We start from the raw sequence: 144,179 nt of genomic DNA on the forward strand, positions 1-144,179 counted from the left end.
AATATGTTTCTATTGATAAGTGATATATGCTTTTTGTTAAACAACAACAAAAGCTACATATGTAAAAAGTTTTTGTTTTATTAACGTTCAAAGTTATAGGTTGTTATTTATTTTTTAGGATGGTTTACCTACGAATTTAGCAAAAAAGTCTTGTATGTTATCAATTTACTTTGAATTTAGTTGTTACAATTTTTCTGTGTATAACAATGCAAGTTTAAATATCAATGTTACAAATTAATATTTGTTCTAAAATAAACTTTCCTCATTTTTTTAAACTATAAATTACGATAAGTATTTAGTTGTAGCTAAGTTTTTTTTTTTTGTTTTTTTTTTGAAACAATAAGTATTAGATTTTTTAAACTGCATTTACAAAAATTGTATAAAATTATCATTTTGCTTAACTTTATCGCATAATTTACAACATATGTTGTGTTTTTAAACATAATAACCAAAGTTTTTTTAAGATAACAGTAACTTTGCTAATTATAAACTTAAATACAATGTAATTAAATTAGTTTCAGACTGAGCAGCATTAAGAAGTTTATTTAAATATATAACTTCAAATAAATTGATCAAAGTTGTAGATATAGTTAAGTTTATAGTTTTGTAGATAGTTAAACAACTTATTGAACTCGATTTTATAGAATTCTTCTACTGATACTTACTAAGTTTGGTATTCAAAATACTGTTTTGTTATTGAAGCTTTCATAATAAACAATCAAGATTTAACCATTAAAATATTGTTACATAAGTTTTCATTTAACCTCAATCATATTAAGCTAATGACCTAATTAACTAAATATTTAAAGTGTGTTATCATCAAAGTGAATTATCTTGTGACAGCTTTACTAAAGGGTGTGGTTTGATCAACTGTTGTTTTTATTGACTTTGCAGACGCAGCTTGTTATTTGATAAGTTAGTTTATTGAGACTGTCTAACAAAACAGTAAACTACATAAATTCAATATAAAGCAAATTGTAGACAAAAGCTTTCAGAAATTTTCTTATCGAAAAGGCAGCAGAATACTAATTTTTAAAAACTTAATTAGTTTGAAATTAATAATCTATTTCCATAATTTTACATAACTGATTTCATTTAAAATTAAATGCTCTAAAACTCCAAAAGTTTGTACAAAAGTTTTATAAAAATTCATTTTTTATTTTAATTATACAGTCAGTAGCAGCTAGTTGTTATATAAAATAATTATCTATGATGATAAAAACAGTTAAATGTTACCTCAAAACAAGACGCATGGTAAGTTTAAAAAGTACAAAACAAACTAACGCTTCTTTGTTAATTAAAAAAATATAATTAACTAGCTCAAAAAGTTATAAAAAATACGTTTACTTTTTAGCATTCAAAACAAAGTTCATATTATATTTCAGAATCTTCTGTACATAGTAAATATTCAAAAGTTAAAGGAAACACCGTTAATTTTTACCAAAGAAAAATTATCATAACTTAATGAAGTTTTAAAAATATTTGAAATATTAACTTGTTTTTTAACAACTAATAACTTTAGCTGGATCAAAAAAATTCAAACATTAAAAACACACAAGTTAACTTTAAATATCCACTACACCGCTGTAATTAATGCTAATTCAAAGTAAATAATAAAACACCTGACAATAGTTGATAGTTTTACTTTATTTTTTAAATTTTTTTATAGAAACAAAAAAAACATTTTGTACACTTTTAACCTTTTAAACTCACATGTTTTTAATGTTAACATACTTTTTCTAATTTGTTATTAAACTGTACTTTTTATAGATCTGTTTGCTTGTATGTGAATCTTATCTTTTACAACTAACTTTAATTGTATATGGCTTTTTTTTATATTTTAGATTTATATAAAACTTGATAATTAAAAGACTATGTAAAAATTATTTTACTTGAAATTTAAACATTTTTAGTTAAACCAAAATATACAAAAGAAAAACTAATGTTTTATTGTTGCAGTTTTTAAATTTAATATACTTCTAGAAATTATGTTTAAAAAATAGTTTGTATGCTATAATAGCAAATATATTAATCTCAATTGAAATTTTTTAAATAATTTAGTTCTAGTTTATCACATAAAAGTAAGATATATACTTTGTTACTTACCGAAATGTTTAAATAGTTTTTACTAAAAGCTTTTATTAAGTTGATTTTGTTCAAAATATACTTAAAGTTCTATCTAAGCTTGTTTAAGAGTCAAAAGAGTACAAAACAACATTTTCTATTGTATTTTCAAAAATTATGTTATGTAAAATTATTGGTATTTAATTAATATAAAAATGTGCATACAGTAGATTGACATCTAAACATAAATGATACTGATCTTAAAACCTTACTAAGACTCAACGTATCAAGCAAACTTTGAACTGTGTACAATACTTAAAAAAGTATATTATGCAAAAGATAAAAACGTTAAATTAATATTTTTTAAAATTTACGTCTTTTTTATTTAAATCATTCAAAAACTTAAGCTAGATCAATAATTACTTTAATTTGTATTCAGTGTACTTTTTTACTGAATTGAGAAAAAGTACTTTAAAAATATTTTAAGGTAAAAAATTACACTTGTTACATTATCTTAGTAATTTAGATTTTAGTTAAAACATTAAGTACAATTATATACATGTTGAAAAGTTCATAGATAAAAAAACTTATACTAAATTGTTTATAAAAATTGATATTCCTCGAAACACAAAAATAACAAATAACAAATAATTAACCATGAAATAACTTATTTTTACACAGAAAACATTTAAAAGTTTTAATATTACAAGCTTGCCTGATAGAAGTAATAAACTGATAAATTTTAATTTATTTTAAATTTTTGAGGCTTAGCATGAAAAAAATTGTTTAGAAAAGCGAAATTATCAGTCAATTGAAAATAGTAATTGGAACGAATTGTTGCCTAGGAAACAACACCTGGTAAAAAGTTAATCAATTTTAAAGCGCCGAGTTTTAAAAACGCGTTATAATCTAATTGCGGTTTTTGTTTACAAATTATGCTGTTTTTGTAGTTTTAAATGATGACTTTTGGCGGCCATTCGATTATTACGTCATAGGCTTTTTCGTAAATGTTTTTGAAGCGTTGAAGCAGATTTTTAGATGACTAATAAGCTTTGTTGGTGTTCTAAAAAATAAACGTGGTTTTTTGTTTTCTTCACACATTTTCTGTTTTATCGAAACGAAATTCGCTATTTAGTGCGAACCTTTTAACACATAATAAAGTCGTAGCTTAACAATGTTTACACTATACTTACTAAAAACAATACATTTACATTCAGTATTTTATCTATCTATCTTATAATGCTATCTCAAAAGTTTCATAAGATGTTTTTAAAGCTCAACCTGTAAATATATTTTACGCTTAGACAAGTCAGTTTATTGATTTGTTTTTCAGCCTTAAGTAAAAAATTTTAATCAATATCCTATACACTGTATAGATATTCTATGCTAATTTGACATCGATTAGGTGAATGTACTATATTATTACGGATATAAAGAAATATGTTGTTTTGGAAAATTGTATGCAAAATATACTTACGTAAAAATATGTTATATAACTAAAATGATAAATGTTTTTTAATAAATAAATAATTTATTGTCTTACTCTATAGTAATTGAATAAAATCAATTGCGTTTTACGCAAATATTTGTTAGACTAAGGATGTTTCACAGACAATAAAACAACTCTAAAACAAATTTGCAACTTTAAATACCGTTGTAGATTAGAAAAGTCGTACAAAATTTTTATACAGTTAGGTATAACTATTTTAAAAACACTATTGAAAATATAAACGAGATAAAGTAAGTTATTATATGAAAAGAAATTTAGTATAGATTTAGTTTAGTATTTGCGTAAAAATACATTCTTTTTCCGGTAGGCTCTATTTTCTTGGGTCTATAGGGTTAAACGCCTTTTTTATGTTATATATATATGTATATATATATATATATATATATATAGTAATTCATTCTTTTAAAGACAACATTGTACAGACTTATAAAACTAGTTTTGAATTTAAGCTTTTTTTTTTGTTTTATCTAATAAACTAAATAGCAGACAGCTAATTTTTCATTGTCTTTTTAAAAAATAAACCAAAAACAAAGACATGTTTAAGTTTATGAATAGCACAAATTTGTAATTTTTCATTGCTGGGCACTTTGATTCTCTAAAACAATATAATTAAGTTGATTGATAACCCTATTTTTCTATTTTATCTGTTATACTGTTGTGTAAACATAACAGTGAACTTAATTAAAGTATTTATTAGAACTTAAATTTTTAATACACTTTTAATAAAAACATCTCAATTTCATGCTGTTTAAAGCTTAAGTAATCGGGAACGAAAACAATTATCAAGATTTAATTTAGCTACTTGTATGGTAAATGTTGTTTTTTTTTAATTCTAAAGTAACAATTTCGACAAGTTTTAGAACTAATACCTTGTTTTTTATAGTTTCTTGACCAGATTGTAAGCTAAAAATGGTAAACAATTTTGAAATCTATTTTCTGTTCACGAAGTAGTTATTAACTTTAGTAATAAAACAGTTTAAAATCACAAAAAAGACACTAACCGTCGTTATTGTTAAGCATTAAGACTTTTTATTTTAGTTTTCAAGCTTTATAACTCTGACATTTTTCACAGCTGGTGTGGTAATTTAAAAGTTAAACATGAATAAATTAAAATATAAACTTTTGTTATAAGCATTATTTTCAATAGCTTAAAAGTTTGCAAGTATAATAACTATGAACAAGAATGGAAGTTTAATGCAATATAATTTCACTTTTTTATTTTAGATGTTACAAGGTAATTAAAAGCAAATTATTGAAAGTGCTAACTAATTTTTTGAGATTGCAAAGTTTCTAAAGAACGCTGCTATAAGATTTAACTTTAGACTTTGTTATATTTTTTGAACTTTTAATTATGTTTTAAAGACCGGTTTGACAATATATTTGTCGCTTTAAAACGGTTACAGTATAAAACGTTAGAAAAATATACATAAATTTAAATTTTAATAAATTTTTTATTGTGTCGTAGCGTTTTTAATCAAAAAAAAGTATTTACTATGCTAGTACTTTTCAAAGTTTCTGCTCATTAGAGTAGGATTGTACAATTTCTAAAAGTATACATTAACATGTCCCTAGTCTCAATCATAGGAAAATCTATATACTTGTAATATTACGTTTACAACGTATGTTGAGCGACCTTTAAGTTTTATTTACGCTCAGATAAAAATATCACTCCGATGGTTTTACTACGTCATATATAATGTTAATACAACAAACAGGTTTAGATATCTTTGAAATGCAAAGCCTAACAAAACTTGCAATGTCGCTACTAGAGTAAAGTGAAAACTTGTTTTCAACGAAGAACTGTTATAAACGTAGTTTGCCTAAACCTATCAGTTATAAAGCATTATACCTTTTGATTTTAATTTTCCAAAAGTATACATCTGTCGATCTAAGTGTAAAACTCATTGCATTTATAACAGTTAGATTTACAAAAACTTAACATATGGCAGTTATCCCTATGATTTTTGTTTAGTTAATATATACAAAAAATATTTAATATTTTTCAAGTTTTTTGGTAAGCACTTAATATTTTTTTATTCAAACACTAACTCATTTTAAGCAGATATTATTTTTGCTATAAGTTTGCTGGTAGTGACTTTATGTAGTAGTAAACGCGTTGTAGCTTTTTAAAGTGTCTAAATATTTTACAAGTTTATAACAATGTTTTATTTTTAAAATAATTTATCAAATAAAAGTATTATATTTATAACAAATCGGTTGTAAACAATATTTGATATTAAAGCAGTAATTTCCAGACCTGTTATAAGCTTTTTAATTTTGTTTAGAAGGAGAGTTTGCTCTAATACTCCACCTGTCCAGATTATTAAAACTGTTGTTTGTTTTTGTCAGGCATTTTCTTTGATATATTATAATTAAGCTACAGCATATCGTTTTTATTGTTTGTTTATAACTGAACTAATTTCCCTTTGAAGTCATAAATGTTTTGACGAATAAAATAGTTTACAATTTGTTGAAGTTTAACTTTGAAACTTATCAAAGTAGATATTTCTTTGAAATAAGTATCTGTTTAATTATCAAAATTTAAAAAAGTAATAGGACAGCTAAGACATTGTTAAAAGCTGTTTTTTTAATTAGTCCTATATATTAATTTTTCTATACTAGGCTGCAGGGGTGATGCGTAGTTGGAGTGTGACAGGATATCAAATTGCTATTGATAACTATGTAAACTTAACTGAAAGTTTTTAGCTAAAGTTTTTGTTAATCCAAGCGTTTAAGAGAAAGCTTGCAGGGTCAAGTGTTATATTAATGCAAATTAAGATAAGGAGAAAATAAAGAGCAGTCATGAGTTTACTGTAAAATTTGCATTATACTATTTTATAGCCACGTTAAACCCACAGCAATTAGAGTAGAATGCATTCTAGCCACAGCCTGCTGCAGTAAACATGTTATTCAAAAATAGACATGTATAACATTTTCTTGTTTTATATAAAGTATATGTATTAGTAATTTTACTTTTTATAAGTATGTTTTAATTACAGTTTAGTTAGTTAAACCTTGTTTTATTTTAAACATTCTTTAAGTATACTCTTGTTAAAATAATTCTTGTATAAAAGTTTTGACCACGTTTAAAGTATTATCTAAAGTATGATGTTCTTTATATATTTGTTAGTGTTTGCAATTTTTTTTTGATATAAAATATGTTTATTTTTTGCCATGCCTTGATTTATTTAAAGTAGCCCTTAGTATTATTTATTATCAGCATTAAATTCAAGTTAAGTATAAATTTAATTGTAGTTTTTAGTGTGGTTGTACACTACACTAGAACCCTACAGGAGCATTGGAGCAATTGCTCCACGTAAATGAATTTTGAAATTTACATTAAACAAAATTTAATTGAATTTACATTGTTAAATCACAACTCGTAAACTTGTTGTTATTTTTATTAAACTTTAGTTTAAAGATGATTTTTTTTTTTTAGTGATTCTATCTTACTAAATTATTTTTTAAAGCATAAAATTAAAAAGTTTTTTAGAGACTTACTTTCCGTAGTCCGTACCCCTTATAAAAAATACCACTCGCACTTTTGCTAAATTAGAAACTTAAAAAAACTATTTTTTAGATATACAACTATTTAAAAAAAATTATTTAACGTTAAGAAAGATTAAACTTATAATTTAATTAAATTATGTAACTCAAAAATGCTAGATACTTTTTTATTTACTTTTAAAAATACAGCTAAGTAGAAAAGATGTACATTATTATTAGATTTAAAACCGCGTCAATCATAACAATAGTTCATTTTAACTTTCTGGAGTACACAAACAAGCTTATTGAAATAATAAGAAAAAGCAATGAAAGTCCCCCACAAATATATGTAACTAAATTGCTTTTCTTTTCTTTTGGTATTTCGACTTTGGTTTCATAATCACCGTACAGGTCTTCATAAGTTTCGTAATCTCTGTTCACGTATTGATCTGAAAACATACTAATAAAATAGTTTTACATCGTGTTCTATTACAACATGACAACAGTTAGAAGTTCTCACAAGAGCAACTATTTAATTTATTCCATCCTATAGCTAATAAGAAATGTTTAAAATTAAAATCAGTAGAGTTGCAGTTAGTAAAGTAAGAAGCATTTACAGTTATAGCTAAGTTTTCTAAAAGATTCAAAATTGTCGTTAAGTTTTTATAACCACTTTTAAAAAATTTATAATATAATATTTTGTTACGTAATTGCTGATAAATTTTATATAGTACTCATTTAGGATTTTTACAGATTACTAATAATAATTTTTGGGTTTTCTAAAAAGTAGATATTACAATTTTCTAATACAAAATTGTTATTTTAAATTTTTTTTCATCAGATTTTATTTACTTATCTTTGATTCTAACAAACACCATTAGTTCCGTCACATGCTAGATGTACATAATAGTATTTAATTAACTAAAAGAAATAAAAATATAAATTTTACAAAATAAAATTATTATTTCTTGAAAATGTAGTAAACTCAATGAAAGAAAGGTAGGCGCACGTCGGTAGTGCGCTCCAATTAAACTCTAACATGTTTTTACAATTTTATCTTAATTTTTATTCATAGCCTACTAATATACCTTGCAACCACCACTAGCCCAAAATTTCATACAAAATTAACAATTGCTCAGAAGCCCTCACATATATAAACCGGGTAGCTGTCAAATTTGCAAGAGGGAATAAAATTGCATGAAGATACTTTCGCACGGGTAAACTTTTTTCTATTATTTTTTTATTTTCTTACGAATTTTTATTTTTTTTAATTTTGTTTTTTTTTTTTTACTATTTTTTTAATATCAATTTTATCCCTAACCCTTAACTTCGGTCGGTAAGTTATTTTTTTAGTTTAATTTTTGTTTTAATTTTTTAGTTTATACTATTACTATCACCCTTAACCCATACCCTCGGTCGGTAGCTTTTATTTTTAATGTTTATATTTATTGTTTTATTTTTTAATTACTTATTTTTTCTTTTAATTATTACTATCACTTTTACCTATAAATAACCCTTACCCTCGTTCAGTAACTTTTATTAATTTCTTGATTAAATTATCTTTGATTTTATTTCTTCTGTTAAATTGTGTATTTTTTCTGTTAATTTTTTACTCTCGTGCAAAAATGTAAATCGTGCAAATTGACCCTTGATGCAAAATAATCTTCGTGCAATTTTGTGCACTAGTGCAATAAAGTAATCTCGTGCAATTTTGTCTTCGTGCAATTTAAACCCGTTCTCATATAAATCATATAATTAAGTTAAAAAAGACAGAGTTATTTCTAAAAAAAAGGTTATATTAAATTCAATAAAATTTTAAATCACACTATTTTACATAGTATTATATTTAACAAACTATGCTAACTCACAGCCAACTCCTTCCGGATGGTCCAATTCAGTTTCGTAATCGCCTGTTTCACTTTTGGTATCTGAATAGAATTAAATTATAAAAAACACAGAATAAAAACTGCTTTTTTTTTTTTTGTTTCACTTGCGTTATCTAAATTATATCATATATTATGTTCGATTAATTATGCTAACTCACAGTCAACTCCTTCCAAATGGTTCGATTCAGTTTCGTAATCGCGTGTTTCACTTTTGATATCTGAATAGAATTAAATTATAGAAACACAAAGTAAAACTTTTTATTTTTATTTATTTCACTTCTCTTATCTAAATGTAATTTAATATACTAGAACTATATAACATTTTTATTGATTGTTTTCTTTGTATTATGATTTTTAAATTAAAACAATCACTATTTATAGCACAATACAACAGGTATTCAAGATGATATACATCAAGTACATGAGGGAAAAACGTACAGCCCACAGGAAACCAATTTTTGCCTATGACCTCAGTACAATTAACTTGTAACAACGTTTGATATATTTTAAATTAAGCAGCTATACTAATCTTATAGCTATATTTTGGCGACCAAACGAAGTATTTTTCACTGTAAATTTTTGTATAATATTAACGTCTAACACCTACCAAGTACGTCTGATCAACAGACTTTAAGATTACCCTGATCTAAACAAAAGCTTCTTACTAGGCAAAGAAGTTCGTTAGAGCACATACTAAATTGTACATCAACTTACTGCTGGATTCTCGACTACCATTTTGTTCTTGTGGTATATCAGGTTCGTAAACCCCTGTGTCCCTTGAATGCAAGTGATGGGAAGTTTCAGAATGAGTTTTCGTAATCTGATCTGCTCAAAAGGTAACAAAATGATTACAGCTTGATAAGTTGTATTTAAAATATATCTTATTTATTTATTACATTGAAACTAAGACCGTAATTTATTTTGTACAGAATAAAAATAAAACTTTTCTACTTGATTAATTCTACTTTTTGCTTAATCCTTAAGCAAACTTTTATCTAATAATGTTTGAAAAAATAGTGTGAAGGAAAACCGTAAGAACATTTAAAAATCTTAATTTCTGCTATTTTAAACTGTTTAATTAACACTAAAAATAATACTTGTTCTAGTCTTAAGTTATATAAATAAACTTAAATATATATAAAATATGAGATGTAAAAATTGTAGTATGAAAAAGTAAAAGAATATTATTGTAGGAAATTGATATACAAATAAACGTAAAACAATAATAAAAATAAAAAATTGAAATAAAATCATAATAAATGTACCAAAACTAATTTAAATTTTGTATTATAACTAATCAATTTCGTATTTATGTCCTTAAAAAATAAAATAAAATTAACTTACAAGCTTGTGTAAATTTATCAGGCATGCGTCCAGTGGCTACCAAAATAAATAGTAAAATCCAAGTCCGCATATTTAGGTTTCTGTTTATAAATATCTAGAAAAATTTTTAAAAAATACTAATATAATATCTTTAGGTAATTTAACTTAATTTTTTGCTGACAAAGTTGCTACGAAATTTTAGAACAACAAGTTCAATATTTTTATAATAAATTAAGCGACATTTCTAATTTGTTTGTTATACTTTTTGTTATCAATTTTTATTTTGTTATCAAGTTTAAGAAAGTATCGTAATAGCTTTCATTAAAAAGCGTTTTTATTCACATATTTAAAAGACTCCAAAGTTTACCACTAATGTTAATAAGAGTATGTTCTGTTATAATTTGAAAATATTTTAAGCAATATAGTAAAACAATATTATACTGAGAACAGTATAAATATGTGTAATATAAAAGTGAAATTACTTCTAAGTTAAATTTTTGATCTTTAAAAAACTTTGTTAAACTATTTAAGACTAGCAAAAAACACGATTACAACAAATATAACAAATAATTTTATTATTAGCTTTAAACAGTTTTGAAAATATTTTTGTCTACGAAGTTTTTAAAGGATGTTTACAATTTTCATAACTATGAAAATCAACATAAAAAAAGCTGCTTGTCTGAGATAAGTAATTTGTTAACTAGTAATTATCTTAAAACAACATCCTAGCTAAAATTGTTAAATATAATATTTTTATTGTGATATTATAGATATACTTAAGTCGTTAAATTTACATTTAATTAAGAATGAAAACAATTATTAAGAATAAATTATTAAACGCAAGTATAAACAATTTATAACTTATTTTTATTTCAAAGTTACTTAAGGAAAGCAGATTAATTTTGATTATTTTTAAAATAATACTTTTTCTAATTCCTTTGTAATATTAAAAAGTTGATTGTGTTAGATTAACTATTTATTAAAAAACAATCACTGCAAAAAAATTGTACACTCTTTTTTTTATTAACAATTTATTATGAATACTATACAACTACATATATATATATATACATATATACACTAAAATGTTTAACTGTAATCTTTAAACATATAAGCATCTGGTGAAGTTATCGTGAACAAAAAAAGCTAAAAAAAATAAATGTCACAAAGCTTTTAGATCTATATATTGTATTTTTTAAACATCGTAGCTTTTTTAGTGCAACTTAGTCATAAATGTGTCAATCAATTGAAGAGAGTTAAGTTAAAAAGTAGCGCTAAAATATGTCTAAAAGTATACATTACTAAACAGTTATTTTCACACAAATTAAATTTTGAAATCAGTTATAAATTAAATTTGTTTAACTACCGTTTAGATAATTAAAAATTTAACTAATTAGTATGTATTCATTTAAATTTTAGTGTTATTAACGTAGCTGCGCTGTTATAATCACTCTAAGGGAATAACAAATAAAATTTGTTACTCAAAAGTAAAGTATATTATATGTCCGTAACTTTACTTTTTGGTTTATTTCGTAACAAAAGTATGATAAATTGCATCTCAACAAACATTTGACAGTTCATTAAAAAAAAATTGTTATAGCGTTATTCGATTATTATATTTGTTAATTGAACATATTTTAATTGTCCTCTACTTATTGATAAATAAATCTTAATAAAAAATGAAAATGTAAAAGTCTAGACTGTTTAGTACAGTTTAACGTTTCACTGACTAAATTAAAGCTAGTCAAAAACTTAAAAGATATTTATAAGTCAGTGAGAAAAAAGTATTTAAGAAGCACTTAATAAACAGGGTGCCACGATTTTCAGTCATAATTTATAGTTGAAGTTATTTTTTAATAAAAAAAGTTTTTAATATATAAAACAAATAAATGTTTGTTGAAGTATAGACTTTGTATTTTTTATCGTTCAGTAAAAATTTATCAAAAACTTAAAATAATTTAATATAGCTTCTAAACTTTAACATAAATAAAGTAACAACAACATTAAATTTAAAAAATTAACAAATTAAATATTACAAAATTATATTTGTATATAAGTATAAGATTAAAATTATAATACTATGTGTAACTCAAAATATTATTTATACAACAAACTATTTTTAAGTGTTAAAAAATAAAAACTACTTGAGTTGCTGTAAACTGGTCTTGAACTTAGATTGTCTTTATACTTAGTAAAATATAAATTATTAACTTTTCATAAAAGTTTGTACTGACAGACTTTAAAATACAAGCAAATAAGTAAACACTGAAAAGTTATTTATTTTTATCCTTGTTTATCTTTAATTTAGCTTCAAAAAAATACTAACGTATAACTTATACTTACCACAGACATACTTAATTAAAACAGCTAGAGTACGTTAGGACAAATAAACTACAAACATTAAAGTTTGGCACAAAAAAATGTTAATGTGTTTTATTTATGTGGTTTGTGATAGAGAGTTTTACTCAATACTAATATAATTAGTTTAGTAGTCGTGTTGTGTGCATTTTACTGATGACGTCAGTACGATTATTTTAGTGTAAACTATAGTAAAAGGTACTATAAAACAACTTTAAATGCTTATTTTCTAAAGACATTTACTAATTATTTCTTCACACTAATTTAAAAACCTTATAACTAAGACTAATATAATTAAAGGGGTGTTGTGTAAATACTTTTTTTCGTTAACTTAAAAAAAATTAAATCAAAAAAAAATTAACTTAAATTATTTTTCAAGTCATAACTGCAGTTTTAAAATTTTCTATATTTTATAAGTTTTATATACTATCAAAAGATATAATTTTTTTTATAGTAAACATTTTTAACATTTTAACACTGTTTACAAAAAATCTAGCTACAAATATATTTACTTTATTGCTAAATCAAGTTTATATTTCCAGTCAGGTTTTCTTCTACTATACAAGTAAAGAACAGTTTCTTAAAAAGTTGAGTACTTTAGTTACTAATTATCGAAATGCAAATGTTATTAGATGAAAACATTAAAAAATTGTTTTGAAGAAGTTTAGAATGTTTTGTGAAAACAATATCCAAGTTAATTAAATATAACAAAAACTTTTATCGAAAAAAAGAAGCGCCTCCATTCAAAAAAGAAATTATTTAAGCAAATTTGTAAATACATATAAGAATGAATAGCTTGTGAAAAGAGTTAAAAAAAATATCACGTTTTTAATAAACAGCTTCCGTTCATTTAACCGCACTTTCGCAAAGTTGCTTATGAATAGTTTTTATCAAGCCCGCTATAACTGTTATATGTATATTACATCTTGTTATTTAGGTAATCTATTTATAAAAAAAATTCAAAAGTTTCAAATTCGCATAAGTTTTTAAAAATTAGCAAATTTTAAAAGTTTGAAGTAAGCTTTTGATAACAGTTCCTTGGGATTATTGTTTCGAATAGTTTAGTTTTAAATTCATTTTAATATATCAAAACAGTATTTCAATTTTTTTTACCTTAAAAATTATTTAAAAAAGTTTTGTTTCAAAATAAAAATCATTTTACTTCAAAGTTTAAAACAGACATAAAAGTTAATTTTTAATAATCAAAGCCTTGTTTATTTGAAATTATTTTATAAACACAATCAAATCAAAACGAATAATTGTAAAATTAGTTATAAGATTAGTACAGATCATTTTTTTTTTTAATTTTTCAATGGTTAGCAAAACTTATAACTGATTTAAATCACTAACTAATCAATAAGATAATAAACTGTTTTGAAACACTTGTGTGATTTTTTTATGTGACGTTTAGTTTTACTGAAACTATTTGAGCCACTTACGTTTTTAATTACATATGCGCTAATCATAATGACCTAATGTGCAGAAAATAAAGAGATTTTTATTTTGGTTATTTTTCGTGTGACTGTATTAATTAGTTTTTTACATCAAAACATAATCTTTATAATGTACTTTTTATGTTTAAATTTTATGTTAGGTCTAAAATTTGATGATTTTTTTTCTTTCAAAAGTTTGTAGACTTTTATTAAAATATATAATAAGTACGCACATAGCTCATCTTAGTATTTATCTTATATGAATTTTAATTTGTTTGGCGATAAATTGTAAAAGATCTTAGACTTTTGTTTTAACTCTTATTTGAAATATATATTTTGGTTTTGTTTTTTTTAAAGAAATAATAGAAGTTTATATACCTTAGAAAATGACAGTTAAAAATTTGAGCATATTAACATTAAAAAACCATAAGCTGAGCAATTTGTTTACAAACAGTAGTAATTTTTTTCTCCATGTAAAGTTATAGTACTCATATATTTAAAAAAAAAAAAATTTATTAGCAGCTAATAGTTTTACAAAAAAAATTGACTACCTACTACATTTTAAAGTAAAAAAATAAATATTAAAATGTGTTGGTAGAATCCTAGATTCTAATGAATTTTGTTTTTGAAACTAAACTAAAAAAAATTACAAAAATAATGTCAGCTTGCGCGAGAGAATTTAGAAGGTTTTAGTTAATTTATATTTCGATGTCTTTAAAGAACGTAAACTAACGATTTATCAAATTTTTTTAAAAACTAATCCACATTTTAGTAGTTTATAGCATTTTTATAGAAAAATGGTGTTTAAATGATTTTATTTGAAAGTTTAACAAAGAATTTAATTTTAATTTTGTAAAAAAAAAAAGTTATGTACTTTATGCGTGTTTTATATTGACACTTTATTAAACTAAGGTAATTAGAGCAAAAGATTTAATAGATAAAAATAATACCAAAATATGCCTTTTTTTTTTACAATCAAGAGATTTTATTCAATTTTAAACGGTGTGTTCTTCTAAAACACCCATAGAACTTTAATTTATTAAAACAACTCTTTCAGGAAAAGTTCATAATTATTAAGGGTTTATTTAAAACATCTAACAATACCTACAAGCTGTTACATAACTAAATTAATTTAAAATTTAGTTCACTTGGCCTCATTTCTAACTTGAAAAAAATACATTTTTAATAACAGAAAACAAAGAGCAAAAAAAAAGAGATATGTTTATTAAAGCTTGGTAAACTTTGTTCATTTAGTTTAGATAATTAATATTTATATTATTACATATAATGATTTTATTGAAAATATAATTTTCTACTTCTAGTTCGACAAGATTTAGCTTACTGTGCGCCATAAAAAAACAAAATTTTCAGATTGTTTAACCTGAAACTTTTACTTAATTTAAAGTTGTATGGTTATTTAAAGTATGGTTTTTAAAATCATGACAAACAACTAAACATAATTTTTAATTTAATAACAATGAGTAAATATACTTAAACTTTTTTACCAGTTATACGATATTAAACTAGAGAAAAATTTATAGTTTATTAGAAGTTTATATATTATTAATTGTTTTAAACAAACTAGTCTTTAATTTTTTAAATATTAATTGTTCTACACAAAATAAACTCTATATTTTTTATGTAAAACTCATCTAAAAGATAAAAGTATTCATTACAATTCTTCGATACAAACCAACTTTTACTAAAAACTAATCAATTTTTAAAAGTGTTACTTTAGAAATGAAAAGTTCAACTTTGCTTTGTTTGGTGATAGCTTTGAATTTCATGCCAAGTTCTCCCAGAAGTTAGCTTTTACTAATTTTAATTTAAAATTTTGAAATTTGTTTCATGTGTTATTAATCTTAAGTGTCTAGAAAGTAAAAATTTCATGTACATCGTAAGACAACTGATCTTAAAGTTTTTTATTTTCTTTTAGATTGTGGGAAAGAAATTTGTACGAAAAACCAGTTTTGCATAGTATATGGAAAACCATATTACAGTTTTTATCTATCAGGTGTTCACTATAGTTTTGGATGTGTAGACTTAATCATTAAAGGTCAGTTAAAGAAATACTAAGTCTTTTATATTTTATAAACAGAAAACAAAGTTAGCTTCTTTAAACATTATAGCCTCAATATGTCTAAACTTAATTGTTGTGTTTGTAAACTGTTTATTTGATAAAAACGTAAAGTTTTGGTGAAACAACGAGTCATTACATAAAATTCTATAAAAAAATTGGTCATAATATTATTTTTTTTTTTATGAACTCAATAGTTTTTTTAGTTTCTAACTAAATATATTTAAAGGACACATCATAGAAAGTCAAAAGCCTGAATGTAAAAACTTAATCATATCAAAAAAGTTCTATTAATTCGTTTTTTATTTTGATTTTTGAAAGAAACTTAAAAACTCATCTTTGTCCCTAAAAATATTTTGAAAACTTTTTAATTTATTCCAGACAAATGCAACGACAAGAAAGGTTTTTGGTGCAGCAACCCAAATCAGTTTTGTTTTGAGTACAAAGCAAAACATCCTATATATCATTGGACAGATTCTGACCGCAAAAATTTTTATAAACCACAGATATGCAGAAACTTTCTTGCAATTGAAAACGCTCCTAGTAATTTTTTTAAACTGTTTTGCCATGAAACAATTTTTAGTCTTTTTTTTTAATTTAGAACATTTTGGCTTATACCAACAAAATTGTATATTAATTAACTATTGGTAGTTTTAGATTTTTAAAAAGTAAAATTAATTTCAAACTAAGTGTATTAAAAGTTTATTGCGTTCTTGTAAACTAGAATTCTAAGTATATTTACTTCAAACTTAGTTGTTTTAAAAATATATTTTAGTTAGTATTTATTTTTAGCCTCATTTATTAATTAGCAAAATATTTTTTTAAAATCAACACGTAAGTTATTAAACTCTAAGAGCTAAATTACTAGTAACTTATACTACAAAAAAAAAAGATTAGATTTTAACTAATATATGGTAAATAGTTACAAATGTAATGCAAACAAAAAGGGTTTTGAACAAAGTGTTTTTAATATAAACTAAAAATTATAAAACTATAAAGTTTAAGTATTTATTCACTATAAAATTATTTCTACCAACAATAATTTGTAGATCAAGTGTTCTTAAAATATAATAAAGTTGTTTTTGAAGAGAAAAAATGCTTTGAAGAAGTTCACTATACTAGAAACTTTTGGTATGTTTTGAATAGAAAAGTGATCAAAACAAATTGCTATAAGTATGTGTACTACCGCTCAATCTTTAAGAGACGTGAAAAATCTTTTTATAAATTAGTCGTAGAGAACAGTTTGGAACACAAAGAAATATTAAAATACCTAAGTGAGTTTTGTTTAAATTTAAATAGTAAAATACATTGTTATGTGCTCGGTTTCGTTAATAAAGCTTTGTTCGTTAACGCTTACAGCAAAATAAAAACAAAAATAAATGTTTTTTTCAAAACTGCTTTTGAAAGTTGATTCATATAAATTAACTATTAAAACTTTTAAATTAAGAAACTGAAGATGCAAAATCTAAACCTACAGTTGATCATATCTCAGAAAGAAATGAAACTCGCAGTTCTGACGAATCTGAAGTCAAAAAAGATAATGGTAACCAACTTTTTTTGATTAAAGCTGAAAAAATTAATTAGCAGATAAACTAAATTTGTTTATTAATTGGTATGCTTTATGTTTTACTAAATAAAAATATTACTTTAAAAAAATATAATTATAAAGTTAAAAGTTAAAGTAATTTTGAATATCTGCAGCATGTTAAATTAGCATATTCTGAAAAAATTCAAAAATTTTTGTTTCATGTTATAATACACAATTTTTATTTCTAACTTTAGAAAAATGTAAATACATACTGTTGTTGTTAAGAATATTGTCTAAATCTGTTTTCAAACTAAAAATTATATTTGTTTTAGCATACGAACAGCTACTTTGACGTTTTTATATACTAATTGATTAAAGAATTATTAAATTGAAAGTTATACTTCTTTACACATTAAATACTTTAATCAAATCTTAGACATGTGTATTTAAAAAAAAAACTGTTTAATTATAAAGATCCATAACTTAAGATAAAAAACTTATCAGATTTGTTGTTAGCATTTTCGCAGGATATACTTTTTTTAAATATATTACAACTTATTATATACTTTTTTTTTTTAATAAAAAATTGTATGGACTAGTTTGTTTATTTTTTCATTATGTTAAAATACATCAATTTTATTAGAAAACAAGTAGTAGTTGTATTATGTGTTAACTATTTATCATTAAATTGTTAGCATAACAGATTTGCTTACAAAAATTTTATGTATAAATGATCTTCAGTAAATGTTTTTTTTATGTATTCATCAGCATTAATAAGTTATAAATGTTACGCATGTTTGAAGTACAAAGCATTAATTCTATTTTATTACTCCATTGTATAATCTACTTTTTATTTTTTAAACATTATAACTAAATACAAATTATTAAAATCTTGCTTACAATAACCATAAAATTAATTTTTAAACTTCAGATTCAGAAAACTCAGCAGTAATATCTTCAGAAGGCAGCGCGAAACAACATGTAGAGACAAGTAACGGTAATACTTTTTACTGAAATATACTGTAAAATATTCTACTATATTAATTAAAACTAAGCACGCCCACAACTTGTAAATGTGTAATAAACCGACAGAACAGTTATTTAATACAGTTTTTATTGTTTTAAACAGTTTAAACTGTTTTGTTTAAACATTTGCAGAAAACACGGAGAACTATTACGACGTTGGTACAGATGAATCAGAAAGTTCTGACTGTGAGTAATTAATATATCAAAAATAAAAGCGAAAACAAAGATTTATAGAAGTAAACATGTTAAATTAGATGATTTTAATTTTTAAGTTTATATAAAAATACAAAACGACATGATGTTTAATTTGTGGGATTCTTTTGTTTTACCTTGTGTAAATTTTTATACTTTTGTTAAAAAGTATACTTATTTTTTTGTTTTTAGTGGTTTTGCTATTTTTATTATGATTTAAATCTGTGCATCGGTAAAATCTTATATAAATATTTTTCACTTAAACATTTCTAGAGTAATTGGATTTTACTAGTGTTTTTTTTTTTTTGTATTTAAGTATTTTACTCAAACAAAAGCTAAAACAATATTTTAATAAAAAAAAATTATTGTACATTGCTCTTTTTTCAGATTCGGAATATTTATACAATAGTTACCAAAACCAACTTACGAAACCAACGAAAAAGAAAAGCTATTTAGTGACGTATGTCTGCGGTGGTCTCGCATTGTTTTTCTTGATTGTAGCAATTGGCTTGTTTGTCTACTCACTAATATTTTAATAAAACGTTTTATGAAGTTAATTTATAGAAAAAAAAGTGTTTAAATTTTTCAGTTGGCTGAACTTATAAGTTTTAAGTTTTTTTATAATAAACATTTTATATTTTAGCAGACACTTTTAAATTAAACTTTTCTTTTGCCATAAAGTAGTTAATTTTTGAAATATAAAACTAAATGTTGATTTTTTATGAAAAATATTATTAAGTGAGAAATATTGCTAGTTCGAATAAATTAACATGCTTTATTTTTAACTTAATATCTTTGAATAGTGTTAAATTAAATAAAACTATAAATTTAATATTGCAAAAATTTTTATACTCTTGATTTGGTATTTTGCTATCAAAACTTATTCACCAGTAATAAAAAAGTTGTATAAAATACTTTTTTACATACCAATATTTTTATTTAACTAATATATTCTAAAATCAGATTTAGTTTTTTGACGGTCATATTTTGATATGTTACAAAAAATTATACAATAGCGATAATAAAACTCCAAGTTAAAGTGTTTTTAGAATATAGACAACTGTACACGTTTTATATCACAATTTTGTAGTGATGTATTATACATAAAATTTTAAATACCTATTTAAAATGATCATATTTATACAAAATAAACTTTCTAAAACTCAAAACACTAGACTTCTGATTTAATTAATATATTTGGTGATAGATTTTTATAAACAAATTTTAAAACAGACGTAAGTCTTAAATAAGGTTGTTAGAAAGAAATAAAAAGTAATTTGCTGTACATTTAAAAATAAATCTTAATATCTTAAATTTAGTTACTTGAACATGATGATTTTTTTAAACTTTTATTTTTTTTTTGTATTTTTAAGCTTAAATTTTCTTTGATTGTAATGTAAGAAGTCATAAATTCAATAGTTAGGTTCAGTATCTAACTAACATTGAAGCTCTTATTATAAACTTGTTGTATTATTCTAATCTGTTACATAAACATAAAATTAGAGAAAAACAAAACTTCTTTTTAAAATTTATCAAAATATAGACAATTGTTTAAGTTTTTATATAAGTTTTTTGTAGTTTATATAAAAACTTTAAAATTTTGGTTAAATTTTTCAACAATAAAAACATTAAACCTGAGATTTCTATAAAGCTTTTGATTCTATTTTTAAAATATACTGTCATAATTAAGTTAGTTGTTATCAAAAATTTATTGAATGAATAAAAATAGTTTTTTTATAGATTTTATAGATTTTATATAAAAATCTAAAAAACTTAAGTTTGTTTACTGAAGTATGAAGCTTTTTCATTTTTGTACATTTTTGATATCTTAACAGTTTGTTAATAAAACTGGTTCTAAAATTAAGATTTTATTATCAGTTTTTTTTTGTCAGTTACATTAAAAATATGTACAAATAGTTTAATTAAGTAGATAATTTAACATTATTTAAATTAGAGATCCGGAAATAAGCTTTATCAAAAATAGGATTAAAATATCAAGTTTACATCAATTACAGCCATAATTATTTTTAAAGAGGTGAACTGCACTAACACAATAATTAAAATTTTAACGAAAAAACTATTTCAATACATATTTTAAGTTTATCTGTAGTGATGTACCGGATCCAAGATCTGGAACCGAAACTGCCTGGAACCGGCATTCTTTTGCTTAGAAACGGATACGGCCTAATCCTAATTAAAAAAATTGTAAATGTAAGCTAATGTAATTTAAACGGGTCCGAATCCAGTTAGTATGAAAAGACTTTGTTCTCCACGATCAGTTACTTTTAGTTTTTAATACTTAGATTATTGTGGTTGGAATATATACTATATATAAAAATTTGTCAATCAGAACAGTTTAGTTAAAATTTAGTTAACCAATCTAGGTTGTAAAAATGCAAGTACATACAGTAGTTTATCAAAAAGTTATTAAGTTCTCGTCTTAACCTTTACCACTATTAAATATACTTTTGATGCAAATTTAAAAAATTATTGGGAAAAAAAAACTTTTCTAGTTCAATTATGACAAAATTATGGATATATGATTAGGTTAGTTTTTAAATAAGTGATCAAAAACAGGTAACTTACGGTCAGCATACTCAGGATAACTAAGGGTAGTTTTGTATGTTTAATAACTTTAAAACTTCAGATAGTATTTAAACTAGGTTTTATTTAAGTAAGGTTTAGTCGTATTCAATTTCTTATAATTTATTTTTATAACCATATTTATATAAAAATTTGAACTTTAAGAAGTTTTAAAATCTAAAATTTTTTGATTCTAAAGATAGTTGTTTATCGTTGACTCCTATTTTTTTTCTTTCCGTTTTTCTTATCTAGTTCACATTTTACTATAGTAAAGTATTTAATTGTATCGCATCTTGGCTTATTCAGAAATTTTTTCTTCAAAAACTCAACTTTGTTTTTATTTTTGTACCTATTAGTAAACTATTTACAAATAAATACAATATGCTCTTTTTCTCTGTCGCACCAATTTGCTTTGATGGCTTCTTTATTATCTCGCATAAGTTCCTCTTCTGTTAGCGGTTTTTCTAACTCTCTACCTCTGTTATGTTTATCAGGAGGCTTAATTAAAAGATCTGAAATTTCTGCCACCCTTTCTTGGACTTTTTTAGGGATAAGAGGAGGATTTAGTTTGTATATACAACAGTCACCGTGAAACTGCATTTTTAGTTAATTTTCCAACGTTTTTTTTTTTGTTCATTTTTCAAAATGCGTTTTCTGATCTCTTTTAAAGTTGAACAATTCGTTTTGTCCTCCAGTTGAATAGCTAGCAGTTTGTTCTGTGCGGGCTATTATTTTTGCTGTTGGTTTTCGTGTTGCTTGCCGTGCGCGTGACATTGTGAATTGATAGATTTTATATCAATAAATAGTAAAAAAAATAAAATCTTAAGAGTTACGGAATTTGGCAAACTAGCCCACTAGCGGCGCATAAGAGAATTTTATTGTATTTTACTACAATTTGATACATGAAAGTTTTTCTTCAACTTACAGTTTAGAAAATTACGTAACATTGATATGCTCTCAGAATTTTTTTTATTCTAAATTTAACAGAAAGACAGATTTAAAAATTGCAAAAAAGTAAGTAAAACTTTTTGTCTGAGTAAATTCGCGATTTTGTAAGTAGCTAAAAGTTTTGCTACATCTTTTTGTTGTTTTACTACTTTTTTAATTTCATTATGATTACATTACTACTAAATATTTCATAAATCTTTACTTAAGTTCGTTGTATTCTGCTGATGAAAATCGATCTCATTCTACATATTTTGATAAATATTTTTTCATTACTGTACCTAGACTTCAATTATAAAAAAAAATTTATCAAAATTCATAATCTGTGTCATCAAAATTAAAAGATATACCATTATATTTAACAACTAAATATTTTAAAGCTATAAATATTTAGAAATATATTGTAACTAAAAAAAATTAAAATCTTATTTACAAAAAAGATAAATTCTTTGTGTAAGTTTATACTTTTATTACAATTAATGTCTATAAACCCTGAAAAAATATTTAGATTTAATTTGTTTAAGAAATATTGTCCCATTTGGTGGTCTTTAAAAGGACCTAAAATTTTTGTTTTAAGTAGACTTCTAATGTTTTTTTTTTCTGTTTTTCTTTTTAAGTTAATCTTTAACTATATAACAGTATAAAACGTTATGGCCTCTTGGCTTATTTAGAACATTTATTTTAAAACTCAATTTTTTTTTTTTCTTATTAGTAAATATTTTACAAATAAATACAAAATGTTCTTTTTCCTGTTGGACCATTTGCTTTTATGGCATACAAACATTTAAACTAAAACAAAGATTATTAATGCTAAAATTAAAAATTTTGTAGAAAATTTTTTTCAACATAGTTTGAGTACTAATATCCGCTAACTGTTTTTAATTCTAACTCAAATCATGCAAAAAGCATATTAATTTGAAAGGTTTTCGAAAAACCAAAAAGTATAAATTAAAAGCTTTGATTTTCTAAAGCTCTATTTTGCTTATTTTTTATCATTTTTCTAAAGTTTTTGGGTTCGTTTAGCGTTAGTTTTTTTAAAAAAACGATGAAAATGTTTATTTTAAAGTGTCAGTAAGTTGAAAAAAAAAAAGAAAAATTCCAAAACAAAGTTTTACTTGTTTTAATATCATTCGATTTTGCTGGTTAGAAATTGAATGTTGTTAATGGTATTGCAATTTGCTTTAAGTTAAACAATTGAAAGTTCTCAACTTGAGTGGCTTTAAGCTGATGAATTATACTCTATTTTTACATTTTATTATAAACAAAACAATGTTTCAGTTTTATATTAAGATTTAAGATCCTCAGTTGTAAAAATAAAAAATAAACTAATTAGAATAATAGAAGGTTTATAAAAAAGTATACTAAGTAAAACAAAATAAAAAAAAATCAAAGTATTGAAAAACTTACGTTTTAAAAACTTATGGTTTAATAAACTTATGATTAAAACTAAAATTTGTTACTTTAACTTAGGGGTGGGCCGGATCCAAAAAAAATAGTTCTCAGCGGGCCGGATAGCAGCTCGAGTAAGTGATCTACCGGATTCAGTTGGTTCCTTTTTTAGATCCGGATCTTTATTCATTATTATCCGGATCCGGCTATATACTAATTTTAGACAAGGTTCGTATCCGAATAGAACTAACTTCAAAAGACTTGGATACGGCTAGATGCTAATTGATCTGGTGGTTTAAAATTTTGAATCAAGTTATTAATTACTAAGGTTCTCAAGTATGAAATTTTAAGTTAATTTTTATTAAGTACTCATAATTTTGTTTTTATTACAACTCTGGACCGAATTAATACTAGTTAGTTTTATAAAAACAATATTTTACTTACTAAAAGTTACTCGAGCCTAAGATTTCAAACTAAAATATTAAACATAGTTAACTATTCGAAATTATCTAATTTTAGTAATCCTTGACTCGAGGCTACATTAATAATATTATTCAGAAATTAACTAACATTATAATATTAAATTATTATTTTTTTATTTAAAAAAACTTATAAAAATTCATTCAAAATTTTGTTAGATTGTAAACTGTCATTACAAACATACACATATAAATTTCCTAAACAAATCGTATTTAAAGTTCATGAGATATTGTTTTGAAATATTGTCATCAATTATTCATCATTAAACTTAACCATTTAATTAATCAAAAATTTCTTAATTAAAAAATCATAGCAGAAAAGAGTGCAAACTGTAGTCTCAACTAGGAATATACTACTAAATGTAAAGTTAAGCAGTTTTAATTAAAGTAGGTGTCAATGTTATTAAAAACTATTTTTCTTAGCATTTATAAGAACAACTCACTACACATCTGGGAAAGACATCAATTTTTTACATGTAGTTTTTTATGAAAATCATTATGATAGGTAAGACCATCAAAGTTAGTTCAGCAAACAATTTTTTCGGATAATTTGAGAAAGAATTAATTCAACTGACTTGAAACAAAACAAAGTACTATAACAAAAGAGTGCTTTTATTACTACAAAAATTAAAAGCCATTTTTAAAAACGTTTTCAGGTTAAAGTTTTACAGTTTATTTTGTGAAAATAATTTAAAAAAAGTTTTGTACAATTTTTTTGATATTTACATTGGCTTGTAGGATTTGATATACATTTTGAAAATGCCTAAGCGGGCCGGATCATCCACTCGCGGGCCGGATAAATTTTGTTCGCGGGCCGGATTCCATTTAAACTTATAAATGGTTGGGGGCCGGTCATTTTGACTTCGGAGGCCGGATCCGGCCCGCGGGCCGTACGTTGCCCACCCCTACAGTTTAACTGCATTATTTTTTACTGTTAAGAATGAAATACTAGTGCTAAAAGAGGTTATGTTAAAGTTACTTTTATTATAATGACTACGTTTGGTATAGTTTTCAGATAAAATCTATTTTAATTTGTAGAGTTTATCGATATAATTTATTGTTTAACATTGTTTTGAAAATATTTTACTTTTTCTAACAGTTTGATTAGTTTTTATTAGGTGTTAGGCATAGGTTTTAAATATAAGCTAATCTTAAAGTTAGTCTTCTTAAAAAATTATTAAGGTGTTTAAACAACTAAGATTCTTATTGAAGTGAGAGTAGAGCATTATTTTATTAATAAACAAACAAATCAAAAAGTTTGTATAGTAGGTTACATGAAATAAACTTAGCTTAATTATCTCAAGTTTATTGTTATTATACTAAACCAAGGTTTAAATTAAAACGTTTCGATTGACTCATACAGATTTTGTTTCAGCAATTACTGAATGTTTAGAATTATAAACCTTAAGAATTAAACAAAAAAATATCTACTAAATCCACGTAATAATCTAGTAGTCTCATTATAAATAATCTAACCTTTTTTCTTTTGACTATAGTAACAAATAACTATAGTATAGTAGATGAACTTATAACTACTTACAAATACAAAAACACGAAATAAACTGGAGAATATTTTCTACTTAGATTTCTGCAGTTTTTGAATTCATGGTTTAACATTATACGTTTTCTCAAACGAAAAGTTCAGTAACTAATGAATCTTAATTGTGTAGAGTTGAAAACAAATGATATCTCTATAAAAACATATTATTATAATGAAGAAATTAATAATTTTTAGATAAAAAATTATGTAGCCTTTTTTCTGTTAGTTTTTACTTAGCTTTCTCATTACATGAATTTTAATATTTTGAAATTATTTGAAAGTACTAATATTTTTTTTTACTGATACTTGTTTTATTTTAACAATATTAAAATCAGTATTGTTTGGAAAACTTTTCTAACTATCTCAAAAATTTAAGCTGTTGAATGATACTGAGTTAAACTAATTTGTAGGCTTTATTTCTATTAAAGTTTTAGAAAATTCATATAAAATGTATTTAGTGCTTTCTTTTAATTTAAGCTAGTAAAGAGGCTAACGGGAACCACAATTAAAAAATTAAAAACTATAATAACATTTTCAAATTGATTTTCTTACTTACTAGCAATAAAATTTTAGTAAGGTAAGAACAAATATTTAATTTTTTTTTACTGTAGTTGGCATAGTAACAAATAGCATAAAAACTATAGAAAATTAAAAATCCATATGAAACAGTATACTACGTAAGATAAAATTTTGTTAAAAAATAAATTTTGCTCAGTATTAAGGCTAGCTAAAGATTAAGGGTGGAGGTGGGGACGTGGTGGCCGGAAACAGCGACATTGTGTGGTATAAAAAAAACAGTAAATGTTTTTAATATTTTTATTTCCAAATCAAAATCTGTACAATCTCAGACCAAACCAGGGACTCAGTGGTGCCATCTAGCGGATAAGATTTTTGTTTTACTCTATATGCGTATTCGGATAACTATATTTTTCTTGAGAGTTAGAGCTTTAAAATTCTAAGCAGATATTCTTTATGGCTAAACCTTAAAATTTAAAAATATAACAAAGTTTACATAACTCTAAAATCATAATTCTAATTTTACTAATATTACAATATAATGAAGAACAAAATATTAGAGCAACCTTTTGCAATATAATAAATATCTTTCGAAAATGATTATAAATTAATTAGTACTATTTAATAATCATTTGTTCACTTCTTAAATTTTCTTTAGATTACTAAAACAACATTTTTAAGATATTTTTTGTATACTTTTGACTTAAAGAAAGTATTCATTTTTAGTTATAGGTCTTGATTTTTTAAACATATGGCTATTTTCTATCAAATTTACAACAAAATGAATTCTGAAAGTATACCATGGTTACGAAGTTTTCTATACTGTAAGTTTAAGAACATATTTCGTGTATCAAATCGTTGTAAAATATAATAAAATTCTCTTTTGCGCCGCTAGTGGTCGCTTCGCCACAGTCCGTGACTGTTAATATTTTTTATATAAATTTGTTATTTATATAAAGCTAATCATTTCAAAATGACACGTGCAAGACAAACAACAGAAAAAAGAATTCCTCACAAGAGATTTCAAACAAAAGCAGGATTAAAACTGTCATCATCAACAGTAAAGAAGAATCCTCGCTCAGAAATTATGAAGTTTGCTAAGAGAGAAAAGCCAAATCTAGGGTTGAGTGGAAACCTGACAGCTGAAACCAACACTTACAAGGGCGTCGTTATAAAATACAACGAGCCTCCAGAAGCTTCAATGTCAAAGACAAAGTGGAGAATGTATGTTTTTAGAAATGATGAACATTTCAAACCTCTTCACCTGCACCGACTAAGCGCTTTTTTGATGGGAAGCAATTCAAGAATATGCGATCTTCCAATTCATCACCCATCAATAAGCAAGCAACACTGCGTATTCCAATACAGAGCAGTGAATAGAAAAATACGCGGTGTTGAGAAAAAGGTCGTCCTGCCTTTTATATACGACCTCAACAGCACAAATGGAACTTTTCTGAATGGAGACAAAATTATTCCAGAAAAATACTACGAATTAAAAGAGAAAGATAACCTTAAATTTGGTCTATCATCAAGAGAATATGTTCTCATAAATGGTGACTAATTTTTTAATGATGAAGTGAAGAACTTGAACTGTTGATATTGCATTAAAAATAGTATTTGTACCTTGTTTATGTCCCATAGGTCCTTTTAAGGACCACCAAATGTCACAGTAAATGTTAAACAAATAAAATATTTAGATTTTATCGAAGTTTTATACATTAAATTGAATTAAAGAAGAAATTTACACTAAGAATTTGTCTTTTTGGTAAATCAATTTTTTTTTTTTTAAATTACAATATATTTGTTAAACTTATGGCATTGAAATACTCAGTTATTAAATATAATGGCATATCTTTTGATTTTTAATAATACTTATTATGAATCATTATACATTTTTATTTATAAAAGGTGTCTAGGTACAGTAATGAAAACATGTTTATCAAAATATGTGGAATACGTGCAATTTTCATCAGTAGAATACAACTAACTGATAAAAACAGCGACATTGTGTGGTATAAAAAAAACAGTAAATGTTTTTAATATTTTTATTTCCAAATCAAAATCTGTACAATCTCAGACCAAACCAGGGACTCAGTGGTGCCATCTAGCGGATAAGATTTTTGTTTTACTCTATATGCGTATTCGGATAACTATATTTTTCTTGAGAGTTAGAGCTTTAAAATTCTAAGCAGATATTCTTTATGGCTAAACCTTAAAATTTAAAAATATAACAAAGTTTACATAACTCTAAAATCATAATTCTAATTTTACTAATATTACAATATAATGAAGAACAAAATATTAGAGCAACCTTTTGCAATATAATAAATATCTTTCGAAAATGATTATAAATTAATTAGTACTATTTAATAATCATTTGTTCACTTCTTAAATTTTCTTTAGATTACTAAAACAACATTTTTAAGATATTTTTTGTATACTTTTGACTTAAAGAAAGTATTCATTTTTAGTTATAGGTCTTGATTTTTTAAACATATGGCTATTTTCTATCAAATTTACAACAAAATGAATTCTGAAAGTATACCATGGTTACGAAGTTTTCTATACTGTAAGTTTAAGAACATATTTCGTGTATCAAATCGTTGTAAAATATAATAAAATTCTCTTTTGCGCCGCTAGTGGTCGCTTCGCCACAGTCCGTGACTGTTAATATTTTTTATATAAATTTGTTATTTATATAAAGCTAATCATTTCAAAATGACACGTGCAAGACAAACAACAGAAAAAAGAATTCCTCACAAGAGATTTCAAACAAAAGCAGGATTAAAACTGTCATCATCAACAGTAAAGAAGAATCCTCGCTCAGAAATTATGAAGTTTGCTAAGAGAGAAAAGCCAAATCTAGGGTTGAGTGGAAACCTGACAGCTGAAACCAACACTTACAAGGGCGTCGTTATAAAATACAACGAGCCTCCAGAAGCTTCAATGTCAAAGACAAAGTGGAGAATGTATGTTTTTAGAAATGATGAACATTTCAAACCTCTTCACCTGCACCGACTAAGCGCTTTTTTGATGGGAAGCAATTCAAGAATATGCGATCTTCCAATTCATCACCCATCAATAAGCAAGCAACACTGCGTATTCCAATACAGAGCAGTGAATAGAAAAATACGCGGTGTTGAGAAAAAGGTCGTCCTGCCTTTTATATACGACCTCAACAGCACAAATGGAACTTTTCTGAATGGAGACAAAATTATTCCAGAAAAATACTACGAATTAAAAGAGAAAGATAACCTTAAATTTGGTCTATCATCAAGAGAATATGTTCTCATAAATGGTGACTAATTTTTTAATGATGAAGTGAAGAACTTGAACTGTTGATATTGCATTAAAAATAGTATTTGTACCTTGTTTATGTCCCATAGGTCCTTTTAAGGACCACCAAATGTCACAGTAAATGTTAAACAAATAAAATATTTAGATTTTATCGAAGTTTTATACATTAAATTGAATTAAAGAAGAAATTTACACTAAGAATTTGTCTTTTTGGTAAATCAATTTTTTTTTTTTTAAATTACAATATATTTGTTAAACTTATGGCATTGAAATACTCAGTTATTAAATATAATGGCATATCTTTTGATTTTTAATAATACTTATTATGAATCATTATACATTTTTATTTATAAAAGGTGTCTAGGTACAGTAATGAAAACATGTTTATCAAAATATGTGGAATACGTGCAATTTTCATCAGTAGAATACAACTAACTGATAAAAACAGCGACATTGTGTGGTATAAAAAAAACAGTAAATGTTTTTAATATTTTTATTTCCAAATCAAAATCTGTACAATCTCAGACCAAACCAGGGACTCAGTGGTGCCATCTAGCGGATAAGATTTTTGTTTTACTCTATATGCGTATTCGGATAACTATATTTTTCTTGAGAGTTAGAGCTTTAAAATTCTAAGCAGATATTCTTTATGGCTAAACCTTAAAATTTAAAAATATAACAAAGTTTACATAACTCTAAAATCATAATTCTAATTTTACTAATATTACAATATAATGAAGAACAAAATATTAGAGCAACCTTTTGCAATATAATAAATATCTTTCGAAAATGATTATAAATTAATTAGTACTATTTAATAATCATTTGTTCACTTCTTAAATTTTCTTTAGATTACTAAAACAACATTTTTAAGATATTTTTTGTATACTTTTGACTTAAAGAAAGTATTCATTTTTAGTTATAGGTCTTGATTTTTTAAACATATGGCTATTTTCTATCAAATTTACAACAAAATGAATTCTGAAAGTATACCATGGTTACGAAGTTTTCTAAACTGTAATTTTAAAAACATATTTCAAGTATCAAATCGTTGTAAAATATAATAAAATTCTCTTTTGCGCCGCTAGTGGTCGCTTCGCCACAGTCCGTGACTGTTAATATTTTTTATATAAATTTGTTATTTATATAAAGCTAATCATTTCAAAATGACACGTGCAAGACAAACAACAGAAAAAAGAATTCCTCACAAGAGATTTCAAACAAAAGCAGGATTAAAACTGTCATCATCAACAGTAAAGAAGAATCCTCGCTCAGAAATTATGAAGTTTGCTAAGAGAGAAAAGCCAAATCTAGGGTTGAGTGGAAACCTGACAGCTGAAACCAACACTTACAAGGGCGTCGTTATAAAATACAACGAGCCTCCAGAAGCTTCAATGTCAAAGACAAAGTGGAGGTTGTATGTTTTCAGAAATGATGAACATTTCAAACCTCATCACATGCACCGACTAAGCGCTTTTTTGATGGGAAGCAATTCAAGAATATGCGATCTTCCATTTCATCACCCATCAATAAGCAAGCAACACTGCGTATTCCAATACAGAGCAGTGAATAGAAAAATACGCGGTGTTGAGAAAAAGGTCGTCCTGCCTTTTATATACGACCTCAACAGCACAAATGGAACTTTTCTGAATGGAGACAAAATTATTCCAGAAAAATACTACGAATTAAAAGAGAAAGATAACCTTAAATTTGGTCTAATATCAAGAGAATATGTTCTCATAAATGGTGACTAATTTTTTAATGATGAAGTGAAGAACTTGAACTGTTGATATTGCATTAATAATAGTATTTGTACCTTGTTTATGTCCCCTAGGTCCTTTTAAGGACCACCAAATGTCACAGTAAATGTTAAACAAATAAAATATTTAGATTTTATCGAAGTTTTATACATTAAATTGAATTAAAGAAGAAATTTACACTAAGAATTTGTCTTTTTGGTAAATCAATTTTTTTTTTTTTTAATTACAATATATTTGTTAAACTTATGGCATTGAAATACTCAGTTATTAAATATAATGGCATATCTTTTGATTTTTAATAATACTTATTATGAATCATTATACATTTTTATTTATAAAAGGTGTCTAGGTACAGTAATGAAAACATGTTTATCAAAATATGTGGAATACGTGCAATTTTCATCAGTAGAATACAACTAACTGATAAAAACAGCGACATTATGTGGTAGAAAAAAAACCAGTAAATGTTTTTAATATTTTTATTTCCAAATCAAAATCTGTACAATCTCAGACCAAACCAGGGACTCAGTGGTGCCATCTAGCGGATAAGATTTTTGTTTTACTCTATATGCGTATTCGGATAACTATATTTTTCTTGAGAGTTAGAGCTTTAAAATTCTAAGCAGATATTCTTTATGGCTAAATCTTAAAATTTAAAAATATAACAAAGTTTACTTAACTCTAAAATCATAATTCTACTAATATTACAATATAATGAAGAACAAAATATTAGAGCAACCTTTTGCAATATAATAAATATCTGTCGAAAATGATTATAAATTAATTAGTACTATTTAATAATCATTTGTTCACTTCTTAAATTTTCTTTAGATTACTAAAACAACATTTTTAAGATATTTTTTGTATACTTTTGACTTAAAGAAAGTATTCATTTTTAGTTATAGGTCTTGATTTTTTAAACATATGGCTATTTTCTATCAAATTTACAACAAAATGAATTCTGAAAGTATACCATGGTTACGAAGTTTTCTATACTGTAAGTTTAAGAACATATTTCGTGTATCAAATCGTTGTAAAATATAATAAAATTCTCTTTTGCACCGCTAGTGGTCGCTTCGCCACAGTCCGTGACTGTTAATATTTTTTATATAAAAACTTGTTATTTATATAAAGCTAATCATTTCAAAATGACACGTGCAAAACAAACAACAGAAAAAAGAATTCCTCACAAGAGATTTCAAACAAAAGCAGGATTAAAACTGTCATCATCAACAGTAAAGAAGAATCCTCGCTCAGAAATTATGAAGTTTGCTAAGAGAGAAAAGCCAAATCTAGGGTTGAGTGGAAACCTGACAGCTGAAACCAACACTTACAAGGGCGTCGTTATAAAATACAACGAGCCTCCAGAAGCTTCAATGTCAAAGACAAAGTGGAGAATGTATGTTTTTAGAAATGATGAACATTTCAAACCTCTTCACCTGCACCGACTAAGCGCTTTTTTGATGGGAAGCAATTCAAGAATATGCGATCTTCCAATTCATCACCCATCAATAAGCAAGTAACACTGCGTATTCCAATACAGAGCAGTGAATAGAAAAATACGCGGTGTTGAGAAAAAGGTCGTCCTGCCTTTTATATACGACCTCAACAGCACAAATGGAACTTTTCTGAATGGAGACAAAATTATTCCAGAAAAATATTACGAATTAAAAGAGAAAGATAACCTTAAATTTGGTCTATCATCAAGAGAATATGTTCTCATAAATGGTGACTAATTTTTTAATGATGAAGTGAAGAACTTGAACTGTTGATATTGCATTAATAATAGTATTTGTACCTTGTTTATGTCCCATAGGTCCTTTTAAGGACCACCAAATGTCACAGTAAGTGTTAAACAAATAAAATATTTAGATTTTATCGAAGTTTTATACATTAAATTGAATTAAAGAAGAAATTTACAATAAGAATTTGTCTTTTTGGTAAATCAATTTTTTTCTTATAAATTACAATATACTTGTTAAACTTATGGCATTGAAATACTCAGTTATTAAATATAATGGCATATCTTTTGATTTTTAATAATACTTATTATGAATCATTATACATTTTTATTTATAAAAGGTGTCTAGGTACAGTAATGAAAACATGTTTATCAAAATATGTGGAATACGTGCAATTTTCATCAGTAGAATACAACTAACTGATAAAAACAGCGACATTGTGGTGGTAGAAAAAAAACCAGTAAATGTTTTTAATATTTTTATTTCCAAATCAAAATCTGTACAATCTCAGACCAAACCAGGGACTCAGTGGTGCCATCTAGCGAATAAGATTTTTGTTTTACTCTATATGCGTATTCGGATAACTATATTTTTCTTGAGAGTTAGAGCTTTAAAATTCTAAGCAGATATTCTTTATGGCTAAATCTTAAAATTTAAAAATATAACAAAGTTTACTTAACTCTAAAATCATAATTCTACTAATATTACAATATAATGAAGAACAAAATATTAGAGCAACCTTTTGCAATATAATAAATATCTTTCGAAAATGATTATAAATTAATTAGTACTATTTAATAATCATTTCTTCACTTCTTAAATTTTCTTTAGATTACTAAAACAACATTTTTAAGATATTTTTTGTATACTTTTGACTTAAAAAAAGTATTCATTTTTAGTTTTAGGTCTTGATTTTTTAAACATATGGCTATTTTCTATCAAATTTACAACAAAATGAATTCTGAAAGTATACCATGGTTACGAAGTTTTCTATACTGTAAGTTTAAGAACATATTTCGTGTATCAAATCGTTGTAAAATATAATAAAATTCTCTTTTGCGCCGCTAGTGGTCGCTTCGCCACAGTCCGTGACTGTTAATATTTTTTTATATAAACTTGTTATTTATATAAAGCTAATCATTTCAAAATGACACGTGCAAAACAAACAACAGAAAAAAGAATTCCTCACAAGAGATTTCAAACAAAAGCAGGATTAAAACTGTCATCATCAACAGTAAAGAAGAATCCTCGCTCAGAAATTATGAAGTTTGCTAAGAGAGAAAAGCCAAATCTAGGGTTGAGTGGAAACCTGACAGCTGAAACCAATACTTACAAGGGCGTCGTTATAAAATACAACGAGCCTCCAGAAGCTTCAATGTCAAAGACAAAGTGGAGGTTGTATGTTTTCAGAAATGATGAACATTTCAAACCTCATCACATGCACCGACTAAGCGCTTTTTTGATGGGAAGCAATTCAAGAATATGCGATCTTCCAATTCATTACCCATCAATAAGCAAGCAACACTGCGTATTCCAATACAGAGCAGTGAATAGAAAAATACGCGGTGTTGAGAAAAAGGTCGTCCTGCCTTTTATATACGACCTCAACAGCAACAAATGGAACTTTTCTGAATGGAGACAAAATAATTCCAGGAAATAACTACGAATTAAAAGAGAAAGATAACCTTCAATTTGGTCTATCATCAAGAGAATATGTTCTCATAAATGGTGACTAATTTTTTAATGATGAAGTGAAGAACTTGAACTGTTGATATTGCATTAATAATAGTATTTGTACCTTGTTTATGTCCCCTAGGTCCTTTTAAGGACCACCAAATGTCATAGTATCTGTTAAACATATAAAACCTTTATATTTTATCGTGTTTATATACATAATTTTGATAAAAGTATGAATTTACACTAAGAACTTGTCTTTTTGGTAAACCAATATTTTTTTTATAAATTACAATATATTTTGAATACTTATGGCATTGAAATATTCAGTTATTAAATATAATGACATATCATTTGAATTTTAGTAATACTTATTAGGAATTATTATACATTTTATTTATAAAAGGTGTCTAGGTACAATAATGAAAACATGTTTATCAAAATATGTAGATTAGCAGCAATTTTCATCAGTAGAATAAAACGAACTGATGAAAACAACGGCATCGTGTGGTGAAAAACCAGTAAATTTATTTAATTAAATATTTTTTTCAAAATTTAATTCTGTGCAATCTAAGACCAAACCAGGGTATCAGTAACGCCACCAAGCGGGTAAAAGTTTTGTTTTAGAAAACTATTTTCTTTTATGGCTAAATTGTTTGATGAGATTTATCGTTAATTTATAAGTTTTATAGTTTTTAAAACATACTGCTATTTTTTGTTAAATTTAAAACAAAATAAATTTTGAGAGCATACCAATGTTAAAAAATTTTCTAAACTGTAAATTGAAGAACAACTTTCATGTAACAAATTGCAGTAAAATGCAACAAAATTCTCTTTTGCGCCGCTAGTGGTCGCTTCGCCACAGTCCGTGACTCATAATATTATTTTAGAAATACTAAAAGAAATATGTACTACGAATTAAAAGAGGAAGATAAACTTAAATTTGGTCTATCATCAAGAGAATATGTTTTCTTAAATGCAGACTAATGTCTTAATGATGAAGTGAATAACTTGAACTGTTGATATTGCATTAGTTATAGTACATGTAGCTCGTTTATAACTACTAGGTCCTTTTAATGATCACTAAATGTCACTATAATTGTTAAACAAAAAAAAAAAGATTTTATCGGAGTTATATACATTAAACTAAATTAAAAAACAAATTTACACCAAGAGTTAGTTTTTTTGGAAATAAGATAATATTTTTTTTTAATTACAACTTATTTCTAAATATATATAGCCTTGAAATATTTAGTTGCTAAATATATTGGCATATCTTTTGAATTTTAATCATACTGGTTATGATAACTATACATTTTTATTTATTAAAGGTATTTAAGTACAGTAAATAAAACATGTTTATCAAAATATGTAGATTACGAGAGATTCTCATCAGTAGAATACAACGAACTGATGAGAACAGCGACATCGTGTTATGGAGAAAAATCCAGTAAACTTTTATTTTATATAAATCAAAATATTTGCAATCACAGACCAAACCAGGAATTTATTGGCGCCACCTAGCGGATAAAAGTTTTGTTTTAGTCTTTATGTGTAGTTAGATACCTAGCTTTGTTATTTAGAGTTAGAGATTTAAAAATCTAAAAAGAATTTCTTTTATGGCTAAATTATATGATGAATCTTTTTTTTTTTATAAAAACATCAGATGTTTTATCGTTTTTTATTTAAGTTGAGAACTTTGATTGTCATCTTTAAAGTATAAAGTACACAAATTTTAGTAATACTTAAAAATATATTTTTAGATATTTATACTTAGAGTTGACAGTCACCATAGACTGAGCTTTTTTTATCGTACTTCGTTTTCGATACAGAAACCAATTTAAAAGTTTAGCAGCTTTAATTATAAAACTGTAAGGTGTTATGATAGTAATTATTTAAAAATACATTTTCAATAAACATAAATTATTAAAGACCTGCTTTATTGACGTACGTTGCGTTGTTTAGTGTCGGAACATAGGAATTTTATTTATTTATTTTCTTAAGCTTTGAACTATCTTTTTATATCTTTTTTATATTTATATTTTATTTTACGCTAGACTGTGATAGAAAGTAACATTTGTTTCATTTTCTTTTATTTTACACAGAAATTTAGTTGAAGTTCTTAAATAGTTTCAATTTCCTTGTATAAATAAATATCTAAATTTAAGATTTTAAACTGTCATTATGTTTTTTTAAAGCAAAACCTAAACTAAAAGATAATTTTTTCAATAGCTTTTAGTGGTTACCAATTTCACAAAAAACAAATATATTTTTTTATTTAAAAGTATCCTACGAAAATACATTATGAAATTCTGACTTTGAATTTTTTTTTTACAGTTAGGTATAAAAGTCAATTAACTACTTTAATTTCAAGTAAGAACTTTCAAATATCGCCCATTAACTAATCAAATTGAAAAGCTAAAACTATACATACCGTGTTTTTTACAGTTGATAACAAAAGTCAATCAAATACCTCAAAATTACGTAACAATTTTCAAATATTGCCCATTAATTAATTAAAATAAATATCTGAAATTGTACTTACTGCTAAATATATAAATAAACTTATAAATAATTATAGCCAGTTTAAACACGTTGGTTGTAATTAACCGTTTATTTGGCTTTAATCTTATAGTTTGTACAAATTACTCGCCCAATAAAGAGCCCGGAGTTAAAAAGCTAATGGGTTTATTATGTACTCTTTCCAGGGTCAAAAGTTCCAAACTTGCTTGTGTATTCGTTAGTGATTGTAGGAAACTTAATAATGAGGCCGCATTAAGTTATTGACTGCGCTAATGAATATTATTGCTTGTTGATTAAGATTGATGCTTTTTGTAGCGGCAGGTTTATGTGAGTTTAACTGTTTAAATTTTTCTAACAAAAACTATTAGAGTTTTGAGAGTTTGTGGTTATAAACTTTTACAGTTATTTGTAATATCTAAAAACAATTCCACAATTTACTAAAATATAAAAAGTTTGTTTAAAAAAAAATGCGCAAATTAAATATCTTATATACTTCCAGATTTCGGTGATTATTTATAATTAGTACTAATTTACCCAATTATAATACTTAAAAAGGTCGCATTTTTTTCTACCAACGAAACCTGGTAGTAAATCAAAAAGGTAAAAAAACTTATAAAAAAAATGTTATTTTTATTTTATTAAACTACCTATTTTTTTAGTTTAAAAAAGTCAAGTTTGTTCCTATTTAAACAAGCAAAAACATTTTTATAGAGATTCTTCACTTGCTTGTATTAGTTTTTATTTAAGTACTTATGAAACTTTTTCTGTTTTACTTAATTTAAATCTGAGGTTATAATTTCAATCTTATTGTTTTAAAATAGTTTTTAGTTAAAGTTTTTTATTATATTTAAAACTAAAAATCACCAATTAGTTATCATCACACTTGTTATGGTTTGTTTGAAATCAAAAAATTTATATTTATTATATATTAACAGTAGTTTTTTCTTTAACTTAATTTGTTGTTTATAATGATTTATTTTAAACTAAATTGACTCTTAAATATATTTTCGTAGCGTAAAGTTAGTGATATCCCACGATAGATATAAACTAGCATATTTTTGTTTTTAAAAACATTAAAAAACAATTCAATTTATAAACATAATAAAACTAACTTTAAGAATATATAAGGTGTGCACTGAACAGTAATTTAAAATAAAGTATGTATTTACATACCTTTTTTCACCATTTTAACAACTTATTTCAAAAACACGATATGAAAACAGTATTGTATTTTTTCTTTATCTTTAGAAATAGAAATTATTACTCCCAAACTATATTTTCACTTACTTGGTATTTTATTATTTATTTGAAATAATTTTTTAGTCAATTAAATAGGTTTTATGGTTGGTTGGTGAAAATAAAAATATAAAATAGTATCATTTTCAGTTAAACAGTTTTTGAATGGTCTAACTGCTTTATCTTATTTATTTACTTCGTATAACAGTTTAACTACTTTATTTTTGTATCATAAATTTATAAAGTCGAAAGTCAATGCGTAATTTATGTTTAAAGGTTTATTTATGATATTTTTTATCATTTAAAAAACTTAAAACTAGATATAGTTTAATAAAACGTTTATTACTAAGTTTTTATAACAAAAATGAGTCTATCAAAATTATTTTTCATTTTTTTGATGATTTTGTTTACTTTATATGGTATTTTTCTTTAAAGTTTATTGGTTTTTAATTACTTCAATTTACGTAATAACATTTCTTTCCCATAATTGAAATTAAGCTAATTACGTAAATATAAATAAAAAAATAATTTAGAAAAATTGTAGAGTAGTACAGATACATAAAGAAAATATTTACAGTTGCTTTTATATGTAAAAACACCAGTTTAACAATAATTTTAATCAACTAAATACCAATAAATTTTATTATGTGTTTTTAAAGTATTGATACTTTAAAACTGATTACATTTTTACAGTTTTCGAACTAACTAAATATGATATATAAAAGAAAAAGTCTCTACAATAGGAGAGAAACTATTTTTCACGATTAGTTCAAAACTAGTTGCTAAGCGATAACTAATTCAGTAATCGTGCCTAGGCATTGAATAAGTAAATAAAAATTTACCTAGTTTAGTTATTAAATTTTATTAGATTGAAATGTAAGATTTTTTTAGAATCTTATAAGTATTTTGAAATGTTTTTATACATCAGTGATAATAAATTGGTTGTAAAAGTTCAGTTTAGTTTTATAGTTAGTTTGGAACTTTGCTTATTATTTTAAAACGTAAACAATAACAATCCAAAAAAAATAAACTAATAGTATAAGACAAGTATTTTTCATTTGAAGCAAAGCTTAAGTTTTTTTAAAATACGGTTTGAAAAAGAGCAATCTTCTAAAACTTTTGTAGATTTAGTATATTTAGATTCAATAGAATATTTTATTTTTACAAGAAAAAGAGAACAAACATTTAAGGTCTTATACTTGTTCAAGCATTTAAGAAGTCAAAGTGACAATCAAACTTTTATTGATTCGTTTAGTTTAAAAATAAAATTTCCTCTAGTTTTAGTAAATTAGAGATGAACTTAAACTGTAATATTAATCATCATATAGCATATCTACAGTATAATTTATAAAACTATATATTAAAATGGTTATTAATATCAAACTGTAAATGAACTGAAGCATTTTACAATAAAAACAAGTCTTATACTAATCAGATATCAAATGAGTTTGTAAACACTGAAACAGCTTATCATAACTACTGTAAAACATTACAGTCAAAAATATTTGAATAAAAAAATATTTTTAAATATGAATTTTAGTCTTTTTGCTGGCTTATCAAATTTGATATTTAAGGTGTCACAAAGTGTCAAAACTTATATCCTGTAGTAAGACTCGTGTAATTTAAAACAAAAGGGCTTCTGTTTCATACACAGCAAAGTTCACACATCCTATTTACCAGTAACTCAAAACTTTTGGTGTAACCAAGTATTACTGAAATATAATATCCTAGCTTTACAACTTGCATAAGTAAAAGTATTTTTAGTTTATAGTTTTACAGTTAATTCATTAAAATCCTACTTATTATTTTGCAACGAGAAACTAATTTTGTACTTAATGATTTCTATGTAAGTTTAAAGGTCAATAGATTTGTTACGTGATATAGTATTTATATGCTAGTAACTTCTAAACTTACTAAGTTAACATATGTATGATTGTTATATGGTTTTTTACTCTTATAATATTTGTTGATAGTTTTTCACAACATTGTTTTCATGACTTACCTTTATTTGTTTAATATAAACTTTATGTACACTTTTTAATGAACTTACTTTCCTCAAACTAAGTTTTAATATAAAAGTTCTATGTTAGAAAATAAAAGTAAAAAATACGATACAGAATAAAGTAATTTTAGTTTTTTTAACAAAAACAACAAAAATTAATGCTATCTATGCAAGTTACAATGTCTTCTAGTAACTATTGGAATTAATCAGCTAACTACAATTTTTTTTCAATGACACTTCATAAACAAAAACTATCTATTTTAAAACTTTTTACATAAATTATGTGCTTCAAATAAAAGGTTTAAACCATTAGTTATTATTTTCAAAACAAAACAAAACTTATACAACATCGACTAAATTAATTTAATAACTAGTAATATTATATTTATTGTAATAGTATAAATAAAATCACAACGTTGTAGGTCATAAAGTTATCTTTTGAGTCCTACGTAGATTCGATAAATCAATAAAACAAAGTTTTGTGAGTTTGAAATCTCCATACCAAATATTTTTAAATATACATTTTACGTCACAAAATGTTAACTTTAGTTTTAAATACACGTGTATCAACTTTTCACTTATTTTATTTTATTTTTATGTTAGATTTCCCTGATTAAGCAATGTACTACTAATACATTGTTTTGGTTTTTTAATTGTTTTAATAACATTTAACAGGTTTTAATTGCTGTTTTGTACTTATCTGCATTATTGCTTTTATTGCCAGTTTGAAAAAACAGAAATCACAGATTTATTTTCTAATCAAAAAACGCTTAAGAAGATATCAAGTGAAAAAAAATTATTTAAATATTTTAAATTTACTCAACCAATAGGTGTGTAGGTTGCTATTTGTTTCTTAAAGATACATAAGGTTTAACAAATAATTTATAAAATTTCATAACTATAGTCCTACAATAATAATATTTATTACTACTACTTATTGAATTTCAGTAAAAAAAGTTACTAAAAAAATAAAACCGAGACTTTAATCTAACTAAATTGAAATTTAATATATCAAAAACATAGCAATTAATGCTTCATTGAAACGGAAACAGTTTTCTTATGCAGCTGTTGATACAAAGCATGTTTGCTAATTCAAAACATATGTAAAATTAACCTTGCACAAAAAATAACAACTGCTTATTAGCATCAAATTAATTGTTTTTCTTGCTTTGTGTGAGATTATTTCAGCAAAGTTGCTAGATTAGTCATAGTTTACTTTTTCTTTCATTTGTTTGTTAGTTTTTCTTTTTATATAAAACTAGTAATTTTTTAAGCATCTCAACTTTTTCTTATTTTCTTGTATAAAACCGACAGCTAAAAACTTTTTCGTTTGCCTTGTTTGTTGACAGTCTAATTTTTTAGTTTAAATAATTTTAATAAACTTATCAAAAGCTTTTATTGTGTGTTAGTTCTGAAACTAAACGTTGAAATCATTTACTCGTGTACAATCTCTGCCAAAAAGTCGCGGCTATTAATAGATGGAAATTTTCTTTTTTAATCGCAAATTTTTCAACCGCAATTTTTTGCAACTGTCGCATGCATTATATTATTACGTCACGAGTGTATCATCGTGCATACAATTAAGTGAAAAATTACAATAAGTTTTGGTGATATTAGTCACATAAGCGCTTGTTCTACAATACAAGCAATTACAGTGTTTTGTTTTTTCTTTGTTTGAAGGTTATTTAATGCTTTTTTGTTGAACTTTTTTTATATCAGTTTTTGTGTGGTACTTTGAGTTTTGCATTTTACAAATACCGTGTTTAAATGTTTAAATATTTTAAATAGTGTTATACAGTTAAGTTAGGTAGCAGTACTTATTAATAATAAGTTGTTAGATGTTACTAGAAGTTTTTGAAAGTTATAAATGGTCTTATGTTTGATTTAAGTTGTATGCTATTTCTACTTTAAAACTATTAGTTACTATAATAATCGTATAAGTTTATGTTTTTAGTTCAAGTTTTGTAATATATAAAGTTTTGAGCTTCTTGATTGAATTTTTTTGTTTGCTTGCATTGATTAACTTTATTTTATATCTTTTATAATAGAATATGTTTTATCTGAATAAATAGTTAAATTTATTTTTTGTTTTTAAGTAAATTGGTTCCTCTCTAGTTAAATATAACAAAAATTCTACACGTAGATATATCTAAGTCTACTCTATTAAAACAATACTGCAACATAAAATTGGTAAGCTAAAAGCTATTTGAAAGTACAGAAAATATGTAGTTTGTGTAGTATATCATCTTTTATAGAAAAATAGTTTACCTTTATAACATATTTTATCTAGTTTATTATTTCACACTAGCTTTGTCATAACACTTTGTCTTTTTTAAAGATTAGTGTGAAAAATTTAAAGTGATTTTCATTTAGATTAACGTGATGTTTAGGAGATAGAGTTGTCATACTTTTCGTTTAACTAGAATATTTTGTAAAAAAACAATTTACTAAAATATAAAAAGTAATAAAATAGTAGTAATATGTTAAAAATTTAGTAAACACGATTTGTTTTAATTTGACTATGTTGTGTTTGGTATAGTGAAAGTTAAACTTAGCATAAAACATTCACTTTTAAACCATAACTTATATTTCAATTTAAAGTATATCAGTAGTTTATAATCAGAGCTTGTAAATTTTTCAAACATTGTTTCTTTAACTGTTTTTATTATTATTTTATGATTAAACTTGTTTTATTTAAATATACTTCTTAATCGAAGCTTTTTTAATTCAAAATCTAAGTTTTAAAGTTATTGGTCTTGAATTTTTAAATATACTACAGAATTATTTTTGATTAATTACTTTAAAAACGTGTGAGAAGTCCAAGGGTTTTTATAATTAATCTGCTTTAAACAGATTACATAGAAAAAAAATAAGTTTTTACTTGTTTTTTAAAAGCTTAATTTCAAAGTATTAGCAATAGTGTTTCAAATATTAAACGTTTTAATAACAACACTTAGTAAATAATATTTCTAAGCTTAGTAACAGTCTAAGTGTATATCTTAAAAAGTAGCTGAATAAACATTTATTTTTGGACTTGAATAAAAGGAGTAATTTGTATTTTTGTAGTAAAAGCTGATGATAACTTTTGTAGTTGCATAAAATAATGCTCTCAAAAGTTTAAAGATTGTTTTTTTTTTGTCTAAATCTAGTATTGATCTTAAAGTATTGTTTTATTTAAATTTTCTTTTTTAGTTTCGTGAGTTTAATCTTATTTTGAAATTTTTAAACATACTTTTTGTATTTTAAATTTATATTTTTTAATTTTTACATTAGACTATAATATATTTTCATAAAAAAGTTGTAATTTTAGTAATAAGTTTTTAAACTTGTAATTTAATTTTAAATGATTTTATTTCTAACAAGTTTTATATAACAAAAAGGCGTAGGTAGCAGTAATTGTGGTTCGATGCAGCTGTAACTTGTAACTTAAAAAATAAAATACGTGTTTCTTAACTTCTGTTTCATATTTTATAATATTTGTGCCTTTGAAATTTTAGTCGCTTGCTTTTGTTTTTAAAATACTTTTTTATAACTGCGCTATATTTCTTACTAAATCTAAAAAAAATTGTTTATTATTTTAAACAGTACGAAAAATAGTTTATTTTTAGATGTGCTTTACACTTTTAAAGGTAACATGTTTTAAAAAATTCTGGTTAGACAGTTTTTTTTTATAAATTATTTTATATAAAGACTAACGTTTATTCAGATCTTTTTACGTTTTTACTAATAACTATCTATTATTATAACTGTGAAGTAAAGAAAAAACTTGAAACAATATAACTGATAATAATTTTCTGTTAGATTCCAAATATGTTTAGTCTAGTTAATTTTACTTTTAAAGAGGGTTTACAAAACAAGTTAGTTTGTTAGACTAGTACTAGTTTAATTTCTGTCAATTAAATTTCTGGACTTGACAAAAACTTTAAAAACTAATGGTCCCCTTATAGTAGATATCGCCCCTTTATTATCTATTTGTCCTTTTAAATTTTTCATAGTTACTAGCTATTACCTCACTTACTAGGTATTTTAACCAAGTGTTCCACTTACTTTGGAAAACCGTGGCTTAAAACAACTATAGTTATAAAAGTATTTATTTATCCAGTAATTAAAAACAATAATAGTTATAGCTTTAAACAAATACACACAATGGAAGCGAGATTCGCCCGTCTCAGAAACTACTCACACCACAACATGTACAACAACATGACACTGGAGGGGGATCCCCTGATGTGTGATACAACACAGGAATTTCACGTGGTTCAAAACATCGTCACTATTTTCATTGGGCTGATGATTATATTAGGTAAGCTTTGATTTTTGTATTTTTTGTTGGTTTTAAATATTTTCATAGAATTAAGTAAACAAATGTTTTGTTATTTAATTATCTATTAGTTTGTTTGAAATAAATACCAAGTTATGGTGCCTTGTAATTTACATTTCTGTCAAGTTGGTTTTAATTAGATGATGACTTTGCACATTGTTTACTAAACTAAATACTAGAGTGGTAAAATATTTTTTTGTTCGAAAACTTTTAAATAAAAAGTGCATTTATCATTTACCATTAATATAAAAAATGTAAATTAATAAAAGCAAAGTAAAAGTAACTATAGTTTACCTGCACTTGACTAATTGAAATGCTAATAAATTTTAATTGTTTGAAAATTATTAATTTGTACATACAGTTGCTTAGTTTTATATGAACTAAATAGTCTTATCAGTGTGATATAAGTACTTTTTAAGTTTATTATACAAATATATGTATCTAAACATAGTCAGACTTGTAAACACATAAATTTAAATATTGCTATTAAACTCGATGAAATTCGTGCCATATTAGTATTATGAAAAGATTAAAGACAAATAATTTAAATTGTATAAGTGACGTAGATAAAAAACTTAAGTATTTAATTTTAAAACAAAATGGTACTTAATTTTTTATGTGAATTTTAAATTATAGTTAAGTACAAATTCCATAGTAAATTAGCTAGATTTTTTTTTTAATTTCCAGTATACTTAATTAAATTAGCTAAATATTATGAATTGCATTAAACTTTAAACAAAGCATTTTGTTTAAATTTTGTTTAACTTTATTTAAACTAATTTTACAAGTTTTTGATGAATATTAAAGTATGCAGTTTAAAACTTATTACCAATAAAAACATTTCTATAAAAATTAAGGTTCAAATTCTTCACATTTAATTTGATAAAAGCATACAAATTACATACGCACATCTGACAATTAGAACATGCGTGCGAACATTGTGTTTGTTGCAGTTTTCAATTAAAATAAATTGTATGACGCATTTATATGATTTAATTTGATTGTCAGCCCTTTATAAGTCGATTTTTTTTAGTAAAATTTCAAATAGATTTTACTGCAAAAAAACCTTTAAGGCAAATAGGTCAAAATTTAAAAGCTATTAAGAATTGTTAATTGTCAAAGTTTAAAAACTTAATGTAATTTTTGAAAATAAAAAAGAAGTATAAATATTTTCTTAGTTTATAATAACAAAATCTGGGAACAAAATAAATTTTAATCAAAGGTGTAGTAGACATTTTGAATACCGATAAAAACTTGTATAGCCTTTTCAAACCCTATTAATTACCACATTTAGTTTAGTAACAAAGTTTAACCTATTTTTTAAGATTTTAAGCAATTGAAATTCAAAAAAAATTGCACAAATGTTACATTTTCCGCTCATTTACCTGATCTTCAGCAATTAGCAGATGCACTAGCTACTTTTGTTTTGAAAGCTAATCACCGACAAAAGATACCTCACAACGCGTTATGACGTCATACTAAGCCACTTGATTGAATCAATCTTTTCCTGATTGCATGTTGAAGCCAAGCGAAGATTAAAAAGTTGGCAACGAAATCAACATCCCTTTGCAAATAAAACAACCCCTTAAGTTTTTGAAACTTCTGCAAATGTGTTTATATGAATTTTGTGACTTCATAATAAAAAGAACAATCCTTTCACCTATAAACTTGCTAACAACCCCTACGTTTTTAAATTCGAATGCACAACAATTTGTGACGTCATAAAACATTAAACTAAGCGGATTAAGCGATCAGTAATTACAAGGCTGCCAATTTGTTTACAAGAACGCCAAATTTTAATTGTTGATTGACAAAAAGTTCCAATGTGTTGGTTTTTGATAAACTTGCTTTGAACTCAAGCGGTTTTGATACGTGTTTGTGACGTTTTAACACGTAATTAGCTGTTAAAAGCGTAATCTGTTCAGTTTTGATCTCACCCGTGTTGACTATTAAAGTGTTACTTTATAGTTTCGATCAGGTTAAAGTGTTATTTAGTTAGTACATCTAAGATGAAAACAAACCAGCTTAAGATTAATATTGAGCATTAAAGTGTTACTAGTCTTGTTTTGTTTTTTAATATATTTAAGATATTTAAAGCAAGCAGCTTAAGAAGTATGAAAAAGACAAGAAAAGTACATGCACAACATAAAATAAACAGATTTAAATTTTTAAAGTTTATTCTACTCAATCGCTTCGCTTTGCTATCGTTATATACGCTAATTGGTTTATAATGACTAACTGACTTATAGTTTCCAAAACAAGTTTACAATTATTTTTTGAACTTTAACAACGAAACTGTATTTTGCTTAAATTAAGTTTAAAAAATTCCTTTTAAAATAAAAGTATTAATTATTTTACAAAAATACTTACCTAATGCTTACAACTTTAAGCTTATGTAACATTACAAGTTTTGCTACTTAGATTTGAAGAACTACATGGAAAATTTATACAAACTTGTGTTAATAAATACAACATAACATAGTGCAATATATCAATGTACATTAACTGTGCAAATGCTTAATATAAACATGTTACAAATTACGTATATATTTTGTTGTATAAGGTCACGACATTTATGTTTTACACTTGAAGCAATGCAATTATTTTAGTTATACTTGTTAGCAAAATTATTGCAATTCATGTTGTTTAAATTTGGAAGTTTTTTTTTAGTTTTATCAGTAAGGTATGTACATTCTTTATAAAAGAAGTTTAAATTTACAACTATGTATTTCGGAAATGTCTGTGTAAATTTTATAACAAGTATGTAAAGTTTAAACTTTGCATTTTTGTTGTAACATAAATTTGCATAAGTTTTTGATTTAGTTATAAAACAATTCAGAAGTTTGGAGTGAAGCTGCATAAAATTCCATGTTACGCACCTTTTTTTTAATCGTCAAATAGTAGTACAATTGTTTTCATTATATACGCATGAATTGAATGTATAGCAGTAAAATAAGTTTTAAAGTAATAAATATGTGTTTAAATATTTTCAAAGTTTTTCATAGTTTTTACACTTTTCCCAGATTCAAAAAATATTCTTTATCATATTAATAATGCAACAGGTAACGCTTTGGTGTTGACCGTGCTTTTAAAATTTCCCGCCAAAAACTTCGTGCCACTAAACTGGCTTTTGTGCCACTTGGCTCTTTCAGACACTATAATGGGAGGTACAGTATTTTGGTGGTACGGAATTGCTGAGTTGATAGTACTGCCAATCAGCATGACTGTTAAGGTTTATATTTTTAAAAAGTTTTATTCATATCCTTTCAAATTTACTACTTAACATGTACTTAATTTAAAAAAAAGTTACTTTAAAGTCCGAATACTTTTTAACTTTAAGAAAAGTAAGTATTATAATATTATCACTTTGTTTAAGCATATCTGTTAAAGTTTGGTAATTTTTGTTTAAGCTTTTGTACATTTATGCTCTATATATCACTAGTATCAGTGTCAAAGTTAAATTAACTTTATTTTCTTAGAGACTTTTTAAGTAGAGTTAAAAGTCATAATACTTAAAAGTTAACTATAAATAACAATAAGTATGTTGTGTTACTGTCTTTCAAACTGTTTTATGTCATTTACACTTCCAAATCAAGCTTCCATTCTTTTAACTTTGTCAGATTTTATCTGTTATCAGACTGCAGTTCATAATTAATCTGATAAAATTAATAACAGCCTGTTGCGTTTGGAGTTGCAGTTGTAGCTATTGTATGCTCAATGTCTGGTTTGATGTTGATATCTTTGGACAGATATCTTCTTATTTTCTACAATATCAAGTTTGTTGAGACAAGTTTTCATTATATTAAAGATATAATATTACCATATACTTTAAGGTTTTTGTAAGAATAAATACTGTTTATAAATAAAACTTCAAGAACTAAAACAGTTATTTTTCAAACATAAAGAATATTTCAAAATAATTGTTTTTAAATTTTTTAAGACTAATGTCTAATTTTAAGTCTTCTTAAAGGTTTTCAGTGTAATAAAATATATAAAGCTATATTATTATGATAACAAGTTTATAGTGTATTTGAAAGAAATGTATGTTTCACTACTTTTTAAAATTGAAACAAAAAATTATTTTTATTATCAAACATAAACATTCAATATCAAAAATATTAATACTTCAAACAGATATACAAGCATAATTTCGAGGAAGAGATTGTCTGTTATTTTGTTCCTAGTCTGGGTGATTCCCCTTATTATATTCGTGGTCATACCAGCTAGCGGTTGGTCCTGCGTCTATGAGTGCGATTGCAGGTGAGGAGAAAACTTAAAAATTTAGTTTAATGCTAAAAGTATTAAATTGAGCATACAGTACCATAACTTGCAAACTACAACTCAACGTATGTTGATGCTTATAAACTTTATTATAAAAATTAACATATAATTAGAATATTTCATGACTAAAAAATTTCAAATTTCATTAAAGTGCTAATTTATTTTTACTTAACTTTATTTATTTAAAAGCCTTCAGAGTTTAAAGAAATATTTCATACAGTTTTCCAAAAAGATATTTTGAAAATTATTTCGGTTTGAAAATGTATTAGGAACAAATATTTTTAATTATGTTAGTTGAGAAAAGCCCCATTTTGAATAAAACTTGGACTTTTCTTTTTTAAATCAGACTAATGGTTTTATTTTGATAGGCAAAAGAACAGTAGGTATAACTTTATATTTTAAACAATTTTGAATAGTATTTTGAAATAAGAACTAGAAAAGTTTTTTTTTTTTCAAAGACTAATAAGCTGCAACTAGCATTTGAGTTTAAAGTTTTTAGATATTTAAACTGTCTTTTTTTTAATAAATGGTTTAGTAAAAAGTTTACATACATTTTATTACTATAATAAAGTAAGTTAATTTAAACTTTAGTTTACTTATTTTCAGCTAAATGTTTTAAATTTTTGTTATAAACATTATTAGCCATTTACAACTAAATCGTTGTTTTTAAGTTGCTAGAATTTATATTTAAACATTAAAATTTAAATAAAAATACGTTTCCAATAAAAAAGCAACATTTGTCAGTATAAAACGTACTTCAACGAACTTATGACAAAGATAAAAGATAATTTATGAAAGTTTTTAGCGATTAATAATGTTTGTATATCACCACCTTAAATGGCTTTTTAAAATCTTTATGTAATATATAATTTGTGATTTATGTTATTGCTTCATTATTTTCTACAAAAACAACATTAAATCGACCTTTTAGGCTGTCATACAAGTTTATACGACTTGATTTTTTTTTAATATAAAAGGCAAAAGTTAAAATTTAGTTTTAAATATTTTTATTTTATTGTGTTAAATATGATTAAAACCTAGTGTTACGATAAAATAAAAATTTTAGTCAGAAAATTGTTCGGTTTAAATTTTTTTTTAATTAGGTTTGAATGTCATAAAGAATATTTGTCAGTAGTTGACTTTTATTTTTATCGACAGTTTAAATGCTAAGTAGTTTTATTCAAAATGGGTTTTTTTTTCAACTAATATAGTTGAAAATATTTCTTCCTAATGAATAAATAACTTTCAAAAACTACATAAGGCTTTTCGTTCATATTTAATTCAATTTCAAAATTACAAATTGACCTTTGTAATTTAGCAACTTTTTAAATACAATAACAAATTGCCTAAATGGAAGTTTAATTAATACAAAACAGCAATAAATTAGTCAATTGGTTACAAACAACTAGCAAGTGACGTCATTATTTTTGCCAATTTCAAAGCGACTTTATGCATTATTAACTCGTTATTTCCTTCTCAGCTCATTGCAGGTAGTAGGCAGTAAACAAAACGTTTTCGCTTAACGTTTTAATTATACACTTTTAAACTTATTTGATATATCTATATTATTTAGAACGTTTCCCGAAATGAAAAGCACACATTGTAAGTAACTTAAACCTATTTTAAAAGCTTCATTAGTTGCTTAAAATGAATTTGCTCCGTTTTGACAAGTTTCAACCTACTTTCAAGGTTTTAGTTCATTTTATACTGTTGTGCATTTAATTATAATCATTTATTAAGTTTTAACAATTAAGCATAAACAACAATGAGAGGGAAAATTAAAGAAAAAAAAATCTTGTTTTTATAATTTTTGTAGCATATTCAGGATGTGTAAAATTCTCAACCAAAATTTGATATAATCGTTGTCATTAGTGTTACGTAACTAAATTTTGATGAAAAACTGAATAATTTGTTTTCAAAATGAACATTCAAAAATATGCAATTTTAATATCCGATTTTTTTCACTTTTGATTCAGATTTCGGCTAACCCGAAAAGAAAAGATATACGGTTCGAGAATTACACTATTGCTAAACACATATTTCTAAAAAAAGTAGTGTATAGACTTACTATTGTTATCTTAGTTTAATATTTGTTACTACTCTACTACTGCTTATTATTCACACCTTTAGCTTAAATTAGTATTGATATAGTATTGAGTACAATTGTTTATACTTTTATAATTTTGGTCCGAAGAAAATTAATAAAGAATCTTACTAAGTTTCAAAAACTAATTCTTGTTCGTTTTAAACTATTTTTTTTAAAGCTATATTTAACCTTTAAAACATAGTTTGTTTCGCAAAAATAAAAAAAACGAAAGCAACTTAATTTTCAAAACTTTAAACAAAATATTTTATGAAATTGTTGTTGCTCAGAAAAAATAACAGCTGTGTTATTTATCTAAAATTAAAAATAATTCAAACTATTGGAAATACTTCACAACAACATACTTATAAACTAATTAAACATGTTATTTATCAAAACAGTTTGGTTAAAATTATTGATTGCTTTTGTTGTCATAACACATAGTTTTGACCGCACATTTTTCGAGCCATAATTTATTACAGGTTTGTGTATGACAAAAAAAGATATATATAAACATTAAAAAGCAAAGCATATACATAATAACCACTAATGTTATCTTTTCAAACAAAAGCAAAAGCTTTAGTTACCTAAAAGTTACAAACTGTTTAAAAAAAAATTGTAGTTTTTTTTTTTTCTAATTGTAATAAAAAAAAAATGTTTTATTTTAATCAAAGTACAAAACACTATATAAATATTTTTTGGAAATAATTAACTTCACTTACTCTCTAAAATTTTCAGTGTTTTAAAGTCAACCAAGATAATAAATGTATTTGTGGTCATTTTTAACAGCGTACTTTTATTTGAGACTAACATCTTTTATTTAAATTAATGCCATATTTCAAGGTTTTTATTTTAATTTTAATAGTAACTGAAACAATTATGTATTTACTCGATTGTTTTTTTTTATGTGTACTTCAATTATATAAAGCTATAATTGAGATGTTAATTTTAAAGTACACAACTTACTATGATGAATAATGCTTAACCTTATAATTACTGCTTACATGTTCCTGAGTCTTAAAAATACTATATAAAAGTTAAACGATTATTCATATATTTTATCAAAGTGCACAATAATAAAAAAGTGTATACTTTTACACAGAATGCACAATATAGCACTGGATGACGTATACTGTTTCCACACAACTTGCTCCCAAATCTTTAATTATTATAACATTACTTAGCAAAACTAAACAAAAGATTTCACATAAAAAACAAACTCATTCATGTTATTTATACTTTATATATTCCAGAGTACATGACATAGCGAATTATATTGCTTCCAAACCACCTTGAATATAATATAACAGTTAGTACTTTATTATATTTTTATTTTTTCAGAGTGCACAACATAGCGTCTGATGACGTGTACTGCTTCCACGCCGCCTGCTCCCAAATCTTCCCTCCCCTCACAAACCTCATGATGTTCCTCGTGTCAATTTACTTCCTCATACTGTTCGCAATCACCACCACCCTGTACACCGTCATGTTCTACAAGGTGTGGGACAAGTTGAAAGCTTTCAGGCACGCGAGGTGAGTGGTTGAAACACTTTGTTGGCTTTCGTAGAAAATAACTGTTTGAATTTGGTTATAAGAATGTTTACTAATTTAAATACTTTATATATATGAAATAAAAACTAGTCTATATGAAAAATCATCACTGAACATTAGATGCAAGCAAGCTCAGCTATAACATACTGTTTTTAAAACTGAAAATAAAAACAAATCAAAAACATCCATTAAAATTCTTTATTAACTGTTTTAAGCAAACAAAATTACACAAAATTTAAAAGATAAAAACAACAAGTTAATTAAACAGGGGCTCGGTGAAAAGCAACACTTCTGAATTTTCCAAATCCACCAACTCTGCTGTGATGTCACACTCTGATGACGTCAGCAGCTCGGAAGTTACCAACAACAACAAGAGTGACGTCATAAAGCCCGTTAATAAGAACCTGCAGAATGTTGCAACCGGTAACAGCATAGGTTTATTGATGTTTTATTTAAAGATGAAAAATAACAACCTTTTTTTTATGTATAAATCTTAAATTTGAATTGATTCCTGTGTTGAAACTGATTTTACAATACATTTTTTTATTTATATACAAACATATATATTTTTAAAATAAAAGACAGGGTATTATTCGTATAAAATTGATACTGTTTTATATTATAACTTACAGAATAACCTGATAAGTTTAAACAATTTATCAAAGTTTTACTAAAACAACATAACAATAGTAGTTATTAAATTAAGCTGCATAATAGTTAACAGTAATAACTAAAACTTAAATTAAAAAAAAAACTATAGTTTAAGCAAAAACATAAAAAATTAATCAGGTTGGAGACTGAGCAGTTCGGAACCATCCGAGCTCAAGGAGCCCTTGTCACCTAGGAAATCACCCTCCGAAATGTCCCCATCTTCTCCGGTTACCAAGGATACCAGGGTAGAGTACACTAGGAGTCCCAGGTTTAACGCTTCGATGAGAGTCAAGGATGGAGTTACTGTCGGAGAGGTTAATTGAATTCTAAAATTACAAATGGTTATCTTGTTGTTAATATTAATTGTATTTTAAAGGTGCTATTTTAGTTTATAAGCTGATTGTTTAAATTTTTGCATTTTTGATGAGTTTACCATGTTTTTGATGTTTAAACTTCTTAAAAAAACTTTTTACTGCTTTTGTAACTTTTTATGATTCCATGAATTAAAAAACACAACGCAACAGACAGTATTTGCAAAAACAATTCATCCTTATAATACTATATAAATTGCACTATAAAGGATTTAGAATTTAAGATTTGAAATAACAGAAGTAATAACACGAATAAACTAATTCTTAGTTATCTATCTTAGTTACTACTTATTTCCTTAACACAGATAGGAAACTCAACATTGAGAAGGCGTAGATCCAGAAGATCAAAGTCTAAGAGGAGGGAACTCGAGTTGATGCAGTCCATGTTCATAGTCATCCTCGTCTTCATAATGACGTCACTACCATCAATACTGTTTCTCTTTTACACTTACTTCAACAACCGAAGAGATTTGAAGGAAACTGGCAATATTTTGTTGCAGGTACTTTATTTTAATATTGTCAAAGTTTATGAGTTTTTTGCTTCTTTCTATAAACTTACGTTTCTTTAAACAATTAGAAAAGTACAACAACTTATTTTAAAATTATTCGGTCCAATTTTTTTGTATATATATGTTAGAAATTCCTGCTGCAAACTTTTTATTTTAATCGGCTCGTTCGGTCACATTTGTGACGTAAATTGCTGATACGATAAATTTTATTTGTCTTAAACTTTTAAACAGTTTTTCAAGCTAAATTTTATGTTTTATATCCAACAACTTTAAACGCTTAAGCACTGTAAAGTAAAACTTAATTTCAAAACCATATCTTAAAGAAACATTTACTTTACACTTTTTGTTCTCAACAGATCACAACACTGAATTCACTATTAAACCCGTTCCTGTACTTTTGGAGGATCAAATCAATGAAGAGGAATCTGAAGAAGCTGTTCGCTTGCTACAAGCCCAGAGAAATACTTTCAAAGATGAGAGTATCTGACCTGATGAAACTTGCAACTACGAAGAAAAATAATAACGAAGTTAGAAGCGACTCTGTCTTCGATAACAGGTCCACGCCAATGTGAATGGAAAGAAATTCAAAAAAAAAGTGAAAATTTTTTGGAAAGATATTAAGAGCCACTCAAAACTAAGCAGAAATCAACACAAGTTGGTGCAAACAGAGCAGACTGTTGTAATTAAAGTTTATTTTTTGAATTGTTATTTTTCGTACATAGTTTGTAAATATTTGTATATATTTTTGAATGATCAGCATTAAAAAACTCAAACTCTAAAAAATTTTTAAGTTAGTATAAGCTAAAAAGCGGATCTGTATTTTTAATTAAAGCTATTCTATGTATGTTTGTTTTGTTTATTGTTTATCTTTTTACGATGTACTTTTCTACTTTTCTTTTATTTATTAACTTTGAAAGTTGTTTTCACGTTTACTACATAACTTTGTCAAGTGTCATAAGAATTCAAGAGTATTTAAAAATATTTTGTTTTAAATAAAAAAGTTATTTTTATTTAACAAAAAAATCTACAAATTTATTAGTAAACGTTATATTGTCTAAAGTACTTTCAAAATCTTCTTCAGTAGACAATTAGAACTTCTAATTAGAAGTTCTAATTGTCTACTGAAGAAGATTTTGAAAGTACTTTAGACAATATAACGTTTACTAATAAATTTGTAGATTTTTTTGTTAAATAAAAATAACTTTTTTATTTAAAACGATCGATAAAGGCAAAAAAATCACAAAGAACTTCACACAACCAAGGGAAGATTTGAGACACTTAAAACTAAAATATTCTTACTGTAAAAATATTTTGTAAATCAGACAATAGTACAATTATACTTAATCAGCTTTAGTTAACAAATATTTAAGAAAAACATTTTTTTTTTCATTTGTTTTTTTAACACGTGTGTACTTGACTGCGGTAATTGCTTTATTTATTTTTCTATTACTTCCTTTAAGTCGGTTGACTGATTTATTGCTGTTTTTGTGTTATTTGTTAAAACTATTTACATAACTTTGTGATTGCCAATAAGTTAAACAAACTTGTTCAAACTATTTTAAGAGCTTATTTTAAGCTAAAAATACTTGGAGTAAAGCTTGTTTATTGTAGTTTAAGATTCTGGTAAGACTTATAAAAGCTTGTTTTTATGAATTTTAAAGTTTAAAGTTTATAAGTTGTTAGTTTTAACTAAATGATTGAAATACTTTTAGTAAGTGTTGTGTTAAACTTTTATTGTGTCTTGCTGGTAAAAAGGTACAATAAAAAATATAAGCTAAAATACTAGAAGTAAAGCTTATTTAGTAAAATATTTTAAATCTACTGAAGTTCTATAGTTGGTAATTTGTCAGTTTTAATTAAATGAATTAAAACTTTTTATTTAGTGTTGTTTTAAACTTTTATTATATCATTTTACTGTTTTACCACTGCATTTATATAATACTTTTTTTTATATAAATAAACAATAAAACAAATTAAAAAAAAAACATTCAAGTGAAATTTTACTTAAGTTTTCTTGTTAATTGTACAACCTTTACTATTTGATTAAATCAGGTTAAGTAACGTTTATCTTGACTTAATGTGAAAAAAAGCTAATAACTTATTTAAAAGTATTAGAATATAGAATTTAAAATAAATAAGGTTTAGCTATATAAAAAAAGTGTAAAAGTTATACAATGTTTGATAGTACGCATTAAAATTCCTTTAAATAAACATATAAACTAAAATTTTACTGCTCTTTGTTTATGTACTCCCATGGATCACAGAATCCAAAAACTCTCTATTTAAACTAACGTGTTTAAGCTGACTTATCAACATAAATGTTTAGTTCATAATTCATTAGCTCATCAAAACGATTTTGGTTTACACAAACTTAAAATAGTTTCAGCATAAATAGGACTTAAAAATAATTGTATGAAAACTAATGAGCTTGCACTACTATTGAAAGTAAGTTGTTGTAGCACGTTGCGAACTTAAAAACAGCGACAAGTTCAGTTTGTCAAATTTTCTGTTTAATGTACTAAGAAAAAAAAAACTGAGATAAGTATGTATTAGAAATGTAAAAACAAAAGTACTTTTACAAAATAAAAACAAACCAGAAGTTTCTTATATGCTTTTGATTTTTTTTATTTAATATAAAATCAACGATAGTGGTTTATTTCTATTTCTAAAGCTAAAACATACAAGACAACTTTAACCGTTAAAATTCAGTATGTGCAGCTAAAGAACTGCAAAGAGTCTAATTGTTTAATCTAGTTTCGAAAAAGTAATGTGAACTTTAGGACCTGTGTAATTGGACAAGTAGTAATTTCAAGCCTAGTCTTTCTATTTATATTACTTTTATCTTAATATGAATAACGACTAGTGATAACACTAAAAATTTTGACCTAAATATCTTTAAAATGGATTACTTAATACCAACTCCTCATTTCAAACCATTTCTTGAACATTAAGTGAATACATAATAATTTACAGCCTTAAAATTTTATTTTAAGTTAATTTAATAAGGATAAAAAAAGGCTTCTGGTCCAAGGACCTGGTGCACGAAAAAACCTTTCGGTTATCGAGTCATACACCAGAACAGTTTAACGTCATATCCAGGACACTAACTAAACAAGAACTAGTGAAAATACTATAAATCTGGTTTAACCCTATCAGTTTACAATAAACTAATTTTGCACGAGTAAAAGAAGCTGTTAACATTTCAAGTTTGTATTAAGTATGTATTTCAATTAAACATCGCAAGCACGTGAAGCATGCAAACTCGATTAAACAACAGGAAACAACATCGATTGTCAGCTCACGACAAGTATTATGACGTCATAACTACACGTGTTACACATGTATCTTAAGCGATGGTTGTGAAACATGGAAGGTGATTGCGAAATGTGTCTGATAATGAAATAAGTTTGCACTGCAATTTATTACGATGCTGCATTTTAATAACCTATACTATTTAAAACATTTTGTTTTAAAACTATCAATTCAAAAGGCCCAACAACTTTTTCAGATACTCTAAAGTATTTTATACGATAGATAAATATCAACGTGTTTAGTAAACAATTGTAAATGTTAGGTTTAGTAAGTTGTATAAATGTATCTGATAATCAAACAAGTCTAGACTGCAAGTAATTACCATGCAGCTATTCTTGTAATCTGTAAAGTTTAAATGTAAAGATAAAAACAAACATTATTACGCCAATTTTTATTGTTAATTTTTACAAAAACGAACAAAACAGTTATTAAGTCTAATTTTCATTAACGATTACCACAGAAAAAAATAAAAATTTTGAAAAAGTTTTGTTTACTTATACAAATCAAAAAGGTTTAAGAATTCTTTTTATACATGGAAAAGTTTTAAAACTACTATAAAGTGCTAATTTGTTTATATAATTTATAACCTAATTATAAAAATATTTATTTTTAGTTAATATAATTTTTACAGTCTTGAAGTATAATTAGGGATAATACTATTCTAACTTAAAAATATAAACTTTTAAAATGCTACAAAGTCAAAATAGTTACAGAATTTATAAAGTTATATTATAACAGGTGCTATTTATTAGCTTAGTAAAATTCTATGTTAATATGAAGAAAAATAAATTTATAATGTTGAAAAATAGATATTTAAAAACTTAAGTTTTCTTTTTATAAACGGATAAGAAGTATAACCAATTAAATCCTTTTGTAAATGCGGAAAGACAAGTTCTACCCAATTAAGGTCTGTAAATTATTGATAAGAACAATAAGCTTTTTTTTTGTAGCTTAATATTTTATAGCTTCTATTTCCCGATAGTCCACAAGTTGAGTTTTTCAAAAGCAATAGATATTTTGTTAACTATTTTGTAAAAATATCATCACATTGTTATTAGCTTCAAATTAAAAGGAAATTTTTAGAAGTTTTTTCATCTTAAACCATTTAATTTTTTTAGACAAATAAATAACCAAACTGTAACAAAATATTTTTTATTTTTTTTATTTTTAGTTATTTATTAGTGCAAAGAAAGTCTATTAACTTAATAACTTAATGTTTAAAATACATTATGTTAAGTAAAAATAATGATAAAAATGAGAGCTTCTATGAACGTACTTTTATTAACAACTGGTTAAAATATATTAGATTTTTTAGAAGTTATTGGCTAATTAAAATATTAAATTTAGGAAAAATGTTAGCATTTTGATATTATTAAAACAGATAAATTTTGGTTATATTTGAAATCGATAAGGTCATAGTTAATGATAGTACTATTTTTTTAATACTACTTGCTTTTTTTACATAATGTAACCAAAGTGTTTTATTATTTTCACCAATGTTGAAATATTAGCTGATTGCACGCAATATTTATTATTAATAACAATCCGCAAAAATTTTTACACAATTAGTGAGCTTTAAACCAAATATTTTTAAATTGACACGAATTTTAAAGTAGTCATCGAGTTTCTGTGAACTTGAATGACCAAATACGTTACGATGTTTTATTAAAATTTTGTTACTTTTTTATTTAATTTAACCAAATAGAAAAACTAGATAAATGTATTTTTTTCGTAAACTTTATGCTTTAAAAAAACTTTATTTTGATTAAACAAAGTATGCTTACGTTTTAGTTATAGATCATTTAATCACTTCTATTCGTAAATATTTTAATTTAAACAATAAAACATTAATAAACATTTACAAAGATCCTTGTTTTGTTCTCTAATACAAAACAGGCTTAAATTCTAAGCATTATAAAATTTAAAAATATATGAAAACAAGTTTTTTTTTGTCTTTCCTTTAAAAATTATCTAAACCTTTATTTGAATATTTAAACCCTTTAACAAATTATAAAAAATATATATAAAATGTATTATAATTAGAATTTAGAAAAAATACATTAGTTTTTCCCAATTATTTGTTTTAATTATAAAAATATGTGTACAAGCCAAACCATTTTAAAATTAAAAAAAAAGAATATAAAAACTCCAACTACATTTCACACAAGTAGAACACAAATGACTGCCTGAAGGTTTTACATAGGTCAAAAAAGTCTTGAAAATTTTTCACAAGCAACTATTTCAACTTCAAAGATACGCGCTGAAATAAATCACTTTACAGAAATAACTCAATTAATACGCATACGCCAATCAAGACACTAATTAGTTTCTGCTTTCAAACACGCGTCTAAACCAGCTAATCTAACCCATCCTCAAAAGGTTTTAAAGTATTTCCAACTAGAAGTTCACTTGGTGTACGAACTAACATCAACATAAACAACTAGTTTGGTTTATAGGTCACCAATATACTCGGCTGGGCGTATCAAACCGTGTTATTATTAGTTTGACTCGTGTGCTTCTTTTTGATAATGTCGTGGTATTTAAGTGTTTACTTTGATAGTGTTAAATTCATTTTATTCGATTTACCTGGTGACTCGTTTTGTACGCTCTAACTATCTATGATTCACAATATACGTTTTTAAAGGTATCATTAAGTATTTTCTTTATTTTAAAAAATATTAAAACACCGTTTATGATTAGAAAATTCAAAAACTTATATCTTTATTTATTTGTTGTAGTTTACTTAGATAATATTTTTGTTTGGTGTTTAAACTTTTTGTTTAATTTAAGAACAAATGTTTACAAACTAAGATTTTTTCAAAGTAAAAGGTTTTTAAAATAGGTTTATAAAAGAATTTTAAGATAAATTCTTAAACATTTTAAGTTGGCTTTTTTTTTTTTTAAATCATTGTGTGAAACTTAATAAGTATGTATCAATGTTTTAAGTTTGCTAAAAACCTAATTTTAATCATGCTTGATCTTAAGAAAGGATAAGTAATTTTTTTACCTTAAAACACTTAAATTTTGAATAGCAATAAATATTTTTGTCGAAACTTTTTAAATTTCCAACCTTAAAAAACAAAAACTTAAGGTATTTTATGTAAAATGTGAATTTTATTTATACCTCACTAACTAAATAAGTATTTTAATATAACATGGTGTTTTATATATTGAAAACGTATGTTTACTAACTAGTTGTAATCTTGTTTTAATTACAACAATTTATATTTTGAAATAGTTTACATTTAACAGCAATATAATTAAGCTATAAACAAGTTAAAACTATAAAGCAATATACTGGTCAAAAGTGTATCTTAAAAAACGCAAATAACACACAACCATGTATAACTTATTACATAAAGCAGTGTCCTGTACTAAAATATAGCTAATAGTGTTTCAAACAAACGTAAATGACATTTAATCTCAAGGGAATCGAAAGTGCTAATTCTGTTTTGCTACCTTCAAACGATTCGTTGTAATCAAAAATCTTTTAATATGTTAGAATACTGCCGGTGGTCAGTAAGTATACTAAGTGGATAACATTTAACATTGTTTATGTATTACATCAATAATGCGGGTTGATTCTCCTATACATCAATGTAATCACTGTGGTTTTAGTACTATATCAAAGTTACAGCCATTAGAACAAGTACGACTTATTCAAAAAGTTATTAATGTTGTATATTATTTTAAAAGTCTAATTCATAAACTCAAAGATCAAGGCGTTGTAAAAGAAAACTGAAAAAGTATATTTAAGCTATTAAGTATTTTTAACTAGAAACATAAAACTTTGTACTCAGTATCTTTTTTTTTTACAATAGACTTTATTTTAAAATGAAGTAAAGTTGTATGTAAAAGCTAAAAAAATATCATAAAAAGATTTGGTTGTACATATTAAACGTTGCAAAACTAAGTATTTTTTTCAATATTCTTGTGTTTGAATAAATATCCACTAAGCATTTAATTATTTTTCTGAAATTTTAACGTTTATCCAAAACCCAAGTTTCTTAGTTTTAAATTAAATAGTATACAAAAAAAAATCAGAAAAACTATTAGTTTCATAAGCTTCAAATCAAAGTTAAACTAATTTTTGCTCAGCTATAAAGAAAAATTAAATTTCTCTCCTTATTCGAAAAAGTAATTAAACTTGAGCTGAACCCCCAATAAGAAACCGCAGAAACCCAGCAGTGATACCTCGATAAGACAATTATTTGTTGCTATTAAATTCAAGACGCCTGTTCAAACAGAAGTATTGCTAGATAGTAAGCAATATGTTAGGGTGGTTTTCCTTTTGTCTCAGAAACAGTTCTAACAATGTAACAAATTCACAGACAATTTGTACTTTGATCAGCTATATTTTTTCATTTTTCTTAGAAATTATCACGTGTTATTTACTTTAACTTTCTAATCTAATAAGTTAAACTGTTTCATTAGTATTTATGAATTGGGTTACGCAACATCGGTTCATAAAACAAAGTTAACTATTTACTAAAAATTTTAATATTCACGTTTATTATTACTCCTTAAGACCAATAAAAAACCAAAATATGTTTTTAACCCCTAAAGTTTTTCATATATTTAAAAAAGCCTCTTATTTTATTACCTTTTAAGTTTCCAGAACAATTACTAATCAGTTTTGAATAAACTACCGATAACTTATCATATTTTTAATTTTTCAAATAACGTTTTAGGTTTTTTTTCCAAAATTAGCTTCTCCACGACACAAAAACGTATAAGTGACATTTTGAATATCATTTACCTTAACTCTTTACCAATTTGCTTAGTTTGTTTGATAGTCATTCCAAAATAACTAAAATAAAATTTAATAAAAATTTATTTATTAACCTTTAGAACTTATTTAAATATTAGTTTTATAGTTTTTCAGCCAACCAATGTATAATCTTTTTATTTATGTTTAAAATTTATCCACCGGTTTTTTCACAACAACATGTATAAAGATTAGAATTTTAGAATATAAAATGTGGATATAAAACCGGAACAAAAAAACTTAAATACGTACAAGCAAAGTTCTGTTATCAATTAAGCTAAAAACTTTATTTACAGAAAAAAAACTTGAGGTATATTTTTGTGGCTTCTATGACGTATGTTCCTGTCAAATGCGGTCAAAATTAGGACAAAATAAAAGTAAAAGATAACAGATTTCTGGAAATTTTACTTTTGATACACTAAAAGTAATACTTTATCTGAAGATTTATTTACATACTTTTTGAATACCTTTATGGTAACATAGTACAGTTTTCAGAAAAATAGTTGCATAACTATTTTACCAGTAAAAAATTTACTCAGTTTTATTTATGGCTTGTTTTTAGCTAAAGCAGACTAAAATAGCTGGGTACAACTTAAGTTTTACATTTGTTTGGTATACTTTGTTTGAATGTTATTAAAACTACCTTTTACCTAATTTCTGTGGAAATAAAACTTATTATAAGCCTAGAACAGTTTTAGTTAGTTTAAAAACTTTACAGATAAAATCAAATCAAAATCTTCGAAATTTTTCTCATTTTTTTTTAAAACAAGTTTTTTTATTTAATTTACTTATCAAATCTAAAAAGCTTTGTCACTGACAAATTTATATAAATTAAAATTATTTACATATACGAGTTAAGCAAAACTTTTTTTTTTTTTTAATTCCTTTATAAATCAGTTGAAATCCTTTTAAACACCATATACTTTTTTTTCTCTTTTTGTACGATTAAGTAGTTATACTTAGCTTATTCAAAATTTATTTGTATTTATTTATAAATCAGTTAAAAACCTTTTAAATATTATGTATATCTTTTATTTCTCTTTTAGAGTGTTTTATTTAAGTAGTTACACTTAGCTTATTTAAAATGTATTTGTATTTCTTTTGCATATTTATTAAGTCATTTAAATTCAAAGCATATTGACAAAACAACTTTTAGAACTTAAATAAACTTTATGTATGTTATTTTCTACAGGGTGTAGATATTATTTTCTTTACTTGTTTTATTTTATTCTGAGTCTATTAAAGCAATTTTATTTATAAATTTCCTATGTTTTAGTTTAAACAAGTATTTATCAAATTTGTTTCAAAAGCTCGGTAAATAATAAAAAATAACAAACTTTCTTTTTTGTTCGATAGCTAAATAAATAATATCGTCGATAAATTCTACTTGAACAATCTTTTTTTTTTACTTGAAAATGTTTATTTAATAAATAAAAGTACTTGTACAATAAATAGAATTTGTTCACTAGATAACTTAAATTATATTTTATTTACAATTAATTGTTTTTATAAACAAAACTGAGGGTTTATTTTATAAAACTTATCAGCTGAAATTTACGTCATCTGAACTCCAAATGACATTTTCAAACCAAGAAAACTTTACACATTGATTTTTAGTATGCATGTTTTGAAAGACATTTGTTAATAATATTTTGTAGACTTAAGAACTTTAAATGCGCAGAAAAAAGTGTTTATTTTTAGATCCTAACATATTGTAAGGGCGTTTGCAGCAATTGTTTAAAACTGCAATTTACACTTTGTTTAATTTTATATTATATTTATACTTTTATTAAACCGAGTTTTATTTGTTTTAAGTATTTTTTTAAACGAGCAAAATGTAAAAACGTTAAAAGTTAGTTGGTAACTGTAAATCGTTTTTTGTGGGTAACGCAATTAGTTTGGTATGTTATTAGATTTTAAACATATGTTTTAAAATACATAACTTTGATCGACACTTCTTAACAAGATACTGCAGACTAAAGCGTTTAAAATAGGAAAAATACATTGTATTTGTATAATAAAACATATTGTGTAGTGCGATTGCAGCAGCTTTAAAACTGCATTTAGCTTATTTTATTTTTTTACTAAACCGATATCTATTTGTTTTCGTTTTTTTTATTGCCATAAGATGTTTATCTAAATTTGGTAAAATCTTAAACTTATAAAAAGAATATTTGTCGTAGAACTATACAAATATATTTAATATTTTATGAAACTTTTTTATATTTTAAATTAGTATTAAGTTAATATTTCGATGTTGTAGGTATATTTGTTCAAATCTATTTTTCAAAGTACTTTAAAAATACTTTAATTTTGTCTTAGTGTTTAAGACAAACTCTGTTACTTAACAAAAAAGTTTAAAATGACTAAAACAAACACTAACTTCTATTTATACAAGCCAAAATTTTCAATTAGTTTATACTACGTAGAAGATGTTTAAAACTGTTTTTTTTTTTTTTTTCAGTTTTAATAGTTTTAAGAGTTTTTTACAGTTAGAGAGTTTTTAACATTAACGTAATTACTTAACTGTAATTTTATTTTAACGTCATAAGATATTAACTTTGAAGTAGAATATTACTACGTACCTTACATTTATTGGAATTTTCAAAATTAGTAGAATTTAAACTACTCTCTAGTCTACCGGATATTTTATATCACACACATTTTGTACTCAAAGTATGTGTTGCACTTTTTGTTTGTATGCTCTGTTTGCATTAAATTTATGAACAAAATTTTTGGTTCTTTCTGTATTTCTTACTAGTTTTAAACAGTTAGCTAAGTAAATTATTTGAAATATTTATGATAGTTATTGTTAGCGAATAAAACTTTTGAATATTAAAATTGAATATAAAAACTAAGCTGCGTACAAACAGACTTCTGTTATCAATTAATCTAAAAAGTTTATTTGTAGAAAAAAAGCTTCAGATATACTTTTGTGGCTTCTATGACGTATGTTTCTGTCAAATGCGGTCAAAATTAGGACACCATAAAAAAAATAGATAACAAATTTATGGAAATTTTACTTTTGTTACAGTAAAAATCATTCTTTATCTGAAGAATTTTATACATACCTTTTAAATATGTTTTTTTGGTAAAATAGTACAGTTTTCGGATAAATAGTTGCATAACTATCTTACCACTAAAAAAAATGAAAAGTTTTTGTTTTTGTTTGATTTTAGGTGAAGCAAAACAAAAGATCTGGACACAACTTAAGTTTTACATTTGTTTGGTACAGTCTGTTTGAATATTATTAAAACTACCTTTTACCTAATTGCTGTAGAGATAAAACTTATAGTAAGCCAAAAAGAGTTTTACTTATTTAAATACTTTTCAGATAAAATCAGATACGAAATTGTTTAAAGTTCTTACCTTTTTTTTTATAAAACAATTTTTCTTATTTATTTTATCATCCAAACTAAAATGTATAAGATTATTCATTAAAATTCTTAAAATGTTATCACTGACGAACTTATTAAAAATGAAACTATTTATATAAACAAGTTAAGCAAAAAAAATTGTTTTGTTTTAAATTCCTTTATAAATCAGTTAAAAACCTTTTGAATATTATGTATACCTTTTAAATTTGTTGTAGTATATTTTATGTTGGTATTTATACTCAGCTTAATTTGATATTTCATTACAAATTTATTAAGTCATTAAATATCAAAGCATATTGACTAAAAAAAATTTAAACTTCATGTATGATATGTTCTACAGGGTGTAGATATTAGTTTCTTTTCTTGTTTTTTTTTTGTTCCGAGTCTTTTCATTCAATTTTACCTATAAGTTTCCACTGTTTTATTTTTGACAAGTACTAATCAAGTTAGTTTTTAAAACCGCGGTTGGTAATAAAAAATAAGAAACTTTTTTTTTTAGTTTAACAGCTAAACAAATGAAATATTGTCAAACAACTCGACTTAAAACAGCATTATTTAAATAAATATGTTTATTTAATAAATGAATGTACTTGTACAATAAGTGGGTTTTGTTCACTTAAGAAAATTAACTTTTATTTACATCTTATTGCTTATATAAACAAAACTAAGGGCCTATTTTATAAACTTACCAGCTAAAGTATACGTCCTCTGAACTCCAAATGACGTTTCAAACCAAAAAAAAATTACATATTAATTTTTAGTTAAAATGTTTTGAAAAACATCTGTTAACAAGATTATGTAGACTAAAGCATTTTAAATACGACGAAAAAAGGTGTTTATTTTTAAAACCTAGCATTTTGTAAGTACGTTTGCAGCAACTGTTTAAAATTGCAATTTATACTTCGTTTATATAAAAGTATAAATAAAACTTTTCACAGTTTAACTAATACTTTTATCAAACCAAGTTTAATTGGTTTAAAATGTTTTTCAAACGAGTGAAAGGTAAGAATGGTAAACATTAGTTAGTAGTTATAAGCCGTTTTTTTCTAGATAGCGTAATTAGCTCGGTATGTTACTAAATTTTAAACATACATTTGAAGATGCATAGTTTTGACCGGCAGTTTCTAACAAGATTCTGTAGACTAAAGCATTTTAAGTAGCCATGTTGTATTTTTAGAATTGAACATATTGCAATATACGTTTGCAGCAGCTTAAATACTGCAATCTGCATTTCGATCAATTTTAGATTTCATTATTTTTTTTTTATTTAGGAAAACTTACTCATACTTTTTTAAGGTACATGTTTTGTGATTGGCATTTTTTAACAAGCTTCTGTAGACTATATCATTTTAGATTTGCAGAAAATATATTCAATTTTTAGAACTTAACATATTTTGTAGTGAGTTTGCAACAGCTTTGTCTGTGTTGCAACACAATCTGTATTTCGTTTATTTTTTTTTTACCACACTGATATTTTTTTGTATTCGTTTTTTTATAATAATACATTTATTTAAAGTTTGTAAAATTTTAATTTAAAGCAAAAATAAGTGTCGTTGCACCATACAAACATACTTAATACTTTATGAAACTTTTGAAAACTTTAAACTAATATCAAGTGAATATTTCGATTTGGTAGATAACTTGTTTTTTCTTCGACTCAAAGTTTGGGTACTTTAAAAATATTTTACTTTTGTCTACAGGCTAAAATGTTTAATTAGTATATGATATGTATCGTTAAAAATGATTTTTTTTATAACTTTTGTTTTGATTTAACAGTTTCAAGAGTGTTTTACAGTTGAAGAGTTTTTAACCTTAACGTAAGAACATAACTGTTGATTATTTCTAACGTAATAAGTAACATTTTTAAGTAAGATATTACTACTTCTCATACATTTTTTGGGCTTTTATTCATAGTAGAACTTAAACTACTACGTTACCTGCTGTATATTTTATTTGAAAAATATTTTAGAAACAAAGCAATGGTACGTTTAGCACGTTTAGCCTGTATGTTTTGTTTCAATTAAAATAAAAAGTATACAAAATGTTTAAAACAGCATTAGACTTGTTAGGTTTTACTATTTACAACACTCTTACAATTATTTGGTAATATCGTTTTGGTTATTTTAAATTCATGAACAAAATTTTGGTTTATTTCTGAATTTCTGCTGCCAATAAATTTGACTTTCTGAACTAATTAGTGCCTGCCAACCAAGATTATTCAAAGTTATTCTATTTAAAAAAAGTTGATACGAAATAAATAGTGTAGTAAAACTTGTGTAAATATAGGAAAAGTTGCACAAAAGTTAAATAAGATAATTAAACTTTTTAAAAAAAGTTTGTAAAATAAACTGTTTATGACGTAAACCTAATGTAGTTAGAGTCAGTTACTTTTTGTTATAATAAGATGTTTTGTTTAAAATACAATTTTTTTCGGTTATTGGACCAAAAAAACTTTAATTTAGTGGAGGGTCAAGAATCGATTTTTTACCAAGATCAAGATATGGAAAGAACTAATCAAAGTAAGTATTTTGCTTTATAAATACTAGTTAAAACGCTTGTTTTCATATAGACTCTTTAAATTTAGTGAACAGCTTTTATTAGTTTAAATAAAATTTTAGCTTGTATAAATTATTTTTTGGTCAAGCTTTGTACATTTTACCGATTGAAAAAATTCCAACTTGAGTTTACATGGCCTCATCAACAATATAATTTGTAGATCAAATTAAAATTTAAGAGTAAAATAATATATAGTACAAAAGTTGTTTCTTAAATGTAAACAGTTTAAGTTTTTATAAACTATATTTAATTTCATAATAGTATTTTTAATATAATGAACTTTAATTACCTAAACTTTTTAAATGTGTTAACGAAAACAAAACTCTTGTGTAACATTATAGAATAGAAAGTTCTTACGAAATATCATAGATTTAATGATTTAAAACTTTTTAGTATGTTTCAAATGTATTAATTTTTAAATGTTAAGTTTTTGTATGTAAAGCTATTTAGAAATTATGGTTCATACAAAGTATTGAAAATTTAGTTCTTGAAAAAAAACTTCAGGAAAATTTTGTATTCACGAAGCTTATATAAGATTTGAAAAGGTTCAAAGTCTTACAACTGAAAATGTAATGAAACGAACTTAGTAACGTTTAATGCTCCAAAAGAAATCAGACGAACGAACGTAGCTTATTAAGGCGAATAACAAAAAGTATTGAATGCTATAAATATGCTTAAAATGATAAAGAAACGTTCATGCTAGATATTAAAAAAATTCAGTCAAAGATATTTCTAAAAACGTGGAAATTAATACTGATTTTGTGTTGATCTGACAGCAATTATATATTTGACTCTGACCATTTATTTTAACTACGTGGAATACACAATTAAAGAAAAGTTCAAGTTTGTAAAAGCTGAAAAAACTAAAGAACTTACTTTTGACGGAACTTACCTTTCTACAATTAAATAAAAAGAAAATATTAACTACTGTGAAAAATTTTGAAAACCGAAAATAAAAGTTATAATTTAAAGCCTGTTTAAGCAAAGTAAGAACAATTCATACTGGCTGACGAAATTTTTACAAAGTTAGTTATTATACTGTATATTAATAAGGATTTTGTAGAAATACTATTAGATTAAAAAGGTAGAGCTGATAGTTTTATCCACAATTTAGTTTTAAAACATACTAACCTTAAGGAACTCTAGTTTTTTTACTTGCTCAAATACTTGCTTACTATTTTTAAATGATTAAGTATACAGAAAAGTTTTCTAATTGCAGCTCAAAAAAAGATTTAAAGAACAAAAAATATTGTTAGAAATATTACAAATGAAAAAGTGTATCAAAATAATTTTCAATAGAATAATAAAACTACAATTTTGAGAACCTACACCAAAGTTAGTCTTTTTATATATAGTAATTATTTTTCATAATCAAAAGAAAAATATTCTTCTAGTATAAATTAGTAGTTTTAAACCTTAAAAAAAATATTGTTATGAACATTAAAGTAGAGATTTTGTGTTCATTGAAAGTTGATATTGTAAGTTATGGTTATTTATACACATATAATGCGTTTATAACTCAAAAGTATTTTTTTAGTTTTTATGCCATAGTATAATTTTATTTCGGATAAACAAATATTTGTTAATTTTCAAAAATTAAATTTTATAGTTTATTATAATAGAACTGAAATTTTATCCACTTGTACAAAAACTCTTGTGCAAATTTTAAAGCTTCAGTTTACTGTTATTTCAAACTACCAACTTTATTTAGAATAAGAGTTAGCTGAATACATAGAAATTAATTTGAAAACATATTAAAACTTATTTTCTTTTAGATTAGCTGATTGTTTTATTACTAAAGATATAAATATTTAAAATATAAAAAAGAAACTATATGTAATAGCTCATAAGAAGCTGTAAAAGCATATTGTGATACTCGATAACCGAAAGGTTCCTTTGTAAACCAGGTCCTTAGACCAAACATTTTGAGCGCTTTTTTTATCGTTCAATAAACTATAGTACTAGTAAAAAGCTTTAGAATCCGCATCATTTTTAGATACCGCCTTTAACTACTTATTGCTCTGCACATTCTGTAAAACGTAGATTAATACAGTGTGCTGAAATCTGAAATCAAAAACGTATAATTTACAGTACAGACTAAATTTCTATCATAACTACTAAACTTTTACTATTTATTAATTATAAAGTTTTTTAAATTTCTGAAAATCAATAAGAAAACTGCTTTTGTGAAAAAAATATCTATATGCTTTTGACACAATTAGCTTAGTACGTGTGAAAGTGTTGTAAAATTTTATTTATTTAATAGTCTTAAGTATAAATATACATTGTATATACATAACTATAACATACAAATGTATAACAATAATAGTACAAGTTTACTTCAATCCAGGGTTTCCCAAACTATTTATCATGGCTACCCTTTGAAGAAATTGAAAACCTATGGCTTCCATAAATAGGAATTCTTATAAAACTTTTTTTTTATCCTTGGTCATCACCTTCAGAATATACTAAGATTCGAAACTAACCTTAAATACGAGTAAGATTTTTTTTATATATATCAAGTGTAATTTAAAATTACCCCTTTACTAGTCACGGCCCACATTGTAGCTTATGACCCACTTTGGGATACCCTACTTCAATCAGTTTCTATTGATAGATAATATGACAAAGAATTTTCTCAATCTGCTTTTATAATACATAGACTTAATTGCTTTTATTGAATAGAGCAGTATTCTTCACAGTGTACGTATAAATTATCTTACTGTACACATAAAATGTATTATGGCAAACTATTTTTTCAACGGCGTGTATTTGTCTTTTAGCAAAAGCTAAATATGAAATAAACTGATTATTTTTAACACGTTATTTTAAACAAGTATTTTTTACAATAAATTATACATTTTTATAGTATATTGTGAGAGTAGGTAATCTACGGCCCGCCGAGTGCAAATGACCAACCCCCATGTGCTTATACAATTCAGGTAAGATCCTGCAAAAGGTAAAACTTGGGCTGCGAGCATATAAATCTGACCCACTAAACAAAACTTTCCCTAGATAATATTGTATTGGATATAAAAAAATTTCTCAGGTATAGTTTACATTAGATTTTAAAGTCACACTGGTAATAATAAATAAAAAAGTAAAATAGAGTAATTTATTGAAATAAGTTGGGAAATGATAATTTTCGCGTATCAATTAAAATGCTCCATCCCTATTTAAGTGTATTCATAATGTATTTTCCTGCAGTTTAGTGCGCACAGTAAAAATTTTAAAGACCCTTGATTGGTAGATTTAATACACTCAGTACACATAGCTTAAAATTTAGTTCAAACCCACATCAGAAAAAATGAGATTAGATTCTACTAATTTAACTACTTTAATGATTTTACTTTTTATTTTAATATTCAACTTTTATTTAAATATATTAGTTTTCAAGGTTAAATTAAACATATCGCAAAGTCTAGTAAATAAAGCAAACAGAGTCTAGCATGAGGACGGGTCCAATATGCACCAAAATAACTTTTGATAATAAGTAAAAAAATATTATTTTAAAAAATAACTGACTAGGGGTAACAGTGAAAGTAAATAAAATAAAATTTAAAAAAAATAATAAGAAAAAAATACTGACCTAGGGAAATTACTGAAATAAGAATACTATATGATATATTTTTTGAGTCAAATAGAAATTTTACTACTGAACATGTTAAAATTGTTAGAAATTCCAGGTTTTTACATATTTTTTTAGTGATTTTGTTCAAAATTTTAGGTAATTTTCAAAATTTCCCAAATTCTAGGTTTTTTAGCTTAAATTGTAATATTCCAGATTTTCCAGCTTTTTTGGAGATCCAGTAAGGGGTAACAATGATAGTTTAAAAAAGTAATAACGACTAAAAACAAAGCTAAAAAGTTACCGACCAAAAGTAAGGGGTAACAGTGATAGTAAAAAAATGAAATAAAGAAGTAAAGTAAAACTAAAAACTTCAAACCGGGCAAAAGTGTCCCTTTGTCGATTTTTTTTTTACACCCACCCGTTCAGCATATATGGTCGATTCTAAACCATTAAAAATTACTCAAAACAAAAGTAATATTTACTTAACAAAACTTAGAAAAATATTGTAAAATGAACAGCAAAGAAATACTAGGACCACATATATTTTTAATGATTTTAACGGTATGTTCAACACAAGTTTTATTTGTTGTATAGAATAGTGTAACGTTGTCGACAAACTTTTTTATAGTTTTGTATAATATCTTTTATTCAGTAACTCTAATTATACACAAAAGTTTTTTATAGTTTATATATTTGGTAGGTAAAGTAAACATTTTCTAAGTCGACTTTAAATTTACTTAAACAAATCATTGATTTATTCTGATTGATCATGTTTAGTTTTTTATATTAAGTAAAAATTACCTGTATTATTAATTAGATTTGAAGCTAAATATTAAAATAACCTCTTATTCACAAAATTTATATACAAAACGTTTAATTTACAAATGAAACGTATAAAAAACGACAAAAAAGATAAATATGATGCTATCTAGAAAAAAAAGAAAGAAAAACTGTTTGTATATTTTTAATCAGGAGTAAATAATTTAAACAGACACAATGTTCTAATAAATTGTAAAATATCACAAAATTGTATAATTTAGATACTTTAGAATCAAAAAACAAAATAATCATTTAACAGAGCTCCATGTAAAATTACAAAACATGAATTGCATTCATTTTTAAGTATAATCAAAATTATAGGTGACTTAGGTAAATAAATCACCTAAAAATTTATAAAACTTCAAAAATACTATTTTATCAAAATTAATTCAGTCAAAAAAAATAAGTTAAAAACTCCGTGGAACTAGCTGAAAAGTTTACATACAAACTAAATAGACTTAATTATTATTTAAATAAAAAAAAGTAATAAAAAATCAGACATAATTATATGACAAGGCTTATACAAATGTTTTGTAATAAAAAAATAAATAAATAAACGACGTAATATTAATTAAAAGACTAGCTATACAAAAAGTTTGTACAAAATAATTTATTAATGAAAGTATTTAATCATACTTAATTTTATATTAATCTAATGTTTCAATAAATAACTAATAGAAATTTTGGTCGAAAACTTCTGGAACTTGAAGATTTAGTAATGCTTCAAAATTTTAATTTAACTATTAATAAAACTTAAAATTGTATTAAATTTCTGTTATAAATCAAAATATACAAATTAAAAATATTAATTCTTTTTTGAAATTAAAAAAAAATACTTAGCCTATTTTATGAAATATTTATAAATTTTACATCTTTATTCAAACATTTTTAATTTAAAGTTTACTCTAAACTTCATTTTTTCAAATTATTAAAGAGGACACTAGCCTCTTTAAAGCTACACAAAGAAATAAAGAAAGCAAGAAAAAATAAGCTAATGCTTTGAACCTACCTAAAAAACATTAATAAAACCTAAATAATGAACGTTAAATCTCTTTAGTAAAAGTACGTATTTTTTACCTATTTCTTGTCCAAAATTTCCAAAGGCAGAATACTAACAACCTACAACAAATCAAACTTCGTTCTTCAGTGTGAGCGACACGCAACAGTCGCCTTGCAGCAACTGGTTGCACTGCAGTTGGTACCTCTGCATAGTCCCGTGCGGATTCACACTGCACCACCCTTTGTTGTACACGAAGAACGGGTGTTCCAACGGTGCTTCTATTGTTATCTGTGAGGTTTATTAATTTGCTTTATTGTATACAAAGAAATAATGTTCGAAGGGCTTTTATGGTTATCTGGATATGTTGATTGTTTTTATTCTAAAAGTATTAGTTTTCGCACACCACAAATATTTATACTTACACTAAAAAGGAATTTAAAAAATTCCAACCAAAAAACAGCCTTATATATAAATGAGACACGTTTAGAATCCACCCGCGTTCAAAATTTCACCTAATCAAATTCGAGAACCGCTTACCGATCGAGGGTAAGGGTTAGGGGTAACAGTGATAGTGAAAAATTATTTTAACGGGTGGATTTTGAACGCGGATGGATTTTGATAGAATACCATATAAATATATAGGCAACGAAATATAAACCTGGTACCCATCTTTTCCGACTTCGAAGCTCAACAGAGACTTGTTGGTCTGAACATCCAACTTCCTCAATACCGATGTGTCAATCTTCAAATCCTGACTCTGCTCAGTGCATTGTTGGAAATCCTGCAGTGTCAGTTGCTCCACTGGTTTCAGTGATCCGTCCTCTAATTGGATGCAAGCTCCTGACGTCATAATTAAAAAAAAAATAAAGTAATTTTATTGTTGAGTAAAAAAAAAAACATTTTCATGTGAAGTCGTAAGTGTTAAGTTCTTATAACTTTTAACAAGACAAGTTAGAATGTTTACATATTTAAGAAACTTCGACCGAACACTTTTGTTGCTGTCTTGAAAAATAATGTAAGAAGATAATAACGTTTATTAAATTTTGAAACATATATATTTGTTATTATTTAATTTACTGATAGTATGCAAAACAAACAAATACAAATATATTTTTGCAAATGGCATTTTATCTGTATAACCAAAGTTATTGTTTTTCAATGAATAATTGTTTATATACTTATTTTTGAATTTATCTCTATTATAAGTAGTTTTGTTTTTTTTGTAAATTCAGTTTTTTTTTTCTTGGAGTTTAGAAAAATACCTGTTGAAATTTAAAAAGATTGTTCTTTTTATTTTGTTATTTGTTTTATACACATTTAAACACAAAAGTACATTTACTACCATCAAAGACAAGATATACTGTTGTATCAAACAATAAAAAATAAATCATATATTCAATTTTTCAGTAAATGTTTGCACTTGAAATAATTTTCATTAATTCAACTTCATATTTTGTAAAGCTGTATAAAAAGTGAAAATATTTTAAATTTTGTTTTATTTTATAGGTCATTTGAATACAGGAAATGATAAAAATTTACCAAGCATGTTACTAAACATGCAGCCATTAATGTTTATGTTTTATGTATATTTATGCTTGTTTAAACCAAATTTAACTTTTTTTACGACATAAATATTAACTATTTGACAAACTTTTATTGATTTTTGTTTAGTAGGTTTTTTAATAGAAATTTATAGTGATTAGTACTTGTAAAAAATACAAAAAACTTTAGAAAAGTACATTTTCTACAAACTAAGCTTAATTAATTTTATGGCTTTAGAATTTTTTTTCATAATTTTACAACACTATACTTTTGTTAATTAACAAAAACATTAAATGTTTTTTCATTTCACATATTTAAGACTAAATTTAATAAAATATTATTAAAATAATAAAAATGATGAAATAAACAAATTTAACAAACCTTTTTTAAAGTGAGGTGGAAATAATGAATTACCAGATTCGGAACTGTTTGCCATTTTTACTTAATTTATTCTAAAATATACATTACAATTTTCTAAACATTGAAATTAGAGCGAATAGATATATACCGCTTAAACTGAGGAAAAATAATAATAATAAAACAAAATGCAATAAATCTCTACAAGTAATCTCAAAATACAGATTGTTTTTTTGTACTAAACTCAATTACTTTTAATGATACGGTGTTTTAAAAAAATATTGAAAAAAAAAACTTACTTTGATAAACTGTATTAAAAAATATAAATCAAATTATAAGAAGAAAAAATATAACGTTTGTTATAAATTCATAACTTTGAATAAAAACAAAAAAGTTTCGATTAATCAGGAATAAGTAAGTTTTTTATAAAAAACGAATAATATTCTACAAAAGCAAATAAATTTCAAGCACAAAACATTATTTTGAAGATACCATGAAAATAATTAAGTTCATAAAATAAATGCAACAATAAAACATCTAAATTATACTTTACTCTAAATTACACTTTACTCTAAATTACACTATTTCTCAAGCATGATGAGTACCATTATTTAATTATTTTTTATACTTGAATGCTTGACTTTTAAATTTGTAAAAACTCTAAAAATAGTTTGTTTTAAAATGTGAAGATAAAGTAAAATTTATGCAGAAAAAAAAAACATACAGAACTACTTGATTTTACAGTTTAATTAACACATGATTCTTAAAAAGATTATATAAAATTTCCAACATTTTTTGTATATTTTTCTGGTATAAATCTTAACCGTCATTATTAAAACTCAAAACTAAATCAGACCAATTTTCTAAGTAAATATCTTACAGCTAAACTTGATTTAGCAGTTTTCACAAATTAAAATGGTCTCTAATTATTTCAAAAAGTCTAACTTATAACTTATAACTACAATCATAACTTTTTATTTTATGTTATTAATTTTAAAGTCAAAATTCAAGTTATAAAAGTAAGTCAATAAACAGAGAGTTTCATATAAGAATTATTTAACTCTTACTAGAAAAGAAAATTTAACACTAAAATTAAGTATTGTATTTAAAACAAAATTTAATAAAAAAAAGAGTACCCTATAAGTTTTTTATAATAAATGATTACAATCAAATAAAAAAAGTGTTTGTTAAAAATTCAAAAAAGTTCTTTACTATATCTTTTTAGCTAGTTGGAAGCCCTGGTTAATTAAGCAATGTTCTATCGTTATTTTGTGTTTGTGTTTCTAACATCAGTGTTGTGTTTTACTTTTTCTCATTAGTTTTATCAACATCAGTTTTAGGTTTAATGGGTGGTTTCTTCCTACCGTAAGCTCTGTACTTTCTTCTTACATGAGTTTCGTAATGTCTTCTGTAATCAGCAGTACTCCTTATTACCTGTTACAATATTATCTAAGTTTGAATAATTCAAATAATTTAGAAAATCTAAACTTTACTTAACTTCTGTATGCTTAACAAACTTTGTAACTGCTAACTTTTCTATTTAATTAATACAGAGAATAAGGATATATATTTATCCTAGTTACAAAATATTGATTAAATATATATTATTACTCTTTGTTCGTTTTCTAAAATAAAACATTCGACAAGTAAATAATAGTTGCAGCTTTAAAATGATATAATATATACAACTGCTCATCGTTTACATCAATTACACAAAAAATACAAAATAATGTTCTAATAAAATGTAAAGTAACTATCTTTAAAATGTTTACAGATTTCAAATAACTACAAACTGAAGTAAAACCAAATTCAATTAAACTGAAACAACTTATTCAACCTGTTTAGTGATGATATCCTTCTGTGTATTAATCAGTTCACTCATAGTAGCACTTTTGGGGGGAGCTTTCAAATATCCGTACCTTCTCAAGAATCTGTATGTGAACACAGTACCAAATACTGTACAAATAGTACGTGGTATCTTGAATACCTGAGAGTTTTTTTGATATTTTATTTAAAAATTTATTAAGTGAATGCAGTTCTGAATACAGTACAGATTGTGCGATATCTTGAATGCCTGGAAACTTACTTTATACTTGATCAAATAAAAAACAGTCTATGTGAATAAAAGTACAAAATATTGTACATATCATCGTACAAATAAAAATTTAAAAATTACTTTATTTGTTTGTTAAATATCTTTCAATTTTTTATTTTTTATTATTTTTGGAATTAGAAAATCACCCTGATGTAAATACAGTCTCCTGATGAATACATTCAATGGTGTCTTAAAAATAGATATTAAATTTTTTAACTATAATAAAAAGTAAAACTATTTTAATTAAAAAAAAACTTAACTACACACAGAGGAACGAACTAAAAATAATTATACGCTGAATGTGATCTCTTCGACCATAAAAATTTTATACAGGGTTCATACTCAAATTTTGAAATTTTAGACTGAAATTTTTATTAATCTTTTTTGGTTGGCACCCTGTTGAGCCAGATCAAACGACGCGGTATATTGGACTAACTGTGTAGCCTACTAAAAATAGAACTTTTCAGCACATTTATATCATTTAATTTCAAATATGTACTTGATATACCCCTTGGAAACTGCTATAAAAGTTTTAGTATTTGGAACTTCAATTGTTATCTAACTGCTACAGACGTACTTAACACATCACATTTAGAATGATAGCTTATATATTCTTAATTTTAGTAAATACTTTTAATATCAGCAACAATGATAAAGACATTTTTAATCCCCTCTCACTAAAAAATAAACAAACCTCTTTGCAAAAAATTCTTGAGTGCGTAAATTGAAAAAAACATTCTCAAAACAAGAAAAAAATTACGATTTTAGAAGGTCAGAAATTTATAAGCATTTGTATTGACAAATACTGACATACTTCCTACAAAAACCAAACACTTGTTTAGAAAACAAATTCTCAACCATTCAAAACTTTGCGAAATAAAAAACATATTCTCAAATAAATTCTCAAAAATTTAAAATTTTTAAGCATTTTAAATGACAAAACGTGACATTTTGTAAACATTGCCTAAATTTTATGAAAACTAAGACTACAAAAACCAAATGCTTATTTAAGAGAAAATCACAACTAATAACTTATTTTTTTTAAATTAAATTAAATTTTTCAAGTTTTTGAGCAGAAAAAACTAACATTCAGAACTTTCAAAATATTTGAACTGAAAAAAACTTACATTTTCAATATTTTCAAAAAAAAATCAAACTTATTTCTCGTGATTTAGCCTGATTTTTATTTTACATCTACTAAACATTTCCCAAGCTTTTACAAAAAAAGATTGTTGAATAGAAATCTTAACTTACTTTTTTCCTAATTGAAGTTAAACGTATTTTCTAATATAATAAAATAAAGAAAACATTCTTTAGAGCTACTGTATAAATTAAGATAAATTTGGTTCCAAAAGGAATTAAAACAAGTATTTATTTTAGTTTTTTAAGTGAAATTTGATGACCTTTTCAATACCAAGTTTCAATGCTGAGCACCTAATCAAGCATTGCAAACCTTATTCAAAAATAAGTGCCATTCTTTTTGAAAATAACACCATTATATGTGAACAAGCTTTGTCGCATGATTAGGTTTCCATTATAAGAAATTAATTAAAATGCATAATTTTCATAATGTAAAACAAACTCACAAATGTATTCAGTAACAGTATTAGTCACAATAAGTATTTACAAAATTCCTCTAAAAAATAAAATGTTTTTAATTTGTACTATATTTATAATTTTTAAATCAACAGTTTATTCTTTAAAAAATGAAAAAGTTTGATATCGAAATGAAAAATTTATAAAAACTGACTTCATATATGGCGTATGTGAGAACAATTTTTCCAGCATCCGGAGATTTCAGTATTTCACTGAAGTAGCCCATCCCAATGTAATCGAGAAACTGAAATAATCCAATGTAGTCGAAGTATGATATCACATCTACTCCTCTGTATAAAATAAAACAACTTGAATATTGTTTTATTCATTAAATGAAATAATTTGACATATTCGAAATATGATATCACATCTACTCCTCTGTATTAATTTTCAGTTAACTGTTTAAATTATTGTAAAACAGTAGTTGTTTCAAATATTAATTAAACTTATCTGACATATTACAAAAATAACAGACATATACTCCTCAGTATAAAATAATTAGCTTTTCAATCTGAATAACATATAATTCTTATAGTTTGAAATAATCAAAATACAATGTTACATTAAGGGCATAAGGGGACATAGCACTTTTTTACATTTTGATCTTATTTTAAAGGTTTTCAACTTAGCTAACAGCAGGGTAGCAAAATGATTTTGGCAAATTTTCTCCAGCTTTTCAAAATTTCCTCCACCTTTTTAAAAGTACACATTTTTGGGTATACTTTTGGTTTAAAGTTAAGTTTAATGTAAGAAACTGTGTTAAATAGTATAAAGACACTGAAAAGATACTGTAAAGCTACTTCAAATGCTTTTTTTTAATAAAAAATTGCTGTTGATGAATTTTTTTTAATCTTTATGATAGATTTTTATAGATAGATAGAGTCAAATCAAAATTTAACTATTTAACATGTTAAATTTGTTAAAATTACCCGGTCTTTCCTGGTTTTCTTTTTCAAAATTTCTCAAACTCCAGTTTTTCTCTGGTTTTTCAGCCTAAATTGTGAAATTCCAGATTTTTCCAGGTTCCAAGGTTTTTTGGCAACCCTATAATTCTAATGGGCGGGTGTCACTTTTGCACGAGCGTCACTTTAGCACAAGGTGACACTTTTGCACGGCGTCACTTCTGCACGGAGGATCACTTTTGCACACGGGGTTACTTTTGCACATGGGGACAATTTTGCACGGCGTCACTTTTGCAGGCAGGGTCATTTTTGCACGGCAAATTTTTTTTACAGTAACATTGTTGCACAACAATACTTTTGCTCAGCGACATTATGGCACGATGACTTTTTCGCACGGAAAATCAATTTGCATTTTGGTTAAAAGTTTTTTAACTACTACCAAATATTTAACATTAAAAGAAACTGAAAACTAAAATTTTATAACATACTTATATTAAAGGCAAAAAAAAGAAAGATTAAAAGTCTAAAAACAGTAAAAGTCAATGTTAGAAAGAAACTAAAGAAAGATAAAATTAAGTTATTTATAAAAGATTCATACCAGGGACAAAAATTAAATTTATTTAGAAACTAGGATAAAAAATACTTAAAGTGTAAGTAAATTGTTCTAGTTTATTTTGAACTTTAATATATTAATTAACAACTATGTCTTTTTATATATTTTACTATACGGTTACAAGTTTATTGTCCATATGATTGACCTAGGCATCAAAACCTAGACCACTTAAACTGAAAGACATATAAAGAAAAAAAAATTAACACAAATAGTTTATTTACTAAAACAAAGATAAAAACATAATTTGATATAAAATTCATAGGTTAACATAAAAATCAAAGTCAACATAAAATTTAACTACAAACTTATACTTATTTACGCTTTGATGTAGAACGATCAACGTCAAATATTTAAATGCATTGATTAACAAAAAAGTAAAAACCTAACGCTCCAAGGACATTGATAATAGACTGGCCAGATAAATTATCATTAAATAAGTGAATAAGGACTTACCATTAATAGAGTAAAGGTGCTGCTAATAAAATTGAACTATAAACTAAGCTAAATATTCAAATTAAATCAACGGTTGATAAAAGTTACTTATTATTTTTACTAACACAAAAATAAGTCTGATTAAAATTTTTTAACTTTAATCGAAATTCTTTAAAATTTTTGCAACTAATTCATTAGTGAGTTTGTTCCATATATCAACTAACAGATAAAAAAAAAAGAATTCTACTAAGCCTCATTATTGAAATGTTGCAGCAGTTAAAGACTAATGTGGTATATTTTTTTTGAACATAAGTTCAAACTTCCAAATGTTACTCTCTTATTGGCTTTTTATGATCATGCAACATTATAGTAATGAAATAATCCAATTTCAAATCATTAAAAATGCGGTCTTTTATTGCTCTTTTTATTCTCACGCTAAATTAAAAAATAAACTGAAAAACAAACATCAAGTAAAATCTGAAATACCTCTACACTTTATAAATTAACTAGCTTTTATTTTAATTTAACAATTCTTTAAATTTAAGATAAATTTAAAATACTTGTTTAACAACTATATAATGCTAATTTTAGCATCAAGAGAATATAAGTAAAAAATAATATTCAAGATTTGTATTTTAAAGACTTACTAAATTAAGTTTATCTTTCTGTTTAAAAATTAACGAGATTCAGATTATTTTTATTTAGAGTATTCAAAATTGTTTTTATTTAGAACTAGAAAGTTTGATTTATTATAGTTAATCATCTAGTTTACTTTAATTAAAATTATAAATATGAATTAATGAATTGTGGTACATAATTATATTTTTCTCCGTAAAACTTCAAATAAAAACTTTTTTTAAGAACTTTATTTAAGCACTGACGAGGTCTTTGACCGAAAAATAGTTTGTAAAATAAATGTTTGCAAGAATATATTCATAAAAATTTATATTAAATTTTCATCAAAAAACTACCACACTTTAATCATTCAAAACAACTTGCGTTAAAAAAGTGAATATTATTTATGTTGACATCAAAAAATTTTTTATTTAAATTTTTATTTGAAAAAATAAAACTTAGAAGCGTGCAAAAATGAAGTTCCGTTAAAAATTGACTGATTGTTTAAAATTTTTGCAGTTCATAAGTATATCCCTGGAAATATGACGCTGTGTAAAAGTGATGCTTTGCAAAGTTGTCTCCATGCAAATGTAACGTCGTGCAAAAGTGACGCCGTGCAAAAAATGACCCTGCGTGCAAAAGTGTCCCTCGTGCAAAACTGACCCTCCGTGCAAAAGAGTTGCCGTGCAAATTTGCCCCCTCGTGCAATATTGACCCTCCGTGCAAAAGTGACGCTGCGCAAAAGTGTCACCTCGTGCAAAAGTGATCCTCCGTGCAGAAGTGACGCCGTGCAAAAGTGTCACCTCATGCTAAAGTGACGCTCGTGCAAAAGAGTCGCCGTGCAAAAGTGTCCCCTTGTGCAAAAGTGACCCTTCGTGCAAAAGTGACGCTCATGCAAAAGTGTCCCCTCGTGCAAAAGTGACGCTCGTGCAAAAGTGACGCTCGTGCAAAAGTGACCCGTTCCCAATTCTAATAGTTGCTTTTACAGCTATGAAAAATTCTAATTAGCTTTTGAGATATGAGGGGATAAAGTCAGAGAGTCCAAAAGGAAGGGCGAAGTTAAAAATGCAAAAAAAAAGTTATTTCATTAAATATCTGTATAAAGTAAAACATTTTTGTATTTATTCTTTTTTATTTTATTTTTTATTTTAATTGATGTGCTCGAAATATGATATCATAGCTAGATCTCTGTTAATTACTATTTATAATGTTACATTTAACATTTTTATTATTATTTAATTCTACACCTAATATCAAATACATATTTTAAACTATTTTTTTAAATATGTTGTAACATAATAACAGTAGACTTAGAAAAACTAAATAATAATGAAAATAATTGTAATTTGAAATAGTTTTTAAATACTAACTCAATGTCTCACAGATTTTATGTAGCTATTCATTTTATTTTGTGAAAAAGTTTTTTATTACTAACTTTTTAAATTTAGGCCATAAGGGGATCAGAATAATTTATTCAATTAAATAAGCAAATGGGTCTCATTTAAAAGCTCATTAATGATTGCAAGCATTATAGAATATAGATGTTTAAAAACATGTTTGTAGATTTAATTAAGATATACATAAAACAGCTTCAAGACAGTAAAGAATATTTCAAAATAATGACCAGTACCAATAAAAAATTTTTTTTTGCATTGATAGATACATTTTTGTACAATAAATAACCAACAAGTAAGAAATTCAAGTTCAAAAAGAAAACAAATTCCAACAAATTTAAGTAAACAAATACTTGATTGCAACTTATATAACAAAAATCAACAAACATGCTTAACAAGTAGAAAATAGAATAAGGTCTCACAGCAGTAGTGCTCTCACAAACAGTACAACAAAAAATAACATATATAATAATACATCTGTTTTACAAAAAAAAAAGTAACTTACATGCTTAGCACATGGTAAATAAATAATGACCAGACAGCAGTAGTAACCAACAGGTGGTAAATAAAAACTAAAAACAAATTCATTATGTGATCACTTTCTCAATAGTTTTTATTTTACACACAGGGTTGCCAAATGTTTTTGGTAAATTTTCCCAAGGTTTTATAAATATATTCCAGGTTTTTAAAATTACTGGTTTTATGGTCTATGTTTAGTCTAGAATTAAGTTTTTAAAAAAATGTTTTAAATAGTATAACAACATTGAAAATAAATTGTTATACTTCTTTAAATATGTTTTTTAATAAAAAAAAATTATGATGATAATTTTTTTTTCTATACGATAGATTTTGTGTCAAATCAAAATTTTGCTACTTAACATTTAAAATTCGTTTAAAATTCCAGGTTTTCTAGTGATTTTGTCCAAAATTCCAGTTTTTTTTTACAATATTTCTCAATTTCCAGGTTTTTTTGCTTAAATTGTCAAGTACCAGGTTTTTCCAGGATTCCAGGTTTTTGGGCAACCCTGTATATAACACAATGGTAACTAACATGCTCAACAAGTAGTAAATGGAAGACAACCAAACAGCAGTAGTGCTCACATAGACACCAATCAACACTGATCCGTACTGTTGAAACAATATCTTGAATTTTTCCACATATCCAATCGATTTGTCTCTAAACATCGCCTTCATTGCTTCTATCTCATTGTCCTTTTCTTTAGATTCTCCTGTTGAAATATTTGTTCTTGATGTTTGAAAAAATATTATTTTTAAGTTACAAAAATTAAATACTAACAGATTAAGTTTTCACTTGATGAGTTAAAAGTATACTGTCTGGTATTTAACTTGATTAACAGATGTGTTGAGGCGAACAATAGGGAGCCCGCCTTGTTTTTACAAGCTGATCTTATTTTGTAGAGTTTTATCTGAGGTATCAGACATTTTAAGCTGCTTAACAAAATTCACAGTGACGTTTTAGATATAAACGTTCAAACTCAATGAATTTCCTAATAAAAAACCAAACCAAAAATTCAAAAAAAATTGTTCACTAAAAATCTATATGTTTGTTCATTTTTAAAGTAGTTATTTACAAATTTTTAGACTATTTGCATGCTAAAGTTTAATTTTGTTTTGTTTATAAAAACTTTTTTTTATTTAATAGATTAAAAAACCTACCTGTTTTTTTGGGCTTTTATCTAAAACTTTTGTTTTTTAACATTTAAAATTAATTAATATTCCAATATTTTAAATTATAACAATAATTAATATTTGCTAAAAAATTGAGGAACAAGAATTTTTAGTTTTTTTTTTAATTTCCAAGAAAGTTAGCAATAAAATATTTACAACTTAAACGTTTGATCAGAAACTTTTTCCAAAATTACAGTATCTCAAAATTTAAATAAATTCCCTTGTAGTCTAAAACTGACTTGTAGTTTATATCTGAAGCTTTCATTTGAAAACCAACTATAATTTTGTATAAAAAATTTTGACCCCCTTATGGACTTAGTATATTAACAGCAACGGATCAAAATTGTACGAGAGGATTAAATTGCACCAAGGGTCAATTTTGCACGAGTTACAATTTTGCTCAGAGAGTCATTTTCGCACTAGGATAAAAAAAAAACAAAAAAAAATCTATATAAAATAAACAAAATAAAAACACTAGAAGATAAATTAGTAGATAAACAAAATGAAAATAAAATAATAACCAATAAAAATTATTATTTGAAAGATAAGAAATATGAATAAACAATTAAAAAATAATTTTAAAAAAAGGCACCAACTAAGGTCAAGGGTTAGAGGTAACAGTGATAGTAAAAATAAATAAAAAAAAAATTAATAAAATAATGAATTATAAAAACTTTAAAAAAAGTTACTTTCTGAGGGTAAGGGGTAACAGTGAAAGTAAAAAAAAATAATTATTAAACTAAATAAAATAAAAAAATAAAGGAATTAATAAGAAAATTAAAATAAATAAAAAGTTTTCTGCACAAAATTGTCTGCTTGTGCAAAAATGTTCACTTGTGCAAAAGTGAACCTTCGTGTAATTTTTTCTTTGTGAAATTTTGTCTTTATGCAATTTAGTACCTTTGTGCAAAAGTGTCTTTGTGCAAAAGTGTCTTTGTGCAAAAGTATATTCGTGCAATTTTGTCAGCTCTTGCCAATTTGACACCTACCTTAAAATAACACATACACTTTAAGCATAGTTAAACAACATTTCAATGTAACTGAAAAAAATCAATTAATAATAAATGTAAACAATAAGGCCATAAGGGGTCCACTAAATTATTTATAAGTTGGTTTTATTTTGTAGGTTTTTGTGTTAGCAACATTTTATAATTAAAACTTATACTAATTTTTGAGATATAACGAATCATAGTAGGTAAACTCAAGTGGTTCTATTTTAGAATTGCTTTCTAAAATGATATAACTTTTTTATTTCAAATATATCTTCTTCTAAAACTTTATTTACTTTTTGCAACAATAATACATATTACATTTGTAAAAGAAGTTTGCAAAATCCTTGAGAAATAGTCTCCTACTTGCTAAATTAGGTATTTTTTGGTGCTTTATTCCAAAAGTTTTGGTTTTCCATCATACAAAAATTGCAAAATTATTAAAAACATTTCCTCAGAATTAAAAAAAATAAAATACTTTTCAAAATTTTTAACTTCAATAAAATTTGACAACAAAATAATTATGGTTTAAATATTTGTACTAAAATTATATAAAATTGTTTGAAAAATATGCAAAAACAAGCTTTAATTTTGTTTCAACTTTTAGAAATTACTCTGGTTCATACTTCAAGCTATAATATAAGATACAATTACAATTAAAAAAACGCATTAACCTCATTAAGGCATCAAAGGAAAACATACAATCTAACATACATAATTAAGTGGGAGCTTTTTAGAACTAAATAATAGAAGTAATCAATAATAGTACTAAATATAGTTAAACTAATAGTGATTACAATAAACTTAGTACAAAAAGTGGTAAAGAAACAGCTAAATAATAAGTATTAGAAATACATATCGTACTAATTATTCGTTTAAAAAACTAACCGCTTTCTAGTAAGTAAACATTCCCAGTGTGTAAGTGTTGTATATTAGGTTGTATTAAATCACTAGTAGTAAGAATACTGCTACTGCTTAGTTGTGAGCTGTTGCACACTTGCACAGAACAAGCATTGTGACGTAACAACAAACTGCTGGTGACCTTTCTCTTCTCAATCAAACTGCTGTGGTGGCACTTGAACTTAATTAAAAACCTGTTCAAGTTTCTCACCACTAACATTGTATGTATTAAATGCTGTGTGGAACGTTTAGTTTGAATGTAAGTGGCAACTTGTGCATTTATATCAACATAGGTTTTTAAACAAGTTTATATGTAAATTTTATATGTGTACTTTTTATTTATGATTGTGCTTTTATTTATAGTAAAGAGAATGTAAAATAAAATCTACTGTAAACAGTTAACTTATAAAGTTTTTTAAACAGCTACTGGTTGATACCTAATTAAGTGATAAATTTTAGTACACATAAAACCGAAAATGGCTACTGCAATTACAAAAAAAAAAACAAGTAAAATTTTTATTTTTAGAGCAATACACAGTAAACAAATACCACATAAAGTTTTTATTGTTTTATGCTAATCTACTTTAAACTTGCACCAAAAAGTTTAGAAATTTTATTGGTCATCCTGCTGAAAGTTTCTGATAATTTCCTGAGCATCCGCCATGGTTACATTGGGGTCGCCTCTCTGCACCAATCTTTGAAACTCTCTAGCAATTTTTCTTCTCATTTCCACAATTGCATCAGCCAGCGCGTTCTGTTGGGTGCGAGGCATGTTATCAACAAACCTCTGCTCTCTCTGCTGCACCATTTGGTGACCCCTTTCCTCGTGAAACTGTACGGTGTCTTCTCGGCTGGTGATGAAAGTAACATCTAGTTTTTTGTATTTTTCCTGGCACTTGTTGCAAGTGCACAAATACTGTCTCCAACCGTATGGCCAGAATGAGCCACCGTTGAAGCTGTCAGTGCTTGAAGAAGTTTCTTGCTCTTCACAATGAGATGAGTCTTTAGAAGCTGCATCTGGAACGGCTTCTAGCTTTTCTCCATTTTGATTTTCATCACTTGATTGAGCTAGACCGTTCACCTCACTGCTATTTGACAGAACTTCAGGTGGACTTTTTGGATCACAAACATAGGGTACACTATTTCCACAGCCACCGTTTTTACAGTCTTTTGAATCAGGCTTATCTCCGTCACACTTCATGTTGCCGCAGAAGAACCTGTTGTATTCAACATTGTTCAAATCAACCGCTACATCACCAACATATGCCAGTGGCTTGTACCTTCCCAAAAAATCCATGTTACCTGTGCACTTTGGGCAGATGAACTCAGAATTAACATTTTTGGGAGGCTGGTTCTGACCAATGCAGGCATCGTGGAGCCAGTCCTCGCAAACCACACACTGAAGCATCTCACCGTCAACCTCGTCACAAGGGTAGGGGCGCAGGCACGTGCAGTAGAGGCCTCTGAAGTTGTGGTTGTACTTGTTCTTGGGGTTCAAGTCATCTTTGTACTTGTCCTTCTTGCACTCCCTCTTGAACTTTTTGTTCCCGCAGTCGCACCTGAAGTTTCTCTTGGTCCACAGCTCAAAAATATTGCAGCCTTGGTGGCAATTTAAAGCGCAGGCGTGGCAGAACCCAGCAGGGTTATTTTCGAGGTCACAGCAGTCAGCGCATGAGTAGACAGTCTGCCTTGCCATGTAGCCTTTCTCATAAGAGCATTCTGTGGGATCCGAAGCTCCGCAGACTGCATCGTGCAGCTCAATTTCATCGTACCGCATCTGGTGGTACTCATCAATTGTAACATAATCACCATCTGCAGATTGATCAACTAAAGAGGCGTCTTCAGAGTTTTCTACTACAGATGTGTCTGGTGATACAATGGAGCTTCCACCTGGAGCAGCTGCTTGTTCTACTGCAGCGTTTTCACCTGGAGTGGTGTCTTTTTTGTCTGCAGAGTTCTCAGCAACATTGTCATTCAATTTCTGCCTTTTTGGTTCAATGGGGTCCATGTTTGTAGCAGTTAACTTTTTCAATTAATTAGGCTGAAATCTGTAAACAGGGGTTTTGTATGTTAATATTAGACTTAACTAAAATATAAGTCGAGATATATAAAAATTTATACATTGTTTAAAGTTGTGTAAACCATTTTGTTTGAAATAATTGAAGCTGAATTTACAATTCAAGGTATTTACAACATAACGTGAAAACTATTAAGAAAAAAAATATGAGAAAAAAAGTTAAATAACTAATTACATAGAAAGTTTTTTAGAAACTATCATTGAGAAAAAAATCAAATAATTTATGATTTATGTTTTTTAACAGTTTATAACACTAAAAAGTCCTATGTCAGACCTGATAAAAGTTTAGTTTGACAATATATAAGATAGGGAGTTTTATTTTAACTTTGGCTCTTATGCAGAACCATTAAGTTTGTGCTGAAAGTCAGTTTTCATAAAAACTATAATTATCAAACATCTTTTAAGACATATCCATTTTTGTAAAAATTATCTAATTCTTATGTAGCAATTATAACTTAACCAACGTCAGTTTTATTAGAAACTTGAAGTTTCACTGAAAGTTTTTCTCTTTTTTTGGTCAAGATCTCAAACTTATTGGAAGTTTTACTTGCAAGTTTTTAAAATAATTTTAAAAAAAACATGAAAAAAAGTCGTTCTTTTTTATGTTAGAATCTATATTTTAAGTAAAAAATTTGCAAATTTGTTGTTTTTTTTTTGAAGATTTTTAGATTTTTTTGAAGATACAACAAGAAAATTTAAAAAACTGTTTAAAGTTGTAGAATCATTATAGAATAACAATAATTTCTTGCCTTTTAACTTTGTGCTTTCCACTCAAAACCAATGAAACTGTCAAAACTTGATTGCTTGTATCTCAAATTTTATTTTAAATTTTAATAAAAGGCCAAATGCAACTAGTAGCTTGATTGTATATGTAAAAAATAGATTGGAAAAAATATTTAACCCCTGTTCATAATTAAAGTTTAATTCAGGTCTAAAATGTTATACTATAACATTGACCTAATCTTTTTTCTTCTTAAATAGAAAAAAATAAAAAATTAGATGAAATTAAAATAATTTCAAGTGTACAACATACAGAATAAATAAATAACTCCTTCTTGTTTTATGCACTAAAAATAGTATGAAAAATAAATTATAATTAAGTGTCAATGAAAAGTATTCGAAATGTTGTTTTCAGTTATTACTAATAACTTCTTATTTGAAAAAAGTATACCTAGCTTTTTACAACTTAATCTTATTTTATTTTCCTTTTGTAATACATAATTTTTTACAGCTCAAAAACTTTCAATTAAATTTTGGGTCAAATAAAAGGAGTTTTTAAAAGCAAAAAAGACATTTAAAACAGATTTCCTTCCATATTTTTATAGCTATTTCATAATTATGTTAAATACTATAATTGATTTATAAAACCAATACAACATTTATACTACTTTTTGACAGTTCATTATGGAATTTAACAACTATTTTTTTTTAATAGTTAAAATTAAGTTCAATAAATAAATATCATAAATTAAAACAAAAACATACATGTACTCTAACCTTGTTTTTGTATGAAGCAAGTAACAGTGAATACTAGTACATCTTAATATAATCTTAAATATGCTTAGTCTATCCATAACAAATTAATAACAACCTATTGCAGTTTACTCTTTCTAGTTTTCTATTTCAATACCTTAACAGAAATTAGATAACACAGTAGTTGTTATGAGAAAAATATTATTATATTCAAGAAAATTGGCAAGGTTCTAGGCTGCAAAAAATGATTGAAATAATTTCTGTTAATTATTTGATAGAAAACTTAACTAAATTATTAAAATTATATTTGTTAGCCTAAAACAGATAAAACTTGATATCTTTTATCAAAAATTTATTTGGAAAAACTAATAATGAAATATTACCTGATCATAAAGTGTAAAATCTATTTTTTTGTTTACTTATTTATTCTAGATTTTAATGTTATAAGGCTATTTTATATTTAAAAATTTTATCACGATTTAGGATGGACTATGATAAAAAATGCTTCAAAAATAATTTGAATTATTGTTCAATTAAACATAAAAATCTGAATAAAAATAACAAATAATTTTATACTGCAAACTATAAATATGATTCTTTTTTTCTTATTTATATTTATATCTTTGGCAAATATTTCTTTAAAAAAGAACCAAAAAAAGCTATTCTATGTATTGTATAAACTTAAATTAGTTTTTGAGTTAGAATCAATTTTGTTAAATAATTCTGACAGAAAACAGTGGATAAAAGCTTAATATTATAAATTTTTTCAGTAATATAAAAAGTTCATAAAAGATATTACTTTCTGGGTTTACTATGGACAAGACCAGACATTTTCAGCAAACAAAATATGATAGTAACATTTTTTAAATTATTAAAAATAGGAATTTTTAATCAAACTTTGCAAAAGCTTGAATTTTTACAGATAAAACAAGCAAAATATTTTTGCTGAATATAAAATAATACATTACAAATTGTATTATCTAATAAATACTAAGGCAATATATGATTTTTCAACACAGTTTTATTTCAAATTACATTGTTATACTTTTTAAACTCAAAGTAAAATGTTTGATGTATGCAAACAAAGGTGAAAATTTTAAAGGTTTCTTATAAAAAATTTTGAGGCACAAACTAATAATAAATGGCTATAAACTACTTAAATTTTGAGCAATCCTTTTACAAATTTTCTTAATCTAATCTGTTAAAAATACAATTTATTTTTAAGTAGGAGCTTTTAACTATTTAACTAAACTTGAATTCTTTTTTCATAAACAAAAAATTTTAATACAATGATTTAAACACTGTTTGAAACTTTTCTTATAAGCTGATGGGTAAATTGGTTACAAAATAAGGTGAAGATAGATTTTTTGTAGTTTTGTGAAGTTTGAGAACATTAGCTATAAAACTTTCATTATCCAAATATTTTTAATTTTTACAAAACTGATTATTTTTATAAATATTGAAACTTATGTATTCTCTGAAATGTATCCCATAATATGTACTTCAAGCTTTTTAATACAGATTAATTTCTTTTTTTTTTTCAAAAGCTTGTCCCATTTCAGTGATAAATTTGAAACTTTTAAGAAGATTGCTAAACACCAGAAAGTGTTTTTTTCTATCTAATATTTTTTTTTCATTCCTATACAAGGTAGCTATTGATCAGGCTTACTTTTACCCCTTTAATTTCAAATTTTAATTTTAAGTGTTAAAAAGCAGCTGGTAGATTGGTAAAAAATATATATACTAACACTTACAGCAGGTATTCCTAAACTGAACCATCACAAATATTTAAGGGGTGAAAGGGGGCATGAGAAGTGAAGGGGAGCCTTGATTTGAAACTAGATAATCTGGACTTAATGATGAAGAGAAAAAAAAAGTATTAGGCGTTTTTTGAAAATCTTGTTGGAGAGGGCCACAGTATTTTTTTTTATTTCTTTAAAGGGGGTTTTTAAAAAGAAGTTTGAGAAACCCTGGTTTAAAGACTTAAGCAGAATCTCACACAACATAGTTTCCTGTATTTTTACTTAAAAATTCTGTATGCTTTAAAACTGATAATGTTAGTTAAGATATTTAAGGCATAGAGTGGGCAGGGTAAACGTTTTTTTTTTACTTTTTGTCTTAATTTGTGGAAGTTTTTTAACTATAAGTTGCGTTTTACAGCTTCTAACTATTCAAAGTAATTTTTGAAATAAAGCTTGTTAAAGTAGATTTACTTCTTATGGGAAAATAAAGTTAAAACATTTATAAAATCATAAAATATCTATCTTCTAAAACATTTATTGTGATTAATATTATCTACCTTACAATTACTATAGTAACATTTATGCATTTTCTTCAAAATCTTTATTTTAGGTAAAGATTTATTTGTTTCTATTTTGGAGGTGATTTAATACAACTATGAATAAACTTTTATACTTTATCACATTTAACCTTTTTGATAAAGACCAAATAAATTTTAACCAAAATTCTGTTTTTATTATTAATTATTTGAATACTATCATAATTATCTTTAAATGTAAATGAAAATTTTACTTAAAGTTATTTTTTGAAAAAATATATAATTTTTTTATTATCTAATGTCTGGTCAATAAAAAGTTTATAATATGAACTGACATTATTTTATTAAATAAACTATCATATTAAAGTAGAAATATAGAACTAAAAATTTGCATAGATCTGCTTAATAACCAATAATATCTCTGTATCTAAATAGTTCAAATTCAACTAATCATACATGTTAAAATAAATTTTTGATCATGAAAATTCAAATGTTGATTTTACTTTTGTATAACTTTAAAAATACATTGTAGATAATTCTAATCAATTAAAATTCAAAAATAACTAACATTTTTATTTTTTACTAAAGTATCATTAATAATTTTCTTGTAACTTCTCATTTAAGCATAAAATATAATTTTTGTTTTTTAAATATCTGTTGTTTCTATAATTTGAATGTCATCAGTTCTATAATAAATGATAATTTAAGTGACACAAAAAGATTTAAGAAAAAAAACTTAAGATGTGTTGCTGATGGTATACAGGTCCTAATGACTGCTTTGAGAACTGTGACAAATAAGTTGAATGTAGCGGGATCAAAAACCAGTGGACACAAATTAAAAAACCAAGTTTTCAAAAGCTATTGTAATAATAGATTTAAGTAATAACAGCTAATAGAGTGGGAATTAGCTTCAACTTATTTAAGTATAAGTGATTATTGTTTGTTCATTTTTTGCTTTCATCAAGCATTTAAAGGTCACTAAACATTAACATTATTATACTAATTTTGGTATAAAACTACTATTATAAAGTTTTGAAACTACTAATTTATTTATTTTATATTTTAGTTTAAAAAGTCATAAAGAATTACTTTTTAAGGTTTTATGAAAACTCTTAAATGTTGTAGAACTTTGCAGTGCATCTTTAAAAGATAAGATTTATTTATAATTTCATTTAGAAAAGCCTTGTTCGATTATTTACAAGTATTTGCACAATAAGTTTGTAGTATAATTCAAAATAATTAGTTACTTATTGTAAATAATAGTTGAGCTTGTGCATTCAGATTCAATTTTTTAACAAAATATTTTTTCCCCTAGGGGAATTTTTTAATGTACAATTGTATTTTTTTCTAATATGAGCGGTGAAACAAAAAACTTTCTTACGTACAAAAATGTAGTTTAAGTTTTGAAAATGTTGTTATATAAAACAAAATAAAAAATTTTTAAATTGTTATAACTTGCATATGAAAATGTTATGCGATTTTAGTGTTAAAATGAACGACAGAAGAATTTATAAAAATGTTAGTTAGTTTTACATCTGCAGTTTAATATTTTATTTTTTGCTTTAAAAGGTCGCAATCTCTTGCCACCGAAACCAGTCGCGAATAAAATATATAATTTATCTATTTAGTAAGTACTTCATAAAATATTTTAATTGATTGACTAAAAAAATCTATTTCATTCAAATAACTAATCAAAACACTATATACATTTAATTTATCATATACGTTTTAAAAATCTTCCCAGATTAAACTTATTTTAACTTATATTAGTTATACTTTTAAAACGATATAACATTATTTTAAGCGATGTACCTTTTAAAACTGGAAAAAAAAACAATTGAATTAGTTTTTTTATATCAAAAAAATTGTCAAAATTAATTTAAGTACGACTGATTTTAATTTTAGAGCTTCTTTCATCTTTAAGTATTTTTTTTATACTAAAAATAACACAAATGAATACGGGGAAGACTTTTTATAATATTATGTTGTATTGGACATGACTTGAAACTGTATCGATAACTCGATAACCGAAAGTTTTTTTCGTACACTAGGTCCTTGGACCAAATATTTGAGCACTGTTTTTTTCGTACAATAAGCAATATATATTTAAATGGATCCTCTAAATAAAGTATAATTTAATTAATATTTAAATCTAAAGACCAAATAGTTAAAAAATTATTTTTTATCAAATTTTTTTTTTGTAAATCTGAAGCAATTCTTTTTATTTTTTTGTTTCTTTAAGACCAAAAAACCTTTTTTAATGTATAAATTAGAACATGATCATTCTTCAAATAAAAAATCTAACTTTAATTTAATTTTGATCTTTATAGTAAACTTGTTATATACTTATAGGATATATGTTTTTTTAACGAGTATTTCTTTTTAGTTTAAATAAACAAGGTGGTTTTATTAAACATATATAACTTTTCAATAAGATTAACAGCTTTAAATTGTTATGTTTGTTTTACTTTTTGTTAATTTGTTGTTTTAAAACAAAGTATTAGTTTTTTTTTTTGAACTAATATATTTTCTTTAAAAATAGACAAAATACTAAAATCGTTAGTAAGCACAACTTATACTCAAAACATAATTTTCTTTAAATAAAAACAAAAAGCTTAAAAATATATTTTATTAAGGGACACATTCAAAATCCACCCGATCAAAATCCACCCAGTCAAATTCGAGAACCGATTATCGATCGAGGGCAAGGGTTAGGGGGAACAAAACAGCGATAGCAAAAATAAATAAATAAAAAATAAAAAAATACAAAAAGTTTATAAAAACAACTAATAAAAAACAAAATCGGGTTGACTTTTAACGCGAATGGATTTTCATAGTATACCCTTATTAAAAATGATATTTTACTTACAATGTGTTGTTAACAGGCCTTAATTTTATTTAATAGTTTAAAAATATGCACTAACATTTATTGAAAAAATTATTGCAACAAAAGCTAAAAGTTTTTTTTGTAAAATTAAAGAAATGACTTATTATTCTATTTAATCCTAAAGTAAAGCGTGTTTAACTATATTTTCATAATTATACTTTTAAACAAAACAAAACATTTAACAAAGTTTAGGCAATTTTTTTTTTTTAATTTTGATGCCTTTTTTAACATGAGATTAGATATTAGTTAACGTTTACATTAAACACACGCCACAACAAAGTATTTTTACAGTACATGATACAGTTTACAATTAAAAAAGCACCTTTTTTATACAATGTTGAAATATTATTTTTTAACTTCCTAAATAAAAATTGTAGTAAACAGTAAATTTACAATTTGTACAAAAAAACTATTACAGTGGTTGACTCAAACTCTTTGTAATTATTTATATATACTTTTTTGTTTTCTTTAAACAAAATTAAACATATCTAAGCGGAACGTTTATTTTGCAAAACACAAAACTAACTTAGCGTGTTTAAAAACCAATATTAAAAAACGTTTGTGAAAAAAATACTCATTTCCTCTTTTTAAATTACCCATTTTTAGCAGTATCTAATTAGAAAAAATCTTATTTAACTAAGGTAATTTTAGACATAAAATTCTATAATGATACACTCAAGAATTTGGTTTAAACTTTTTCTTTAATAATAATTGAATTTCTACTGTTAAATACAACAAATTTTACTATATAATCAAACTACTTTAGTAAAAGCTGGAATACTTTCATTCTTTAGTTTGAAAACTTAACTTTATCTACTATCAAAAACATTACTAAAAACTATTAACTTCTATTTTGTTTTTGTTAATTAATTTTATTTCAATCATTATTAGTATAATGACCATTTTTCAGCAGTAGCATGGTATAACTTGAAGCTGTTACACACTCATATGATTATAAACTAAAGGAATTATTTTATTTAAACAACTGCTGAAGCTCAGAATTTCTTTATTTCAAATGTTCACTTAATTTTTCTAACTTTTGTTACTTTGTATATTAAATCAAAACTACATTTAAAGAAAGAAAGAACAAAAAAGAAGTTTTCTCAAATCAAAACTTTTCAACATCCAACCGATTTCATAAACAATGACATCCCAAATTTATCTACGACAAATTATAACTTTATATATATTTTATTTAGTTATCTTATGCATAAAATTGGTCTGTAACTTTATTTTATGATATGATCCAGATCATTTGGCCTCTAAAAATTATTACCAAAATAAAAATTTAATAACACATTCAAAATTTTATATGTAGTGTAATAAGTTATTATGCTTTTAACTTTTACATTTCTTATTCTAAAGCTAAAAAACATCAGGTCTACGATTTCTTTTCGATTACAACTCTGGTACAAAAACTTCAACAAGCTATAATGAGAATTGCCAAAATAAAATTTTATTATGTGTTTTAAAACTTTTTCTTAAGGTTTATATGATTATACAGTTACAATTGGTTCAACTTTTTTATTGAAATACTGACAAGTAGCATGTATTTTCTAAAATAGATAGGAATCCGGCCAGAACTGGAGTCAGATCTATTTTTAAAAATAGGATTTAACTCTCACTTTCAATCAAAATTCAAACAAATTAAATTAATTTAACTAACATTTTTAAATAATTAAATGGTCGTTATTATATTGTTACTTTCATAAGTTATATAAATTTATTAGTCTTGTTTTTTGTGCTTGGTACGCAGAAAAAACCATAATGACATCAAATTTATTTTTACATCATTTAAAACTCAAATCAACTGTATTTCATTATTTAAAAATATTTAAATTAAAAAATTTCTGCATGTATTTGTTTCTTAAAACTAAAAAGAGTTAACTACACACTATTTCTTTTTTATTGTGTACTCTGTATAAATATATACTTTTTTGAAAATAATTCTTGTATGTTAAATTACATACAAGAAACTTATATTAATTTATATATTTAAAGAAAGTTATAAGTCTTTCCTTGAAGTTCCTGCTTTAATGAAGATATCGCCTCTTGACGCTGCATTCGCACCTTCCACGTCATCTTTCTTTGGTATGGTGTTCACAGGCGGGGGAACGGGTCGACTTCCGGAAGCTGGTCGAAACTTACCGTCTTGGTCGGGGTAGATCAGATTGACTTCTGAGGTATTCAGTGACTTGTTGCTGGTCAGGTGTTCTATTGAAGTAGTTGAAATGTCAGCTACTTTTGGGCTTCCTGTGCCCGCAGAACTCGGTCTCACTTGAGCTTTTGGTCTTAGCTCCGAGTTCCACTGGAACAATTGATCCAGAGACAGCTGTAAAACTAAGGTAATAACTGCTAAAATTGTTGTAAACAGTTAAAAACTAGTAGCTCAGATTATAGCAGGGGTCGAAAAACTGTTGGAGGCGCAAAAATACAACCAGCAAAGCGAAATTATGCGGTCGAAATTTTCAACTAAATACATACCAATTTTAAATCAATCAAACAATTTTTACGTAAAAACATTCATCTAGGTCCTTGATTTAATAATTAGTATTAACCAGTGGCGTCGCGTGGTATTTTTCTTAGGTGGTGCAAAAAAAAATCCGAGCTGCTTTAATTGCCCCTACATCGGTTGCCCCTACCCAAGTTGTCCCTGCTCGAATTGTCTCTGCTCAAGTTGTCCCTACTCGAATTGTCCCTGCTCGAGTTGTTCCTGCTAGAGTTGTCCCTGCTTGAGTTGCCTCTGCTTGAGTTGCTTTTGCTCGAGTTTTCTCTGCTCGAGTTGCCGGTTTTCGAGTTGCTTATGCACGAATTGCCTCTCCTCAAGTTGCTTCTGCTCGAGTTGTCTTTGCTCTGCTTAGATTTGTTTTTATTTTTGTTTAAAATCGTTTGTGGAATTATTCTTAAAACTGTACTGTTTTAGGGAATTTTCAATCGAGCTTACTTACCAAAGATACTGATTTTGTGGTAATTTGTCATGAAGTTTTGACTTTCGAGTTCATTTTCGGCAGTCAGCTAAGAGTTTGCGGCAGTGTATTAAGCAAAATGGTCGTTGTCTAAATTAGAGTTTTATAAATGAATAAAACATTATAAATACTTAATTTTTTCTTAAAACATTTTAAGGTGGTGCAATTGCGGCAGTGCAACACCCCACATGCCCCTGGTATTAATTATTGCTTTGTAAGACTTACTTTATTACACTTACAGTTGTAAGTTTATAGTACAAAATGTTAAGAAAAAGAAACTGAGATATTCTATAGACTTTTTATATACAGTTTGGCCCGCTAGAAATTTACTAAGAAGTTTGGTACATGACTTAAACATGGATGTAGAACCCCTTGATTAGAACCATGGGTTTAAAGAAAATTTAAAGTCATTAGAAAGAATTTAAAAGGGTCGGAAATCAAAAGTCAATAATATTTGATAAAAAGTATATGTTGGTATAACTAAAAAGATTATTGATGAAAGGAAAGAATTGAAATTCATTTAGATAAACTTTTTTGATTATTAAGATTATGATAGTACAAACATAACTAAATAATAAACTATCTAAAGTAAGTATAAATTTTTTAAAAACTTTTAAAACAAAATTTAGTCATATTTTTTATTAATTTTTGAGTTGTGATCACTCTTGTCAAAAGGTATTGCTTTATTTACATTAGCGTGAAAATATTAATTTAAAACAAACGTTTATACGCATCAGTATGCATAACAACGATTAGTGACCTTTTAAATTTTTTTAAACAATTTGAGTTGTTGGAACTTGCATTTTCTGAGTTTGATTAGTCATGCAACCAGGCTTTAGTTAAAAGAAAAAAAGCTAACAATAATAGTTACAAAACTACAAATAATCTTTCATAGTTTTACTGAAAAAGAAACGAATAATAAAAGTACGTTTTAGACTAGAGTTGATAACTAAAGCCAAGGTAATTACAAAATACTTAAAAATGTTGTTTTAAATTAAGTTAAGCTTTTAGATGTTGAATAACACCTAAACTACTTTAGCTTAGATATAACTCTTTACTGTCTTGAATATACTGGACTGTACTTTTAAAAAATTTTTAGAACTCTAAAAATTTACGTATCTTTAATAGTGTGTTTTATAACATATAACTCATACTAACTTGTCTAAATTGTATAGTAAATAACTAAATAATTTTATTTTCAATCTGCTTAGGTATAAGCTTGTATTAGTTTGATTCTAGTAGGGTAGAGAGTACTTAGGTGATATTTGCTGGACTTATGAGAGGATATTATTTGGATGTTTTTTGGCTTCTTAAGAAAAATCTAAAAAAAAATTAAATTTTGCAAAAAAAAAGTTTCTGCCCAAAAAACTAATTTCAACCCCAAAATTCGCATATTTTCGATTTCTTGACTTGAACAGTAATAAAATCACTTATACATGTTCTAGACCTATAATTTATATCTTAAATGAAAGCTTATAATTGTAGGGCATAAGGTATAGACTTTTCAATCTTTTGATGTATTATGATGTCATTGTTACACAAAATATGCAAATTTTGTCTGTAAAATCCAACTTTTTTCTAACATAAAATGCAACATGTTCTGCTGTTTTTACTTTTAACTTTTTTGATTTTGAATGCAAAATGTGTGGAGTCAGCTAGCCAGAAAGATCTTACTGGTGTAATGCAATTTAAATTGAATGTTGATACAGATATTATAAACATGTTAATTTCTTTTCCGTTATTAGAAATCACGATTACTGAGAGCATCTCTCTAGGAGTAAAATATCTAGACCTATATATCATAGAAATTGCATGTAAATTTATTAAAATTAGTCTAATTTTATTTTCGAATATAATTTTTTTTTATTTAGTTAAACAATAACTATCTATCTATATTAAGTTTCTATTTTTTTATAGATTTAAGTACATTATTGTTTTCACATTACTATTAGTTTAAGTTTATAAAGAGTTATACGTTTAATTTAATTAAAACTTAGTTTGTTAGTTTGTTTAAATGTTTTAATTCTCTAATTTAAAAGCGTAGTATCAAATCTTTTTAGTTTTAAACTCATAGCAGTTTAACATTACTGTATTTATTGTATATTTGCTACTTACAAAACTGAGCACTTAGCAAGTAAGAAAATTTTAGTATATAAAAGCTTAAACCTTGATAAAGGCTATATTATTCCGCACTTAATAAAATTTCTTTTTATTAGATATAGAGTTGATATAAACTATAAATTTATTTATTGTTAATTGATAAAAATAATATTAAACTAAAGCATATTCATAGTAAAAAAGTATTATAAAAAAGTGATTTGGTAGTAGATGTGATTTACTCTTTTATTGAAATAGTACAATACTGATTCTTGGGACGCTTTTTTTTTACTCTCGGAATTGCTCTAGATGCACTTTTTTAAAGTAATCAGTTACAAATACTAAAGAGTTTCGTTTTACTTTGGTTTTTGATACAACATATATTTCGCCTAATGCTTTGGTCTAATGTAAAATGAGGGCTTTCGAATATGCAGAAACATGGTCTTGCACTTTTTTCGATTTTGACGTACAACAAATGCTGAAGATATTATTAGCAAAGTGCACTAAGCATTAGGTGAAAGATATGTTGTATCAAAAACCAAATTAAAACGAAACTTGTAAGTAATTGTAATTGATTACTTTAGATAAAAGCATCTAGAGCTATTCCGAAAGAAAAAAAAATGTCCCAAGAACCAGTATTGTACTGTTTTAACAAAAGAGTGAACCACATCAACTACCAAATCAGATTTCTTTTAATACTTTTCTGCTATAAATATCCTTTAGTTTAATTTACTTTTATCAATTAACAACAAATTAATTAATAGTTTATATCAACTCAAACCTAATAAAAAGGAATTTTATTAAGTGCAGAACAATATCGAGGTATGAGCTTTTATATAATATAAAGATAAAAGTTTATACTATGCTAAGTGCTCAGTCTTGTAAACAGCATTTATACAAACAAAAACAACAATGATAAACTGATATGAGTTTAAAACTAAAAAGAATTTGGTACTATGCTTTTAAATTAGGTAATTGAAACTTTTAAACAAACTAACAAACTAATTTTCAATGAAGTTAAATGTATAACACTTTATAAACTTAAACTATTAGTACTGTCAAAACAATAACATACTTAAGGCTAATATAAAAAAACTTTATAAAGATAAATAGGTATTGTTTAATTCAATGTAAACTCTTTATATTAAGAAGTAAAATTAGACTAAATTTAATAAATTAACATGCAGTTTCTACGATATATAGGTCTAGATCTATACTCTTAGACATGTGCTCTCAATAATCATGTTTTCTAATAACGGAAAGTGATATAAAATATATTTAATATCTTTATAATATGTAATTGAAACGGCATTACATCAGTAATAACTTACTGGCTAGCTGACTTCACACATTTTGCATTCAAAATCAAAAGAACTAAAAGTAAAAGCAGCAGAAGAAGTTGCTTTATGTATAAGAATAAAAGTACAATTTTACAGACAAAATTGGCATTTTTTGTGTAATAATGACGTCATAATGCGTCAAAAGCAGTCGAAGAGTCTATAACATATGCCTAAAATTATAAGCTTTCATTTAAATATAAATTATAGGTCTAGGACATGTACAAGTGATTTTATTACTGTTAAAGTCAAGAAATCGAAAAAATATGCTAAATTGGGATTGAAATGAATGTTATGGGCAGCAATTTTTTTTCAATTCTTATTAATGAATCAAAAACACATCTAAATCATAACCCCTCATAAGAATTTTACAATAGGACCAAAAAAATGTGCTGTAATCCCTACCCCCAATTCTACTAAACTTACGTTCAAACGTTTTAAATGGCTTAATATTGTTTTATATCATTATAGGTATGTTAGAACAAAAAAAAAGATTAAACAATTAAACTATTAATATTACAATTCAAAGTAAAATAATGGTAATAATAAAACTAATTAAACAAACCTGTTTTCCCTTCTATTGATCTTTCATCCAATTGACCAGGCAGCTTTTGTTTTCATAATCAAAAGAATGAATTGCAAACGGGTGGAACGCACCTAATTAGAGCGATTATACAAGCATATTAAATGAAAATAGGTCGTGTTTAATAATTTAAACAACAACAAAAAAGTCACTTATTTTTCAGTACAAAGCGTTTATGCATATGTTTGTTAGTACACTTCTTATATGCGTTATGGTTGTATACGTCTATTTAAAACTTAAAAACACTAAAATATACTTTTTCTTAAATGAAGTGGTTTAATGTGTATGACTACAGGGATATGGAAAAAGTTAATACGTAATAAATTTTATTTTTACCTATGATTAAATTGAGAATATAATGTATTCATTTTGTTAGGAATATTAAAAACTTTCAGTTTTCCTTGAAAATCTCAAATACAACTTTTAATAATTTTGATATCTTTGGAATTCACTAATCTTACAATTGTAACAACATTTTTGAGATATGACACTTGTAATAAGTTCGTTACGAATTCACAAAATAGCACTTGCTGCTTTAAAACTTTAGCCTTGTGAGGTTTAAATCTGGTCAAAGCAATTTTTACTTCTAAAATCTTTATAATTTACAACAACTGACACTAACCGTTAGTTCTTTTCACATTACGAGTTTTACCAATAAGATGGTCGTAAGGTTTAAAAATAGTTGTGTTTATTAAAAAAAACTATAAAAATGTTCAAAAAAATTAGTTTGGAAAACTAAGTAAGTACAACTATGTATAATTATTTTACTAAATGATATTCGAAGAGTTTTGCTACTTATATTAAAAGAAAGCATAAAGTTTAAGTATGTACTATTAAGAAAAACTAAAATGTTAAAATTACTACTAAATTTTATTTGTAAAGAATTTATTATTGCCTAGATACATCATAAATACACTAAAATGTCCTAATACTTTTAGGCAAGTGCCCAATATAGCTTTTACTGGTGAAGCTCCATAATAGCCTCAAGGCACTGATTGTCATTATTCAAAAGAGCCATCACAGCTTGACTCCTTGTAACACCAGTCTGCTCCATGACCAACTTGATGTTGTCCTCATCGCACTGGGAAGAGTCAACCTCGTCATCTGAATCTTCCTCCTGGATGTTTAAAAGTGCGGGAGAATCTTGAGTGTCTGAGCTCTTCTTCATCTTTTCAGCTGCGGCAACTTGTGCTTGATGCTTTTTGTTTTTGGCCTCCCCAAAAAAGAAATAAGTGTCAGTTCTCGGGTTCCATTTTACGTCAGGGTTTTCGACTACGAACAGAGTGCCTTCTGATGTTTTTATTACGATCCTATTAACATTATTGACCGGCTTATACTTCAGTTTTGACACTAATTTTCGAGCATTTTTCTCTTTCTTGTTACGCTTGGTCACACTTTCAATCGAGGCATTGCTCGTATTAGCATATGACGTATTAGCATATGACGTGTTTGCATCAGATGAAGCCATTGACTCATTCATGTTTGAAACATCAAGTTCATCAATTGAAGTATAAAGTGGTGGCTGATGTTGACTATCTTGATAGTCACTTAAACTCTTTTTTAGTTCAAAATCGAACTTTTCATCAATTAAAGAGTCATTTTCTGCTTCTTTTGCTTCAGATACGGATTGTTTTTCTGCTTCTACAGATGCAGTTTCTTCTCTTGCTTCTACAGATACAGTATCTTCTTCTGCCTCTGCAGATAAAGACTCATCTTCTGGTTTTGAACATACAATCTCTTCTCCTGCTTCTGCAGGTACAGTCTCTTCATCTATTTCTGCAGATAAATTCTGTTCTTCTGAAGTTACAGTTTCTTCTTCTGCTTTTGCAGATACAGTTTCTTCTTCTTCTGCAGATAAAGTACCATCGTCTGCTTCTGCAGACACAGTATCTTCTTCTGCTTTTGCAGATACAGTGTCTTCTTCTGACTCTGAAGACGAAGTATATTCTTCTGCTTCTGCAGATACAGATTCACCTTCTGCTTTTGCAGATACAGTTTCTTCTTCTTTTGCAGATACATTATCTTCTTCTGCTTCTGTAGATAAAGTGATTTCTGCTTCTGCAGATACAGACTTTTCTTCTGATTCTGCAGGTACAGACTTTTCTTCTGCTTCTGCAGATAAAGACTCATCTTCTGGTTTTGAACATACAATCTCTTCTCCTGCTTCTGCAGGTACAGTCTTTTCATCTATTTCTGCAGATAAATTTTGTTCTTCTGAAGTTACAGTTTCTTCTTCTGCTTTTGCAGATACAGTTTCTTCTTCTTCTGCAGATAAAGTACTATCATCTGCTTCTGCAGATACAGTATCTTCTTCTGCTTTTGCAGATACAGTATCTTCTTCTGCTGATACAGACTCATCTTCTGCTGATACAGTTTCTTCTTCTTTTGCAGATACAGTGAAATCTTCTGCTTCTGTAGATACAGTAACTTTTTCTGCCTCTGAAGATACTGTTTTTTCTTTTTCTTCTGCAGATACAGTCTCTTCTTCTTCTTCTGTAGATGAAGTCTCTTTCTCTACTTCTGCAGATACAGTTTCTTCCTCTGCTTCTGCAGATACAGTCCCTTCTTCTGATTCCGCAGATACAGTTTTTTCTTCTGCAGATACAGTTTCTTCTTCTCCTTCAACAGACACAGTTTCTTCTTCTGCAGATACAGTATCATCTTCCGCTTCTGCAGATAGATTTTTTTCTTCTGCTTCTGCAGATACAGTGTCTTCTTCTGATTTTGCAGATACTGTTTCTTTTACTGATTCTTCAGCTGCTTTCACTTTTTCTTCTTCAAAATTTGCAGTCTTTAATTCAGCTTCAACAGATATAGGTTCTTTTTCTTTTCCTTCAGGTACATATTCTTTTTCTTCAGATTTAGGCTCTTTCTTTGCTGCCTCTTTAGATTTAAATTCTTTCTCAGCTGCTTCTTCAAAAACTAACTCTTTTTCTGCTGTTTCATCTGACACCAACGTTTCGGCAGTATCTTTGTTTTTCTTTTCCACATCACCAACTTTGGCCATTTTAACCACGGCAATTGTTGTTACGATTCCACAAAACACTACAAAATACTTCATCACCTCATAGAGAAATATGAGAATAAGGACATAAATACAGAACATAAGGAACGCAAGGACCTTTTCTAAACATTCCATAAAAGTGTCAACATCCTTATTTGCTGCAGCTGAGGGCTCAGTTGCTTGTTCAAGTTTGTGATCCGAGTTTTCTGAAACATCCTGAGTTGCGTTTTCAACATACATCTTTATCATCATTCCATAAAACACTGCAACAAACACGGGCTTCAATAAGTCCTTCATCATTGGTAGTACATGGTAAAACATGAGAATGCAAACAGCCACTACTACAAAGCACACAACAAACGCAAGGTTTTTGAGAAAGAACTCCTTAAAATTTATAAAATCATTATTCGTGGCAGCTGAGTTATCAGTGGCTCGTTTGTGTTCCGAGTTTTCAGAAACATCCTCGCTTGGGTTGTTGCTTTCTGGCTTGCTAGAACCAACTTTTACAACTGACTTGTTTGCGGTTGGAGCTTTACTTTTAGCCAAGTTACTCATTTTACTTTAATATCTAAACCTGTAAAAAAATAAATTGTTGTTAAATTCATAACACTTACAGTTTCACTATTTTAGAAGCTGTTTGATAATTCATTTTAATAAAACTTGAAAAACTGAATCAATCAGAAGTTTATTGCAATATAGTGTTTTTTCTTATAATTAATAAGTAATATCTTCTTAAACAAGTTCTGATTGAGGAACCTTTAAATTTTATCCTCAAAAAAGTTTAAATAATTAATTGAATTTTTTTTTCAGTATAATTTTTACACATAAAACATAATAATTAATTGTAAATTACTTGTTTTTTTTTTGAGTTTAGTAATTCTTTTTAGATTACTTTTATTAAATAAAAAACCTAAACATCAAATAAAGAGTTTTTGAATGTTGATAAACAAACATATAAAACATTTCTAACAATATGTCTTGATCGAAACTTTTTGAAATTATCGTTTATTCATTTAATTTATTTATGAAATACGATCAAGTTGAGTCACTGCTTAAATAGTCTTAATAGCTTACTTAGTTTTGTCAACACCTTGCTTTCTGTAGACAAAAAAATCATAAATAAATTCATTACTACATAACTTGGTTTTGTATTAAATGATTAGAGTTCGATTACCAGTACAAAAACATAAAGGGAGTACTATTCTTGATTTACTTAGAGATAATTCAATTTAAAATCAAACTGAGTTAATACCTGTTTATTTGAACATTTTTAAAATATAAAATTGTTAAACATAACCCTTATCATATTACAGCTATCAAAAAGTCTTACAATATATTTTATTAAAGAATACAAACTACTTTCAATATTGCCACTGACTTTTGGAAAATTTGCTCCAGGTTTTCAAAATTGCTTCCAGGTTTTTAAAAGTGTTTAGTTTTAGGTCTATTTTTAGTTTAAAATTAAGTTTATGGTAAAAACTACGAGCATAAAGTTAATTTTATAGGCAAATTTATAAATTTTTCAAAAAACATAAAACTTTAATGTCAATTATTTTCCTTATCTTAAAAGCTATCTAAAAATTTTTTTTTTAAAGAACGCACCTTTGTCTTTTATTAAAAAAAAAAAAATTGGTTTGGGGTATGAGTTATTTCATGGGGTCACTCCAAAAATAAAGGTTTTTTTATTAATTTTTCATTATTATTGCCTTAGAACCAAAAATAATTACTTTTTATTTTTTTTTTGATTTTCGTTAGTTTGCATAATATTTAAACTCTAAATTGTTATTTATAAAATAACCATTTAAGAGTTTAAATAACATGCAAACTAAGGGAAATCAAAAAAAAAAAAATTTTTGGTTCTAAGGCAATAATAATGAAAAAAAAAACCTTTATTTTTGGAGGGACCCCTAGAAATAATTCAAACCCCAAACCAAGTTTTTTTTCAAATTAAAGACAAAGGTGCGTTCTCTAAAATAAAATAAAAATTTGGATAGCTTTTAAGATAAGGAAAATAATTGACATTAAAGTTTTATGTTTTTTGAAAAATTAATAAATTTGCCTATAAAATTAACTTAACTTTATGCTCGTGTAAAAAATTGTGTAATATTGTATAAAAATATTGAACAGATACTGTAGAGCTACTTAAAGTGTGCTTTTTAATGTGTTTTAATGATGACAAAATATTTTTATTTATATGGTAGATTTTTTGTGTCAAATCCGAAATTTTTTATTTAACATGTAAAAGTTGTATAAAGTTCCAGGTTTTTCTAGGTTTTTTTCAAATTTTTTCAAATTCAAGGTTTTCGGGTAAAGTTGCAACCCTGTACTTTTCTATAAACTTTACAAAAGTTTTAACAAAAAATAACTTGGTTAAGAAGTTATATTTCATTAATTAAACTTTTAAAGTCTAACACTTCGTTTTAAAAAAGTTCCACATATCAAAGCCTTTTTGAGTAAATTGAAATAAAAAATTCTTATCTTATAAATTTAGTTAGGGGTTTCTAAATCTTGTATTTATGAAATAAAGCTATACAATTTTAGTAAACTCTTAATTCATACTATGGTCTGAGTTTTTTAAAAAGACAGTAAAATTTTAATAGTTATTACTAATACTTCATAACTTAGTAGTATTTTAATTCTTTAATCCCTTTCTTACTATACTCAATTATTTTTTTATATAATTCAATTAAATTTCAGAAAGAAAACTGGATTAAATCTAATAATTTAAATCTGGCATAGTAGTATCCACTAGTGAAAAATTATGATAATTTCTCCAAAAACTTTCACTAAAGTTTGAAAAAAAAAATTCATTGCGAAAAAACATTTAACTAAACAATTACTAGGTAAACTTTTATAGGCTTAACTTAAAGGTAAATGTTTTACAAGTCTATAAATAAATATTTATTAAAAGCTTTTTCTTAGCTAAATTAGCAGGGATAACTTAATGCTTCCCATACTCAAAAAAAAAACTTGTAATAAAATAAAAAAATAAAATTCTTGTACATAAAGGATTCTTATGAAATTTATCTGCTTACTAGAAAGATATTGCTAATTTTACTAATGAATTCTTAGAACTTTAATTTTTCCTTTCATAAAACTCTAACAGGGTTGCCACTGGCTTAATTTCTTCCAGGTTTTTAGAAGTACATGTTTTTGGGTCTAGATTAAAACTTTAGATACATGTTTTAGCTTAAAATTAAGTTTAAGGTTAAAACTGTGTCAATGAGTATAACAACATTAAAATATACTGTAAAACTATTTTAATGTGTTACAAAAAAAAAACTGATGATGACAATCTTTTTTTATCTAAAGATGGATTTTTATGTCAAATCAAAACTTTACTACTGATCATGTAAAAGTTGTTTAAATTCTAGGTTTCACTAGGATTTATAGTGACTTTTGATCAAAATTTTAGATATTTTTAGTTGTTTTTTTTACACTTTTCAGATACCAGGTTTTTTTTAGACTTTTTGTCAAAATCCAGGTTTTTTTTCAGGGTTTCAGTTTTTAGAGCAACCCTGCATTAAAGGCTTATGAGTTTTCAATGTCCGCGAGATAGTTAGTTAAAGTCACAGAAAATAATTCATTATTTTATAACTGTTGGGTTATTTAAAAACTATCGGAATGTAAATTGAAAAAAGTATAATAGAATTAATTTAACGTGCTCAGGAAATTACCATAGAAAAAAAATATGTAAGTTGCTTTGCCAAATATTTTTGGATTTTTTTTGTCCATGTTTTCAATATTTCTTCCACATCTTTAAAATTACACATATTTTAGGGTTTGTTTTAGTTTATAGCTAACTTTAAGGTAAAAACTGTGTTAAATAGTATATAAAAATTGAAAAGAAACTGTAAAGCTTTTTAAAATGCAAAACACTTTGTTGATGACAAAAAAAAAATATTTCTATTTGATAATTTTTTGTGTCAAATCAAAATTTTACTACTTAACATGTAAAAATGTATAAAATTCCAGATTTTACCAAGTTTTTTTAATAATTTTTGCTCAAAATTCCAAGTTTTTTAGTGATGTTCATTTAAAATTCCAAGTTTTTTTTTAAGTTTCTCAATTTCCTGATTTTTCAAGGATTCCAGGTTTTTTGGCAACCCTGTAATTTTGTCTTGTTCTACTTATCGTTCTAATTTTAACCAATTTTAGTACTACATACCACTATAAGACAAAAAAATATTATAAAATATTCCTAAACATTAAAAATTTATCTTGAGTTGTCATTCTTTGAGGCAAAAAAAAACAGCCTGAGTTGTTGTACTAGTTGAAGTTACATCAAGCTAATCTGAGTTGTTGAGAAAGTTGTATAAAAGTACTTATAATTGCCAAGTACTGAAAAAACTATCAATAATCAAGCTAAATTACTTTAAAATCTTAAATAACCACAAAATATATATAAAAAGTACAAAAAAAATCAACAAATCCTAAAAGCCAGAGCTAGCAGAAGTTTTTCAAAAATTTAAACTAACCTTATTTAACCATTAGTAGGGTATGTTTTTAGGACCATTTTTTATTATTATTATTATCTACAGTGCAACTTTTAATGGTTTAGAGTACTACTTTGAGACATTTTGAATATTTGGAATTATAAAATAGAAATACTATACATACTTATATTTTATCTATCAGAGCAATACTTTAAAGTCTATACATATTTTTATATATTTTTTAACGGTACTTTACTTTTTTATAGCGCTAAGAATAACCTTCAGGGTTAGTAAATGTTTTTAGAAAATTATTTCCAGGTTTCTAAATTTCCTCCGGGGTTTTTAAAGTAAACAGTTTTGGGTCTATTTTTAGTTTAAAGATAAATATAAGGTAAGAAACTCTATTAAAAAGTATAAAAACATTGAAAAATTATAGTAAAGCTACTTTAAATGAGTTTTTTAATAAACCTTTTTTTTTGCTTATGAATTTTTTTATCTATATGATAGATTTTTAGTGTGAAATCAAAATTTTACTACTGAACATACTAAAATTGTTAAAATATTTCTATGATTTACGAGGTTTTTTAGTTGTTTTTGTTCAAAAATCCAGATTTTTTTACTAAAATGGTCAAATTCCAGGTTTTTCCAGGTATTTTAGCAGAATTTGTCAAATTCTAAGTTTTACCAGGTTTTTTGGCAACCTTTAACCTTTGAAGTATTTAAGGAAAAACACCGTTAATAATGTTAAAATATAAAATAAATTATACTATGTAAGGTTGCTACTAGTTTTAGAAAGTTCGTTCAAGTTTTATGAGCTTGTTCTAGGTTTTTAAAAGCTCTTTATTTTTGGTTTATGTATTGTTTGAACTTAAATTTAAAGTTAAAAACTTCGCAAAGTAGTATAACATCATTCAAAAATATAGTAAAACTACTTAAAATGTGATTAATAATTAGAAACTTTTTGATGATCACAATATTTTCAATCTATATGATGATTAATTTTTCATGTCAAATCAATATTTTACTTATTAACTTAAAAAATTGTTTAAATTTCTAGGTATTTTAAGTTTATTAGTGAATTTTTTTTCAAAAATCACGTTTTTACAGGATTCCAGGTTTTGTGACAAGCCTGATAATGTTAGTACATAACTAAAAACTTAGTTAAATAAATTCCCAACAAATATTGAAACAAGCCACAGGTTTCTAAAAGAAAACTAAAAAATTTGAGAAGGCCTGAGTTTTTCTACAACTCAGAAGAAAAGTTAAACATGTCTAAGTTTGCTTCAGTCAGCCTTAGAATTAAAGATATAATATAATTTACCTATTAATGTGGCACTAAGTTAATAAAATGACAAATATAGGCTAAATTTTACTCAAAAATTTCTTAAGAACTTTATTATTCAAAAAAACATGAAAAAAAAAGGTGCTTGTTAGCTTGCAGTTTCTTCATCTATTGTTTTCTGTGAATTTAAAGTCTATGACTTTTAGTGGACTCATCATAATCAATATTTTAAATGGAAGGTTTCAGCATATTTTGACCAGAATATAAAACAGTTAAGCAGGGTTGTCACTCATAAATTAAAAACTTTTCTGGGTGACCTTAAACTGTCCTGTTCTTAGTCATTTTGATATTTTCAATATCATAAAAACAATTAGTTTAAAAAAAATAATTTAGACTTAACCAACCATAAGTAGTTTATATTATTTTAAAGCCTTGTTTAAATAAAGTTATCTACAGTGTGACATTTAAATTTCAGTGATTTGAAATGCTATTTTGAGATGTTTAAAACAACTTGAATTGGTATTGTATAGAATTTATTTTTATTGGCAAATTTTTTCAAGGTTTTCAAAATTTCCTCCAGTTTTCTAAACGTAAACATTTTCGGGTCTAATTTTAGTTTAAAATTAAGTTCAAGGTAAAAAACTGATTTAAATAGTTTAACAAAATTAAAAATATACTGTGAAGCTACTTCCAATGTGTTTTTTAATGAAAATAATTTTATGATGACAAAAAGCTTTAATCTATATGATAGGTTTTTTATGTCAAATCAAAATCTTTCTACTTAACATGTAAAATTTATTTAAAATTGCAGGTTTTTCCAGGTTTTGTTTCAAAAATTTTCAAAATCCAGGTTTTTTAGCCTAAATTGTCAATAAACAAGTTTTTTGGCAACCTTGCCACGTAGTGTCCTGTTTTGGCTTTCAAATTTCAGTTACTAATCAAAAATGTTTACGAAACTATAGGCATTTTTACGGAACTTCACATATTTTTCAATTTCTTATAGGGATTTTTAAGAATTTTTCAAAAATTAGCAAACTTATTGGGATTTATAGGAAAATGGGAACCCTTATAAAACATTAATTTAGTATTGATAAAATCAACTTTAACTTGTTTAAATTCTAAATGTATCAGTAAAATCAGCCAGATTTTACCAAAAAAAGGCTAAACATTTTGAGTAAGTTGAGTTTTTCTACTAATCTCAAAAAACATTATTCATGTTGGAGTCAGCCTGAGATTTAAAAATATTCAAACTAACTCATTAATATGGCATTTCTGTAGCACTAAATTAATAAAATGACAATTATGGCCTGCACTTGCTCAAAAGCTTAAAAAAATCATTATTCAAAAGAGCTTGAAAAAATAAAACATGTATTTGTTGACTTGCAGTTTCTTTGACTAAACTGTTTTTGTGAATTAAGGTTTATAACTTTTACCTTATTTTATCAGGAGCTTATCATAAATGAAGATTTTTAATGGAAAGTTTCAGTATATATTTCTCCAAAAAACAGGCATTAAAAAGGGCTGCCTATTTTTAAAATAAAAACTGTCATGAGTGACTTTAAACTATCCTAACTCATCCTGAGATTTAAAAATCTTAAAAAAAAATTATTGATAAAAATATCAAGTTTTTTAACAAATTTGGTTTTGTAATTATATAATACTGAAACTTAATCTTATTCAAGATCTAGAAAAAAACCTTCATAGAGATTGACAAAAAAAAACCAATTTTTTCTGGGTTAATCTGAGTTTAAAAGTAAACTTCAAAAAATCCTTAGATATCCTCAGTATCTTGAAAGTATGGCAACCTTGTTTAAAAGATTTTTTTAATTTAATTCACAAGAAATTAGATTTTATCTTAAATCTATATTTAATTGACAAAATATCTATTCAATTTCAAATTAAAAACAAAAACTAAAACATATACATTTTTTTTTAGTGTAGAATACCAAACAATTTTAAAATTTGTTTTAAAATTTTTTAAAAGTCGCAGTGCATAAAAGTTAAAAAAAAATTACAATAAAAAAAAAAAAAAAATTAAGACCTTGATTTAAATAACTTAAGCTTAAATGGAATCTAAATATAAAAAGGCAGTTAACTTTATTAATAATAAATTAAATTTAAACTTTTGTACAACATGGGTTTAAAAATTTAATGATCTTAAAATTTAGTACTGTTCCTACAAGCTATACATTAAAATGAAATATTGATGATAATTAGCATTAATAGTTTTGCTTAAAGGCTTTCCATCTCTACTATAAAATAGTATTCAATATTTTAATCTTCAGTTATATTAATGATTATCTTAATTTTTTTTCAAAAACTTTTGGTAGTTTTTAAACAAAATGTATATAAAAACAATTGGAAAACTATAAATAAAGTATTCAGAATTGTACACATTAAATGACATATAAAAATATTAAATAGTAATATTTATTCCACACCAAATTTCGTCAATTTTATTAAGCTTTAAAAATTTTAAGCTTACTATATTCCTTAGAAATAAATATATAGCTTAGAAGTTTTGAAATAAAAATATATATTTAAACTGTCTAAAATTTTTTTTTGAAACATTAATTTTAAACTGGTCTTATTGTTTAAACATATTAAAAAAAAAGTGTCAGATAAATTTTTTAATTTTGCTTTAAGTAAATATTTGGAATTTAAAGCTTTTAGCATATTTGTGTCTCATGTAATGTTTTTCAAAATGTGCTAATAAAACTCTTTGCTATTACTAATGTATTGTTTAATTACAGTAGTCTTTCATTCCAAAAGAAAAATCTTTTTATATTATCTTTTTATTGGTTTAAAAACAGAAATATTAAAAATTACAGTTTTAAAATTCCAAGAAACCTTCTTGTCAGTATGCTTAAAAGTAATTTACACCTTAGCAGGGTTCTTAAAGCTAGAAAATGTTACTTAGAACAGAATATAAAATTTGATAGGTAATAGTTTAGTATTACAGGGTTGCTACTGGTTTTTGGGAAGTTTTCTCCAGGTTTTCAAAATTTCTTCCAAGTTTTTAAAAGTAGACGTTTTTTAAAAATTAAGTTCTAGGTAAAAACCGCTTTAAATAGTTTAACAACCTTAAAAAGATACTGAAAAGCTAATTTACATGTGTTAAAAAAAAATTCAATGATGACAAAAAACTTGACATGAATGATAAATTTCTTAATTAAATTGACTTCTTGCTACTTAACATAAAAAAATTTGTCTAGAATTCCAGGTTTTGTTCAGGTATTTGAATTTAATTTTTAATTTTTATTAAAAATTCCTGGTTTTTATTTCCATTATTTTTTCAAACTCCAGATTTTTTAGCCTAGTTTTTTTCAGGAATCCAAGTTTGTGGAAACCCTAGTAAAAATTGCAGGCTTAAAAAATACTGTGCTTTAGGTTTGCTTGTCAAAATAGTCAGAAAAACTGGTCAATAAAAAAATACTAGGATGAATTTTTTTAAAATTATAAAGACTGAGTAAGGTTTTGTCAGCTTATTTTTTAAATAGTTTTATCTGGCTTAAATAACCTGAGGTCTAGAAAACTTAATAAACTAGTTTATAACTTTTATTTTTATACTAATTCACTTATTATTTTACATTGCCATTATACTTTCTTAAAGTTTGTAAATAAGACTGATAAACAAATTCATATGAAATAAGATGAGATAAATAAACTTGAAAATAAAACAAATGCCTAATATTATTCTTATCACTAAAGAAAAACAACAAATAAAAGGACTAAAATGTTTTAAATAAAAGAAATAAAGTATTTTGTTAATTTTAATTTTTAGACATAGAAAACTAAGTGAGAATTAGAAAATTTAAATTACAATTTGAATTATTGATGGTTCATTTAACACGGCATTAACTCGAAGTAAATATGGCTTTTATGAAAACACTTTTTTATAAAACGTCTTTACAAAAACAAGCTAGGAACATATTTCTAAATGAAAAACATTTGAGGGATTTTTCTATAATTTGCAATTTAATAACATAAAACAGTTACCTTATAATATGTTTTTAATGCATGTTTTAATAAAGCACTTGATAGCTTAATTGTATTGGTCAGCGGTTCTTAAACTTTTTTCATGTTTTACTCTTTTATGGAAAATTATCATCAAATTTAACCCCAATATACAAGGTAGTGTTTTTTTACTGAAAAACAAGGAAACTAAAATTTTTAAACGAAAGTAACATACAAAAAATTTTGATAAACTAATAATTTAAGTTAAAATAGGGTCTTTGTTTGAGTATTTGAAATATAGAAAATTTTGACTTATCTATTTAAATTTACGTATGTATAAATTAACTCGTATATATTTTTTGACTTGCCATTGATGTTATATAATTGCTGCTATACCAACTTAACACCAAGTACTTGATACGAAGTTTACAAATTTGAATTATAACTTAGGCTTGAATAATTTCTTGGAATAATTGTCAGAATAAATACTAAAGATGATAAAATTAAAAAAATTTAGTTTAATAACTGTAAAGGTTTTAACTATTTAAAAATAAAAATAGGATATTTAGATATATAGAAAAATATTTGGCTGAATAAACTTAAACACTTTTCACAGAGCCCATTTGGATATATTTAAATAATTCAATGAGAATAAAAAACTAGAAAAAAAAAAACAGAAAATACGTTACATAAAGCTATAAGCTTTAATATTCAGCTGATACGGTTAAAAATCTTTAAAATCTGAAGAAAAAAGCTTTTAGCTTTATAAAAACTATGTTCTTGTTTTTTTAAAACATAGTTTTCTTAATAAATTGTATATATATATCTGTATATAAATACATTTGTATTAAAAACATTTAAATTTAAAGAGCTAAGTATGTATATTTTAAGAAGATGCGTTATCTGTATTAAAACTAAAAACTTTTGAAAATTATTGTATATAACTGAAAATACATATAACTATAACCGACTTTTAGTTTATATTAAATAACGTCTTAAACATTTAGTTTTATCTCGAAATAAACACTTCTTTAGATGTACATATCCCAATCAAAAAGTCAATTTAGAAATTTATGACAAAATCATTTTATTAAAATTGAAAAAAAAATATTTATCTTATTTAAATTAAATAAAAACTACGTCTGGGTTTCCAAAAATTAGCGATGTCGGCTCCATAAGGGCCATAAGTAGCAAAGAAACCAAAACAGTGGCCGTCAAGCCATAATTTAAAACTTACACTAGAACTTTTTGATTTGATGGTGAAGAGCAGAAAAAAAGGTTTTTGATGTATTGAGAGTAATTTAAGAGTTTATAATAGATATCATGGAAATATTTTAGATTTTAGGGTGATCTATGTTGTAAAAGCGGGTACCATGAGGCCGTAGTTAAAAATTTACAAAAAATATACTGGAGTTGATAGTGAACAGCAAAAAAATAGTACTAAGTTTACTTAGGGAAGTTTTTTAAGAAATGTCGACCATAAAGGGGCCATACAAAAAAAAATATTAAACCTGACTACAACATAACTCTAAAATAATTTTACTAATAGTGTATTTCGGCTTTAAAATTCTAAACAAATAAGATAGTTTTGATCTAATAAATCACTAACAAACTCTCTGAGTTATGCTATATATACATATATACATATATAATTTATTAGAAAAATAAGATTTCAAAAATACTGGTACACGTGTTTCATAAGACTAGACGCCTTAATCTTCAGCCAGCTAAATTTAAAATAAAAACCATTTTGCTAAACAGAGAAGCAAAAGTTATACAAAAAAACAAAAAACAGTATGAACTACTATTGTGCATTACACGAATTCAGTACAAAAATCGATCTACCATCTGAATCGATCACGTCATACTGAATTCTTGTAATTCACAATATTACGTCATACTGTTTTTGTTTTTTTGTATAACTTTTGCTTCTATGTTTAGCAAAGTGGTTTTTATTTTAAATTAAGCTGGCTAAAGATTAAGGTGTCTAGTCTTATGAAACACGTGTACCAGTATTTTTGAAATCTTTTTTTTCTAATAAATTATTTATAAGCCATTCAAGTGAGGCTCAGTAGAAGGTGTTTAAGTTTAAATAACAAACTTATTTTATATATATATATGTGTATATATTTATAGAACGAAAATACAAAAAATAAACTTTTGCTTGGGGCAGCTGTTCCAGGGTTTAATACGCGTCTTCAGCCAAGTTTTATTCAATGAAAAGCAAACTTGTTGGTACATCAATAAAATTATACAAAATTAGGTATTACTTAGTAATAGAATAGATAGTTGATTTTAGACAAAATTATTAACAGAGTTTATAGATAAATTGTTTACGATAGTGTATGCAGCCAGTTTGTAATTCGTTTCTTTTGTTTATAAATTCAAATTTTTTAACTTTTAAAATTTCGATTTTTTCAGCATTGCACAATTTACATCCGTTTTTTAAACTATATTTATTTTTCGTTTTTGTTAATATTTCCCACTGAATTTTGAAATTAACTATGTTATTTTTTTTGTTACCAAATGTACTGCGATAAAGTTGTCGTATTTTTCTAATTTTCGTGTTTGAAGCTATACTTGTGCTTTGTGTAGCAATTCTTGAACGATAGTCCAGTCTAGCCAACATAAAACTTGGTCTGGTTTTCAGTTATGACTGTCGCTTTATATATAATATTTTCCATTAGGCAACTTCCATTTACCGGGCATTCTTGTTTTTTGCAGTCACATATTTACCTCTCTTTGTCCTGCGTGTCTAACACCTTTCGATTGTGTGCCATTATAAGTTGTTTCATGTTTGGCATGCAGGAGTAGGACACTTTTAGTGTCTTCTTGTTAAAAACTTTACAATATGTATGGTTTTCAGTAAAGTTATTGTCCACAATCTCTAGGAAGCGCTTCCTAACCCGTGTTGCCACACTTTTGCAGAATGAAGCGTTGAAATATAGAATATTTCTTCTCCTTCTTTTTTTGTTCTTACCCTTCTCGCTTTTGTGGCTGTAGGCTAACTCGTGATCGTACCCACTTTCTCTTATAGCTTCCTGGTATTGTTGGGTTGTTTCCATAAAAATGCTTCGACTGCTAGAAATCTTCTGGAGGCGATTATTCACTGTGACCGGTATGTGTTTTAACACATGCTCTGGATGGTTTGACTTGCTATTCACATAAACCGTATGCGCATTTTGTTTTCTATACGTTTTATGGTTTTTATTTTGAAGATCTAAAGTTACATCCAAGAAGTCTGTTACAAACAGATTGGCTTCGATGGTGACATCAAAACCAAGACTTTTCTTAGATGTTTAACTTTATTCTCCATATCTGGTCCCGGTAGAATGTCCACCACTGCTAAACCATCGTCACGGTATATACTAAAGTTACCATCTCTAAAGATTTTTTCCTTCTTCAATATATCTGAAATATATAGGCCAACCAGTTCGCAAATTTCTGCTCCATGAAAGCTTCCCATTGGTACATCAAAGTTGTTCTTGTTATGCTTCTTCGACCATGGTTCACCCTCGTGGAACAGTACTGATTTACAGCAATGTCTGATTAGCTCTTTTTAATTTTCCGTGATTTTAGTTAGGCCTGCAGCAAAATTGAAAGAGTTTTACAAAATTGTTGCTGAGATGGCTGGATAAAAGCTCACTATATCAAATTTGATAAGCCTTGAAGTTGATTTATTGCTTAAGCTATTGAACCAGTTCAATACCTCATAAGTATTTTTCCATTGTATTAAAATATTTTTTGATCTTATAAAGTTGTTGATCTTATCTAAATTAGTTTTTGCAAGTTTGCCAATAAAAGTTTTTGCTGGATTAACTATTCTACAACTTAGTTTATTTGGGAAGTTTGGTTTATGATCTTTTAAAGTAATGTAACATTGTTATTAGGAAAGTTTGGGAATTTTACCTTTTATTTTATTTTTTAATACTATTTCCTTTGCTCCATTATTAATTTTTTCGATGAGACTGTTTTCCGATTTTTTGTATGTAGATGTAATGTTTTCTATAATTAATTTTTATATTTATCTGGACTAATTTTGTATAGGCTGTGAGCTTTATCTGCAAAAACAAAAACTTTTTTATTAGACCTTATTTCTTTTAAGTCGTTGTTAAATTTGCAGGTAAAAGAATTTTGGTATTTTTGGATTTTTAAATTATTTATTAATTTGTAAAGGTCGTTTTCAAAATTTGTTAAAAGTTTATCCTCGGGAGCTCGTTTTTTTGTTCAAAAATATAGACACTCAGGACAAAGAGAGGCGATTGTGTGACTGAAAAAAATTAGAATGCGCGGTAAATGGAAATTGCCTAATGGAAAATGTTATATATAAAGCGACAGTCATATCTGAAAACCAGACCAAGTTTTATGTTGGCTCTACTGGACTATTATTCAAGAATCTCTACACAAAGCACAAGTACAGCTTCAAACTCGAAAAACTAAAAAAACGACAAATTTATCGCAGTACATTTGGAAACTAAAAAATAGCAAAGTTAATTATAAAATTCAGTAGGAAATATTAACAAGAACTAAAAATTAATACAGTTTAAAAAACGGATGTAAATTGTGCAACGCGAAAAAAATCGAAATTTTAAAAAGTAAAAAATCTTAATCTCTAAACAAAAGAAAAGAATTACAAACTGGCTGCATACATTATCGAAAACAATTTCTCTTAATACTCTGTTAATAATTTTGTCTGAAATTAAATAATTATTCTATACTTAATTCGGATAATTTTGTTGCTGTACTTACAAGTTTGCTTTTCATTGAATAAAACTTGGCTGAAGATGCGCATTAAACGCAGAAACAGCTGTCACAAGCAAAAGCTAATTTTTTTTGTATTTTAGTTCTTTATATATATTGTTATCTTAAAACATATAGTGTTATAAATCAATGCAAAAGTAGATAGTAAATACTTTAGAGATAAAAAAGAAAAGAAAAATGTTAAGTGCTGAAACACATAAAAGGTAAGTATTAACTATTATTAAAATAGTACAGTTGATTTTAAAACAATTTACTGATCACTATCCAACTAAAAGTGCTAAACATAATTTTAAAAACAAACTAAATCATAGCAAGAGTAGCCACATTGTGATTTAAGCAGTTAGTACACCACGCTATGCTTCTAAATTTTAAAATGTTTAAGTAAATTAAAAATCTAAAAGAACAAATCAGACACAGTAAATAGAGCTATGGTCATAACATGAATAAATTAAAATTTATCTTTCATAAAGCAATAAAATGTTTCAACGTTTCATTCCACTTAAAAGTCTCAAAATACATCTAAAGTCTTGAAAAGTTTGATTTTATTCAAAAGTTCATTAATCATTGTCTAACAAAAGCCTCAATAAAGGGGTTTTGAACAAGCTCCGATAACTTTAGGAATAGGTAAAATGTCTACATTGTATATTTTGAAAGGAGCTTTTGCTATTTGTTTTTAACAGCTGAAGTTTCATTTTCATCACTGACTCCATATCTTCGTTATCACACTAATAAAAATATAACATTATCATCTACTTTTACAGCCTTTAACAACATAGGAGCTTTAGCGACATCTGTAAAAGTTTTCAGTATTAGCTCCCTCTAAACTGTAAGAGAGGAAAACAGATACCGATTTTCCGCAGAACATCACTGATTGTGATTTTGTTTTTCACGCAAACAGTTTAAACTTTCTGACTACACAAGAATTCTCGATAAAAACTTGAACTTTTGTTTATATAATACGCCTTCTCTGCAGCGGCACCAGTCAAAATTATTGTAATTTGATCCACAACTTTATAAACAGTGTTTCTTTTAATTTTTACTTTAGTAGCTTTAAGTATTGAGTTTTATTATTTTCTACAGATAATCCATTTCATTTAAATTTTCAGTTAAAATGACAGTATATGATGAACTTACACAACCTTTATCAGAAAATCCTTAACAAATATTGAGTTGTAAGTATTCATTATCGTCTTTAGATAATAGTACAAAAGATGGTAAATTTGAGTTATTATCTTTAGAAACTACTTCAATTAATGCTGAGTTTTCAATAATTACCTCAGAAGAATTTCTTTTAGATGATAAACTTTTAAAGTCTGTACTAGAAAATGCTTTATTATATATATTTTTTTTATTACCGTTTAAGTATTATTTCAAATAGTAAGAAATTTTCATCATTCCTTTCAGAAACTACTTCAAGCAATGATGAGTTTTTAGAATATTTATCAGAGAATGCATCATTGAATAGTTATTTTGCATAATTTAATCAAAAATTTTTTACGAGCGTGAACTTAGCTTGAGAGCGTTTTTTAGGAATTCTATAAAAATGTCTAAACTTAACCTTACTTTTTTCCTTATCTTAATAGCTGATTAAATTTCTTTTTTAGAGAACGGTCTTATTTCGTTAATAAAAAAAAAATCCATTGAATTGGGGTTTGACTTTTTGAGTGGTTTAAAATTTTGTGTTTTATCTCTATTTTTTTATTTATACAAGCTTTTCTAAAAATAATATTTTTTTCAAAATTTTAATTAAACATATTTATAAAAAAGAGTTTAATGATGTTGTATTTTTTTTTTCAATTTTTACTTAATTTGTTTTTATATCATAAGCCTGAATAAAATTTTTTAGAAATATTCGAATGTCGTACGATTTTCGTTTTTTAGATATACAATTTTCGTGCAAAAATTAAATATTTTTTTAATAATGTTTATTTTTAACAGATTTTTATAGTTATGTGTTACGATGTTGTAATATTTTTTCACAGTTTATCATTGCTATTAAAATTTATTACCCATACAAGTTTTACCCAAATTCTAAGTAACGCTATTTGAACGATTTCTTGCTCAAGTTCTGAGAGTTTAGATAAAACTTTTATGGGTCATATATTTCAAAAGCAATAATAAACTGGGAAAAATATCACAACATCATAAAACATAACTATACAAATCTGTTAAAAATGAAAATTAATAAAAAAAAATATTTTAATTTTGCATAAAAAGTTGTATATCTGAAAAACGAAAATCGTGTAAAATTGGAATTTTTCTTAAAAGTTTATTCAGGCTTATTGTACAACAAAAAATAAGGAAAAATAAACTGAAAAAAAAATTATCACCAATAAACTCATTTTAGTAAGTATGTTTAAAATAAAATTTGAAAAAAAATATTTTAGAGAAAAGCTGGCATAAATAAAAAAAGAAGAAAACAAACAAAATTTTTAAATGTGCCCCACTCAAAATTTCAAACCCCAGTTCAATGGACTCTTTAAAAATTAATGACAAAGGACCGTTCTCTAGATTGACAAAAAAAAATCAATTAGCTATTAAGATAAGAAAATATAATAGGGTCTTAAGTTTGAACATTTTTGTAAAATTCCTAAAAAATGCTCTCAAGCTAAGTTCACGCTCGTAAATTTTTTTATAACAACTACTTACTTGTTGGGGTGGTCTGTAGATATAATTTTAATAGATTCTAATTTATCAGAATATTTTTTGAGATAATACTGCAACAGATTCTAAGTTTTGAGTATTTTTTTAAAGCTTTACTCAGATACTGAACCTTTTATGTTAGATAATACTGACCATTCATTCTGTTTACAGTCACTTTTGAAATTACGAACAAACAAAAATAGGTTGACGATATTGTAATTGGCATAAAAATTATTACTAAGAAACCATAAACAGATAACCATGTATCTTTTAATAATACAAAAATATATGAAAGTATTTTATCTGAAATTTTCATTTTATAAGATCACCATGACATTTTAAATTAGCTTTACTTGGCCCTTCATTCTTATTCAATACATCTTGATCCAGTTTTTGATTGTTATCAAATGCCTCAATCTTTATCGTTGACGTTAAGTAATCTACACTCAAATGATTAGAACCTGCTATTCAAAAAGTAATGTAGTGCACGAAAAAATAAAAGAAGACGACAACAAAGTGATTCTTATCCTTATTTGCATAAGTTTTTGAATACCAGTCTTCTTTTGTATTTGCTTATGATGCAGTTTCAGATTTGTAATCCGGACCTTCAGAAACATCTTTATTCACGTTATTTTTCTTATGGCATGCTAAAACTATTTTTTTACAATCAATTTGTTTGGGAATGTTGGTTAGAGGTATATTATAAGCTAAGTTGCTTACACCTTTATAACTATATAAAAATATAAAATACATTAACTTAAAATGAAAAAATTAACCTTAAGTACATGTTTTATAAGGCAGCCGATCATTTTTAACCCAATTATTTCTAACCCGATCATATTTAACCCGATCTATTTAAGATATTTTAAACATACTTTATTTTAAAGAAACTAAACTTTACAAAAATGTTTTTTTATTGAAATTCAAATTTTCTGTTTTAAACAAAACTCGGTTTTTATTTTGTTTTATCTAAAACATACTTTTAATACTAAGTTCATTTTAACTTTTTATACTTTTGGTTTTTTTTTAGTTTAGATTTTTTTCTAAGTTTAAATATGTTTTATCGAATTTTTTTTGTTTGAATATATAGGATTTACTACACAATAATCATTCAAAAATAAGCAGAAATCAGGGTCTTCTCGCTTAAATGTTTTTTTCATAGTCTAAATTCTTTGACGAATAAAATGATCGGCATTAAATATTAAAAAATATAAAACTATATTTTTCTAAATGCTAGCGAACTATGAAACACAAAAAGTTCTGTCTAAAAAATTTTTATAATATTTTTTTTTAGATTTTTATATTTTTTATTTTAAAGAAAAAAATATCGATTTCCGTTAGTCCAGGGGTCGGCAAACTGCGGCCCGCGGGCCAATTGCGGCCCTCGAAGAAAAAATCTGCGGCCCGCGAGCACATTATTTTTTTGAATGGAATGCGGCCCGCGAAAGAAATTTTTGTGGCCCGCGAGCATGTTAATATGGCCCGCTGAGCAACAATATGTTTTAAGTTAAATTTTTACTGGTAATTTGGTTTTGTTTGATTTCGTTTTAAGTTCATGTATAAAATTTTTAAATAATAAAAAGACTTTACTGTATTAGCTTAAAAATGTGAAAAAAACAGATTAGCTTTTTAACAGGGTATTTTGTCATTTTCATAATAGTTTTCTTCTTACAACAGCAAGTAATTATTTGAAAAAAGAGTGTAAAGAGTGCTTAAATTTAGTAAGTCAGTTATATGATAGCTACTTAGTAACTAAACCAAATGCAAATGTTTTTCATTTTGCACCAAAGTATAGAACAGTAATTAAATAAAATAGTATTTATTTACAGTTTAGGTATTCATTTTTAATGTATTTTATACCTAAGTTTCTTTTATAGATGTATTATTACTAAATATTATATTTAAGTGTACGCAAATACATTTAATATAACATAATAATAAGAAATAAGGTATATTTGATTTTGGTTTTAACACGTTTCGATTTTTTAGTAGTTTTCTCACTTAAAACTAATTTTAATGCACACAAATGTACAAAGATGCTCATATTTTAAACGACTTTTTATTTACTGCACAAGTTAGATTAAGTTTAGTTTATGCATGAATGTCTAACATTATTGTATTTAAATGTAATTTTTAAGTGTGTTCAGAAACATTTCAAACAATATTTATGACATAAATTGAAATAGTTTTTGTTATGTACACATTTTTATTTTTCAAACAATGTTTTTAGGCAAATAAAGTTAATTTTTATGCATTGCATACTAATATAAACAATTGCTGTTTTTTGAAACTACCAATTTAATACAAGCTAGATTCAAGGATGGTAAATTTATTAAGTTTGTACATTGTGAATCAAATTAGTTCAAATTCAATTAAATAAATAACTAAACAATGCTACAAACTCAGACTATGACCGTTTGAAGACTTTAAATCTCAGGCCAATTTAGTCTTTTTTTCAGTTATTTACTTGAATTGCTTTCTGTATACGAAAATATCAGGCTAGTTTTTTTTCATTAAGGCTGGCTTTTTTTTTTAAAGAATAGCAAATTAAATTAATGATGTATGTTTTGGTCAATAAACAGTGTTGGTTTAAATTATAATCTATGTTAAATTTTAAATCTTGCAGCTGATACAATTTGGAATACTATTTATACTACTGTATATAAATGTGAATAATCAGTGTTGCCAAAAAACTTGAGTCCCGATAAATCTTAAAATCTAAAAATTTATACTTAAGTAATCTGGAAAAAGTTTTAATTTGAGAATTCTTGAAAAACCTGGAATTTCAAAAAAAAATTTACATGTAAAGTAATGAAATTTTTATTTGAAACAAAAGTTTACCATATAAATGTTTTTATTAAAAACCACATTTAAAGTAGCTTAAGAGCATCTTTTTAAAATAATATTATGTTTAAATAAGTTTTTTTACCTTTAGTTTAATTTTAAAATGAAAACAGAAAAAAAAAATTGTACTTTAACAAACTTTATATTGGTGAATTGCACTTTTGCTTTGAAAATCTATTTACCAATTGCTGTGCTTTGCATTGAAACTAAACCTAGAAATTCTTCTAAAATTTCAAAATTAGTAAAAACAATTCAAATAAGAATTCTCAGATAACAGTATATGTTTTATCAGTGCTCTCATCTTAAAAGATTGTTTTAAGTCCTAATTTGATTTATGCTGCTTTATAATCTTCAGGCATTTCTTAAACACGACTTTTGTTGTCAGTTAAGAAATAAACAAAATCTTATACTACCATCAACATAAATTCTTTAAGAAAATTAAAACTCTAAACGGTATCTTCTTTTTAGTAATTAATTTTGCTACTTTATAACTTGCCATAACTTTTTCTTTAATAAGTCTGTAGGTATTGAAGATAATCATGTTTTTTGTTGGAACTGACTTAAGTGATTTGCTTTATTTTTCGTTTCTTGCAATAACTCCTAAATAACGTTTTTCAATGTTTATAGCTCGTCTTATATTACACATTTACTCTTTTTAAATGCAATATTTTTATTGCAGATAAAGAATTGCTATAATTCTTAATAAAAAGTTAGTTATTCTTCTTCATTAAAGGCTTAATAAGCTTTTATACTTTTGTTTAAAATGTTTAATAAACCGTAATTGTCCATTGAAACTGACTTATAATACTTTTTTGCTTTGTATTTAATTCACTGTTAAAAAACTTCGTTATTACTTTATTTTGTGAACTTTGTTTTAAACAGGGTTGCCAAACAAGCAGGCTAGTTTAAAAGTTTGAAGACAACAGACTAGGTTAAACCTGTTTAAGACATTTTTTTTAAGACTCAGGTTTGTGTGAAACTTTTATTTTAAAAACTTTGAATTCTCAGAATAGTTATTACAACCGTAATGTAATTAACTAATTCTATTTTTTTTTCTTGTCTTCTTACATATTGTGTACTTTTTTGTAATGATGATATTTCAATTAGGTATTTAAGCTTGATTAACATTAAGTTTTATGCTATTTCAACTTTTAATTAACTTGACTGGTTTGATATGACTTAGACATTTTGCTGTTAAAAAGAGCAACCATGTAAAATACTAATTAATTACTAATAAGGTAATTTATTAAAGTATTTGAGAGTTAATCATGTTAAAAAATTGTTTAAGATTTTTACATAACAAATAGGTATTAGATTTATTTAGTTAAATATTTACTGAATTTTTTAAACAGTGTAAACTACTTTAGACGCAATTTTTTTTTGTAATCAATATTTTTAGAAACATGAAAAAAGGATTGATAGTACGAACAAGGCATAAAAGTGACCTCTAAAATATTTTTAAGCTCGAATTTTTATTCAGAGTTAGGTTATAAGTAAAACTACAAAATATTAAGTTTAACCTATCAGTCTTTAAGAAAGTACATAGTTTATTAAGACTTAAGTACATTAGTCAATGTAAATTTTATTCTATAAGTATTTATGATTTAAATATACATTCTCTGTATATCTAAAAGTAATTTGAAATATCAAAGTTAATATAAGTAAAACTTTCTCTAGTAAGACTAAAAGCAAAATATTATTCAAATGTCATTAAAACTAAAACTGCGGCCCGCGAAGACTTTGAAAACTTAAAATTTGGCCCGCGAGCACCAACTGCCTGCCGACCCCTGCGTTAGTCAAACTAGATATTTTTTGACTGAGTAAGAAAACTATAAATAAAGGCAAAAACTAAAAAAGTAAACTGCCACGTCCAAATAAATATTAATTTTATTTTAAAAACAAAAACACTGACTATTGTGAATAGTTTATTGTAAAATGTTGCAAATAAAGTTAGTAACAATTCATGTTTTTTTTGAGATATGCTAAGCAGACTAGAAAAAACTAAAATGTTCCACTATTTCTACGGGCTCATTACGAACCAAATAAACCCAAAAAAACATATTTTTTTAGCTGTATCATTTTGCTATTAAGTTCTGTAAAAAAAAATTCTCTTTGAAGAAATAAACTATTGCGTGTTGAAATTTTCTAGTCAAGAGAAATGTGTTAAACTTTTCTTATTTTGATTGTCCTGTTTAAGAAACTGTTTGAAAACTTTTAAAAGCTCTTCTTTGTAGAGTCTTAGAGTAAGCTGTTATAACTTTATCTAAATTACTTCTTTTTCTTGATTACGAAGCTAGAATATCCATTTATTAATTGTATTATATTTATAAATTTTAACATTTTAAAATGAAATAGTCAGATACAAAGACCGTTATATTACATTCTATAAGCTATGCTGTAAGTCTAGCGCAAACGTTTTACAGCTTTTGACTAATTTTTACTACAGTATAGCCACTTAGTTTTTATTTTCAGCTTAAAAACTTTCACAAAATGTTCTACAACTTTATCAGACCAATTTAGATAATGGTATTAAATCAAACATTAGGCGAACCTGAACATTTTTGTTTTATTTATTAGAAAATGTTAACTTTTAGACGCGATCTTTTTAAATAAAACATACACAACATTTATGCTATTTAACAAACCGAAAAAGCATGTAATGTCGACTGACCATCTAGCTTTCATACCATAAATAATAAATTATTACCCTGACCTAAGCAATAAAATTTAATGACAATTAAACAGACTTGTTTGATTAATACAACAAGACGATGATATAAGAGGATGATCAAATCTTGTCTCATTAATCTTCCTTATAGTTTTCAGTTGAGTAATATAACAGTTTTGTCATTTGATTTACTTTAATTGTTTAAGTACAACTAAATAAAAACTTATTTTGATATATTTATTATTTTTTGTTTACTTTATTTAAAATCCCTTAAAAAACGTAAGCACAAACAAAATAACAACAAAAAAAGCACTTAATAAAAATAAAAAATAAAAATACTTTTAGTTAACAAAATCACAATTACGAGCGAAAGATAGTTATAAATATTTTTTATAAAGTAAATGTAGTTGTTAAAAATCAAATATATATAACTAAGCACTAATTTCAGTCGTAATTAAAATATTTTGGATATTATATATACTCATATATTTAGAACATTAACTAGACAATATTTAATAACATTATCTATTGTGAATTAAAATTTTAAATAACGTTATCAGTTTAATTGATTATATCTAAAAATAATGATTTTCACTAAATGAAACTAAAAAGTATTAATTGTTTATTGATTTTTAAAATAACACTATCTAAACAAATCTTTGCAAGATGGGAACAATTTGTGTAAGTTTGCAAGCTTAAAGTGGAAATGAAACTTACAGACTACAAAATGATAATAAATTAGTCAGCTACTATACAGCGCTTGCACAATACTGACAACAAAGCTTATAGACTATACTATGAAAATTGCATCTAAATTTTACAACAGTAACATTTTAATTTTTTTTAAACTTATATGTGTTAAAATATTTTTCTAGTTATCTAAAACACAAGTATATATAACTTTAGTGCAGTAAAAACAGCTTACTTTAAGAATTCAACAAAGTATAAGTCAAAAAAAAAAAAAACAAAATCAATCTAGTAAATTTTAACAAATCTAAAAAATAAGTTCGATTTAAGCACGTTGATTTGAAAAAAATTTAGAATAAGGAAAAAAATTTGAAACATGAGTACAATTTTGTCGACATCAGTTTAGGTTCTAAATAAAAACTGATTAAGTAAATCTAAAAAAATTACTTATTGAGTTAGAACTGCTCGGGTTAGATATGATCGGGTTAGATATACTCTTGTTAATTTTAGTTGAGTTAGAAATAATCGGATTATAAATGATCGGGTTAGAAATGATTGGGTTAAAAATGATCGGGTTAAAGCTTATCGGATTATATATGATCAGAGGTAAGAAATGATAGTTTGCCGTTTTATGGTATACAATTTTGAAATGTTTTGCTTACATATACTGCTTTCCGAATTTTACAAACTTGGTCTCTTAAACATATCAAAGCAAGTTTTTAAAGAATTATTTAAGTATTCAGTTTTTTCAGCCTGGGGTCGACAAGTTACGGTACGCTGGCCAAATGCAGCCCTAAATGTCAAAATATGTGGCTTGCAAGGTACTTTTCAGCGAAAACATATCTTTTTAAAACAGTAAAAAGAAAATATTCTGTGGTAAAAACTTGCAATTAGGATCCTAATTTAATAATTACTGTTTGCTAGTTCTGTTATTTTACTTCTCCTTTTCAATTTTGGTTGAAACATTGAACTGATTTTATAAAAATATTTTACTACAGTTATCTAAAACAACTTCTATCTCCGAACGAGTATTTTCTATTGAGTTATTGCCCGTGACTTAAAAAGGCTGCCGACTCTGGATTTAGTAAAAGTAAAACCAGTTAAAAGTCTTTTGTAGATTTAATTTTTACATTTTACGTTTTTCAACTTTACAAATTATAAAACCGCAATGCATATAGAATAAGGTTTTCAAAAGTAGGCAATAATGCCCCATGGGGAATGAATTTTCTTATAAGAGGCAAAAACTAAAGAGTAATTATTAGTAATATTTGTTGATAATAGTTTTGATAAATGAGTAAAAGTTATTTCTAAAACTGCTACCAAGTGGACAAATATAAAACTTTAGTCTACATTCTTCACCAAGAGTATTATTAAATAAATTAAGTTTAATAGCATTTATAGAAGAGGTATGTAATATTTGCATTGTTCAATAGCAAAACAAGATTAAATCATTTGTTTTCAAATTTATAAAAGTTTTAATACAATATATATTCTCACTTTATTTTTTTACGGATATACTTATAAAATACGAAAGTTTATTTAATCAGTGAATTTTGAACGGAGCTTCACTTTTGCACGCTTCTAATTCTAATTTTTTAAATAAAATTAAAATAAATAAATAATTTTTTTATCAACTTAAATATTATTCTCCTTTAAACGCAAGTAGTTTAGAATTAATTAAGTCTGGTAGTTTTTTGATGAAATTTTAATGTAAATTTTTTATTTGAAGTTTTACGTAGAACAATATAATAATGTACCACAATTTATTAATTCAAATTTATAATCTTTATTTAAATAAACAAGATGAACACAGTTTCTTTCATCTTAACTTAAAAGAATTTTGAATACTTTTTATAAAAATAAACTGAACTTCGTTAATTTTAAATAGAGATATAAATTTAATTTAGTAGGGCTTTAAAACACGAATATTAAACTTATTTTTTATGAAGTAAAAAAGGTGTTTCAGATTTTACTTAATGTTTATTTTATAGTTATATGGAAAGTTTTTATATCGCTTCAGAATAAAAAGAGCAATAAAATAGCGTATTTTTCATGATTTAAACTTAGATTATTTTATAACTCTAATGTTGCATGATCATAAAATAAACCAATGAGACAGTAATATTTGTAAGTTTGAAATTAACGTTCATTCAAAGTATCAAGTAAAAGTATAAAATATAACACACCAAACTGGTCTACATAATAAAAAAAAAAACCATTCAGAATTTGTTCAAATAAAGTTTACCATAGTAGTCTTCAACCACTGCAATATTTTTGATATGTATTACCTTGGTAGACTAACTAAACTTAATACTAAATTATTAAATACAGGAAACTTAAATTTGACCTATATTTTATTTTAACCTAGTTAACGGTTAAACTACTATACAATCAATTTAAGAACCTTATAAAAATAATCACTTACTGAAAGAAAATAGCAAAAAAAAAGCGCAAATATTATTTCAATAATGTGGCTTGGCGTAATTTTTTTTTATATGCCGGTTGAAATATGGAACAAACTTTCAAATAAATTAGTTTCTTGCAAAAACTTAAAGAATTTCTATTTAAGTGAAAAAATTTTTACTTTGATTGGATTTTTGTTAATAAAATTAATAAGTAATTTTTATCAACCGTTGATTTAATTTTAAGATTTAGCTTAGTTTTTAGTTGAAAAATTTATTAGCAGTTCCTTTACTCTATTACTAATGAGTCCTTTTTCAATTTTTTTAATCATTATTTATCTTGTCAGTCTGTTGTTAATATCCTTGGAGCGATTGGCTTTTATTTTTGTAATTAGTCAATGCATTTAAATGTTTGATGTTGATCATTTTACGTCAAAGCATAAATAAGAATAAGTTTGTTGGTAAGAATATTTCTTTTTATGTTAACCTATAAGTTTTATATTAAATTATGTCTTTATCCTTCTTTTAATAAACAACCTTTTTGTGTTAATAAATTTTTATTTCTTATGTTGCAATCAGTTTAAGTGGTTTAGGTTTTGATGTTCAGGTCCATCATATGGACAAAAAACTTGTAATCGTATAGTATAAAATATAAAAGTCATGGTTGATGATTAATGTATTAAACTTCAAAATAAACTAAAAGAATTTATTTACACTAAAATTATTTTTTATATTAGTTTCTAAATAAATTAAGTTTTTTGTTCCTGGTATGAATATTTTATAAATAGTTTTATTTTATATTTTCGTTAGTATGTTTCTAACATTAACTTTTATTTTTTAATGTTTTAAATCTTTAATTTTTTGTCTTAAATTTACTTATGTTATAAAATTTTAGTTTTCAGTTTCCTTTTGTGTTACAGATTTGGTACTATCTGAAAACATTTAATCGGCCTGAATTCAAAATTGATGTTCCGTGCAAAAATGTCACCGTAAAAATGTGACGTTGTGCAAAAGTATCGTTGTGCAACAATGCTGCCGTAAAATATTGTAATCGTGAACAAATGTCGCCCTGCAAAGGTGACGCCGTGCAAAAATGACCCTCCGTGCAAAAGAGTCGCCGTGCAAAAATGTCCTTTTGTGCTAAAGTGACGACCGTGAAAAAGTGTCCCTTCGTGCAAAAGTGACCCGTTCTCATTTATTATAGTATATTTAATACTAATAAAAAACAAATTTTGTCAATTAAATTTTTATATATAGTTAAAAATAAAACTAGCAAGAGGCAAAATAAGTAAAGTCAAGTGATTTTTGGTTATAATTATGATTATTTAGCAAATTGCACTGAAGTTCAGTGAGATGGGAACCATACTTATATTAGTTTTATTAAGACATTTATACTAGCAGAATCATACCTACTGGACTGCTTTATTGTAAAAAAAATAATGTTTAATAATTTTAAAGTTATGTTAAAACTTTCAGAAGAACAGTTAAATATTGAAAATTAATCAAGTAATTTTTTTTTATCAGTGTGTTTATTAAGTGCTTTAAACTTTAAAGTAAACAGCATGTCTTTAATATTTACTAAACAGCTATTCTAGTATCCAAACTTATGAACTATTCTTTTCTCTAAGAATTGTGATGCATTGTATGTTAAAATAAAACTAATAAAATCAATTAAATTTATGTTTTTGCAAAAAAAAAGCAAAAACTTAATATGAAATATATAACATAACCCTTTTAAATATTATTAACCTCATTTCTAAATTATACTGTATATTTTGAACTTTTCAGACTTGAAAAATTTAAGCTAATAGATAATATGTATGTGTACATGAAATGTTTTTATAGTAAACTAAAAAAATACAACAATTACAGTTTAATGTCTTAACAATTTTAAATGAATAAACATCTAAAATTCATACACATATGCTTGATTTGTGTACACTAACAACTGTAATACTTAATATTGTAACTTACCTAACTGGGACTTAATTTTAGAAAATATACATAAATTTTACTAAAAACAGAGTAAACTAGTTGATTGCAACAATAAAAATTATGTAAGAGTAAAATTAAAAATTGATCTTTTTTTTTGATATTTACTTTTCAATACAAGCAGCATAACTAGTTTTACTTTTGTATAGGGCATTATAGACTTCGTTTAAAGTTATACTTAACCCTTTTCCAGCTAATTTAAATAACAAATCGTAAAACTCATTTCATTAACTATGCTAGTGTAATATTGTACACACATGTAATTAATCTAGTCTAAAGAAGCACTTCTGTTTATAAATTAATTTGTTATATATTATACTTTTTTGTTAAATATATCATTGTGGGTAGGTGTCAGAAAAGCACGCGTCACTTTAGCAGGGCGTCACTTTAGCACGGGATGACATTTTTGCACGTAATAATTTTAATTCTTATAAAATGTTTATTTAAACATTGTCTAATTATCTCAAATAATTAACTTAACAAACAAATAATTGTAAAAATTATATCTAACACTTTTAAAAATATCGTCTTAAAAAAATTATAAATAAAGTTTTTACAATGGGCTCAAAATAAAATAAGAAAAACTTTAAACTTATATTTCTCACTTTTTATTTAAAAATTACGCTTAAGGTTTAGTCTAATTAGAATTAGTTAAAACATTAAAAAAAAGTTTTAATACTCATAGAGCTTGTACTTATTGCTAGCTTTATTAAAATAGTTTTATTCTAAAAAGTTAAAGTTAAAGTATCAATATATTTTCACCTAAAATTAAAATTTTTAAATTCACTTTTGTATTAGTTTTAAGTAAAGCTTAAAATTGTAACTCATTTAAAACTAGTTAAGTTTAGTTTACATGTTGCATAGTTCGTTTTTAGATTTTGAAATAATACAGTACCTAAAGTGATTTGAGCAAAGAAAAATAATTTAATATCAATTCTGTGCTAAAATAAAACTCCGTGCTAAAGTGTCAATCCGTGCTAAAGTGACGCCGTGCTAAAGTGACACTCCATGCTAAAGTTTCACTCTGTGCTAAAGTGACACTCAATGCTAAAGTTTCACTCTGTGCTAAAATGTCACTCCGTGCTAAAATGTCACAACGTGTTAAAGTGTCACTCTGTGCTAAAGTGTCACTCCGTGCTAAAATGTCACTCCGTGCTAAAATGTCACTCCATGCTAAAGTTTCACTCTGTGCTAAAGTGTCACTCCGTGCTAAAATGTCACTTCGTGCTAAAATGTCACAACGTGCTAAAGTGTCACTCCGTGCTTAAGTGTCACTCTGTGCTTAATTGTCACCCGTGCTTTTCTGACCCACTCCCATCATTGTTGTTTAGGAGGTTATCAAACATTTATTGTTACATTGTTGTTTTACTTACGTTAACAACACAATATTTATTAAAATTCTTTGTAAATAAAAGGAAAAACTAATTTGTTTAAACTTTTATAAGTATTTTTAATCAAAAATTTCTATAATTAAAAAAACATTATTGTTAAAAATAAGTATATATTAAGTCAGAATTTTACATACTAATAAACAATGGGTTTAAATCATTAAATCTAGATAAAAATTTCTGCATAGTCAAAATTATTCTGTATTTTAAAAAAGTAAATATTTCATAATGACCAAAAAGAAACAAATATTAAAAAGTAAGTGAGATTATTAAAAAATATTGATAACTATTATACTTTAATTGTCTTAATATATGGTCTTTCATCTTTTTCTAAATAACAAGTTCTTTCCTATATAAAACTAGCTGCATTATATTATATTATATCATATTTTAAAATCTTTTAAAATATAAAAAAACTAAAACTAATTCAAATTTCAACCTTAAATTTAGGACTAAAAATTTTAAATTTCTAAAAAGGTTTGTTTATCATTTTCAAAGTTTACAGTTGCTTGCAATGATTTTATACTTTTATAATTTTAATATTTTCATGAAATAAAATTATTGGTTTTTTTTAATTAAAATCTTAAAAATTAAAAACTCAAATAGTTTATCTTTAAAGTAGTTTATTTTTTCTTTAATTTAACTGAAAGTCCTTATTATTTCAGCTTTGGAAAAATTACGAAAGTGCAACAAGGATTTTTGTGAATTCAACATTGCTTTAAAATCTCCTAAGCATGTATCTTTATTGAAGATACAAACCGTTTTCAAAAACAAATTACGTCATTACAAAACGTTATGTTTAAAAAGTAATTATAACATATAATGTTACTTTTATTAAGTTTTTAGTACAAAGAGTGTTTTGAAAGTTATTAGATTTTCATTTTTAGTTTATTTTTTTATTTACTTATGTTGAACGATAATGATTGTTGCTAAAAGATTCAAATTACTGAAGTATAAAAAAAAAATGTCCTCAAAAAGTTTATGCTTTTAACAAAATACTTATAATTTTAACTAAGCTATATGATTTTTTGGCAAACAAATACTTATGAAATTAACTAAAAAATAAGCACAAACTAAAATAAATCAAAGTGGTAAAACTTATCTAAAACAGAGTATAAATTATATGAACGTTGTAAAAACTATCGTAAAATACAAAACAAATTGCTAACCTTAATAAAAATAAAAATAATAAAATACTGTTTTTTAATATATTGAAAACCAACAACATAGTTGAATCTAACTGATTTTTAGTTTTAGTTATATTTTCAATATATACACTTCCTGAAGCTAGTTACTGTACTGCTTACTTTAAATGAACTATGTTTTACCCCTTGTTTTTAATTTAATATCAATCTATGTATACATAATAACTAAAACCTAAAAAATTACTATCTATTTAAGATTTGATCAAATTTGATAAGTACTTTTTTATAAAATACTATTTTATCAGAATTTTTCATAAAACTTGATAAATGTTTTTATTTCTGAAAGTTAAATAGTTCTTAACCTTTTTGATGTGAAAATATTTGATACACCGAAATATACCCAAACAATGTAAAGTTAGCTTAAAGCTAGATTTATAACTCTGTGTTAGTCGTTGGCAACTTTTACGATCGACAGGTCGAATTAATATTATAAGTTGGGCATGTTGAAACAAGGTCTAATCAGGTCCTCTAGTTTTTCAAAATTGTACTATAAAATAAATATTCAAGAGTTTTTAATATCAATTCTAATTAACTCAAACAAAAGTTATTGTAAAAAATACAATATTTTTTCTCCTGTTTTTGAAATTTTAACAAACACACACTTTTCTTTCACTAGTACTTTCGTTTATTAAAACATGTTTAAACGATAAAGGCTGAAACTATATACACACAGTTAATAGTAATAAATTTATAAAGTAAACAAAACTAAATTTAAAATTTTAAGCTATATAAATCTATAAAACATTTCTGTAATGAAAACATGATTAGTTATTAAATGAATTTTAAAACTAAGATTTTACCAACTAACAACTAATATACGCATTCAAGTGAACAAGATAAAAAATCACAATGACAAAAATGCTCTTTTCCGAAAAATTGTCAAACACTAAGCTCTAAAATACTAAATCTCAATTACTTGTCTTGTTAAAATTGTTTTTTGCATTTAATCTTTTTATCCATAAAATTTCTTCGTAGTCTAAACTTTTAAACTCAGGTTGTTCTGAAAACATTATCTTGAAGCACTGTCCAATCCTATATTTTTATATCAGTATGATGATTCTAAAAGTAGTGTTTGAATAATGCAGATTTGTTTCCTTTACCATCTAAGTTAAAGTTTTTTTTTTTTGGGTTTTTTGCCAGTGATTACTATGTGCATTCCATCTTACATAAAAATTGTGTATTTGTTCATTTTTCAAAGACAGTAGAAACAATATTGTTTTTTTAACAATAACTTTGGTTTTACTTATTTATTATAATTTACTGCCTGAACGAAGGAGTTATCATTATCTTGGACACTGGAAATAAAAAACGGTTTAAAATATATTTTAATGAACTGTTATTATTAACCTACTGTGTGTGTGAACTAACTACAAAAAAAGTTCAAATATTAAAACAGTTATAATTGAAATCTTAGTTTTATTTATCTGCACAAGTATCTTTCTAGCTAAAAATATAAATTCGGGCCGAAAATTATTGAGCGGGATAGTTTAAAACTAGTTTTATACGTTATTTTAGTTTATTAAAACTAATTTAAAATACTAGTTTATTTGTTTCGAATAATATATATAGCTTTAAAATGTAAGAAATTCTAAAATAATACTCAACTAATTTGTTCGTAGTTTAAAAGTATTTTTTTTATCGCAGACAACTTGATAATTATTTTACTATATCTACATCATACAAATGAGCAGTTTTGCTGTTTGTATATAACTCGAAGTATATATTCATTATTTTCTTTTTTCATTTTTAACTTAAACTTAAAACAGTTTCAATAAATATTTTTAAGTTTTTATTTCATGTAAAAAACAGTAATTTATTTTTATTAGCGGAAAAAGTAATTAAACTTGGTACTTTAATCTAAAAAAATCATACTTTTGCTAATTTATTTGATCTAGCACATAGAAAAATTAGTTCTTTTATTAACAACGTTGATCTGGATTTATTTTAATTAGCACTATTTTAGAATCTGGTAGATAAGTTAGTGACAACAACTTTATTATGATTTATAAGTAACTTAAAATATCGCAAGGACTTATATCTTTTCGCAATATATCTATGCTTATGCTTAAATAAACGAATAAAATTATATAAGACTGTTTAAAAAATAATAAATACACAACATCAATTGTGGTCAATAGAGAACGCCTCAGTAAGAAAAACTTAAAAAGGGAAGAATATAAGGAGCAAAATATAACATATTAAATCTAAATAAAATTTATTTTTATATTAGTTATTTGTAGGTGACTGCTTATATTCTTTACTCAATTCTCTTAAAGTTAATGTTATAATGGTTATTCATCACTAAAGCTTAATATATACATTTATTTCGAATAAAATTGTTTGATTGAAACATTAAAGAAAATTTTTCAGCTTATATGGAAGTCGTAATAATAATCAAGTAATGAAACTATATCCTAAAAGAGATTATTTGTTGTAGGCTTGGTTAAACTAAGTAACAAGTTTCTAACAATTCTAAAATGAAAATATGCAATAAATTATTAAGTTTCATCTGTATTAGTTTAATTAAATGTAGAAAAATAACTTATTGTAAATTAATTTAATAACTATAAAAATTGTGTTGAATAGTTATATACAAAAAAGAAAGTAATACTAAAAACGTTCCATAGCTTCTTCTTAACAAAATTATCTAATTTACACTATTTCTAAACTTCTAGTCATTTACATCAGTCGTTTATAAAACTTTCTCCTTAGATATTAATTTGTTTGTACAAAATTAATTATTATTGTTCATTTTGCAGGAAATAAAATATGTTTTATTATTTAATTTATCGTCTTTTAACGCTCACTACGGAAACCGTAATTAAACTAAGTGTATCTTTTTTATGTTGTTGATTTTCACATAAAAATATCAGTAGTATGTAAAAGGAACATTTAGCGAGTCATTATCAGTCAGTATGGAACTTAAAAACTCCTTTTTCATCACCTAGAGCGTTAATATTTACGTTGATATACTGAAGACTCTATTTTGATTTAAGCATGCTAGTTTAACACTCTTTTCACCTCGTTTAGTTAATACTAACTATTAATTTGTAAAGAATTGTCAACTTATGTTATTTTTGGATTAGTTTTAGATTTCAAAGTACGTAAAGTTCTATAAATGTTTTCATATCAATCTTTAAAAAAAAAATTTGTATTACAAAATTTGATTCTGTTAAAATTTTATTAAAATTATGCCGCATAAAAAAGTTGGTGTTTTGAGCATTATCAATAATATCTAATATTGTTATAATCTTTCTATTTAAAATGGTGTAAAAATAAATAGTTTTGTTACTAAAAATATATGATTTTCTTATCGATTTTTTACTAACGTTTTTTAATTTTGTCCTCTTTTGAAATGTTTTAGTATTTTACATATTTAAGATTTATTAAAATTAAAAATATTTTAAATGAGGCTATTTTTGTTTTGAGTGAGCCTATTTATATAGATATTTGTTAATTGATAAAAATTTAAATTTACTTAACTTTATTTATCAATAAAACTTTGACTAGTTAGATTAATTACGATTGCCTTTAAGATTATCATAATTAAATATGCAGCCAAATAATACGGTTTGAAAATATTTAATATAAACTTAACGACAGATTACAATAGTATTTATTTAAAATAACTCTGCGTGTGCCTACTAGATAAATTAAAAAAACAACTATACATAAGTCTCAATAAAAGAATTATTTAACTTTTAGTCATTTCATTTACAAAATCTTATAGTGTTGTATTAGCTGGGACTATTGTTTCGTCTTTGCCTCTCCTTTCAAAATTTGGTAAACCTGTTCTTTGATCCAGTCCCTATTGTGTGGAGCGTAGAACCCAGACTTTTTCATGTATACCATACAATACATATCTGGAATATCTTCAATAAAGTCGATCAGATTGCTGACGTCGTAACTTATATTAGTCTTAAAAGGATGCAACGTCTTCAAGTGCTCCTCATAAATCCTGCAAACACCTGTTGTAAAAAACTCAGTAACACCTTAAGACTATGTTCAAAATGTTTAAGCTAATATTTTCACATTAAACACAACTGCATTTTATTGAGTTAATTTTTTGTTCTTAAGTATATTTGTTATTGAATAATTAAGTTTAAAATTAAATGTAATTTAGTTTAGTAAAAAAAAAACAAAAAAAGAGTTCCTCCATAAGTCTTAAGATATATATATTTCAAATACATTTTTAGACATATAGAGAATATGACATATTTAAAACTCCTTTTGTAAAAAGCTCATTGAAATCTTGAGACTAAATTCAGCATACTAGGTTTTAATTTCTGAAACAGTTTTAACTTTTTCTTAGGGAGTAAATTTTAAACTCTCATATACTTTTTTTAAAAACTTAAATTAAAAAAACTAAGTAAACTAAAATTAAAATAGTTTAATTGCAAAGAGATTTTAATCAAGAATTGTTTATAGATCTTTAAGAAAGAGCAATTTTAAAGACATTGTTAGATCTAAACAGCCTGAGACATATTTAAATCAACTTAATTATTTGATAAAAAATTAAATAGTATTCTTTTTACCTTTCATGCATTCTTTAACGGAACTAAAATCAGCATAAGTTCTTACAGACTGACTGTTCGTAGCTTGGACAAACAAAATAGTGTGGCTCATATTATAACAATATTAAAAACTGTAAAAATAACCTTTTTTTATACTGTCCCGAGGAAAAATTCTAACATTTAAATCAAAGTCAAAAAATAATAGCTATTTTATACTCATTGTATACTAACTTTGATGAAATTATATTATATAGCAGTTTAAAAATAAAATAATAAAGGCAATAAGGAGCTTTGAACTTTAATAAACTGCAAAGACACACGTAGTTAATTAATATAAAACCAATATCTTACCTAATTAGTACATCTTAATTAAAATATAATAATTTACAATTTTTAGTGTCCTAATTAACTTCAACATAAAGATAAATCATATAAACCAACACACCCCTTGGAAGAAGAATATTATAGAGCAGAAAACTTTGTTACTTGGTAACAGTTGAAACACTAACAGACAATGAGGCAAAGTTATACTTTTAACTATTTACCAACTAGCTATAAAACTGTATGGCAACACTCCTAATGACCAAACCACATTTAATAGCAAACCAGAAAACAGAAAAAATCTCCAGTACAAACAAGCTCCTGAAGTTTTAAAAATAATAAACAAATTAAAAAAGTGAAACATGAACAACACCCTATCTTGAAAAATACTTAAAAGAAATAAAAAAAAAAAAAAAACAAACACAGGTTGTTTTTAATATAAGCTTTTCTACTTCTCAAATCCGATACAAAATTTCACCAACAAAAGAACTAAATTTATGATGTCACGCAAACACAGATACAAATTGTTATTGTCAAACTGAAAACAAAATATACAATACTAGTGCTAATTAAGTTTTGACTTTCTGATTAGTTTTTGAGTTTTGTTAACACTTGGTTTAATTAAAGATTTAAAAAAAGTTTAATTACCATTAAAATAAATTTTCATATAAGTTTTTAGGTAGTTGTTAATTACATTGAAATTTTCAATCGTTTAATAAATTTTGTTAAACGTGGTTTTAACTAAAAAATAGTTTTACTCAATACAACACTTAGAAATTTGAGCTGTTTGAATACGCAACTGTAACCCACATATAATTGAAAGTAAAGTTATAATGTACGTTTAACCTACACTATAAACCATAATAAATAACAAAATGAACCTAACTAATACTTACGGCAACTCTATATAAAACTAGATATGATAAATGATTGAACATATTGAGTTAAAGGACATGTGCAAATTTTTAATGATAAAGGACAATACCAAATTTGTTAGAATGCTTTAGGAAATGGCTTATACTTTGATAAAAGAAAAAAGAATGTATATTTAGAAAAGTTCAGATGGTCCTAAAAATTTTAGTACATTAGATAAAACAATAAAAAACAAATGGATAAATAATTGCACTTTTCAATATTTTTTCAAAATTTGACTAATTTTGATTTTGATTTGTAAAGCTAGAATATTTTTTCTGGTTTTTCAATGAAAAAAGGACTTTAAACTCAATTTTTTAAGTAAAATAAAATTGTTATAACATATTTTAAATACTTAGTTAGGAAACTATAAAATAAACTTTAAAGAACAGAATGTAATGATTGACTTTTTTTTTATGTTTTCTAAATTAAGTTTTATTTGTTTATTAATATATATTATGAAGTTATTTAGTTTCTGTATTTGAATGTAAGATTCAAATTTCTCTTAGTAAATCCCCTTGGGAAATAAAATGTATAAAAACAGCTAGAATTAATGACACTATCAGTTATAACATGTCTGGACAATACTTTTTAGAATATACTTTAAGAATGTAAAATTAAATTATGATTAGTACTTTTAAAACTATTTCAAGAATTTTTAAATTGTAAATAACTTTAATTGCTAATTGAAAATAAAAGTTAAGGTTATAATACTATCATGCCTTTGTAAACCCTATTGATATGAGTTCCTAAATATTTTTGGCAGGTTACTGTTCTTTTCTGTCGTAATTATTTATAAATATGGTATTTTTCTTTTATCGTATAAAAAATTAAGAGCCATGACATACAGTGACTTAAAGTTTGTAAGATTTTTTTGTAACTTATTTGTACTAATACTTTGTCAGTTTTAGTATGACTTTGTGGATTAATCTTGGTCAGCTTTATTGTTGGGGGATGGACTTCATTTTTTAGTTCTTTAATTACTTTGTGGACTAAATTTTGTAAGTTCTATCGTGACTCTACTCACTAAATTTTATCAATGCCTTTTGCTATTTGGAATCGTATTTTATCAAAACTTTTTGTCAATTATTAGGACTTTCACTAAGACAATACCATTTTGGACTTAATTGACTTAAACTCTGTCATTAACTTTTAGTGACTTATTAAGACTAAAAGTCTGTTAACACCCTTATTACTTATTATTTAATCCAATTATGATACTTTTTTTAGTTTAACCCATACTGCCAGTTGGATTGCCTGACCCCCTATTCTTTCATGTTATAGGTAAAACCCAAATGCATTCAAAAGGGGCAGATAGTAAATGTGGATGTTGAAATTTTATAAAACAAATACAAGCTTTATTTTTAAGTTTCTCTAAATCTAATGTTTTATAAAATGGATAATATAAAAGAAAAATAACATATAATAGTGTGAGATAAAAGCATAATAAATACTGCCTTAAAACAAAAAGTAGTATACAAGTAAATTTTTTTAAGTAAAATACTGTCTTGGTTATTTTGAACTGTTACATTAAAGACTGGTGATTCTTTATTTTGAGAATGCCACTTGTAACCCACATAGAATCGTAGGTATGATTATTATAGTGTACTTTAAACCTACAATATAAACTACAATGAATAATAGTATTAACCTAACCAAAACTGATACTAAAAATTACTTAGGGTTACTGTATATAAAATTAATTATGGTAAATGAATGAACATATTGGTTTAGAGAAAAAATGCAAACAAAAATAAATATACAAAAAACATCTCACTTCTGAAAACACTTTATATGTGGTTAAAACTTTTACTCTTAAATCTAAAAGGAATATATTTCAAGAATGTATAACTAAATTTAGACTTAACTACTTGGAATTCAAGTTAATAAAATATATAAGCACTGAACTTTCTTTAAATTGAACTATACAATAAACTTTATAATAACAATTAAGTTTAGTTTAGGAAATACACCTGTAGGGTCTTGACTTGAATCTCTATAAACTATTTTTGGCTGGTTTTTATAGCAATTTCATATGAGATCAACTTGTTTTCTGGTTGACTGATTTTATATTATTCAACGTTCAAATAAATAATAAAGTGTAACATGTTTTTGATAACACAACATTTTGGTTTAGTTTATATTTTTTTATAAGAGCAATTTTTCAAATAACATTAAAGACAATGAACGTTGTTGTGTGTAGTTTATTATTTTATTATACTGACAAGAACAGAATTTTTCCCCCTGCACCCTTTTAATATATAAAGTTATATAACTAAGTTGTTTAAAGTTTTTGATGTCTATATACTAAACTTATTATTACATCATTAATATGCTGCTTGTGTCAACGGACAATTTTGATGTGTTAATAAGTAAGTTAATAACACAATAGACATATTATTTAGATTTCATATGAATATAATATAGCATTTATTTTCCTGCTATGTGACTTTATTAAGTGTGCCTACTAGTTATAATTGCCTGTGTGACAAACCTGTAGTCTAAGGCTTTAAGGGTATCATACTACCTTTTTTACTACTATATATTAACAAATAAAATGTTTTAGAATAGCTGACTTATATTTTATATTTAATGGTTCTTA

General features: G+C 25.2%; 6 protein-coding genes and 4 pseudogenes across 6 annotated transcripts; 6 read left to right on the forward strand and 4 right to left on the reverse strand.

Moving 5' to 3' along the window:
- Positions 1 to 27,308: 27,308 nt before the first annotated feature.
- Positions 27,309 to 27,896, forward strand: LOC145836377 (smad nuclear-interacting protein 1 pseudogene; annotated as a pseudogene).
- Positions 27,897 to 29,053: 1,157 nt separating this feature from the next.
- On the forward strand, positions 29,054 to 29,641 carry LOC145836378 (smad nuclear-interacting protein 1 pseudogene; annotated as a pseudogene).
- Positions 29,642 to 30,798: 1,157 nt separating this feature from the next.
- Positions 30,799 to 31,386, forward strand: LOC145836380 (smad nuclear-interacting protein 1 pseudogene; annotated as a pseudogene).
- A 1,154-nt stretch (positions 31,387 to 32,540) lies between these two features.
- LOC145836381 (smad nuclear-interacting protein 1-like) lies at positions 32,541 to 33,128 on the forward strand. The gene is made up of 2 exons (XM_082944186.1): positions 32,541 to 32,791; positions 32,936 to 33,128. The coding sequence occupies exons 1-2, from the start codon at positions 32,541 to 32,543 to the stop codon at positions 33,126 to 33,128; spliced, it is 444 nt and encodes a 147-aa protein (XP_082800312.1).
- Positions 33,129 to 34,281: 1,153 nt separating this feature from the next.
- Positions 34,282 to 34,794, forward strand: LOC145836382 (smad nuclear-interacting protein 1 pseudogene; annotated as a pseudogene).
- Positions 34,795 to 44,695: 9,901 nt separating this feature from the next.
- On the forward strand, positions 44,696 to 55,258 carry LOC145836519 (uncharacterized). Its single transcript, XM_082944315.1, has 9 exons — positions 44,696 to 44,872; positions 47,953 to 48,122; positions 48,566 to 48,666; positions 49,025 to 49,150; positions 52,596 to 52,787; positions 53,074 to 53,240; positions 53,595 to 53,770; positions 54,133 to 54,327; positions 54,693 to 55,258. Exons 1-9 carry the CDS (start codon positions 44,716 to 44,718, stop codon positions 54,906 to 54,908), a joined length of 1,500 nt encoding a protein of 499 aa, XP_082800441.1. The 5' UTR covers positions 44,696 to 44,715; the 3' UTR covers positions 54,909 to 55,258.
- An 18,574-nt stretch (positions 55,259 to 73,832) lies between these two features.
- On the reverse strand, positions 73,833 to 76,048 carry LOC145836197 (ataxin-1-like). Its single transcript, XM_082944015.1, has 3 exons — positions 75,663 to 76,048; positions 74,398 to 74,579; positions 73,833 to 74,027 (listed from the first exon to the last, which is right to left on the reverse strand). Exons 1-3 carry the CDS (start codon positions 75,715 to 75,717, stop codon positions 73,869 to 73,871), a joined length of 396 nt encoding a protein of 131 aa, XP_082800141.1. The 5' UTR covers positions 75,718 to 76,048; the 3' UTR covers positions 73,833 to 73,868.
- A 231-nt stretch (positions 76,049 to 76,279) lies between these two features.
- Positions 76,280 to 87,168, reverse strand: LOC145835521 (uncharacterized). The gene is made up of 5 exons (XM_082943165.1): positions 86,852 to 87,168; positions 84,337 to 84,514; positions 79,484 to 79,619; positions 77,476 to 77,625; positions 76,280 to 77,072 (listed from the first exon to the last, which is right to left on the reverse strand). Exons 1-5 carry the CDS (start codon positions 87,081 to 87,083, stop codon positions 76,941 to 76,943), a joined length of 828 nt encoding a protein of 275 aa, XP_082799291.1. The 5' UTR covers positions 87,084 to 87,168; the 3' UTR covers positions 76,280 to 76,940.
- A 288-nt stretch (positions 87,169 to 87,456) lies between these two features.
- LOC145835520 (putative E3 ubiquitin-protein ligase UBR7) lies at positions 87,457 to 88,907 on the reverse strand. The gene has a single exon (XM_082943164.1). It carries the CDS (start codon positions 88,869 to 88,871, stop codon positions 87,477 to 87,479), a length of 1,395 nt encoding a protein of 464 aa, XP_082799290.1. The 5' UTR covers positions 88,872 to 88,907; the 3' UTR covers positions 87,457 to 87,476.
- Positions 88,908 to 139,577: 50,670 nt separating this feature from the next.
- Positions 139,578 to 140,456, reverse strand: LOC145836383 (enhancer of rudimentary homolog). The gene is made up of 2 exons (XM_082944188.1): positions 140,366 to 140,456; positions 139,578 to 139,798 (listed from the first exon to the last, which is right to left on the reverse strand). Exons 1-2 carry the CDS (start codon positions 140,454 to 140,456, stop codon positions 139,578 to 139,580), a joined length of 312 nt encoding a protein of 103 aa, XP_082800314.1.
- Between the last annotated feature and the right edge of the window lie 3,723 nt (positions 140,457 to 144,179).

Source organism: Thalia democratica, chromosome 5 (genome assembly GCF_965202585.1).
Source record: "Thalia democratica chromosome 5, ktThaDemo2.hap1.1, whole genome shotgun sequence".
NCBI classification, from domain to species: Eukaryota; Metazoa; Chordata; class Thaliacea; order Salpida; family Salpidae; genus Thalia; species Thalia democratica.

Excerpts from the sequence above, each read along its gene's own strand:
- LOC145835521 (XM_082943165.1), bottom strand. The coding sequence starts at position 87,083 with ATGTTAGTGGTGAGAAACTTGAACAGGTTTTTAATTAAGTTCAAGTGC. Across the intron at positions 84,515-86,851 it reads TGTTTACTTACTAGAAAGCG|GAGAATCTAAAGAAAAGGAC; the intron begins GTTAGTTTTTTA and ends ATATTTCAACAG. Across the intron at positions 77,073-77,475 it reads AGGATATCATCACTAAACAG|GTAATAAGGAGTACTGCTGA; the intron begins GTTGAATAAGTT and ends ATATTGTAACAG.
- LOC145836197 (XM_082944015.1), bottom strand. The coding sequence starts at position 75,717 with ATGGCAAACAGTTCCGAATCTGGTAATTCATTATTTCCACCTCACTTT. Across the intron at positions 74,580-75,662 it reads TCCACCTCACTTTAAAAAAG|GAGCTTGCATCCAATTAGAG; the intron begins GTTTGTTAAATT and ends TTATGACGTCAG. Across the intron at positions 74,028-74,397 it reads TCGGAAAAGATGGGTACCAG|ATAACAATAGAAGCACCGTT; the intron begins GTTTATATTTCG and ends TAAACCTCACAG.
- LOC145836381 (XM_082944186.1), top strand. The coding sequence starts at position 32,541 with ATGACACGTGCAAAACAAACAACAGAAAAAAGAATTCCTCACAAGAGA. Across the intron at positions 32,792-32,935 it reads TCAAAGACAAAGTGGAGAAT|AGCAGTGAATAGAAAAATAC; the intron begins GTATGTTTTTAG and ends ATTCCAATACAG.
- LOC145835520 (XM_082943164.1), bottom strand. The coding sequence starts at position 88,871 with ATGGACCCCATTGAACCAAAAAGGCAGAAATTGAATGACAATGTTGCT.
- LOC145836519 (XM_082944315.1), top strand. The coding sequence starts at position 44,716 with ATGGAAGCGAGATTCGCCCGTCTCAGAAACTACTCACACCACAACATG. Across the intron at positions 53,241-53,594 it reads TGCAACCGGTAACAGCATAG|GTTGGAGACTGAGCAGTTCG; the intron begins GTTTATTGATGT and ends AAAATTAATCAG. Across the intron at positions 53,771-54,132 it reads ATGGAGTTACTGTCGGAGAG|ATAGGAAACTCAACATTGAG; the intron begins GTTAATTGAATT and ends TCCTTAACACAG.
- LOC145836383 (XM_082944188.1), bottom strand. The coding sequence starts at position 140,456 with ATGAGCCACACTATTTTGTTTGTCCAAGCTACGAACAGTCAGTCTGTA. Across the intron at positions 139,799-140,365 it reads CGTTAAAGAATGCATGAAAG|GTGTTTGCAGGATTTATGAG; the intron begins GTAAAAAGAATA and ends TTTTTACAACAG.